This window comes from Eucyclogobius newberryi, unplaced genomic scaffold (assembly GCF_026437365.1).
Source record: "Eucyclogobius newberryi isolate DKJ021-1_F unplaced genomic scaffold, fEucNew1.0.hap1 SCAF_22, whole genome shotgun sequence".
Taxonomy (NCBI): domain Eukaryota; kingdom Metazoa; phylum Chordata; class Actinopteri; order Gobiiformes; family Gobiidae; genus Eucyclogobius; species Eucyclogobius newberryi.
Genome location: NW_027315857.1, coordinates 8777977 through 8922155, shown reverse-complemented (window position 1 = coordinate 8922155; position 144179 = coordinate 8777977). Strand labels below are relative to the sequence as shown.

General features: G+C 41.8%; 1 protein-coding gene across 10 annotated transcripts; it reads left to right on the top strand.

Moving 5' to 3' along the window:
* The first annotated feature begins 50230 nt into the window (after window positions 1–50230).
* Window positions 50231–97773, top strand: ppargc1a (peroxisome proliferator-activated receptor gamma, coactivator 1 alpha). Of its 10 annotated transcripts, none has more exons than XM_072459258.1 (13): window positions 50231–50458; window positions 52274–52453; window positions 72770–72964; window positions 74365–74490; window positions 75512–76739; window positions 77607–77652; window positions 77852–77925; window positions 82233–83349; window positions 85447–85533; window positions 87504–87624; window positions 89600–89721; window positions 91563–91714; window positions 94960–97773. In XM_072459258.1, exons 1-13 carry the CDS (start codon window positions 50411–50413, stop codon window positions 95061–95063), a joined length of 3600 nt encoding a protein of 1199 aa, XP_072315359.1. In that variant the 5' UTR covers window positions 50231–50410; the 3' UTR covers window positions 95064–97773. The 10 variants fall into 10 exon arrangements, with proteins under 10 accessions (XP_072315359.1, XP_072315361.1, XP_072315360.1 ...); XM_072459260.1 differs by having other exon boundaries at window positions 50232–50458; window positions 72773–72964; window positions 75515–76739; XM_072459259.1 differs by having other exon boundaries at window positions 50232–50458; window positions 75515–76739.
* Window positions 97774–144179: the final 46406 nt, after the last annotated feature.

The following is a 144179-nucleotide window of genomic DNA, read 5'->3' as shown; positions in this document are numbered from 1 at the left end:
TTTCCTATAAAGACAAAGAGAAAAGTTAAACAATTAAAGAATCAGTCAATAAAAGACAAGCAGCCTGACCAATACTCGCTGTAAATAAATGGAACCGTCCAAGGCCTTTCTTTGTAGGGCAGCAACTAATGATCGTTTTGCTAGTCGATTAGTCTGGAGATTATACTTTAGATTAATCGATCAGTCGGTTAGTACGCAAAAGTCTCACAATGAAAAGATTTTTAATACCAGACCAGATGCAGTTGAATTGACGCTGTTTGAGGATCGTGGTGGAGCACATTTATGGACAAAAGTGTGTTTGAATTAAATACACTGAATTTACACATTTTCCACATCATTTTTTATAGAATAACAGCTCAATTCAACAACGTATTTTCTCAGTTTCACAGAGACATGTTTTAACTAAATTAATTGACAATCGATTCGTTGCGATGAATTAGTTGCAGCTCTACAACACATAACAATTTACCGTATGTCAGGGTCCCACATTAAGACATATTTAATACTGGAAATAACTGCACCACCAAGAATTTTGGAGTTAATCGTCACAAAAGCAAAATGTATACTAACTTGAAAAAAAATATGTCAGATTATACATTGTCAGTGTGACTCAATCTATTGTAAATGATAAATAGCCTATAGCTAATTCCCTCACTCACTGGCCTTCACTGGCTTATTGACTCAACCACTCTCAGTCGGCTGGCTCTTAGAGGGACCGTCCCACCCTGATTCTAGCCACCCCCACATACACACACACACACACACTGCGCAGTAATGAGTAACCTCCAGGGGTCACGGGGTCAAGAGCCGTGTGTGTGCTGGATAAACTAAACAGGAAGGTTAATGACTGTGAGGGGAAGCAACACAAGGCCAGAACGTGCAGGCAACCGGCCGGACTGGACTGCTAACCTGTATTTACACGTCTGTTATGGTGGTGTGGGTTAAGATGAATTAAAAGGGGTCTGATTTCCAGTTAGCACAGCAAGTGGAAGATATATTCAGACTAGGAGGAAAATAAGAGAGGAAATAAGTCAAATTGCCGCAACATTTCCAAAAATCAGTGCAATAAAAGAGTTGTATACAGTATAGCATTACAGGAAAGGAAAGTAGAAGCAGGAGAAGCATTTGAGAGTCAATTCTGCATTTAATAGTTAATATATTGTGTCAAATTAATCGTTAAAAGTGTTCTGTTTCAGCTTCACTTGCTGTTGTTCTTCTAAAGTGAAGTGAAAAACCCTCTAATTCATCATGATCTGGGCAGATTCCTGGAAGCTAATTGGCGGCGTGTAAAGAAGTTGTTTTAATTATGGCAGAAGTGCTACATGACATGTTTATTTTGGCCTCGACCCCGGCATTTGCTCAGGAGCCGGTGGAGACGGAGGGCCAGGTGACTCCAAGCATTAAAGCAGAGCCCCAAAATAAGTCTGTGACCACCTGCCCTCACGCTCAAGGCTACGGAGGAGCTAACATTAGGAGGAACTGCTCAGAACACACGTTTGTGTTAAGACTCAAGCTATTGTGTGGGTTTATCAGTGAACTCCAGATCATTTGAAGACGATTAAGTAGGCCACATGCTAAGGATACTAAATCAAGCTAGTATAGGTCAGTGTAGACTAAGTAAATGTTCTATGTAGCGGACAATGAAAAATACCATTCCAGAACAAACCTCAATAGTTAATCGTCCAAATGTTTAACTTGGGCTGTGCATTTAGTCACATTTTAATTGATTCTGTATTTTCTGTAATTGCCAATGACATGCGTCGTCTATCAGTAAAAGCATGTGCATCGAACAAGAAATGTGATTATTTTTTGCTGTAAGTAGCACTGATTAATAAGTCTGTATTGTTGATTTTCAGGAAATGAATACTGAAAGCCATTTTTATTTGACAGAATAAAACCAAAATGAAAGTAGAGATTGTTCAATATGAGGAAAAGACTAAAAACGTTAGACATTGTATAAATAATGATACGTTGTGTTTATTATCAGCCTACTACTGACACTCTTCTTTGTAAAATAAGAATCTATATGTTTCAACATCGTTTTCTACTAAACCTTTTGCACTTCACCCCACACACTCTTTATGTGATCTTTCTCCTTACCCAAGCAGTAGTGCGTGCCATACTGTCCCTTTAATACTTCAAATACCACAGTTCTTTGGTACTACAAAGAGAACAATTCTGTGGCTGGCATTTCTAATAATAGCTCCATTTACATATCCTACAGGGCCCAATCTACGGGGAGATGAACACTTGCATGAACTGAGGACTCGGGACAGGAAATCTAGAGTATATCTTGAGGAAAGGTGTTTCAGAAGAGGCGTTTGAAATTTTGTGATGATCGTTTATTTGCAGGGATAAGGCAAAAAATGAAAAATTTGAAAAAGCAAAAGAAATGGAAAGAGTAGTCTACCAGTATGTTTCTGTATTAGCCCTGCAAATATCTGGTGACAGTCCAGGGTGTATAAAATGTTTCCATCCACAGGAGAACAAACATAAGCTGAAAGGTGATGAGTATTAACCAAATGTTCTGTACAATCAACGCAAGTAATACCAAATATGTCCTGCACTTTAAATGAATCGCTAACTTACCACGACAATAGCTGTTTGCCAAATGCCACCCACGCTGAAGTAGCTTTTAAACCCTTTGAAGCGACGCCATGTTAGGTCACCAACTATGCAGCGAGGGCCAAAGGGAGTGCCACTGTTTGCAAGTGTTGTCAAGTCCCAATTTGATGAGTTTGTCTTTGTTTTGCCCACTTAGAGCAAACCACGCAGCGTTTATCGGATCAAATGGTCTCAGCCCGGCCTTATCTGCTTGGCCGCCGCGCAGCTTTGTCACATTTCAAGATGCTCCGTCCTGATGGAGTATTTTTCTCACCGGTCTCTGCCATTTTTTTTCACTTGTTCTTCAAACAAATCAATACCCCCATAGTTTAGCCTTTCATAGGAAAGATTACAGAGGAATGGCTATTAAGGGCTTAGCCTCTATCACTTCTCCCATCTCAAAGCCACTTAAAGACTCTGCCAGTGTTGGCTCAGGACACAGGACCTGGTGCCCCGTCAGACTGCAGGGGGAGTGAGAAAGCCCGGCGACCGCATGGACTTCGGCGACGCACACTCTGCCCAACCTCGCCTCCGGGAGAGAACCGAGACATATGGGATAGGCGACAACAAGGACAAGGGCGGACGGGGGAAGGAATATCACAGAAATTGGCTTTTTACTGTTATTGAACTTTTTCACTGAGTCACCAGACACTTTTATTCATCCGAAGGCACAGACCACTCCTTTTAAAATGCCCCCCCGAGTGTGTGACTGGAATGAGCAGCAGGACGTCTGGACTTTGGGCGGCTGCAGAATGAGAATGGCCACGATCACAGCCAATACAGGAGCGTTTAAGGGGCCATTATCGCAGCTACAAAGCACAATTACTTAAAGACCACAAGGGATGGAAATGGTGTGAATCAGGGATGCTAACAGCCTTTTCCCACACCCAAAACGCCTCTATTGCACTACAGTATAGAGGAATTCACTGCTTTTATAATCACAAATCTGTCTAGAGAGAGGTTTAAATGCACCTCCCCACACAAACATGTATGGACTGCTGACAAGCTTTCTTTACACTGAAGAAGGTTAAACTTGTAGAATTAACTCCCAAAAAGTCTTTAAAATGTTGCTGCACTTTTATCACCGTACTATTGAACGTCTTCTTGTTGGCTGTATTACTCTGTGTTTCGGTAACATTACAGCCATAAAAAGAAAAGCTTTAAATAATGTGCTCTGCTCTGCCAAAACAAACTGTGAACTGTGACTTTCCCGTCCCCAGGGTTATTTATGAATGTAGACTTTTAAACCGAGTCCTTCAAATCATTCACGACCGCTCGGGCCGCCCTCAGGACGAAGGTATTGTCCCGTTAAATGTGACATATCAGCAGCATTCGAAAGGCTTCTTCCCACAAGCCAAAGTGCATAGTCCAAGCTTGAACCATGCACTTAGAACTTGGATTTTTGAAGGTTTTAGCCTTTTTTTAAGCTTATTTGCTTATGTCAAAATGTCTCTTGACAGTGTTTTGTAAATCATAGTCATTGTTTGTTTATGTGCTTGTTTTTAATGTTTTACTGAAAATTTACAATTTATAGTCCGGAAAATACGGTAGTTAGTTAGTGGCTTTAACATAAGTGATTACTATTTCTTGCATAACATTATTTATAGCTTTTACTGAATGTTTGCTAAGTACTTCAAACATGCAATCGTTTGTTAGCTAGACCCTAACATCAGGCGCACGTACTCACTCTACTTCCGTGTTGAAAAATGTTAATTTCTGGTCACATCTGCTGTTACTTGACAGTTGCCACAACCGGTTTTGATTTGCTATTATTCCCAAAACACTGCTGGCCTGTTAAGTCCTTAAGCTCAGTTTAATTTCATTCTCTCACCGCACCGCGATGGCCTCAGAGAGCTGCTCGTGCCCATGCAGCACACCATGTCGCTCGCACAATTATCCCGCGTCCACAAAACGGCTACATCAGCTCTGGTTTCCCCTGCAAAGTGATGAGCGCGAGCATGAATAGCATATAATTAGGCGTGTTGGCATTGCTTCCTTGTCTTCTAACCAGTGTTTGTTCTATAGTCTTTTCGCTTTCTACCAGGCTGAATGCCCCAACGCTCATTTCAACAAAAAGAACACGATTCGCGTTGTTTTGGAATAAATTGCTGTGGCTTATTTGCTCGGTATTTCTGGCACTTTTGAATGGGGTGCTATTGTACTCTCTCTCTCTCGCGCGCACACACACAGTCTCTCTCGTTCTCGCTCGCTCTCAGTTGCTAACTCACTTAATCCTCCTGATTTAAAGTGAAGCAAATAAGGTTTTCGCCATCCTCTGCCTCATCTTCTGCCATATAAAAAGTGTTGTCAGAAATGAAGCAGAAGCGATCACCAGTGGAAGGCAGCAAGGGGTAAAATGAAGCCACTGAGGCAGACTCATGGGCGGGATTAGCATACCGTCAATCACGCGCTGATATAGTCCAATGAGCAGTCTCCAATCAATAAGTTGGCCTCTCGTCAGGTGAGGAGTTCTAGGGCTACCTTCAGTGACCCGCCGCGCCGCCATTTCAATTACCAGCGCTCTCTGAAGCTCGCAGGTGAAATGTTTGATCATTTATGCTCAAAAGGCTGCCACTTGACCCAGTCTTAGAACATTTAATTTGAAGTGCAAACTCTTAAGCTTAAGTGATTTCTAAGAGTATGTGGACAGTTATTGAACCAAATTACAGCGAGAAGGTTTGCTGAGGTCGGAGGCAAATTGAAAACAAGGGCATAATATTGCAATTGTCGTTCTGGAGATGTGCAGAACTTATAAGAATATCAAGTACGTCGTCTATAGCGGTGGTTCTCAAGCGGTGGTGCGCGGGCTACTTCAGGCGGTGCACTGAGTCCCGTGCGGTTCAATTATTTGCTGAAGATTGAAGAATTGTCCTGTTTTAGACACGGTTTGGATCTGGTGGTACTTGGAAGGCTAAGTATTTTCTTGGTGGTACTACTGGTCTATTACAGTATATAACACTATTGATTTACAAAATTACCTCAAAAAAGAGTAGTAATGTTAATGTAATCTTCCAAACAACTGATATGTCTGCTCTTCTGTCGTTAATGTTATGATCCATTCATGTTTTGTGCAATATTTGAAGACATTTACAGGCACATTTTTGCACATTCCTCAATTTTGTTATCAAGCTAATGCACAAATATATATTGATGTATTCTATAATATAGAATACATCAATATATAGTGCGCTATATTATAGCCCACTATTCCTCATAATGTTGTTAATTTAGGAGTACAATACACCTTTTATATACTACTGATACATAACTTCTGGCCGTTGGATCTGGAGCTTGGACTAAAGCTATGAATCTGACGTAGTGGATAATATAAGCTTCCAACTACACTACACTTTACCATTATACCTTATACCTCTATTATTCACACACACAAACCATCTGCTCTCATCTGAGGCTCTTGGATTCACCCTAACGTCCTGGAAACTGGTTAGATGAATAAAATGGTTCCCTTTACTGTTGCAGCCATCGTTCAACAATGAGAGCACGCATTATCGGACTGGCAATGCAGATTAAAACATGATTTCGCCCAGTTGAATTGTTATAAACCGTTGAATTCATTAACATTTTCTTTTTTGTGATGGCAAAAAAAAAATCTAAAATAAAGATTCGAATTCAAATTAAATATCTTAACGCAGCTTTTTTATCTCACCTTAAGCGACACTTCAGCTAACTGACCTTTCTCTGTAATTGCACGCTTTTCGACTCATTCTCTTTCCCTTCTTGTCACTGGCCTTTCGAAACAATACACTCCCCGCAAGACGTAATACTACTACTACACCAGGTGAATACAACGGACTAGTCGTGCATCGATAATATTCTGACGTCGTGGGTAAAATGTGAGGCCGTTTTCGATCTCGACTCCCTTTCGATAGCAGAATAGAGCGGGTCTGTGGAAAAGTGTGCCCTGCAGCGGTACAGCACAATGGCAGTGTTTTGGCCTGAGCCAATCGAGGTGAGAGAGAGAAGGGGAATGGTTGCACAAGCAGTTTGGCACAGAACGTGAAAAAATGTCCTACTTAAGGCAGCTTTGGAAAGACAATATGTCAGAGAATGTTTGCTGAAGAGATTTTTTTTTTCAGATTTTCCTTGAGAGGTTAGGCCGCAGTTATTGTATTACTTTGTTTACGGATTTTTAAATTAAATATATTGAACGGGCGGGCGAAATATAAATATAATTTCAATTTCAAACGATTTTTTCTTCCTTGTTTACCCAAAACGCACCACGGGAGGAGAGGGGGGGAGACGCAACACGCAGGAGTGTGTAAGAGTAGATTTAGCGTGTTTTTCATCAGTAGAACAGACGCTTCTAAGTGTGCACCCTTAGTCACGTCAAAACGCGCTGGAGAAAATGTGGTAAACGGGTTTAAAATGTGTATTTGCGATATAAATTAGTTAGCGCTGCGCCTAGCAGACAAGGAAACGGGCACGTGCGTCTTCTCATGCTGTCCCGGGGCCGCGCGCAGGGACAGACCCGCTTTGCTCCAGACTCACGCAGGATTTTGACGAGAAATTGCTTCACGCACTCTTATCTTTTGACATAATACCGCTTTTTATATTTCATTTAACGCTATTTTGCATTGACGGCGGTACTTTATAAAAAAAAAAATGATAATAACTTATTTTATTTATATTGCAAAAATCAATAATCTGGTGCGGCGGATCCGTAAACCAAGTAATAAAATAACTAAGGCCTTAGGTAAGAATAATATCTGTTAACAACACGTGCTCTTTATTAAATTTACACTATATTTAAGCAGCTTTTAGGCAGTCCAGGTACACAGTAGTCTGTTTTTCAATGAGCAGTTACATTTAGGCTTTAAATGATGGAATTGGCTGGAATAGGCTGCTGCACTGAATGTCTCTCACCACTCTTTTACCCGATGTTACAGTCATAACTAGATATCGACCGATGCTGATGATAATGTTGTAGAACACAAGCTGCTGATTGGTGATGAACTCTTCCGATATGTTTTAGCCGATATGTGAAGCAGATTTGCATAATTTCCCCCAAAACATATGATTTAAAATGACTACAGTGGCAGTTGAAAACAGGGTGCGCATTGCTCTACATAATAAAAGTTTAATAAGAGAAAATGATATGAATAGAAAATGTTTTTAGATCTCTGCAACCATGTTTTATTACTAACCATAAGGAAGCAGTGTAATCACATTTTCTGCAGTGCCCTCCTACATTAAAGTGTTAAAATAAAGCCCGATATCAGTTATATCTGCCTAAAAGTGTAAATATTGACCTGATATGTCCATAGATGTTTAGTCCAATAAAGCCTACGGGCAGAAAACACCTAAATCAAAAGGAAATTATGCTAATTGTGTTTTTTTGGCGTGGGCGCTAACCACCGTACACATCTTAACGCTTCATACATAATCATTGTCAGCTTTATGTAAATCCTTCTGTACCTTCCAAACTGCAATGATATAAAACTAGATGAACAGAGATGATTGTTTCCACTTTGATAGCGTTTTATAAAATGTAATTCCTTTCGGTTGTTGATTTTCCTCATCCCTCTCTCCCTTCCCCTCCCTCTCCGACTCTCCCTGGCTGCCTGTGGCTCTTTCTGGCCGGGGGTAGCCAGGAACACGGGTGCTATAATATGGACAGCTGGTCGCTCCATCTCCCAGGGCCCCAGAAGGTGTGAAATCTGGGATACCTTTCATAGCACATTACCCTCATTTTGGCAAAAAAGGGCCCAGACAGCACGAAGCCAGGAGAGCAAAACAGAAGGGAGCAAGTTATTTATACCAGCATCAGATCTTTTAGTTCTTTTCAAGGATCATAAAGTAACTCATCAATACTTCCTTCACTTGGCCAATTAGTCACTCGAATTGATTAAGCTAACGGTGAGCTAATATTTGTCACTTTGACACAGCCATTACAGATGCGTCGTCTTGTCCAACGAAGCTTTGGAGAGCTGTCGATAGATGAAAATGAATAGGCGGAAGATGACACGTGTCTCAGGAAGCTAGGTTAATGGTTTAGGATGAACTCTAGCCACTCTATTGTGTCTACTTTTGTTCAATCATGGATTCAACAGAGCAATGCTACTTTTGGTAAAATTATGAATGGATTTTTAAATATCTGGTGGGTTTATTTCATTAATGCATAAAAATAGTTGTTGCCATATTCATAATTCAGTTTCTTTGTTCAAAATCAACAGAAAGTTCAAAAATCGTTCAAAAATCTGTCAAAAATCTGTCATCAACCTACTTTGAGGACAAGGATTACATTTTTCTATTGTATTTTTCTGTGGTAAGGCGTTATTATAGTATTCTAGTATAGGTATTATTATTTATTTTAGCAGTAAGTGTATTTTGTTGGGCGTCCTGATCTCTGTACTTGTCAACAAACATTGAAAAGTTGCAAGAGTTCAGTGTCTTGTAAAAAGATTATTCCATATGCTACAACTGTTACTTCCATTCCTGTTCCATTCCCTAAAACCTACAAATCCAGTTAGAAATCTGGTGGTACTTGAGCTTCAACCACCGCGTCTAATAAATAACATCAGCAGCTTTTTACCATCTAAAAAACATGGTAAAAATCAAAAGTATAGTCTCTAAACCAGACTCTACTCTAGCATTGTTCAAATCTATGCTAAATACTGTTTTGTTTAGCTGTGCATATTTACACTCTTCTTTTTTATGTCTTAAACTATTTTTTGTCTTTGGAATTTTAATGCAATTTTTCCCTGTTGTTTGAAGCATTTTGAATTGCCTTGTGTACGAATTGCCTTGCCTGTTGTATATATGAATTTCTGGTCTTCATTTTTGGCCCAGCTCGCACTTGAAGCCCAAAATAATTGCGTCTGAAGATGGAGTCATTCCAAAGGTGAAGGTATTTATTTACTAGAGGACCTGAAGGTTGGATATTTGAGGAATCCATTCCAACAAGTAGCAGGTCAAACACATAAGTCTAACGAGTTCATCCGCTGCTGTGGTCGTCACAAATGTGTAATCTGGTGTCGTGTTTTTTTGGACCGTGACCAATGACTGTTTCTTTGTTTGGAAAGCCCTGCGAGGCAACTGCTGTGGGGGCTTTGGGCTTTACAAATATAAAGTCAACTGAATTAAAAATTGATTTGAATCCTGCCAGTCTGAACGAGGCGAGATGAAAACTGTGGAGACTCCCTAAATGTTCAGTGTTTTAATGAGGGGCCGAACAAGCACTCCATGTTCAAAAGCCCTAATTTGAATCAAATCAGCCTGTTTTGTTGTTGTTGATTTTTGTCCAAATGCTTTATTAGACAAGAACGAACAGTGTGGAATGGGGATGAGAGAGAAGCGAGAACATGCAGTACATCGTCGAAGTCGGGATTCGAACTCACGACACTGGCCTGGCATACGTGTGCTATGCCATAACCAATCAACCACTGGGCAGCACCAAATCAGCTGTTTCTAACCCTAAATCCTTCCTCTAACCCAAACCAAATTGTGGAATAATCTATGTATTGTCAAAAATAAACATTTGCGTCAAGCTCTGCCCCTGGAATGAAACGCTTGCCTGACCCGCCAGCCCCGCCCACATTCTGTTCGAACGCGTAAGGGTCTGGAATCGGAGTCAGAGCCAAAGAAATCGTCGGTAATCCATTTACCGATCCAATCCCAGTCGGAGGTTTTAACGCGTCACACTGAGATACGGAAGTAGCGCTTTCCACCCCGTTCCAAAACATTCAAGATGGCGGACCCGGCTCGTGACCCGGCCCGTGACCCGGCTCGTGACCGAGTGTTTACTTCTGCTCTCGCTTCAGTTTGAAGGATCAGGAAAGTCCGCTCTACTCGCCGTGATGAACGTGCGTTAGATGCGGTTATACAAAGGGCGTCATCGCGATTCAGGAGACATTTTCTGCGTTCTGGGACATATAACGCGGAACACGCCTTGTTTACATGGGCTACTTAATATCCGGTTAAGCGTGTCGCGTTTTTTTGCGTCACTTCTTGGTTTATGTGATTGGTTCTGTCTCTGCTCTAAACTCCGCCCTAGAAATTGAAACGCAGCGGTCGAGCCCCAGACCCACACACAGTTTTGACACAAGTAGTTTGCCAAAACGTGTTGGGAATGGCTGGTCAGGCAAGGAAAACGCTGAGCTTTTAGGGAGTCCTGAAAATGGTGACCAGGCTGATATCAATCTATACAAAAAATACAGAGAGAAATCACCTTCTTTGTACTCGCTCTAACTTTCCAGGCAAGAAGTAAGTGAGCAATATGTGTAGGGTTTATTGCCACTGGGTTGGTTTTGTATCTTAACACATTGTCACATACTAAATTAGGCTGTTCTTGACTAAAAATAGGCGGCGGTCCAATTATCATCTTCATTCTATCAATTTATCTACCTGTATCATTCCTAAAAGCCAGTTCAAACCCTTGTTTCAACATTGACACTCCCCATCATTCATGCTGGGAAGAAAAGTATATGGTTTGCCAGCGGAACGGGAAACGCGTTCCCATTGTGAGCAAATAGACGAAGATGACTGAGCCATCCAAACAGATATCGGGGGCGACGTCGGGGGCAGAGCAGAGGGGAGAAAAAAGGACCAAAGTTTCCTGATGTGTGAACGCAGATAAAGTTGTGGACTCGCGTTGCAACTTTCCCTTATCTGATGCGGGGCCGTTCTAAATCTATTGGAGCTTCCTTCAGCCCGGCAGCGGCCGCCCAGCTCGAAGGAGGAACGGCGAAAGATTCTCGCCGTCGATATGGTCATTCCTCATTCGATTAGCCCACCCCGCGGACCCCTGCTGTATTCGGATTAGAGTGGACGCTCCTCTTGTCCGCGTCCCATCCAAGGCTTGTCAGTATGCGCGGGACAACGTGGATCAGTGTTTATTGAATCATTTTGCAAATAGGGGAAACGATAATTACAAGAAGTGGCGGCTCGGCACATTATGCAAGTGCTGTGCCATGACTTTGGAGCCAAACGGGCCGACTTATTAAAAGGCGCCCGGGCCAGAGGAGCTCCTAATCTATTTCTGGATTTCCGAAGCTTCAGCAATCCAGGGATTAGACGTTTTCTCACAGATTTAGACCCCACCACCTTCTCCTCCCGTCTCCGCTCCGGGCCCCTCGCTCGTGCAGGTCTCCCGCTCGCTCTTGTAGAGTTGGCGTCTGCATTTTGTCAACTCCATGCCTTTCTATTCTCAGAGGCGCACACATTCACACTATTGTGTGTGTGTGTGTGTGTGTGTGTGTGTGTATATGTATATGTATATGTAAATGTATGTGTGTGTGTGTGTGTGAACATATTTGGTGATAGTTGTATCTACAGACATCGATGCAGGCATATTTCTCTCAGGTTCTATCCCACCAAAACAAAGTACACAGGGGCGTTTGTAGCGAGTGAAAACCGGATGTCACTCCAGAAAGAGCGGAGTAAAAGAGTATATGTCCCTCCAGAAAGTCTTGTTTCTGTCCAAATTTACTTTACTTCTGCACCAATTTGTAACCAAACAGGAAATAGGCATAACTACTTAAAAGTATTATTATTCAACGTTTAAAAAAAACAAACTATTCACAATATAAATAAATAAATACATATTATGTGTTACATTGTCATGATAGTAAAGCACAAAGTCTGGACACGCCCCTGTATTTACAGGCAACATTACTCTTTGTTACCGTCCCAAACAGGGAAGGAAAAGGTTTCAGCTTGGATGACTGAACTTTCTGCCTTCAGTCTGTATCTCTCTGCACATGAAGGCATTATTTAGTCTGGCATTGTGCGTGGATATTCTTACATATGGGTCCAACATGTATTTCAGCACTATACCATGTTCCTAACGTTTCCTTCAAAATAACCTATACAGATTTGTCGCCGCGTATTATTTATGAGGAGGACAGCTGTATTCTGAGCAGAGACGGTCAGAATATGTGGGACAGGGACAGCAGACCTTTAGGGCAGGAGCAGGGTCGGACTCTGGGCTCGGGGCTGTAACCGTGCCCCGGCAGCAGTTATAAATACAAAGAAAGACATATAGCTAACATGTGAACTTTAGACGCACAGGCATGTACAGGCCTGTTCACATGGATGAGACCTATAGGGTTTACACGCTGCATGTTTAGAGGCGCTGGAATACATTTACGTGCTGATGTACACACAGCTCATTTACATTTTCTGCTTTTTTTTTTTTTACCATACACTGCTTGATCATGCTGTCCAAACTGGTCAGCGTCTCACATCAGACCACAGCGCTTGAGAGGGACTATTTCTACCACATCGAGCTAAATTATCATGGAAAAAGTGTGGATAAAATCGATGAATGACACTCATTTTAATCATTTCAAATAATATAATCCACCAATGCTTTGTTGTGCGCATGTGCCTGTCCCAAGCCTGGATAAATGTAAGTACTGGTATTTAACTAAATTGAAAATAACTGCTGCGTTGTATTAATAGATGCAGTATTTGTATAAGTGGAGTACCATTTGACAATCGCTTTATACATTTCCCATCTACTACATCTGCTCTCTCACCATATTGGCCATTATTTCTGCCAAACCTAAAGTGAATTTGATGATCTTCTGTCCTGGGGGGTCTGTTGACTCACCACTGTCAGCAGGATCAGGGCGTTCTGCGATGCTCTCATGCCTCACCAGTTCGGCAATGTGGCGTAAATGGGATGGACATTTCCAACCGCCTCCTGCTCTCCGAGCTAATTGTGGAACAGTTAATCAGCTAACGCATGCTGCTACCCTTTTCTCTTAGCATCACAAACGCTGTCAATGCGTTGGAGGGCACCCAAAATACTCCTCTGCTTATGGTTAAATTTGAGCCTGGTTCAGAAAAGTTGGGAGTAGAACTGTGCGATAGCGACAAAAATGTATCTCGATATATTTTGGGTGAATCTTGATGACAATAGTCCTACGATATGTATGTAAATCCAACAGAAATGTGTTAAAACATGTCTCTAAATCAAGAGTCACCATCCTCGTGCCCGTGAGAACCCTTTGGGCTTCTCAGTCGCGCTCGTGGACTGTTCTAAATATAGAACATGTCATCCAAAGTTCAGTGTTTCACCAAAAACTCCACTGGTTCGATTTATTTGAGAGTTGGGCATGGAGATGATGCAACAGATGAGATAACCAGCTCCATGTCACTTGTTATTTTGTCCAAATACACCCGGTAATCATGTAGAATCACTTTAAGTAAAGCGCACAGGCTGCTCTGGTTCTTGTGGGACAAACTGCGGCAAAGGGTGCTGTGTTTGGACTATGACAGCAATGTTTTAATTTGAAGCCGAGCAAAAAGGAGACAGATAATACTCTATACCTTTGTGAATGTCAGGAGTTGGCTGTTACAGAGAGCAGAGGAGGAGCTGTCAGCACAGGGTAGACACAGAACCATTATCAGACCAGGACTAACCCAGAAATAAACCAGGTCTAACTCAAGCAGGACTTTACACGTTTTAAATCAGGACTCGCACATAACTGAAATAAATGGTGAAACACAGAGCCACAGGAGGTTAAATCCTCAAATTTCACATAACAGCTTCTGATTTTCTGATATTTTTGCTGTTTTGTTCTTAAAAGTTACTGGTTCTAAATGTACAATAAATACAAATTCCCCATACATGCACATTTATCAAATAACATAAATAATTTGGTTAGGATTAATGTAAGAGGCCCATTTAGGTCAATTGAACTGGTCCTCAACCAGTTCTGTGCTCTTGAAGTAGCTCTCTCAGCCCTAAACTCATTATTTGACTTTCCTTTATCAGAACATTGTGAAAAGGCTGTAAAATGAATTCTAAAAATGCAGAAATTTAACCTCATACCCTTATTTGAAAGTAAGTAACTTCGCAATATGATCTAAATTTCGAAAAACGTCGCACTTCCAATTTACATGGTCCAATTCTTTTGTCACGCTTTCAACAGAACCGGTCAGACCACTCTTGCTATTCTCCAAGTGCAGGTCAAAGTACCGAAAAGTATTCAGGGGCGTATAGTAATTTCAAACTTAAACGTTGTTTGCTCTCCGCAGCGCAAATAAACACATCCAAGCTCTCTGTTTTCACTCTCTGTTTAACGTTTCGGACCAAAACATTAAAACAACTCGCACTAGTCGGCGGTGGACGGATTCTAGTCTGTCATGATCCAAACACATGACCAATAATATGTTCCTGGCTGTACATTCGAATGTCTTTATCGGACTGCGCCGCCACATGCTGCACAGACTCGAGTACACACCGGGTTTTTCTACAGATGTGTTGATGGAATCTGGGAGAATCCAATCAAGACGCCTCAATCATGCATTTTGAAAGTCCTGTTTGGATTGGAGAAGGCGTGTCATCAGTATTTCCTGCCGTGCATGTAAACGTACTGTGTAAAATGATGACTGCGAATAACTGCATTTCATTTATTCACAGTTACTTTTCAAACCAAGTCATACGTTATATATATATATATTATTTCATGTGATATACAACTGCCATATGTGAACGCTGAATTTAATTAGTGTATTCATTTTTTTTTTAATAGAAGAAATGCAGTCAAAACATTATTAAATGAAGATGCAAAAAAATAAAAAAGGAGAAAAATACAGGAAATTGAGCTGCGCCTGTTCGGCTTTGGGCGTGATAAGCTTATCTCAGTCCGTTTTAATTCAAAAGCCCGACCAAAACAAAAGGCAGATTTGATAAAACAGTAAAGTCGAGTTGGCCACTTAAATAAAAAGCGCCGTGGCACAGTCGGACCAAATGTGAGCAGCTCCTCCAGGGACGCAGACTGAACGTGAGCAGATAAGACAGTTGTACGCAGACGTCCAGAGTCCTCCCCTTCTCTCTCCCCACGTCCCTCCCCGCTGCATGGTGCTCAGGTGGGACGTGGAAGAGGACGGGACATGTCAAGACTCACCTGATGAGACGCACGGGAGCGGAATAACCTGCTCCGACAGCCCCTCCCCCCACAGCGCTCCGTGCCAGTTTGCCAGTTCTACCAACGCTAGTATGGGAAACAGAAATAAGACTGGATCACAAGAGGGCTTTTTATGGATGGGAGTAAATGTAAATGTAAAATTGTATGCAAATGAGTGCCTTTCCCAAATCTAAAACAACTGTATATTCAAATGTTGTGAATAATTTTGAATAGGTTAAAACATGTGTGGGAAATATATGTCCAATAAAACAATTCTGCTTCTTTAAAACTAGGGCAGGGTTTGATCACATTTGAATCGACATTTTTAATCTGCTGCCATTTCTCTGTAAGTAAAAGCATGTTATTTGGAGCAACATTTACACTTTTGTGAAGTATTGTTTTGTATTTTTGTGTGTGTTGAATGAAATGTCTTATTTATGGTCAGGAAATCATTTTAAAGCCATTTTAATTTGCAAAAAAAAAACATTAAAACTATTGAACTGATAACCATTATTATTAGTATTATCTTGTCTTACGCTAGCTGTTTTTTATTTTATTTTATTTTTATCTTTATTTATTTTCCCCCTCCATTCCTTATTAGGAAATGAGAGGTTTTGTCAATAGGAGTTTTTGTTTATAAGAGTTCTTCTATTAAAGGTGCCATAACATGCTTTTTTCACGTTTCGTAGTCTATCCTAAGTGTATAATTGATAATAATAAGGGTTGTGCAACACCCTTAACATAATAGTTAAGAAATATCACCCAGACCTTGGACCCCCTCACCAACCCGGAAATGCAAACGGCTTGGTTTGATATTCGCCCCCACCCTTGCGAAGAGCGATCTGGCTCCCCCGCCCAACCCGTGACGTAGTCTCAGAGCGCGTGTGTGCCCCGCCCACCCGTAACGTAGCCCCACAGCTGTCTGCTCCGCGCTGCGCCGCTCCTGCCGCGCGAGTGAGTGAGAAACGATAGAACTTCAGATGATGACGCGTGCCTGTGGGTATGACGCGGTCTTGTGTCTACCCCCCGTCAGTTTGGAGATTGGAGGAAAGGAGATAGTCTGTAATATAGCTAAACACTGCGGGAATCAATCAAAAAAACACTCTGGGTACATATATGAAGCACAAATAGCAATGTAAGAAGGTTAAAAGCTCTGAAAAGTCGATTTTGCATGTTATGGGACCTTTGACAGTGTTTTTTAAACTTCCTATATGTTATCTGTCCTTTTTCTCTGTATCTACCTGCGTTGCAACAATGAAATTTCCCCATGTGTGGACAATAAAGGATTATCTTATCTTATCTTAAAAAGAACAATGAAATACAACTATGCAACTGTCACCGTTGTTGTTATTTCCTCTTAACAAATATTGAACGTCATATTAGCAGCTGTCTCCTCCTCCACTGCAGTATAAGTACGTGTAAGCATACCCAAGTATAAATGTTTGGTTGACCAAGTTAGCAACATCGTCTGGGAAGGGGTTGAAATTTGGGATTAGACCTTGATCCCTTCGGCTTTCGGCTGGAGGAACGTCTCGGGGAGGAAGAGAAAAAAAGAGACATTCTATCAGAGAATTAAACTAAGATTCAGCCGGGGCTTATGTGATTAAAAGGGGAAGAGGACAGCATCAATTAACAAAGTCCCTCCCCAACATTTTCGCCAATATTTATTTGAGGACGTGCTGTCTGCCCATGTAAGCCTTCGCTGATGCCGAGCACAAATATTTGGAGTTGCTTTCACTGGCCGGGACATCCATAGAGAATGAGGCTTTTAATGAGCAAGGGAATTTGAAAGAATATATTACTTAAACATGGGAACACTGTGATGTTTACTCCTTAAGATTTAACAAGCAAGAAACTGATCAAACAACGTGGAAAACGACACACTGACATTCTGTTTGTTATCAGACTTGCTGTGACTGTTTTTGGAGACCGCAAATGCAACAATGCTGAATGCTACATGCTACAAGGCAGGCAAAGTTGTTCCTTTTACTGCGCTCTTGGAGGATGAGTTTCTACCACCTGTTCGCCCGCTTAACTGCTCCGATTGTGGGCAAAAATGTGAAACATCGTCGCAATTTCCTTTGGTGCAGATTGTGTTCTCGCCACACCACACTTTTAATCAAATCAATACCGCATTCTATTACACAACAAAACTAAATCTTCAGTAATTCACAACTGCACTATGACTTTAAGGTATTGTGTAGAAGAAAACAGTCTCTAAATAATAATAAGCGGGAGTAATTTGTACTCTACGAATGCCTCTACCACAATTTGAGAGTTTAAAAAGAAAAAAAAAGCATCCACTACAAAACACTTTGTTAAAAACACATTAAATCCATATTTAGAAATGAACAACTCTCCTCTTTGTTTTAAAACTTCCTCTTCCTCCTCCCAGCACCTTCCTTTGTGTTTCATGTGCGTCACCTCAACCTGACCCTGCCAAGATGTCGAGGCCGCGAGCGCCGAAGCCTTTTACAACACCTCTGCGTACAGTGTGTCACTATCTCATTAGCCCTACAATATGGTGATCTGACGTCCCCCCGGACCGCTTCTACCCAGACGTTTGTTTATAATCTCCGCTGACACCGCGCTCGCCGGCTCATTGTCCCCGCGCCGCCATTGTTCCCCCCGCGCCGCATCACCGCCAGATAAACCGCGGACATGTCAGCTACAATTGGCTCGCCGCTGATTAGCCGAACATGAAGCGTTAATAAAAGCAAATGTCACGTGCGTTTACAAGTGGCTGTTACCAGTGCGTCGTTAAAAAGTTGCCAGACTATTAGGGCTAATTAATGAGGTTGGGGTGGAGGAGGCGATAACCACTAAATAGTGATAATCAGCCGGCGTGACGTGCACTCTGTAAAGCGAGGAGGAACATGCGAAAAGCCTCGGCCGCATTCAACAGAGTGAAAGCGGAACAGACTTGGGAGGAAGAGGGAAGAAAGGCAATAAAGGAAGGAGTTAAAATGACAGAGTGATTGAGACAGCCAGTTGTTAAAACAGCAGTGCTTGGAGGGATGCCAGCAGATGGAGGAGGGGAAAGAGAAAAGGGTTCTTTATCCACGGCCCCTAGAGAATGGGCCAGAGTGTCAGCGGCCAGATCACAGGGCTGTGTGCTGGCAACTGGGGTTCACACTAGAGGGATGGCACACATAGAAGTTCCCTTTGCAGACAAATGGGAAATTAGGCCCGCAATAGAGGCTTGGAGCGGTAAAAAAGAAAAGGAAAAACGTTGCCCACCCAAGTAGCAGAAGTGGAGCGGGTTGTGACTGGGAGGGAGTCGGGCGTTATGATAATTGAGTGACAAAATCGTCAAAAGAAAAGAGACTTGGAACATTTTGACCTGCCCGATGAAAGAAAAAGGCAAAAAAAAAGTCTGGAATTTGTCCGTTTTCAAATTCACGTCAAAATGTATAAATTTTGACGTGAATTTGATTTGATGTCCAACGTTTTTTCAGTTCTTGACTCTGGCTCTGTCCCTGTTATCTCCGTTTTATTGTTATTTTGTTGCAGCCAAAAGCACATTCCCCAGGTATCCATCTATTGTTTCCATGACTGATGAGCCACTTGACAATTACAGTTTTTTCCAGTGCTTCCCATTGACCAACGTGACACTTATAAAATACCATGATGCATTTCTTCCAGCAGAACTCTTTCCAAACATGACATTTTGTGCTTTTCCATTGGGATGTGCTTTGTTCCCATTCTTCATCCGTTCCAACACAATTTCCTTCTTTTTCACATGTATTGTTGCTGCATCTAGTAGAATTGTTGTACATGAAAACAGATTTTTTTTTATTCTATTTCTAGTGCCACAGCGTAAACGATTCCTCGATCAGAGAAAGAATGACATGAATCTCATTACTCACAGTGGCTTGGGTGAAACGATACAACACATTTTGACTCAATACAACTCATGCTGACTTTTCTTTACATAAATCCTTTAGTCTTTCACTCGTCTATACATTTTTCTTGATTTTTCAAAGTCTCCAATTCACAAAATATGCGTCGCTTTAGTGTTTATGTAGAAGAATGTGTCGCTGGAACCCTAGAGGTACACACTTGGAGATTGAGCTAATGTTAACTCTTATCAGATAACACAGCAGGTCTTATTCAGGCCATTTGCATATAGACAAAGCTCTGACGCATTCAGCACTGTGCATTGTGAAAACCCCTTTCACTAAATCATTATTTCAGTCTTATACTGATACAGCCGTTATGTTTTTCCTTTCAGTCAAATAAAACTTGTAAAAAAACAGGGAATTACTGCCATTTTGGATACATTTCAGTCATCGGGAAACGGAAAGGTCTTGTGATCGCAAAAGCACTGGCTCATTTTTAGTAGATGTTTTGCTTTTGGCCATTTTAGTTCAGTGCAGCAGACCTCACATGAATCCCGCTTTATTTGGAGCTGACATTTACGGGGCTAATGTGTGAAAGCAGTGAGCAGGGGGCGACACGGCCCGGGCCAGGAGGTGACTCTGCAAATGAGCGTGATGCTTGTGACTTCTTTGCATTCGAGAGGGTCATTAGGAATAAAGAGATTGTATTTTTTATTTTTTTTTACCCCCCACGCAGGATGTCACACTCAAAACCAAGGTCAGGCTATTCCCCCTTCACAACACCTCCCCTTTAAGCACACCTCCCTTTAACCAGGGCTGTGGGCAGAGGTGTTTTTCAGCAGGACATATGGAGCTTTCATCACCCTATTCCCTCACTGTAAAAGCTTCTCCCAGCTCAGTGTGAGACCACCTTGATTCAGTTTGAGGGAAGAGGATGCTGCTCCTTCAAGCGCCTGTGAAAACCTGTGATAAACACAGTTAATGATGCTCCGCAGCCAAACACAGGACGGCATCTTGAGACTTGGCATGAGGCAAAACAAAATGTGAGGGTTATAATTATTGTGAGAAGTGAAGTGTTGTGAGAATGTGAAATCTATCATTCATTTTCATTCATTAATATAAGAAGTGACTATCTTTTATTGAATCAATACGGCATTTTCCTGCATTTTCACTGGTTTTAAAGATAAAGTCCAATCTCAACTGAAAATCTCAACTGAACCTTGCCTTAACCTGCAGATAGAGGACACATGCATGTTTTCTAAGTTTATGCCTCGTGTTCAGCTCAAAACCTCCAGAATGCCTTGCTCACTGAGCTGCAGAGGCTGCACTAGCACTGGTGCTGGACTTCAGGTAGTGACTATTCAGGTCTGCGTGAGGACGCACAGACATTAGAACTGACAACAACAGTGAGAGACTCATTCTGAACATTTGTATTTAAGAATAAATCAGCATCACAGTTTTTATCAGTGAAAGCGACATTTGATTAGAAAATGTTACCTTGTATCTGGGGAACAGATGGTCATAGTCATGAAATTTGAAATCAAAATGCTACATACCGTACCTTTTTAATATGACATAAAAGGCTTAATTCTTAAATGATTAACTAACAGATTAATCTTGGCATCTGTTAGTTTTGTTTGGGTTTATTCAAAGATGAAAATATATATATATATATATATATATATATATATATATATATATATATATATATTTATTAGTATATGCAGTATATAGGTATTTTGACAATTGATATTATATTTTGACCATGGCAAAACAAAGTGGGTCTGTTCATTGTGTTCTGTTCAAGGTCCAAGCCTAGATTTTGCACACAATGAAGCAGATTATAATTTGTATAACTGCCTGTTTGTCAAAGGGAAAAATGAATCCCGACTCTGTGTTTGGAGCTTGCAGCTTTGAAGCCGAGTGTATCCTGTTACAATCTCCTGATGACTGGCATGGTTGCGTGGTTTGACTCTGGTTGCCAGTTGAGCCGTTACCTCGAGCCATGATCTGCCAGGCAAAGCCAGTTTCCTCCAGCTTCATATTTATTAGCCTTGATGTGTGTGAGCTGGCATGCAGCACGAGCAGCCGAGCGAAAGTGCACAGGATGCAAACCATGCTTGACGTGGCCGTCTCATGTGGAAGGCGAGAGTAAATAAGATTCCAACAGGGAGGAAAATGCACAATCATTGCCTGGGAACTGAGGCCTCCCATCACGAGGGTCATGCAAACCTAAGCAGTCTTGCTTCAGTCTGCAGATACAGTCTTTGCCCTGTTAACCATTCTACTGTGGTTAAGAATTGACTTTCTTAACCAGTGTGCTAGCTCTCGGTCCTTTTTGGACGTATTCGCTAAGACCACTGAAGGTTGAGAAATCCTCCATAGCCCTCCCCCTCTTTTCTAAATGTCAATCTCCACAATATCTTCCCTATACGGAAATTCTGCCTTTCAGCATGACTGAATTCTCTCAGGGAGATTTGAAAAGACACTGCTATCAATAGAAATGTTATTACAACACTGTGTGCACTGAAGAACAGGCTATAACTTAATCTTCATGAGGAAATGGTGTTTAGGCTCTGGGAACGAAGCTGCGTCTGATTTGCAAGTCAGAGCAGTTACAGTGGACTTGAAACAGCGTTACTTGATATGGAACACGTCTGGAAATCTGGTTTCTCAGCTATCTCATACGAGGAGCGCAAACGACTTAAAATAGCCAGCGGAGGAGCCAATCATAATACTTTATTTTGAGAATGTAATTTTCTCATGCCATGCCAGTAATTAACCTCCACACAATAAGCCATTGGAAGCGGCACAGACACAATCCCAGCCCCACAGTTTGTTTAACAGAACGGGCATATGATCGGCTGTGTGTGACAGGGGAACGGGGACGGCAGGAAAAAAGGAGCCTAGATTTGACTTTATCTCGGGCACTGAGCCTTTTCTTCTGCATTCTCTGGCCACTCTTATTCAAAACTGCTGTTTCTTCACTTCTGCTGAATTGGGTTTTGTTCCTGGCTAATTCCAGCAGGTCTCAGCCCAGGGCTCGTGGGAACCGCAGCGATCGCTTACAATCACTTCAGTCAAACACCTGGGAGATAATTGACTGGGCTTCGGTCAAACTTGTTTTTTCCCTCAGTCCTCACAATGGAGACAAAGAGTATAGGCACAAAAAAAAGATCAGAATCACTAAATCCATTCCCAGAGCAGGCACTGTAGACTCGCACAGAAGCCAAATTGCCTTGCCCTGCAGTGGGCCAAGTGAAGATTCAGGAGGAACAGCTCACAGTCGGTGTCGGAGTCTCTGGGAGAAGGAAAATACTTTATTTTATATACGGATGCTCCACTACAGGGATGTCGAGAGTATTTGGGTAATCTTGAATATTCTGGTCACAATTTAATAGCGAGAACTAAAGAAAAAAATAGAGTGTCAGCTGTTTATACCACGTTAACTTTACTTTATCATTGGTCAAGTTGGTCACATATATAAAGAATGTGAATTAAAAGGATTTCTGGGTGTGGCTACATGTAGCTCATCTAATTTATTATGCTAATATTTAATTGTGATGGTACAATACATCCATCCATTTTCTACCGCTTGTTCCCTTTCGGGGTCGCGGGTGACTGGACCTATGCCAGTGACTTTGGGCCTTCGGCGGGTTACACCCTGGACAGTGGCCAACTTGTCGCAGGGTCAACACGGAGACATAGACATTACAGACAGCCATTCACAGCCAATTTAGAGAGAACCCACGGTAACACGGGGAGGACATGCAGACTCCATCCAGAGAGCTAAATTATTATTACTTTTGTGTGTTGAATTGTACATTTTATCACGGAGCACTTGAATTAGGGCGCACGTCCATGAAAGGGGCTGTACCTGGACGGTGGGTGGAGTTAAAAGGAGGTCAGCCACGCCTTCATTGTGTTGTGGCCCAGGTGTGTTCTGGGTGTTGTACCTCAAATGTGTGTATTCTGAACCGTGGACTTATTAAAAGTCGCAAAACGGAATGTATCATGGTATCATCCAAGGGCGCAACACACACACAACCGCTGTTGTTTCGATTGACATGCGATATTTCTACTAAAATGTGATATCATGACATTCCTCCACATTGATTACTGTAGCATGGAAATAAAAAAACGTCCTCACTGTGACTTTTACCACCTAAACTGATTTGATGCTACATATCCGTTTCACATTCTGCCCGAGACCATTAAAAACCATCATTACTAATTACACAGTACTTAACAGTTTCCCCGTTTAGCCGCATCACATCCCAGTCTCATTATCTAACGCTTGCATTTTAGTACAAAACATTTCCGCGGCATGTTCTTATCGCGACGTCCATGTTATTGACTCGCTAATCTCATTCAAGGTCACGATTCACTATAAATAAAAAGCCGTAAAAGGGGGAACCTCGCAAACAACATAAAGTCGACTTTTTATCTTCAAGAGTGTAGTTTCCATACATATAGAAAATTATTTATCTTCTACAGCACGTGGAGCAAATTCCTATTGTAAAACGCTAACGTGAGGAGGCTTCGGTCGGTGGCGAGCTAAGGGTAATTATTATTAGGGTATGGAAATGCTGACAGCTTTACATAGCCTTGCTCAGAGGATGACACCCAGAGCACAAATGCACCTGTTTAAAGGAGAGTCCAGCAGATGACCGGGAGCAGATAGTCCCTTCACATTGTTTAAGGGGGGGGGCTGTTCTCTTGCATCTGCTCTTTAAGGGCTCAGTGGTGATCACACTTGCACAACTTAACATTTTGTATTCCCAAGAGCAAAGGATGAATGTTGTTTTTTCCATTTTAAACGCATAAAACACAGTCTATAAAACACAACACATGTGTAAAGTAGGTCCAGTCCTTGATGTTTGGTTCAGTTTGTGTGATCGATTTCTTTGTTTGGTTCAGTTTGTGTGATCGATTTCTTTCTCGTGGTCTTCTTCACTGCTGCCAGAGGTTACGCTCCAAAAGTATCCATTCATTGTGACCCTGGCAGGAGTTTTGAGGCCCAGATAAATGGTTCTGAAGTCAAGTGGTGCGATGCCAATGCCAAAGACAATCTGCGGTGCTCCAAAAAATGTATTGCCATATCATTTATTTAGATTAAAATTTTCGCACACCATTTTACTTACCGAAAAAGTACCTAAAAAGGGGCGGGGGAAAAACCTCTCCTAACTCGGGAAGGTCCAACCACAGTCACATGTCTCTTGAAGGCAGAAAACATCTCCTCTGAATATTCTCATAACATTCAGATAATATATAACTTCATATTTCACATATACATAGTCATAACTTACTCTGGCCACGAACTGACCATGTGTTTCTCTGACCGGTCAATCCGCCTGTCCAGCACGCTCATTTGAAATGGCATCTGAAACGTCTTTATAAAAGTTTGACCAAGTGTGTGATTTTGTTGTTTAGAGACTTTTGCACTCTTACCACATGTTTGACAGTTTGATACCCGCGACTGGCATTGTGTTTCATATCGTAATTGAACATTAAACGTTTGCATTCAATGGGTTGAGTTCAAATCGAGGTAGAAAAAGGTCAAAAGGTCAAAAATCAATGAGGAAATGTGCTGTTTAATAATCAAAACGCAACTGTCTTGTCAAGTTTCTTTCGTATTTACTTTGCCACATGAAACAACACCAGGCACACAGCTTCAGGTCTTCTGTGGTGTGATTTAAAAAAAAATAAAAAAAAATAAATGTTGAAAAGCAGTGCAGTTTCCTCCTTTCCACCACAAAAGGGCAGACATTGTTGCTGTGGGCCGGAGCGTTAAGAGCTGCTCTGTCCAATTTGAGATGGCCATCAAAGCCCGGCAGCACATGTGATCTTCCTACAATGTAACCTACTCGGGTTGCAGTTGAAAGCATGCTTCCACAGCTCACATCTTAGCACTTCTTCTTGAACCTCACCCCCCCCTCCTTCACCGGACCCCGCTTCTGCTATAAAGAGCCTCGCACATGCAACACACATAATGATGTCATGACAGACGTGGTTATCAAATGTCAACTCGGCTGCTTGTTTGACAAATATTACAAACTACAACACGAATAATCAAGCGGGCTTTAATAGATTAGGTCACTGGGATTGGTGCCGCTTGCATGTTTACATTCTTGCATTGGCCGTCCCGCCGTCGTATAAGGTGCAGATATGCGGCTCCCGTGATATCCGTGTTTTCGAGTCTATTAAAAGCCGGCCGGTGTCTTGAAATAGGAACAGATACATCAGATCATTATCAGGCGGCTGTATATAGAGCATTAAAAGATTTTCTTTCCGATATCGGGTAGTAGATGATGTCGTAGCACGTTACATATCTCTATATCACCAGAGCTGTACAGATGGATTCTGGGATACAAAGTGTTTATTTGGTATTTATTGATATTGCATTGAAAACGAGCACATTATAGTTATTTAAGTTCTATAAGTATGAGCAGCAAAAGTAAATTACTGTATGTTAAAGGGGACATATTCAAATGCAGATATTTTTTAAGCTTAATAGTGTTCCCTCATCATCGTTCTAAAAGTTCTATTTAGATTCATGAATACATGTTTCAGTAATCCTGCACTGTCCCGGAACTGAGGCTTGAGTGCTCAGAAAAATGTCTGTTTTCACCCACCCCCTATCCCCGCCCTCTCCCCTATACTAACCTGCGTTCATTACAAAAATGTTCAGAGTCAACGTCACATACATAAGGTTCATGAATGTTGCATTGACCTTTTTCAACAATAAAACCAACGAAAATCCACTGCTTGTTACGGTGAAATGCAACTGGGCGGAGCTTATCAAAGTAGTTTCATTAGAATAATAAGCCATTTTAGAACAATTTGATGGAATTTTACAATGAACAATATGTAAAATGATGAGCTACAATGTAATAGTTTATAATTGAGAATTAGGGAAACATAACCTGGACTTAATCTGGACTAAACAAGGACAAAAGCAAGACTAATGGGCTCAAATTAGGACCACCACAATTATGAATGCATCCATAGATACATTAAAAAAATGCACCTTATTCACTAGGGAGTAAATTATTGCAGATTTACTTGCAGTAACACAAACACGACATGCAGAACCCATTCAAACCAAGGGCTCACCACTCTGCCACCATTGCCCGTTTACTCGTGGAGGAATATTTCACATTTCTGGGCCATTGCGCTCGACTGGGCCTTGATGGAGCCAGAAAGTAGAGAGTTTAATTGTCGTGTTTTATAGACTCCACACAAGGCTATCCGTGCTAAATACACCGCGCTTAGATTAATGGCCGTGTTCAGCGTTAGTGCATTTTTAATGAGGACTCCGGGTTGCCAGACTTACTGTTTCTATAGGCAGACTTTTCTCCTTTTATTTGTGACACTAGCATGGTACGTTGTGGCGCGCCCGGTGCCTGCAGCTGCTGTGCGGGGAGGATGCCGCGCGGGAAGACACACTTTTACTATTTTTGTTATTGCAAGAGGATAACATATGGTACAATTAACATGAAAGACGTATTTGAAAAGCTAAAAGGCCTAATATGTCCCTGTAACTGTACTCGAGTAAGAAGTTACTTCAAAACTATCTAAAGTAAAGTAATGAGTGTATGTTATGGTTTCTCCGATAACACTGAACAGTCCAAGAAAAAAAAAATATATATATACTGTATTTTGTAACTAATGTCCATGCGTACAACATATTCAAAACCTTGAATTTGGGAGAATGTTTTGTACCTTTTTGGTTGACAAACTTTCAGAAATATAATGTCAACTAATTTAACTACTACTATTACTACTACTGATACTGCTATGACTAACTAGGCAAGGCAAGTTTATTTGTAGAGCACATTTCATACACAAGGCAATTCAAAGTGATTCACACAGCAGGACAAAAATGCATTCAAATCACAACGAAATTACAGAAACAGAAATACAATAAAATTAACTGAATTAAAAATTATCAATCCAACTGATTGTCTAAACTAATAAAATCACAAACAAAAGAGAAGAGTGCAAAGAAAAAATCCTTTCAGTCATATGCGCAGCTAAACAAAACTGTTTTTAGCTTAGATTTGAACATTGTCAGAGTAGAAGCCTGTCTCACATCTTCAGGAAGACTGTTCCAGATTTTAGCTGCATAAAACTGAAACGCAGATTCCCCATGTTTAGTCCTGACTCTGGGCACCCGCAGGAGGCCGGTCCCTGAGGTCCTCAGAGTCCGAGATGGTTCATATGGCACTAACATGTCCAAGATGTACTTTGGTGCTAGGCCATGGAGAGACTTGTTCACAAGCAGAGCTGCTTTAAAGTCTCTTCTCTGAGCCACAGGGGCCAGTGCAGAGACCTGAGAACAGGACTAATGTGATGGTACTTCCTGGTTCTAGTCAGGACCCGAGCAGCAGCGTTCTGGATGTACTGCAGCTGTTTTTCAGCTCGTTTGGAGAGGCCAGTGAGCAGGCCGTTACAGTAGTCTAATCTACTGGAGACAAACGCATGGATAAGTCTCTCTAAATATGGTTTTGACACTATATTTTTGATTTTGGCAATGTTTTTTAGATGGTAAAAAGCTGCTGATGTTATTGATTTGACGTGGCTATTAAAGTTCAAGTCTGAGTCCATTATTACCCCCAGATTTCTAACTTGGTTTGTAGGTTTTAGAGCGAGACTCTGGAGGTGACCGCTAACACTTTCTCTTTGTTTCTGTGGGCCAAAAACGATTATTTCAGTCTTGTCTGAGTTCAGCTGGAGAAAGTTGTTTTGCATCCACAAACTGATCTGTTGGATGCAGTGACAGAGTGAATCTACTGGTCCATAGTCAACTCCCGATAGTGAAACATAGATCTGACTCGTCTGCATAATTGTGATAGGACACATTTTCACTGCGTATCAACTGACCTAACGGCAGCATGTAGAGGTTGAACAGAAGGGGACCCAGGACTGACCCTTGGGGCACTCCACAGGTCAGGGTCATGTGGTCTGAGACACAGCTACCAATTTCAACAAAGTACTTCCTGTCTTCCAGATAAGACCTTAACCAGTTTAGGGCAGTGTCAGTGATGCCCACCCAGTCCTCTAGTCTCTGTAAGAGGATCCCATGATCGACAGTGTCAAAAGCAGCACTCAGATCTAACAGAATTAAGACTGAGGCTTTTCAGTGTTCAGGCGGATGTCATTTGTCACCTTGACAAGAGCAGTCTCAGTGCTGTGATGAGGTCTAAAACCTGAATGAAAAACATCAAATGAGTTTTTTATTAAGAGGAAATCTGTGAGCTGTTGGTAAACAACCTTTTCAAGGACTTTGCCCCAAAATGGCAGATTAGAGATGGGCCGGTAATGACTCAGTACTGCGGCATCAAGACTGCTCTTCTTTAGGAGAGGCTTTATGACCGCAGTTTTCAAAGACATTGGGAATGTTCCAGATTGAAGCGACATGTTAACTATGTGAGTGAATGGTGCTAACAAACTGTTCAGCACAGACTTTAGAAATCTGGTGGGTAACACATCAAGGCAGCATGTAGATGAACTCAGACTGGTGATCTCATGGACAGTTTTGTCAGTTACAGGTGCAAAGTGAGTTAGCTCTAAGTGTCTTGGTGGTTTTAGGGTAATTTTTTGCATTGTGGGATTTATAGCATTTGTAATGCCCTGAACTTTGTCATTAAAGAATAATGCAAACTCATTACACTTGGATGTGGAAATGAGTTCTAACGGCAGCTGAGCTGGAGGGTTTGTTCATCTGTTACTGTGGCAAAAACAGGACATGTGAGTTGTTACTGCAGCTTCCAATAATTTCAGAGAAATATCTTTCCCTAGTTCTACATAAGATTAGGTTGTACATGTTCAGCTTCTCTTTGTAAATATCTTTTTGAACCTGGAGCTTTGACTTGCGCCATTTCCGTTCAGCCCTGCGGCACTCCCTTTTCTGTGCCCTGACCGAATCATCATTTCTCCACGGCGCCTTCTGCTTATTTTTAACCATTTTAGCCTTTACAGGGGCGATGGTGTCCAGAACATTCAAAACACTAGATGTAACAGAGTTCAACAAAACATTTACATTAGAACATGAGACATTTTCAAAGTTTATCATTTCCATAAACAGTGCACCTGTGCCATCACTTATGTGTCTCCTCTGAACAACTGCAGGACCAACCGGAGGTTTGGGAGAAACAGACAGGTCAAAGAAGACACAGAAATGATCAGACAGAGCAACATCGATCACATTAACATTTGAAATATTTACCCCCTTTGTAATTATGAGATCTAGAGTGTGTCCTTTGCTGTGGGTGGGGCCTCTCACATGCTGAGTAAGACTGAAGGTTTCAAGGACAGCATCAAGCTCTTTAGCGTTTCTGTCACAAACATTATCAACATGCACATTGAAATCACCTGTAATGACCAAACCATCAAAGTCTGTGCATACGACTGAAAGCATCTCAGTAAAATCATCAATAAAACTTTGGCTGTGCTGGGGAGGCTTGTATAAAACAATGAAGAGAATAGATGGAGACTGTTTTAGCTCCATTTTAAAGGATACATGCTCAAATGATGAAAACACCCCAAAAGACAACCTGCGGGTAATTATTTCATCTCTAAAGACAGCACAGACTCCACCCCCTTTTTGTTTTCTTGTGTTTCAGATTCAAACTTAAAGTTGGGTGGAGCAGATTCTATCAGAACTACGTTTCCTGTGTTTTTGTCAACCCATGTTTCAGTTAATAACATAAAATCAAGATTATAAGAAGAAATAAAATTATTAATTAAGAGAGATTTGTTACATAAGGATCTGACATTTAGCACAGCAAGTTTCAGACTAGTTTCAGTGGGACTGGGCTTTATCTTTTCACAGGGAATATGAATCACATTTCTCAGATTGGGCCTGACTCGCATTTTGTTTTTCCATCTGTGTGATGATGTGACTACAGAAATAGCACTAGGGGGGGCTCTTTTTACATAGGGCCCCGGGTTGGTTTGATTTTTAATGCGACAATAAGTCCCGGCAACGGTGAGACCCAGTGCATCCTAGCTATGGGAGATACCAGGTGAAAGGCGAGGTTGGATGGGTGGTGAGGCTTTTGTAGCCAAGGAGAGTTTGGGACCAGGTGAGAGGCGAGGGGGGATGGGTGGTGGGGCTTTTGTTGGTGTAGTCGGCTTGTGCAGGGAAGAGTTGATAAGTATTGACATAGCCCTTGCTATATTGGGCGTGAGTGGAGCCATCTTAATGCCTGATTTGATCAGACTTTCAAAATGGCTGGAAAGGCCCATGGGTGAGAGTGGAGATGAGAAGGAGAATGATGAATCTTTAGTGGGAGTAGATGTTGCAGGGGGAACCCAGGGCTGGTGTGAAGGCAGGGGCGATGACAGGGATGTTGTTGGGCTTGTCACAGATCGGTCCAAGGCCTTTGAAGATTGTTCGTTTGCTGGAGGCGGTGGAGGTGAATGTGGAGCAGCTGGAGCTGAATCCTTTGCTGGTGGTGGTAGAGCAGCTGCTGATGAATCCTTTGGTGGAGGCTGAAGTTGTGGTGCTTTTGATGTTGAAACATTGGCTCGGTCTCTGGCTGATGGAGCAGGAATTCTTCTCTCATTCCTCTCTTCTCTAACTATCTGCTCAGGACCCTGTCCAGGCCCAGTCCAATGCCTCAGAGCGTGGAGCAGGTTCTCTGTCAGCACCCTCACTCCACCTCTGCATAGGTGGGGGCCATTTCTCTTAAACAGGTCCTCGTTTCCAGAATAGATAGAAGTTCTCAATGTAGTGTAGTCCTCTCGGGGAACACTCTTTGGACAGCCATGTGTTCAGCCGAAGAAGCCGGCTAAACTTGTTTATCCTCCTGTCGATGTTTGGAAGAGGTCCACTTATGAATGTTTTGATTTCCATTTTATCAAGCACGTCGAATAACTTCAAGAAGTCTTTTTTCAAAACTTCAGTCTGTTCCCGCCGCATGTCCACTGCACCCACGTGCACAATCAGCTGTTTAGCTCCTCCATGCTTAGCCATAATATTTGGAAGGAGTGACGTTATCTCAGAAACAGTGGCGCTTGGAAAAGAATGTGTGTTTATCTTTTCATGCGTCACGTGACTTATCGCGCCGTCCCCAACCAAAACAATCTGCGTGACCTTGGCTCCTGGCACAGATCCTCCTTGCTGTATTTTGGCCACGTCATCTTTCCTTTTTTCATTTAATTCCATATCTGAAAGTGGTAAAATCTGTTTGTGAGCTGTATTTTAGGTGACTTCACGTTATCTTTGTATCGTTTAGGCTTTGCTCCAAGTTTGTTCCAAGAAACAGCCTGGTCTTTCTGGTTTTTAGACACTTAGTGACACTAAGTCACTGCGGTTTAGGTTGAAAGTAGCAGTTTTTCTTGTAAAAAGTGTGCTCTTCTTACCATCGGTTGACACAGGAATGGTATCGTGAAGAACTTTTTTAGATTCCAAAACAAATATCCGTGTTTTCAGCTCATTAATTTCTTGTTGATATTTCCGACAGCGTTCACAGTCTTTCTCCCTTCTTCTCCCGGACATGTCGCTGGCGTCAGATATGTCGTTAAAACTGGAAAAATGTTCTTAAAATCCTTGGTTTACTTGAAAAAGTCTAAAGCAAAAATGTTTGGAAGACAAAAACTGATTAAAAAGCAAAATAAATAAGGAAAGCAGGGATAGCAAGCGGAGCGAGCAAAAAAGCGTGTGCACTCTTCGGAAGCAGGACTAACTACAACTACTACAACTAGTATTATTACTATTACAGGATCTATACAGCGCGTTTCCACCTTCATGGCATTCAAAGAGCTTTAATAGGCAACTACTACTATTGACACTACCTACTACCATATTATAACTACTACTACTGATACTACTAGACCTGCTGCTGCTGCTACAGATACAACCACTACTATACAACTGCTGCTACTGATACTACTACGGTTCAAAGGCCTTCCTGAGGAGGAGTGAGTCTGCACCCTGTTTGACCACTTTATTTTCATTTAACAGATATCTTATGTAGTTGTGTACAGTTTTATAACCCTGATGTGTGTAGGTTGTCTGATTCTAAAATGATGAGTTGTCTTTAATTATGTGTTTGCTTTAGTCTGTTTCATTGCTAAAGCCTGGGGGAGGAGACAACAAGTGTTATATCCTGTATCATTTGTATTTGTTAAGTAAAAGTGGTTTGTCAGCAGCCATCTGTGTGATTGTTACCAGGGTCTTGTAAACCTGTGCAGGCTGGACACTTAAGAAAAATCAAATCAATCAACAACAACGGTGACAGTTGCATAGTTGTATTTCATTGTTCTTTTTAAGATAAGATAAGATAAGATAATCCTTTATTGTCCACACATGGGGAAATTTCATTGTTGCAACGCAGGTAGATACAGAGGAAAAGGAAAGATAACTTATAGGAAGTTTAAAAAACACTCTCAATAGAAGAACTCTTATAAACAAAAACTCCTATAGACAAAACCTCCCATTTCCCAACAAGGGATGGAGGGGAAAAATAAATAAAAATAAAAATACTAAAAGTATACTTTATGCTCCGTAAACCTGCCTTGCCTTGTCTTTATACTTCTACTGGTGGTGAATCTTACATTACACTGGAGTAGAAGTACAGCCAAGCTTAGCCACTTCTTCCACCACATTACTACTACTACATCACTACTATTCAAAATACAACCATATTGAGACACATCCTGTTTGTTGATGATATTTTCCACGTCTGCACACACTGCTGCACCTGTTGTTGCCCAGATGGCAGAGCGCGAACGCTTATCAAAGGAAAACAAGAGTTTACCGCCTGATACGTTATTGGATAGGGGGTGCGACCCTCATTTGAATTTGCATGCAGAGGGCAACCGAGTACACAGTCGAAACGCAGTCGGCACAAGCAGATAACCCCAAAACGCCTCCCTCTAAATTCATGCCAGTATCCCATTCTCTCGCACTGATTTAATGCTTTAATCGCTCTCCTCTTTGTTGCAGTGTGTTGCGTGTTTTCAGATTTGTGTGTACATGTGCATTATGTTTCTCAGCAGCCACTGTAGTTAGTCGTTCTTTCGTAGTCTGAAAGGAATTTACCGCAGAGGGAAGTCCGTCCTGCCAGCGATCCAGAAATGGCACTTTTTTTTTTTTTTTTTTTCTGCACTTACCAGTCGTTTTCCTCTATTCAAAGTCACAGCAATGGGCGCCATCGCTTCTGCTGTCTGTGCATTTTGCTGCCCACAAAGAAATAGCAGGTATTAATAGAAGATTGCGTTCAAAAGTGAGCTTAAAAGATTATAGGCTTTTATATTTTTGTCTTTTAAGTCCACTATTTGCAACGATTTGGAACATCCAATGCTGTTCATTCACGGTGTTTCATTCCATATATTTGATCAATTTGAACTTTTCACTGCCGTTTCTAATTCAATTCAATATTTTGCATACAACACTAGCTTTTTGACACTGACATTCTTTTTTTGGGGGGGGAAATTGTCCTTAAAATTAGGGGCATCGAAACTCATAAGAGGCGTTTTTCTGCCTTATTTTTGTCGTGGGGCTGTTATTTGGCTCATATTAACTTTATACGGCAAAATTCTAACTGAAAGTAGTTTCTTTGTTTGTTTTTTTGTTGCTCTGACTGCGCAGAGCTTAGTTAGTTTGTTAACGCAAAAAACAATTATTTTCCTCAACAGACTCAGAAGCATCTTACTTAAGCAGGCAGAACTAAACAGTTTGTGATCCCGAAGCCTGTATCAGGATAAAGTGAGTGTAGCTGCAGTGTTCCCTCTGTTTCTCTGGCTTTCTACAACCGTTTACTTGATCTTCTTCTTTTACAGAATTACCGTATTTTCCGCACTTTAAGGGGCACTCAAAAGCCTTTAATTTTCTCAATAAACAACTGTGTGCCTTATAATCCAGTGCACTTTATATATGGATTAGTTCTGGTTGTGCTTACTGACCTCGAAGCGATTTTGTGTGGTACGCGTTTTGTTTCGCTTAATGCGCCTTATAGTGCGGAAAATACGGTACTCACCATTGACTCGTTCACTGCTAAAAATGAGAATGCTGTGATGTTGTCGGCCTAATCTACATTATCAGATCATATTGAAGACACATTAAAGAATCATCTCCTTGTTTACTATCAGTTTATCTCTCTTGCATTCAGTTGTTGCATGCCAGTTGTTGTTAGCATTCATAAGCCAGTTGATGCTAACAACAACTGGCATACTAACAGTGCACTTCCTGGTTTGCAGATGATAAAAAATACTTTATAATTAGATAAAGACAGCTCACCGCAGCCTCATTTTGCAGCCTCAGTTTATCTCTCTTGCATTCATTCAATTACGTACTGGCGTTTTTCTTACTAAACTAGTAATATGAATTCTTACTGTGAGTGGGGTTGCCGCTCCCCAGATCTGACATGTAACTTGCCACGAAGCGTTATATAATGCACCTTTTAAACACATGAATTAGTAGTCTTTTAATTGAACGGATTAACACCTGATTAAAGTTAAAGTCACGTTAAAGGAAATGCTTCAGTGACCTCCAGCCACGTCTGGAATCATTTTAAGTTTGGTAATTTTTATTATTATTTTCAAGCACTATCCATTACTCAACAACGTTACTCACTGCTTTGCTTACGCTCTTGTGACAAACAGTGTTCATAATTTATTCCATCTTAAAATGAGAAATCAAACAGAAGCGGTAATCCTCATTTTTCCTGCTGTCTGATGTATAGCTTTATGAATTATTCTGACTATTGGTTTTGATGTCCTGTGTTGGAAGGCCATTACAGGCGCGGGGCTTAATTCACCCGTTGTTAATTAATCGCTTCATTCTTAGTGGGAGTAATAAAAATGCTATTAGGTAAAATAACTCTATCATTAAGCTAACTTTGTTAATATGGGTATCAGTGGGCTCGATAAACAATGCTGCTGCACCTACCACTGCACATGGGTAATTAAAAATGCACGGCCATTAATTATATTGTCCAAGGAGGAGGAGTCTCCCACAGAACGGAGAGATATAGGAGGAGCTGCACAGTGAAGATCGTACAGGTCATATCCATCATATTGTGTATTACCAATTTCATTCAAGTTGACACGCTACTCAAAAGTATACACAAATAATCATGTTTTTTTTTTCTTATTTTTTCCATGTAAACGTTGAGTACTATAGTTGTATTGTGGTGAATTCATGTTGCAGTAATTCTGTGTTTTGTCTTTTCTACCCAGTCTCCGCCCTCAGCTCTATAGTTCTTTGAATAGAGAACTGTAGTGTTTCAAATAAAAACACGAGAAAAATCAACTTGTTACGGAGAAATTCCACTCTGAAGGGGCGGGGCCATCAATGCTGCAGCTTTGAACAGGAAGTCTGTTTTTTTTTTTTTTTAGATCTATTCTGATTCTTATAATGAACAAAATGTAAAATCAGGATCTACTAAAAGTGCATTAGTTAAGATAAAAAAGCTTAAATGTCCTCTATATATTTATATTTATACATACATATTTATTTTACAGGCGCTGGACCTGACCAGTCTTAAAAATGTGAAAAACAAAACGATTTAATTTAAATATATTTGCAGCGGTCTAAAGCACTGTAATTATTATTTATTAACACTTTTCATAACTTCAGAGGCTTTCACTGTAATGCTAACAACCACTGGCATGCTAACAGTGCACTTCCTGGTTTGCAGATGATAAAAAAAAATACTTTATAATTTGATAATGACAGCTCACAGCAGCCTCATTCTGAGCCTAAGAGCTGCTTTTGCAAATAGCTGTACTGGGTCAAACTAAAGTATACTTTATTGAAAATGAAAAAAATAAAAAATGTCCATTACTGTTCACTCAAGTTACCTGTTTTATCGAGTCCTCCTCATAAATAAAGCAACACCTGTACAACTCTCGATTGTTGTGAGGCTTTCATATCAGAACATACTCTACTGTTGAGTCATAAAGCTAAAAAAAAACAGACAATAAATAGATGAAAGGAGGAGAATTACGCAAACCGCAATAAAATGTGTTGAGTCAAGACGCCGTAAAGCAATTGTTGGGTTAAATATCCGCTATCTGAGCTTGTTCATACAGACACCTTAGATAAAGGCAGGTCGGAACTGCAGCACATGTGGAAATTGAGAGGATTTTTTCTGAAATTTTCCATGAAGTAACAAAACGGCTCAAAGAATGTGAAACTAGGGAGATATTAGTCATTGATTTAAAGTTTCAAATGGTTTTGGTGGAAAATTACAGCTCACAATTGACTAAGAATGGACAAAGCAGTGCTCAACAATGCTGCTTCTCTGTTAAATGCCTCGTCATGTGGTTTAACTTTTCCCATTTTGATTGTTTTTTACCCGAAAAAAAACGTGTAACATTGATACATAATATTACTTGTGAAAGAGGAATATTTTGCCTTCTTTTAAACTGTGTAAATGCCTTTAACTTGCCAAGGAAAATAAACTCAGCGTAACTTTACCCATTTTCCACCAACTCCTCAAACTCGACTGTATCCTTTTTTGGGTCCGTCATCTCTGTTTGAAGAAAAACTGACGCAATGAAACTGAAGTAGCGCCTCTCAAAAGACCAGTCTGCTCTTCGCTGTTATGGTCATGCGGCCGCCTTCCCTCGGCGTGCCTCTAGGCTTTCTCTTCTGCGATCGGGGCCGTACTGCAAATTAGCCAGCAGCTATCTGAGGTTACCAGTCAAAATGCAAGGCCTTGAACCCGGTCCAACTTCAACGCGCTCAGAAAAAACATTTTCAGCGCGATTCGTCACGTGCAACAACAACAAAAACTTGCGTGAGAGAGAAAAGCAAATAGTCATTGCCTTGAAAAATGGTCCCGCGCTGCATTTAAGTATCTTTGAAACAATAACAAATAGGTTTATGTCTCGAGAGCTCAGATACAATATCGCCTAAATGCCCGGCGCCGGCGTTTCTTTTGCATTTTCCTGGCGTTTAGAAATATGAGGTGCAAGGGCGAAAAAAAAGGGAAAGCGGCCGAGCATCCCGCGTGAGCCGTGGAATCTGGTCTTCACGTTTACAAGGAGAGATAAGGCCCGTTCTAACCTATTGTTGCAACCAGAGTGACCCAAAACATGAAAGGGCATCTCGGCCATCTTCCATTGTATTCATGACTCTCCTATGCCGTATATTGAGCTCCCATAAACCTGCTCTTTGTGTGAAGGAAGCGGTGAAAAGAGGTGCTTAATTAAACAGTAACTTTCCCCATGCATAAATGGATACTATGTCACCTCGGATGCGGATGAACGAGTAAGTCGCAGAATGCTAGCAGCGCTAAGTGGGTTAGCATGTAAATAAATGAATAAGCTTGCAAATTAATGTTCAAGTGTGTTAGCGGGTAAATAAATGGATAAAAGAGCGAATTACGGCTGTGTGGAGTTGGGATAGAAAAGAGCATCGGCGCATTGCATCTGGAGCTGAACCATTTTGGAAAAAAGTATAAATATTAGCTTTTTTTTTTCTTGTGGTGTTTGCCATTATTCGTAGCGTTTCTAGTTTAGTACTTTTAATAATTTGAATTAATTATACACCTACTTGTTATTATCAGTACAATCCTTCATTTTCTTTCATTTGCTGTTTTTCATTAAAAATTTTGGCTTATTGCATTGAAATGACTCCATTTTTTATTTCTAAAATGGTCACAATTATACATATTATATTAAAATCCATCCTGATTATCAATAAAGCGATTGATCTTGGCTTAGAACGATACAACGCTGCATAAAAATACATTTAAATGACTTGAGAATCATCTGGATTTGCTCTAGATATCACTTTTTGCAGCGTAGCCAATGTATTTTCTTTCCACCTGGTAAAATAAAATCTAAACTACTATATATTTGTATATGAACTTGCTCCTTTATTTACCTCTGTTTCTGCTAACCCCAGCCTGCGATAAAGAGAGAGTTGTGTCATGTCAACCAGTGTAAAAACCAATCCCACGCTTACAATACAAATCACTGCACGAGGAAGATTATGTGCTGTGCCTTTACAAAGAGAATAATGTCGCCTGTCGTACAAAAGAAGAAAATTCAGACTTGAAAACCCCAAATTAACGTTTGTTTTTCCACACAACAGAACCACCAGGGTCGGTGAAAAGAAGACATCAGCGAGCCGCAGAGGACGCCGTTGTTCTTGTCTCGTACATCTGGCTCGCACGTGTCATATTTTTTCATGTACAGATGACATGCCAATTACTCCTTAATTACGCGCGTCATCTGGACTAAAGTGCCCAACGCCAGCACTGATTAATCCTGTTTATTGTGGCCGCCATGACAGTCCCCCGGCGGACGGCGGTGAAGCGCGCGCAGCAAGGCATTGTGGGGGACAGGAAGGAGACGGCGAGGGCAGAGGTGAAGGCAGATTGAAGAGTGGATGGACGGCTCATCTTCTCTGATTTCTGGCAATTATAGAATGATGATGAAATGATGAGAGGAAAGAACATTTGTGTTTTATAGACAATGAAGTATAGAGGGAAAAAGAGACCTGACAACACTACTACTACTACTACTACTTCTACTATGGTGACTACTACGGTGACTACTACGGTGACGACTACTACTACTACTACGTGTTGAACGGAACACGACCAGAAAATGAAGGCACATAATTGTCGGATAGCACTATTTGGTCCAGAGTCAATTTGGTACATTTTCAAATTTAGTCAGAATGCTCCAAAGGTATCCATTTATTGTGTCCATTACAGGAGTTTCAATATCCAAATACAGAGTTTAACATGTACTTCTTTAAGTCAGATGCCTTACATTTACTTGATTGAATTATATTTTACAGTAACAGTACTCTTACTTGAGTATGAGTTTCAGTAATATTGTATTTCAGACTCTCTTCTAGAGTAAAGTTTTTGGCCACTGTACTTATATCTAAGTATTAATACTGCGGATGCTACTTGACTTTGGTGATGATTTTTCTGTCAACTGCTGAAACAGATAATAACGTTTTATTGTTTTGTTTCTACCACTACTATTGTTACTACCAACATTACATCCACTGCAGCTTTTATTCATACCGGGATTCATGCTGTTATTACATCTTGTAGGGCAAGTTCTACTCTCATGTATCTATTTTTGCCTTTTCAATTGACAAAATGCAAATTAAATGTCATACTATTGTCGGGTTGAAGTCATATCTGACACTCCAACAAAAAAAAACTAGTCAAACCTTTAGTGACAACATTTCTTCTCACACCTAAATAGTCAATCAGCATTTTCCTCGCTTACACACAAGCTGCCATGTCCTCAAATGTCTCCTTTCTAAAGCCATCTGACGTCACCTCTTACTCTGAATAACCAGCTTCTTTTTTCGCACAAACACCCTTCCAAACCAGCGGGGTCGCCCAGATCACGGTGGCAGCCTGTATGAAAACGTAGCTCTTCCTGTAAACTAATCCACGTGAGCCAGATATACATCGTAAGCAGTGAGATGTCAGAGCGTGACCGGAATGACTCGATGTGGCAGCGACAGGTGGGTGCAAACCGCTGTGAAGCTCGATGGACGCGAAGATTGCGGGCTCGGCCTCAACGGAGCCAAAGGTGACAGTTACACGGCGAAGGTTGGGCCACTGATAACGTATCGAACCGCTTTGGCGAAAAGACCCTACTTCCTGTCCCTCAAACGGCGCCATTTTTCTTCCCGTTTTTTTTTTCTTCTTCTTCTTCGCTCATTGCATTTCCGTCTGACTTCCCCCTCCGCTCCGTATCTCGCTCTAATTCATGCCCTCGTGTCTTTGTCCAAGTCTATCAGCTCACTCCTTCTCACTCCCTCTTTGCCTTTTGTTACTGACTGTCACCCGCGCCTTTTCAGCATTAGCGTCATCTCCATCCATCTGCTGCCTTTGTCTCGTTTTTCGCGAAGATGCCTTGGCAAAAAAAAAAAAAAAAAACGAGGAGAGAAACGTATTGACTGTGCTTTCTCCATCCCCTTATCCCTGCTTCCCTTTTTCTCCATCATTGTACACTCCAGCGGAACATGTTAGTCTTTTAGGTGGCAATGGAGTGAAGTAGTTGTAGAAACGCACTCTGTAAGGGGAAAAAAGGTGATGATACAATCAGTTTTATTGTGCCGTAAGGATTTTTTTTCAGGCTTGTGGAATACACCCCGTATGCTGGCTGCATGAAAGAATTGCAACTCGCATGCATTTTCCCTTTGCATCGTTTTCAAAATAATTAGGCTGCAGTTTGGACTCAAGGGTGTAATGTCTCTGCTTTCTATGACACAAGGGGGGGGGAGTGTATCGCTGTTCTAGAAATTTCTACCTGTGTGCCACCGCCTCCCTCGATGCCGTTTTACCGTGGAGTTCCACAAGGCGCGGCGCACTTGATCTGACCCAATTCTTTCCCTGGCGCTCTTCCAGTGCTAAGAGTACATAAGGACTGCACCGTCAAGGTATTCAACCCCCTTTGTGCTGTTATTTTTAAAAAAAATCAAGCAACATCTGTTCTGCTTTGGGCCTCGTGGTGACCCACTGGAGTCTTAAGAGGTTTGCAGAGAGCGATGTTCCCAGAGTGGCTCATTGCGGCAGTGCCATTCGCTAATACAGCCACATTTAGCAAATATAACCCGAAAGACTATTCAGTTTGACCAATTTTATCATTTTGATCTTCTAAGTGACAAAGATTTCATTCAAATTTGCTCAAAGAAAGTTGATATCTTTCAATACAACTTCTATTTCAAGAACAACAATGTCGAAGTAGAATTTCATTTCCACCATCAGTAATAATTGGAAAGTGTATACCGTATTTTCCAGACTATAAGTTGCACCTTTTTTCATAGTTTTGGCCAGGGTGCGACTTATACTTATATTTATACATACTATTGCTTATATTTATACTCTGGAGCAACTTATATGTGATATTATTTGTTATTTTCACACTTGCAACCGCAACTGTGACTTATATATGTTTTTTTCTTGGTGCGACTTATACTCCAGTGCGACTTATACTCCAGAAAATAAGGTATGCATTTTTAAAATCAGTTCAATCTGCCATGCCCATCTATGTTATCACAATGACCTGTCAAAAGTCTGGTTTGAGACTTGAGAACTGCCCACAAACCGGACGGTTGTCGGTTCGAACTGCTCCCAAGCGCGTCAAGTCGTTGTCCCCGGGCAAGACGCTTCATCCAGCTCGAGTATTGGAATATGTTTGTGTGATCTCGGCGATAAAAGATATTTATTAGTCAACTATTCCGATCCTTTTGTTCTATGACTTTAAAATCCAGCAACATCTGTTTTGCTCTGAGCGTCTCTGTGACTCACTGGAGCTCTGTGAAATCTGCAGATAAGACGCTCCCAGAATGGCCCTCAGCTATAGCAATGAGACTTACAGTATTTTCCATTTTCGCTATTGCGTCAGATTTTGGGTTCGTTTTAGCTGAATATATTTGCATGTGAGCACTATTTGATGTCAGAAAAGTGGTAATTCCTCTAATTACTGACATCACTCCACTTTTACAGTCCAACGCTTTAGACTGAGTAAGTGAAACTCCATAAAAAAAAAAGTGCGTTTTGAGGGTTTTCATCACGGCAACACGCTGTATTTTCAAGTAGAGGCAAAGACTTAATGGCGTCTCCTTTCATCGCATCACCTCCAGTTACTTCAGCGGGTTCGGAGCATCTGTTGGAATCTAACTGCAATTTCAAACTTTGTGTTTTCAAGCATTTTAAGCACGGGAGTCTTGTTTATGCACGTGTGTGTCTATGTGTTTGCTCCCCTCACGGCCCATAAATTTTAATATTCCTTGAGAGTGCTATACCCCAGCAAAACAGAAAGTGCCTCCTCACACAAGTCCCAGCCCGAGAGCGCGCGTTTAGTGCCGTTCTCTCCAAAGAAGCATTTCGCAGACGCACGTTCACGCTTCGACCTCTCCGTGCCACCACTTTTCGCATGCATCTTGTATGACCCGCTGTCAATTTTAAACAGACTTGCCCATGTGACCGTGATATTATTCGGGGGGTAAGGCTGCCGTTTGTTCATTGTGTTCTTTTTTTCAAACGGAGCAAAAAGCGTAAATACGGCTTAGAAATAAGAATTGTATGTGTTGGGAGTGGAGCGGCGCGCAAGGGAGCAGCGTGCCCTGCAGGGTTGCCAGGTGTGAGTTGACTGTATCACACGTTTACTATGATATCTGGGCATTTTGGAGTGTCCTCAGCGAACGTCTAGAGCTGAAAACACGCTAACATGTTATTTATCTATATTGTTTAGGAATTGAAACTGAACAAACACAGAAATATAGAAACACAGACGCCGAAACCCCATCGTGCTCCCCGCACTTTTGTTTTCTGTTTACCAACCGCCGCGTGAGGCCGGAGCTATTTTCAATTCGCAGCTCGACTGGGGCTAACTGGACCTAGCCCCTTTGCGCCATTTGCCTTAATAATGTGGGGCCAGGTTCTCCGCAGGGTAAGCAGCCTCCATCCTGCGAGTGGCTAAATGACACAGTGGAGTTCATTGATGGAAAAGGATTACACGCCGGCACGTCGGCCAGCCAAGGCGTCGCCGGCGTCTCTGAAGGGCAACGCACAACGAGCTGAGCGGCACTGGCTTACTGTACGTCAAGGGCTGAGCGCCGCCATAATTTGTGGTGTCATGCTGTTTATCTCGCCGCTTGTGATGCACAACTTGCACAGCAGTCCGTGGCAGGCTTGAGATATATGGAGCCAAGAATGCTGCTTTATTATCTCACATGCTTTATCCAATTTATATGAAGTGGTCCTCCGCCATCATTTGACACCGCATCAGAATCTCGTATTTGCCCCATGTATCGTCTTTCGCTTCCTGTCACCAGCTTTTGTATGGCATTACATCCTGTATAAAGAATGGGGATTGGTGAAATATGACCACTTCCTCCGCAGTGGTGTAATAAAGAACAAACATTATGGCCGTATCGGAATCTCCTCATGAGCCCTTAATCCTTCAGTCACCACATGGAGCCGGGCGAAACAATGGAAAAGTGGACAGCACAGAGGACGGGAACGGATTCAAACAGGCTTAGTTTGGTTTTATTTTACGGAGCGTCCACCTCCGAGAAGCCCAAAGTGTCGGGCTGCAACTAATGATCATTTTGCCAATCGATTAAGTCTACTGATTATTCTTTTGATTAATTGATTGGTTGCTTAGAATGCGAAAGTCGCTTGATGAAAAGCTTTTTACAAAATGTGACACAGATAAAGCGGCTGAGGATCCTGCTGGAGCACGTTTATGGACTAAAGTGTTTCATCAAATGCACAAATTAAATTTTCATGCAATTGCGGCTCCATAAAAGTGTTTTCATCTCAGCTCATGGCATGTTTTGTAACTTATGTATAGAGCATTTAACGATTATTCCATTAATAATTTGAATATTCTGCTACATACACTTAAAACATTGCAGAATCGAAAACATTGTACAATGCTTTGTCCTTAAATAAAAAATAAACTAAACTAAATGAGTTGTGATTGATTGACAGCAAACAAAAAAATACATAAATGTTCCTGTGTCTATAACTTGTGAAAAGAGAGCTTTATAGGGCTGCTTTTAGTACGTTATCCTCTGTAATTAAAGGAAACAATATTAGATTTAATATGAGCAAATTGTATATTGTGAATGTATGTATGTGAATGTCTAGTACGTCGTTGTCTCGTTCGTACATGGGATTTTATTGTTGTTTGTCTTGTTTATTTGGTACATTTTTATCTGCTGTTATCATTTTATAATGTTATTTTATAATCTGTATTTTAAGTGAGGCAACTGGGGATCCATTTAAAGTAATAAACCCGCTTGTCTCCATGGAGATGTTATTGCTTTGCCTTGTGGTCCACAGCATGACATTAAAAGCATAACTTCCATTTTATTCAATTACAAAAATACCTTGAAAAACGTACATTCTTGATGTGAGTGGGCTCCTTTCTCCACAGATCCTACCTGTAACTTGGCCTTGTGGTGCCACCTGGTTTTATCAATGGAAATAATGTTTAATGCCTTTTGTTTTTGTGTCTTCATGTTGCATCAAATGGTCATTGTCATAAACTCTTCAACACCATCTCTTTTCACCTAATATTATTAACAATTATGGGAAAATTTGAATCAATACTTTGCATTCAAACACCTCTATAAAATAAGAAAGAGAGATAAAAGATCAATATTACAGATACTGGGCAAAATTGTCAGATGGTATTGAAAAAAAATCCCTGTATGAAATATATATAAAAATTAAACTTTGATAAACGATAAACCATTAACCGTCCCCTCTCTGCATTACCTCTGCCCCCAATTAATTCCGCGCGTTCGTCCATCTTGTATTAAAATGGCCAGATGCTAGGATGGATTCTGTTGGGAGCAATGGCATGCGACAAAGTGATATGAATCTTCCCCCCACGCTCTTTACAGCAGCCCACTCTCGGAGGGATAGTCACACAATTTATGGAAAAGAAAACACCCGTTGGATGTAGACGGACGGCCCAGACTCCCACTGCCAGACCGAGCACACGCCACAATTAAACATGTGATATTATATTCCGTGGGACCGTTTAAACCAGACGATTCTACTACATTTTGTATCATTCTCAATCCAGGGCCAGAAATGCAAATATCAGACTTTCGTAGCACGAGTAAGGTTGAATATTCAAACAAAGATAATTATCTGTGGATTAGCCCCGTTTTGGCTTTGGAGGGCTCCACTTGTCGGATGACTCCAGGGAGAAAATGCTTTAATCATTAAGACCCTTTGCTTTCTGAGAAGTGCCAGAAGCATTGTACAAAAAGTTGGATTACATTTAGTGTGAGAGAGAGCGCGGCTGTGTTGGATCAGCGCGTATCTTGTACCAAATGTATTATGATATTTAGTTAAAAGAACAAAACAAACTCAAAAGCAAATGCATATTATGTTAGGTTTACTGTACAGCTAATCCGCAAACAGGATGTCACAATGTTTTTACTCGGATCATGTTTGATATGCGATGCCATGACAGCAAAATACCGTATTTTCCGGAGTATAAGTTGCACCAGCCAAAAAAATGCATAATAGAGAAGAAAAAAACATATATAAGTCGCACCAGCCAAAAAATGCATAATAGAGAAGAAAAAAACATATATATAAGTCGCACTGGAGTATAAGTCGCACCAGCCAAAAAATGCACAATAGAGAAGAAAAAAACATATATAAGTCGCACTGGAGTATGAAATGCGGTTGCAAGAGTGAAAATAACAAATAATATCACATAAGTTGCTACGGAGTATAAGTGTATAAGTATAAATATAAGTATAAGTCGCACCCCGGCCAAAACTATGAAAAAAGGTGCAACTTATAGTCCAGAAAATACGGTAAGTCAAATTTGTATTACGAATTTTACTTTCAATTGGAAGTTTGTCGTAGTCATGTTTTGATCATTGTTATTTGTGCAAGATAACAAAAATGAATTAAAAACGTCCGACTTTCATGGATAATACGCTTTTTTAGTAAATATCCTCTAACTAGAAGCCTTCAGTCACTATATTTCAGCGTTTTACTAGTTGAAAATGTATTTAAAAGTCACAATGTACAGTAGAAACAATAGTCGACTACTAAAATGATATATTTTTTAAGATTTTGTGGCCTGTGGGCTTTATTGACAGGAAAATATAGAGTGAAATGGGGAATGAGAGAGAAGGGAAGACATGGAGTAAATGTAAGAGTCGGGAATCAAACTCACAATACTACTGACCTAATAAATTTGTGGATGCAAAACAACTTTCTCCAGCTGAATTCAGACAAGACTGAAATAATCGTTTTTGGCCCACAGAAACAAAGAGAAAGTGTTAGCGGTCACCTCCAGAGTCTCGCTCTAAAACCTACAAACCAAATTAGAAATCTGGGGGTAATAATGGACTCAGACTTGAACTTTAACAGCCACGTCAAATTAATAACATCAGCAGCTTTTTACCATCTAAAAAACATTGCCAAAATCAAAAATATACTGTCAAAACCAGATTTAGAGAGACTTATCCATGCGTTTGTCTCCAGTAGATTAGACTACTGTAACGGCCTGCTCACTGGCCTCTCCAAACGAGCTGAAAAACAGCTGCAGTACATCCAGAACGCTGCTGCTCGGGTCCTGACTAGAACCAGGAAGTACCATCACATTAGTCCTGTTCTCAGGTCTCTACACTGCCCCCTGTGGCTCAGAGAATAGACTTTAAAGCAGCTCTGCTTGTGAACAAGTCTCTCCAGGGCCTAGCACCAAAGTACATCTTGGATATGTTAGTGCCATATGAACCATCTCGGACTCTGAGGACCTCAGGGACCGGCCTCCTGCTGGTACCAGAGTCAGGACTAAACATGGACCGGCCTCCTGCTGGTGCCAGAGTCAGGACTAAACATGGACCGGCCTCCTGCTGGTACCAGAGTCAAGACTAAACATGGACCGGCCTCCTGCTGGTGCCAGAGTCAGGACTAAACATGGACCGGCCTCCTGCTGGTGCCAGAGTCAAGACTAAACATGGACCGGCCTCCTGCTGGTACCAGAGTCAGGACTAAACATGGACCGGCCTCCTGCTGGTGCCAGAGTCAGGACTAAACATGGACCGGCCTCCTGCTGGTACCAGAGTCAGGACTAAACATGGACCGGCCTCCTGCTGGTGCCAGAGTCAAGACTAAACATGGACCGGCCTCCTGCTGGTGCCAGAGTCAAGACTAAACATGGACCGGCCTCCTGCTGGTGCCAGAGTCAGGACTAAACATGGACCGGCCTCCTGCTGGTACCAGAGTCAAGACTAAACATGGACCAGCCTCCTGCTGGTGCCAGAGTCGGGACTAAACATGGACCGGCCTCCTGCTGGTGCCAGAGTCAGGACTAAACATGGGGAATCTGCGTTTCAGTTTTATGCAGCTAAAATCTGGAACAGTCTTCCTGAAGATGTGAGACAGGCTTCTACTCTGACAATGTTCAAATCTAAGCTAAAAACAGTTTTGTTTAGCTGTGCTTGTGACTGAAACAATTTTTTTCTTTGCACTCTTCTCTTTTGTTTGTGATTTTATTAGTTTAGAAAATCAGTTGGATTGATAATTTTTTATTTAGTTAATTTTATTGTATTTCTGTTTATGTAATTTCTTTGTGATTTGAATGCATTTTGCGGCTTTCATAATCTTGTGCCTTTCCTCAAACTCCAAGTGGCTCTCACATGTCAACATGCGAGCCATCAAAAACGTGTGAGCAACTTTTCACACCCCACCCTATAGATCAACCCCCCCCCCCGAGATGTGACATACAATATATATAAGGACGGTTAAAGCAAGGGCAGTGTGAAGACAGGACCCGGGGCTATCTCATGAAGCAGAATGAAGCGATCTGCCGCCGCCGTCGCTTCTCCCCCCTTTACGTTATACCTGTTTTTATCCTGCCCCTGCGCAGTATGTCACAATCTCTTCACACTCAGCCATTCATTATCAGCTTTCTGCAAGTGAAACAAAAAGCTTTGGCATTTCAAAGATTACCTGCGCCTCCGCCGACTCCCCGCTTTTTCTTTTTTCCCCTTTCCCTTTTCTAAATAATGCCTGTATCTACAAATCTCCAGCAGCGCATACATAAATATCCAGCCTCTAGCTAGTGTTGCAGAAAAAGGGAATCAAAGGCCATTGAGCAAAGGGAATCATAACATTATATCTATATTTAGCTAGCGCCGTCTTAATTGGCGCGAACGGTACAATCTGATAAGGCGTTTTGACTGTGACTCGCACACTTTCGTAAGAGAATGTGCCAGAAATATATTTACCGTGTTTTCCGGGCTATAAGTCGCACCGGAGTATAAGTCGCACCAGCCCAAAAAGTGCAAAATAGAGAAGAAAAAAAAAACATATATAAGTCGCACTGGAGTATAAGTCGCACCAGCCAAAAAATGCATTATAGAGAAAAAAAAAAAAACATATATAAGTCGCACTGGAGTGTGAAATGCAGTTGCAAGTGTAAAAATAACAAATAATATCACATATAAGTCGCTCTGGAGTATAAGTATATAAGTATAAATATAAGTATATGTCGCACCCCGGCCAAAACTATGAAAAAAGGTGCGACTTATAGTACGGAAAATACGGTAAATTTAAGATACCGGTGAAAGTGTTGGGATAATGTAAGAAAGCATTATATTATTGACAGTCCACCATCAATACAATCCAACAAATGTAAAGTACAAGCCACTCCATACCTAGAGAACGTTTTATAAATACTCATCCCTCAACAATATTCTTTTGTTGTATTTGTACGTAGTGCCCTGGTTTTTTGTCATGACTTTCGTACACTCTCTTGACCCATTTTTGACATATGCATCTTTACTACATACTCTATTTATATGTGTCGCAGTCGTAGCCAGGTACCGTTGAGCTCCATGTCACTCCCCTGTCGCCCCCGCACTCCAGCATGTGCGCACTGGTCCATCTGGGCTGTGTGAGGTCACTGAACACACCACCTGCTCCGTTTGAGTTGCCCGCGTGGAAACATGACTGATGTATAGATTTTAGGAGAACAAATGCCCGGAGATACCTATAAGCATGGCTACTTTCCCATATCCATAATGCCTTATTACCACAAAGGGCATAGACTGGCATGGAGGGATGCAATTTGGGATTTAGACCGGTGTTTGTGGAAGCGTTTTTGCAGGTTTTGTGCGGACAACTGCTCCTCGCATGCCTAGGTGGCTTTTATTGGCTTACAAGAGTGAATCTGTAACGTTGGCAAAGAGTAAGTGGGTTTATTACGGGAATAAAATGTAGGTATTTGTCTTTTTATTCCAGACAAATGTAATAGGTCGATATTTGAATATGCGATGAAGACTTAGCCGTAAGTGTTGTGTGTAAAGATTTTAATTACTAGAGAAAAGAATGAGAAAATGTTATTTATTCAGGAATTTTAGTTGTTTAGGACAGGATTTCAAGATTGTGCTTTGGCAGAGGTCTGTGTATATGCTGTTTAAGCTAATCATAGCTTTTCTTTTCAAAAATGTAGTGTAATTGTCAAACAACAGCCCATCCCATTGCCAGCTAAGGCTTTATTTATCATGTCCACAAACCGTGTGTTTTTACTTTAGTGGGTTAATGTTGCCTATACACGTCTTGTTGACACTACATACACCAGTGATACAGCCACCTGCCCCTTTTTATTACCACTGAATGAACAAAGAAATAACTTTGCAAAGACCAAATGTTTCCTCTTTGATATTCAATACGGATTTTTGAGTTAGTTCAAAGTGAAAAGGTTCTATGAACATGAGTATTTGAAGTAATCCACACAAAACAGACTGGCAGTGGCGCATTTTACATGTGTATACGTTTACTAAACCCTTTTCAACTGCCTGATTTTTGGACATTTTGCCCTCACTGTAAATATTTTTGCACTGTTTTCACTATTTTTGGCACCATAAATCCACCTGAGCACTTGAAATCCGACTTCGCCATGTTTTTTTGGACGAGAGCCCGCTACATCATCAGATTTGTTTGTTTTTTAATCATTTTATTTGAGTCTAAAACAAACTTCGAGTGGCATTAAAAAAAAAAAAAAAAAGCGCAGATTGTGGAACCAACGCGTTCAAAGTTGACCATCAGATGCGTCATTTGGCAAATTGCGCTGATCCCGTTTAGCCTATAATAAAATAATATCTGCATTATTGCGCATAGTCTGCTCAGTCCCGCGCGTTTTTTGGGCACGTTGTAGCGCTCTCCAAACGCAGTATTCTTTCAGCACAGTGAGTACAAGCCGCCTGCAGTGGTTCTCCTTTCAGTCGGCTTCATTTGCCTCCACGCGCCGTTATCAAAGGCAAAACGCTGTCCGCTTTAAACCGCTCCGCTGGCTCTCCTCGGCCGGCGCGCGCTCTTTACTATGCGCGCAGCGGCCAAGGCCCCGCCCCCCGGTCCGCGCGTCACCGGAGAGTAGTGCGCGCACAAGTCACTCCCCTGCCTACTTTTAATAGCTTTGTCATGTGATGGAAAGCAGTTGTAAGACAGGTGCCCTCGGTTCATTCTCGGCGAGGGGCAGCAGTCGCCTGTGCGCGAGCGAGCGGGAAGCGTGTGTGGATTTCTTTTTTACTTTTCTTTCTTTTTTCTTCTTTTTTAACCCCTTTTGCAAGGACCGTCATTCAGTGTCTGGATGGCGTGGGACAGGTGTAACCAGGACTCGGTGTGGAGAGAATTAGAGGTGAGAGCATCTTTGTAAGCAAAAAACAAAAAAGCAAAAAAAAAGCGACTTCTTCTCTGTATCTGTGTGGACCGTTATTTCGTATTGGATCCTTGGACTGCGCTGACTCTCCCTCCACAGCTTTATTCTGCTGTTCTGCTGTTCTGCTGCTGCTGCTGCCTCTTGCTGCTGCTGCTTAGTGCGCGTCTGGATCTGAGGAGTTGAGGATGCGGGGGATATACACACGCAACACGGGAATATGACAAGCGGAGGGGACGTCTTTTCATCGCAGTTACAGATGTAGTTATGAGATCTCGTGCACGGGCCGGGACCATCTCTTCCCCCCCTTGCAGGATCTCTCTGTGTGCTTTTTGTGAGCGGATTTCTGAGGCTTTTTCCACGCGCGCCGGTGCCCAAAAAATGACCGAAATGTCTCAAAGTCAGGTATTTGGCTCCTCACGACGCACGCACGACGGTGACAATCCCTTTGATGTGCAGCACGGAGCACGGAGCGTCGCGCTAGACGGTCCAACATCCCCCGGGCACGAGGCTGAGCGTAACACCGGCTCCATCCCACCGCCTAGTCCCGCTGTATCCTGCGCGTAACGGCGTCTCCCCCCCCTCCACCCACCACCACCCACCACCCACCACGGCGCACATCAAAAGGATACTTGCCCGTCTCCACACTTTGCTTTAGCCGCAATCTGCACATTTGCCTGCGTGATTTGTATAATTAAAAGTGAAGGCGCGCGTGAGGGTTGAAGGGGAAAAAGGGGGTTTGGGGGGGAAGCTGTGCAGACTTTGCAAAATCTTGAGTGTAAAAGTGCAGTGGTTGATCGGTGTTTCTCTCAAAAAGCAAGTGCGTGCGTGTCTGTATGTGCCAGGCGCGCGTAAATCACCGCGATGCGCTCTCGGTGCCGCCGCCGCCGCTGCTGCCGCGCGCCCCGCTTCTCTGTCTGGCGGCGCTGTTTCAGTAGTTCAAGCAGTTCTGGGGGCCCTTGAATGCCGTCATGTCGATCCGGTGCTGCTTTGGCATACATTTTGTGGACTGGACGCACGGACCCGCCGCCGCCGCCTCCTCCTCTCGCAGCCTCGCGTGCTTGTGCCATTCCACGGACAGATGAAGTGTGACACCGGTGTCTGAGCGGTTTTGCCTACTTGGCACGGCCACTCTCTCATCCCCCAGCACGAGCCATGAGCCAAATACCTCTGCCAGGGGAGATCAGTCGTCTATCTGTCTTACAGCTTGTACTTGAACTCATAAAAAAAAAAAAAAAAAAAACGTGTGTTGCTAATGCATTCTCTCATCTCCTGTTTTTGACCTGCGTGTGTTCGTGAAAACCAACACTCTGGTGTGATTTTTTTTCTTGATATTGGGCGGTTGTTGCCAAAGTGCAGCGTAAACTGTCATATTTGTCCAATCGAAACGCCTGATTGAGACCCCCAAACCTCTCCCAGGGCGCCCGTGTCACCAAAAACAGCGTCTATTATTATCACCTGAAGCTGTCTGCACTTGTTGCCACCTCCCACGTTATTCTGTTTTACCTCTGCCTCCGGGACTCTTCATTTTCAGCCCGAGCGGAGCCCATGATTTGCGTACAGGGGAGGGAACGGTAGCAGCTGCTTCATACGAGGCACACATCATACATCGGCTGGGAAACCATAAAAGTAGCAGGCGATTGCATTCCTCGTGACGCCGAGCTGGGGTGATGTTGTTGTGGGCGGACGGGGCGGTCTCTCGGTTTGGCTACGAACTTGAAAAAACGTGTCCGATGCTTTGTACTTTGAATGGATGACATGTTCTCAAAAGCGTGTATGTTTTGTCTGCGTCCTCAGTGCGCTGCCTTGGTTGGCGAAGACCAGCCCCTCTGCCCCGACCTACCTGAACTTGACCTGTCCGAGCTGGATGTCAGTGACTTGGACGCGGACAGTTTCTTGGGCGGCCTCAAATGGTACAGTGACCAATCGGAGATCATTTCCGCGCAGTATGGCAACGAGGCGTCCAATCTATTCGAGGTAAGATTGCGAGAACATTTCACTCGGTTTGAGCTGTTTTATCGATTGATTTATGACACGCTTGACTCACTGCCTGTTTACAAACAAGTATTCCTCTATTTTTTTAGTTTTTTTTATTGCCCCAAAGTACAAAAGGGGAGATAACGGTTGAAGTGATAAGCGCCTGAAGACCTTTGCCCCTTGTTTGGATCCTCGCCGGCTTATCGAAACATTTATTTCAGCTCAGGTTCATGCAACGCGGCACACATCAGACAGAATAGTAAACTCTGTACCGTGTTGCAAAACGCCTCTCAAAGGTTGCAGAGTAAAACTTTAATCTTTGCATCCCCCCTTTCTCTCTCTCTGTCTGTCTCTCTCTCTCTCTCTCTTTCTCCCTCCCTACCTTCCTATCTGCTTCCGTTCCATCTAACCGTGGCGTTTCTTTTCTCGCCGAAAGTCCACAGAGGGCGATGATCCGACCAGGGCCATAAAGCCATCAGTCTTGGGACTCTGTGGCGGTCCCCAGTTCATTATAGGCCTTTATCAGTGGCAGAGATAGACAAGAAAGACGCGAGATTGGATGCTTTAGCCATGCCTCGGGAGGGAGGGAAAACCTTGTGAGAGAAGTGTTTGTGCCACCGGTCTTGTCATGTTTTTTTGGCTCCGCTGTCCTGCTCTTGCTTGTGACTCTGAGGCTGATAAGGGAGTAAATTCTTTCCACTTTTGGCCTCCACAACGTCAGCCAGCACCTATCCCAGCTCCCCTTTTATGCTTTAGCACAGACGTACACAAAACAAGGATCGGCCTAAGTACTTGTGGTGTGACTGCTCGGCTGTCGTCTTAGAGTGATATGGCTCACAGCCCGGCGAGTAACTCAGGGGATGGATATAAATACCAATAAGAGTGTGTGCATGTGAGTGAGGAGGAGAGCTAGGGGCTAATTTGGGAGCACAATGGATGGTGCAAGGCTAAATTGTATTGAGTGCATGCAGTGTACTGGCAAAAAGGACTCAGAATGTCTGGTGTCTTGTGTTAATTATTTATCTTGTGACTAAGATTCAGGTCAAATTCTTCAATCTAAGTTAGCTATCTAGTCCAGTCTGTGGTGAATTGAAGATAGAATTCATTATGGAAATCATTGTTTTGCTGGAAGCAGATGATTTGCAGCGAAGATCGTTTTCAAACTAGTTTTGCAGTTCTGAAGTGCATTCTTAAAGCACCAAAACGTACCTTTTTCCCCCTATTTTCCGTGAGCACCTTTATCCACGTAATCTGATAATATTGTGCTGTATGACGTCAATATTGCTGAGGTCAAAGGTCACGCTAAATATAGTTTATTTTTCTGTTATTGCAAAAAGTGTAGTGTATTGGGAGAAACGGTTGGGGCCAGCGTGCGTTTGTCACTAAGCCAAATGACGTGTTGGCATATTTACTAAGAAGTCGTATTATACCGAGGACGTGGCGGAGCTTCTAATCAAGAGTTTCAAAGTCTGTAAATGCATTTGCCTGACCACGGGGTTATTTTCTTTTCTCTTTCCCCCCCCCCCTCCCTCCTCCATCTTTGGAAAGTTTCAAGTCACCACATATGAGGCGTTCAGTTCATCATACAGCAGGACCGAGCTAATCCCACTTAATCTGACAGGGGGAAAGTTTGCAGCTCGGCGAGGATCAGAGGGCTGAGGCTGCAGCTCTGACTTCCTGCGCCCTTTGATTGGCCCCTGCTCGCACTAAGGGGATGCGGCCAATCACAGGGCCAGGATTAGAAACTGTTCCAACAATTTTATTAAAGCGCACTGTGCATTTGAGTGCTTCACTTCTGAGGTGGCGGTGGAAAACGATCCGCCACCTGTACTTTTTAAAGATCGTGTTTTTGAGGTAACATTATATATATATATTTTTATTCAGATTCGGGATTGGCTCTGAAAGTAGTTAGCAGTGTATTAGATGTAAAAAGCCTGACAAAACTCATGATTCACTCCCAAATCTTCAGTTAACTCACTCCTTTTTGCTGTTGTCCCATGCTAATTTTATGTCTCATACAATTTTGTGTCGATCATCCGATTAATTGACATAAAAAAATATAAGAATATGAACAATTTGATTTGACGATCCACTGTTATTGTCAAGTAAGTTGTAGCTGAACATCAATTGTCACACAATGGCTGCTGATGGCCTTTTATTTTGAATATTCCAAGTCATAAGTGACATTGTGGAGCATGTTCGCAAGTTGGTAACGCTTCCCAGAGCAACAGCTGGGTGCAGCTGTCAGGACAGGGCCCCACTTTTAAATGTCCCAGTTGAAAACACGGAGCCCGGAGATGTTTTTGGTTTGAGGTCAGCCGTGGAAGTGATTTGCATCTCATAGAAAACAAATTATGTCTTTGGATATGATTTCAACTGAGTTCGCCATGTGACTCGAAAAAGTATCTTCTGATGTGGCTATAGGGATTTGAAATTAGGGGTGGGAGATACTGACAAAAGCGTACATCTTGAGTGACAATATAAAGACGATATTATGTCAATCCAGCAGAAACGTCTGTTTAAATGTTTATGTTAAGCTTTATGCATCAAACAAATGTGCAATGTCTGTAAAACACATTGTAAAAAGTGGCAGAAATATCATCTTTGAAAGTTTACAACATCATTTTTCACATTTTTAAATTCAATCATCTCTCTTTATAGCCTTTTGTACCTTAAACAATACACATATCTTCAAAACAACATGCACAATGTTATTTGAATATTGGATATATCGCCCCCTCTATGTGAAATGGACACTCTTTTACCGTCCCAGACCTTCTTCAATCCAGATTTAGGACTACAGTTAAAATTAGACAAACTTTGCGTGACTGTTTTAGCTCACGATGTACAGTACGGCCTGTGTATGTTTTGTTCTCAAACTGTAGACACTCAGAGGAGCCTCTCGGATGCACGACGCCTCCCCTGGATGGCCTTTCTTTTCATCTCTTGCCACTGTCCCGACTGTTCCCGACACCAAATGCGAAAAACGAGACCTTTGCCCCTTGTAAATCACGCACCTTCCCCCCAAAAATACACCCAAACAGCAGGTCCTGGCCCCGGTGTGCGCCTGCCTGACACCTCTTCAAAAACGGGCCGACCATGAAAGTCCGCCAGGCTATTTTGAGCTGCAGTTGTTAAGGGGCGGCTAACTCCCAATAAGTTTCCAGTGTACAGCCAAAGATAACGGCGCAGAAGCGTGACCGAATGTCTTTTTAAGCCGCTGGACCGGTGCTCAAATGTCACGTGGGGAGAGATGTGCGGCCGCTGAGGTTTTTGTTTTGCGGGGTCAGCGAGGGATGCTAGGTGACGCCGCCGCACACGTACACTCGCTGAAAAGTATTTGGCTGTGTGGGAGGGAGTATCGATCGTGCCGCATGAATGGATCTGGGCTACTCTCGTTATGATGACGGACAGAGGGAGACAAACGCAGGGTTCCTCTGTGTCAGGGATCACGCTCGCTGCAGGTCGCGGGTGTCACACTGTTTGTTATTAGTTTGTTGTCATTAGAGTAAATATTCTACTGGATCTTACAACAGAACTAGCAATAATACAGTAAAAAAGCTTTCGTATTAGCCAGTGGTTGGTTTATTATGATCAATAAGTAACTATTATTGCTGTAATGATATCTGATCTTCTTGTGCAATAATTATAGATGCCAAGATTATTAGGTTGTTTTATTATAACCTAATAATAATTCATATTTTTTATTATAGGTTATAAGTGGCACAGTAAGGACTAAAAATAATAGTCGAAACGGGTTTAGATGGAATATTAAGTGTTTTTAATTCAATCTATAGTAAAAAACAAAGTACTTTCTGATCTTATCTGCCGTATTTTTGTCACATTTGCTTTATTTTATCAGTCGGAAAGTTTTATTTCAGGAAGCCGGTCACAAACTTGAAGAAAAGAAATGAAAAGTGTTACTGCTGTTGAACACGGGCTCAAATAGTGTCAAAGAGTGATGCTTTTTCTCCAAACAGTTGTACTAAAACGGTACATTGTGACATCCCGGGCAATGATAATAATTTCCTCTTGATAGATGTGTTCTACTCCTTCCACCTTTTTCTATTTTTAGTCCAGACAATATTCCACGGAAAGAAGGCGTAACCCTGTCAAATAAAATTGAGCGTTGCATCTCCATAGACGACAGATGCATGCTAAAAAGTCGGAAACGTCTGGACCGGTGCCAGGATGCGTGAAAGCCTGGGGATTTGAAGTAAAAGGTTATGGGCTTTGCAGGTAGTAAAATCAAAATACCAGGGCTTAAAGCATTAGCGGATGATGTACAATGACATGTGAGGAGCATATGTGGTCGGCCATGTTGAGGAAAGGCGCCGCTCCAGCAGGACGTGACGACGGGCCTCTCCAAAGTATTATGGTCTTTGTTTTCCTCCTTTCGGGGCAGATGCTCGGTAAGCAAAACAGATTGTTGATTAGACCATCTTTAGAAAGCTTAAGGGGGACACGTATGCAAAATGGACTTTAAAGAGCTTTCGGGCGTGTTATAGATGTTGTCCCGTCTTAATAACCCACTTCAAGTTATGTTTGGAGTGAAATCAAGACGGCGTTGCTCTGGAAATGTCATGTTTTCCTCACACGCGCTGCACTTACGCTTCATTTACGCTCCAAACGGGGCGTGTTCAGCGTGTGTTTTGACTGCCCGTTACACCGACTACAGTATTTGACCAACGCAGCGCTGTTTCATAAGGGCTCACGTGATAACACAGAGAATTACTCGTCTAATGACCTGAAAACCGCGACAGAGCGCTTTAGCGTCCAAAAAAAACCAGAACCCTGGAGGATTCTTTCTGCAGAGCGACTCCCCCGGACCTGCTCTGAGGACAGTCTAGCATGCATTGATTGGTCCAGCAGGGCAGCGCTCTGTTGTTATGACGTTTACATAGATGCACTATAAAGACTGGTGAAAATCGAAAGTCGTTTCAGATATTTTACGATTTAAAATGTCCAAAATATCAAATAATGATGTACGGATGCAAACAAAAACGCAGTATGTCTTTCATATCTATAGCTCAAGAATCAGACATTTGTTGGTGTTTCATGGATGCCTGAGCGACATAAAGTACAGAAAAGAGCGCAAAACACTTTGATTGATCTGATTTGATAGATTCTTCACACACTTTTTGTTCCAGTCGCCGTCAACAATAGAATATATGATAAGAAGACGTCGCTAGTAATCAAATGATCTTGGCCTTATGTTTTGTTCTCTGGACGTAAAGAAAGCATTTGTTGATACTGTGACCAAAGAGCACCGACACAGCCCCGCCCACTGTCTCCCAACACATACATATATACAAAAGCCACCCTCATTGTCACTGTCGCTACTCCCTCTCCACTGTTTATTTTGCAAACGTATTCTGACATTTCCACGCCCGCACCCGTTCACCAGCTCGGGCTGCGACATGTGTGCGCGCATTACCATACCTCACTGTATAAAATAATATTCTTCAAGCGACTCCTTATTAGAATACCCCGCACTTTTCCCCCCCCGCCCGTCTCCGTCAGTGTTTTCTCAACCCCCCTTCTCTAGCGGACTGGCGGCGCTTTCTGCACAAATGAGACGCGAGTCGTGTCGTCTCGCAGCGTCTGTCAAATCTACTTCACAACAAGATCCGCGGTGCTCTGTGGGGGCTTCCCTTCCTCGCGCTCCCGAAGGCGAAAGGCATTTGTTTCTGGCTTGACTCGAGGATTCAGTGGCTAAACAAATATATTTTGGACAATGGTGGCTGGAAGGAGAAGCTAGAGGAGGATGGATGAGAGGGATGAGGACGTGGTCAAAATGCGAGCCGGCGGTGGAGGAGGGTGGGTGGGGGGTGTCTTTTGGTTTGTTCGGCGGCGGAATGACCCCGTCTCGCACTTCCGTAGCTCTCGGTGGGCCGCGCTGCAGACGGAGACCGGGGTTACGGCTCTGAACCCGGCTGAACCCCTGTCGCCTCTCGTCACCGTGCGCTCGCGGTGTGGGACTAACAGGATGCGTACGTGACACCGCGGTACATATATGCAGTAGCGGAAGATATACTTTAGTGTAGGGTTATGCGGATTTAATATCGTGGTAAATAAACGTATCGCAACTATATCCACCAAGTAGTAGTTTCTGTAGGTGTTGCAGTAGTTGTAGTTCTAGTTGTAGCGATTGTAGTAGCAGAAAAGCAGGTTTAATTCTTGTTTTGATAGATAGTAGTAGTGGTTGTTGTAGTTCTCGTTGTAGTGACTGTAGTTTGCAGAAAAGTAGGTTTAATTCTTGTTTTAATAGATAGTAGTAGTAGTCGTAGCGTCCAGTCGAATTGAGAAGGCCAGAACTGATGGTTAAATGTCTTTTAATGGTTCCTTTTCTTTTTCATTCAACCAACGTAAGAGCTAGACAGAACAAAATAAAAACAATTACATTTTGGCCGTAAATCACCGTATTTCTAGCTCATTACATTAGTACAATATTTCCCAACATATTCGTCAATTAACCATTTCAAATCTTTTCGTCGTTTTAACTACAGACCTTGTTCCCCTGTCGACTGTAGCTAGATCCTTGAGATTGTCCCTGTTTTGTCCGTTTATCGTTGTTCAATTTACTTTGCATCTTTTTCTTAGTGTCAAGTACACTTCCGTTTCATGACCACCACTTCCGGTTACACAGGAAGTTACCAAAATAAAAGCAAAACCTTACCATACAACATAAATGTATCAAATTGACCTTTACAGTAGTTGTTGCTGCTGTTGAAGTAGTTTCTGTAGTAGTAGTAATAGCAGCATTCATTGCAGTAGAAGAATAGTTGTTTTAGTTGTAGTATTGGTTTTAATAGTTGTAGTCATTCATAGTACTAGTAGTTGTTGGTTGTTGAAGTAGTTGTGCTAATTGTAGAAGTCGATCAAGACGAACGCTTATATGCGATTGATTTACGTACGGATTCCGCAGCCGGTAGTATACTTTTTTTGAACAGTTGGTGGCGCTCTCTTTGAATAAATACACTGTAAATATAACACTTGTTGAATCAGCGCGCTGTTGTGTCTGTCAGAACGCACGTTTGAATCCATTGGAAATTGTCGATTGCCCCGTATTTCCAGACAGCAAACTTCTCCAACCAGGTTTTGATTTACTGGTGTGTAAACAGTGCCAGAGACAGAGTCAACATTGATCAGATCTTAATCAAAGTGTTGTGTTATTGTTGTGTCTGCGTGAGTGTGTGTGTGTGTGTGTCTGCGCGTGTGTGTGTGTGTGTGTGCGAATTTGGTGAGTGTCTATTTTTAGCAGCAGGGTAATCTCCGCTAAGAGCCTTTCAGGGCCGTTTCACTTGAACCCAGCCAAAATACTAAGCCAATAATCCACCCCACAAACTGTAACACATAGCAACGATGCCGCGCGATAAGCCCCGCCTCCCCCTGTATTATTTAATAGCGTGCTCTTTGAGGCGCAAGGAATGCCGGTGGGTTGCGACATCACAACATGTTAGTCTGTTTAAAGTTGAGCTGGATCACAGGACAGATTTTTTTTTTTTTTATACTTTACCTGGTTTACCATGGTTAATATTTCTGTCATAAGTGGGCTTAACCTTTTTTGCTATTTTATTATTCATTAGAACATAGAACAACAAAACGGCAACAACAGAAATAAAGAAAAACACACAAAAACACACAAAAACACACACAAAGAATGAGATGGACCAGGTAGAATATGAGGCAAGTAAGGAGTAAAAGTAGAAATAAAGGAAGTGGCATCATAAAATAATAAATAAAGATGAATTAGAGCATATTAAATAATATTACTGGGCTTATTCACATGAAACAAAAACTGGCACAAAGTTAGATGTCAACTCGGCCAATATAAACAAACAAAAGTGATATATTTTTGATAGATTATGAATAGATACATAATTCAGAGGCAATTGGACTTTGAACAGTAAGATTCATTTATATTACAGTAAATTTGTGGAGCCAGTCCCAAACAAATACAGATACGGTCCAGCATTTGTGGCTTTACAGTTCAGATATTTCTTTATTTTTAAAAACGTGAATCTCCTGCTGAAGTACACATATTAAACGCCATGTCATCGGTATGAAATTACGCTTTAATCAACTTTAAGAACACGGACACAACGGCTGCTTTATCTTTGAAAATAAGTCACGTTTGCATCGAGATAAAAAGGCCCGATCAACGTTGGGAATAAATGCGTGGAGGAGATAGAGATATTATCGGGATGCTACGGTGAGCGGGAGGAGGGAAGCCCAGACAGACGGGGGAGAGAGATGGAGGAGAAAAAGCCTTCAATCAGAGCCAGATATGACTGATAGTGAAGCGCGATTAGTGCTAGGCCACAGGCAACTTCCTCCATCCAGGAAACAGCCATCGATCCTGGGAGAGTGTAGGTGTGCGGAGTGCCTGATGAGCCGGCCGGAGCTGAAGTCCAGGGCTCCGGAATTTATTGCTAGACATTTTGTGATCATAATCCATTTAGTTCTTCGATTCTGGTGTTTTGGAAATTGCCGTTTTAGTGATTTTTATGTACTATGGTAAATACGAAGACATTTTTTTATTTGTGCGTTTTTAGTTTTGGCTCGATGATGTGATTCTTATTTAGTTTCTGAAAATTGACATGACAAATTTCAATCTTCTTGTAGTTTAAAATCTTTAAGCAGAAAGAAACGCATGCTGTTTTAGTAGTTGATTGTTTTTTAATCAGTCAAATTATTATTTCTATTGTAAATTGAGACTATTTAAAGCAATGTTTAACCAAATAATGCTGACTGAAGGCTTCTATATGGAGAATATTTATGAATAAACTTCATTATTGATGAAAACTGGAAACAGTTTCTTCTTTTTTGACATTTTGATTTAATAATCCAGCTGTTTTTGTTCTAAAATGTCCAGATAAAAATAACAATGATCAAAATCTGATTACAATAAGTCGATGCTCTTTGCAGTTCTATGTGTATCTTAACACATCAGTCGAGGGTTCAAGAAACTTTAACATTCCTTGCATTTAATTTAACTGTTTTTGCCTATTTATTAGTGTAGATTTATCCATAAAACCGATAATGAGAAGCACTGAAGAAATCTTGAAAAGTCCTACATTTGAGCTCGAAATCACTGCAGGATGAGGCATTTATTTACGCCCCCGTATGCATCTTGTACGGTACATGTGAAGCACTACTCCAGAGTGTAATTTGAAGAGCTTTGTCATCCAAGCAGAAAAGAGCTACCCTCCCCATTTGGAGTAGGCTTTATGATGTGCACTGCATGTTTATAGCTGCAGCTTACTTCCCCCCTGAAGCATTTAAGTCTTCACAGGCCTCAAATAGTTCAAGAGGCTGTCGGAGGCTGATGCGCGAGTGAGTCATCCGGCCGGCCAATCAGAGCTGAAGAAACTCTTGCAGGCTTTTGCTCATCGCCATCTGAAAACCGCTACTTCCCTTTAGATGTGCCGGGACAAGTGAGTAGACGTGCAAAATGGGTGCAAAACAACGAAAAGGGGAACTTTGCGAAATGAGAAAACGGTGGTGGGACAAAAGTAAATGCTCTTAGTGCAGCTTTAAGCCGATCTATGTCATGTTTCAGTCCATTAAACATATCTATCTCCATGGAGACAAGAAGGTAGTGCCACCAGGCCAAGTTACAGGTCAGATCTGTAGAGAGGCAAGCCCGCTACTGTAATCATTTAGCAAAAAAAAATCAACTGTTATTGAATATGTTAAATGTCTCTTTTTTGCATTGGGCATTTGTGGCCCCAGGGACAAGATGTGGCCCTTGGCATGTTTTAATCCGGCCCCCAGAAAGATTTTAGTTTCTATTTTTTAACTGTAACGTCTGTCTGCAGTTGTATCCTTAATAGATGAAATTAATTAAATAATAGAGTCAATAGCCTATATTTGACAGGAAAGTGATATTTTATTTGATATTTCATTTTTTAAAATACATTTTTTTTTCACACCAATGATCGCGGGCCGGCCCTCCGCTACTTGCCTGGATTCGAATATGGCCCTTGGAGGAAAATAATTGCCCACCCCTGTTTTAATAATACATTTATGGATGGCTGTATTTTTTTCTTGCATTATCAGTGAATTTGTGGACTCATCTTGCTTAATAAAGAAATCCCTTATGATTTCTATCAGAGGGAACCTACATTTTGTATTTCTGTCCGGCAATTATTTGTGCAACGGTTTGTGAAACTGCTCAAATGAATTTCCCCAGCCGTGATAGCATTTTTGACCCCTGCAAGCCTCAAAACCGCCCGCTTCTTCAGACTTCTTCTCTCGAAATGTTTGGGTGGTCGTGCATGCCAACACTCACTTCTTTATGGTTGATTTGCCTCCGCGCACCAGCCAAGCCAGCACAGATTGTCAAGTGTCAGGGCTTGTCCTGCAGTCAATGATCATTGATCTTTTCACATTTGGCACGCGCTGCACAGTCTTCGAGCCGGTGTGGTCAGCTATATGTAAAGTGTAAAAAATCTAACTTAAAGCTACATGAGAAGAATCCTCCAGGGAGTAGATTTGATATTGATGTTACAGAGAAAAACCCTAGCTTTCATTTTTCCATTATCCCGGCGAGATAGAGAGCCGCTTTGATGTTTCCAGGTGCATCCATGTAACGTTAGATTCCACACCACACGCGGATGAAAGGTGTGTGAAGGCCTAAGCTCTCGGCCCACGTGCTAGCCATACGCATTAGCAGAGACAAAACAAAAAAATCTTTGATAACGTCCCGGCAAAGTCACGGCGCGGTTAAGTGGCGGGCGTTTTGCAGCGGCGGCAGGCCTCTTACCTGGGCCGATGCATCGCGTACGGAAAAGTCAAGGTAAAAGATAATGCGTTTATTTAGTAATCAGCAAATGGCTTTTGTACGGCAGGTGAGCGGTGTGAGGCCAGCGAGGGCTTGATAAGATCGTTTGCTTTCAGTTGTTTCCCTGTCGCTGCAGAGTGCACGTTGACGAGGTGACCTTTTTATGCCGGCGTAGCAAAATGGAGTTCGTTTTTAGCCCCGCGAGTTCCATTACATACAGTACAATGACTTAACAACGTGGAGCAAGTTAACCAAGGGAATCTGAAGAAGAAAGAATTTGCATAAATGGCAAACGGATGTCGGATGCAGATAATCCTGGGATGAGATTGTTACTCTTGTTACTTGATTTTTACCATCTTTAAACATGTAAAAAACCGAACCAGGTCATTTTAAACTCTTTGCAGTGGGCCACATGTTTCGTTTACTTACCTAATGCCTTCTGAATATGCAAAATATTCACCATGATGAGTCTATGAGCGCTTTTCACAGTTCTCTGAGTGATTTTTACTGAGAATAAAGTGCACAACGGACTCATTTTCACCCAAATAGATGATTTTACAGACTTTATTACATGAAAGAAACACGGGTACAGCCCCTTTAACTCTTTAATAGACAGTTGATGTTGTTATTGAAGAGATGATATCAAGAATATTATCATTAGTATTAGTATTTGTTAGTGTATTAAATTTGTCTAATAACACACTATCTATTTGCTGTGTAACTCCTCAACAAATACACATCAGTATGAAGTGATAATTCTGTACTTTTGAGTTTTTACAGTCAACCAAGACATTCACAGCACATTTGAGCACATTTCTAGTGTCTTGAACAGTCCTTTAAACTCATCACATGGCATAGCCTCTATCTCGTATGCGCACAATGCATTATTATGAGACCCCGGCTTTGTCTGAGCCTTGAATCTCGTCCACCTCCGTCCTGGCTCTCCAAGTGTTGGCCGATTTCCGAGGAAGACATTACAGAGACAAATAAAACGGCCCGGGGCACGGATGGGCTTGGCAGGGCCCGGAAAGGTCATTGGCTTCTGCTGCTGCTTTCACTCGTGTCCAGGAGTCTGTGTCTGAGAGAGCGAGATCGGGATCAACAGAGGGATTGTAAACACACGATACCGATCACCGCTTTCTTTGCAAATATATGCAAATGTCACATGCACTTGTATTACTCAAAGCTAGAGCGTTATGAGCCAAGTTAAAAGTAATTATGTTATGTTGAGTAGGAGCAATAGATTATTAGCAGTGCAGCGTTTCATTACATAATAGAAGTTTTAGCAGCGAGATGTTGCAATATATAATTTTAGTGTTGCATTATGATTGAACTGTTATTCACAATTAGTGACCCCATGACTAAACAACAGCACCTTTCTTCACATTCAAATTACTTTATAGGTGACTATTCATTTCTAGTCTATGACCAGCTTTAATGATAAATCAAAGTGAATACAACATAAAATGCCACATATAAATGCATTTTACATCGATTGAATTAAAACGACTGAACTTTGCTTGTAAAACGGTAACGATTATACATCTCTAATTACATTGCGGCCTGAATAATCACGATTATCGATAAACCGAATCATCTCGACGACCGTGCCGGCCAGAGAAGCACAGTCGGTCGTGTAATACGCATCACCAATCACACGCAATTGTCCCCAAAAACTGAGAGATAAGCAGTACTTTTCTTTCGTGCTGGAGTTTGAACGTGCTCCGTGGCTGATTTGAGCCCGGTGTTTGTGGCTGTGTCCGTTTAACCGCATGTGAAGTCAAAACAGTCGATTCCCCCACTCGCCTCCCTCTGTTCCTCCAGCACATTATCAACAGTGTAACAGTGTGTTCAAAGGCCCCTTGCTTAGTGGTGCACATTCAGAGCTGCCGACTTAAGCAAACAGCTATTTGCATTCCATTAGGCAGGGGGGGAAAAAGGCAGAGGGAAGCACCATTCCTCATCCCATCTCGCTGAATATTCTGAACATGAGGTTTTCCAATCCTTAGTCTTTTTTTCCTTTTTTTCTTCTTTTCTTTTTTCTTCGCCTCCCGCTGGGGTCGCCACAGTGAGTCCGAGCGAGAGCAAGTGCGGCAATCAGTGCTTTGCCGTGCCAAGTCGATAGGAGAAAAATCCAGGCGACCAAAAGAGAAGTGTGTGTGTGGCCAATCATTGTAGTGGTGTTAGTGAAAACATACTTAACATATTTGGTGAACTGGTGCAAGGAAACAGCGGGAGTTAATGGCCGGGCGGCAGACGAGGGGGCGACGTGTGGCACTGAGTCCTTTGGTTAGAGGTTTGAGTGTCCGGAAAAGGGCTGGATATTATTTTTTTGGAAAAACATTGCTGTTAGATTTGTCATTTGTGTTTTACTTTTGTATTATGTTCAAAGTTTACATTTCAGACATGACAAGGAGCATTAACATTCAAGAAACGGTTGAAATAGGAACATCTAACCCTTACTTATGGATTGGATTTGCTAATTGTAGCTTTAATTTGATTGTGTCTCACGGCCGTAACGTACATTCAAACTTTATTTGGGATGATTGAAGATGGTTGTCAGCCCCAGTGTTTTACCTACGAAGTGTGGATTAAGCTAGAATCGTATCAATCTGTGTTTGTCGCTCGTAGTTTACCGTTTATCGTGGTTTTTCTGCATTATTTTCTATACAATGTTGTCATGACAGCGTTTCGCAAGCTCCACTTCCCTTATTCATTCATTCATTTTCTACCGCTTGTTCCCTTTTGGGGTCGCGGGTGACTGGAGCCTATCCCAGTGACTTTGGGCCTTAGGCGGGGTACACCCTGGACAGTGGCCAACTCGTCGCAGGGCTTTCCTTATATATTTGTTTATTCCATGATGTGATATGGCTTATAATGATGATAATCCGACCAAGCAGCTATACCGCAGTTCTATTCCAATGTAAACGGAGGTGCAACTTATAAACCAACAATTTTCGTAGACTCAAATGTTCCTGCGAATTTTTTTTGGACAGAGAGAAGCAAAAAAAACGTGCGAGTGAGTGATTTTAGACTCACAGCTGCACCGGGAAAGAGCCATGTGTGTGAAACCATGTGACAGGAACGAGCAGGAGGTTTTTTTGAAACCAGCTACAGCAGAGTTACCAGACAGTGAACACCAACTTTCGCATCCCCCGAGTCGCCGTCTTGGATCGACCGACCTACGTCACCATTTCTCTTTCCCCTTTCCTTCTCTCTCTCCGCCGCTTGTACGATCGCGCTCTGTCCGTCTCAAATGGCTCTTCAAAGATGCGGCGTCCCGGGCCGTACTGCAGGGACGTGCGGGGGTCCTCGCAGATATGAAGTAGAATGCTAAACAGTAACAGACGCGGCCTTCGTTTTCAGTCAAAGCGCTGTGCCATTTGTATTTAAAGGAGGTGGTGTCGAGAGGAATGACAAAACAATCCTGTGGAAGGTTGTTTTTTAAGTTGGATAAGCAATGTAGATGCTGCTGCAGATAAAAGTACGCACACTATGGATGTTTTGATGAAATAATGGCGTGTAAAGTTGTGCTAGTTCTTCTTAACTTCCTCTTTATGGATCATTTTATGGATTATCTTTATTATACATTATGGTTCATGTGTATGGCTAAAAAAAATAGAAAAACATGCATTGTTACTGTGAGAGTGGTCGTCTTTCCACAGATCTGCCCTGGAACTTGGCCTTATGGCGACACCGGCTTGTTTCCATGGTGATATACAAGTTCAATGCCATACTAAGGAACATTCAAGGCAAAGCAAATCTGAATAGAATAGAGTGTTTTTAGACAGGCAATGTTTAGGACTAGAGTTGGGCATTGTATTTAATTTTAGATCATATCGTGAAAGCAACATTTGAATATTAAGTATATCGTTTATAGGAAAAATGCTACAAAAAGAGCTGATTAAAAGTAAAAATGAGAATAAATATATGTTGTAAACTATCAAATGAGGGTATACTGTGATATTTCTGCACTTGCATGGACATTTCTGATGCTTCAACCTCAACTGATCCATTTAAATACACATTTTAACACAATACACTTAGTATCATCGCAATATTGTTACCGGGAAACTCCAAGAAAGTCGATTTCCTACGTCCCAAATACAGGTTTATGTCCCATGTGGTTTTTCAATAGTTTCTGAATAACAAGCCGCACTATTAGCCCCGTAGTTAATCAGAGCAGCACTTAAGCCGCGTGTTAGCGATCCGATCTCAACCGCGAGCGCGACGTCGTCCTCGCATTTAACTTTACGATTCGGAACCCCTTCGGAGAGCGCCGCGCACGGGGGGACGACGACTCCGCGGCGGCGTTATGTTCGGCGGCCGCGCTCCGTTCAACCCATAATCAAACTCTCCCCATCTCACCGAGCTCGTACTAAATGACCAGACGCCGTGATTTGTCTCCCCCCCTTTCATCCTCCTCCTCCCTCGCCACTTCACCGTCGCCATATGTCGCCGCGCTACGACCGGGCGACGCGTCAGCCTCAACTAACGCCTTAACCGCCAGATTTCTGACGTTGATTTATTTGCTACGGAATCCGGGGGGCGACGCGAGTAATAACCGCATTACATTATTTGTTTATCGAATCCGCCGCCCTCGCCTCTTTCCTTCGCCCGGCGTCACGGAAAAACGCCTTTTGAATTTTGATCGTGCCGCGATTAAGAGGTCAGCGCAGTCACTTAACCTCGGGCGTGTGAATTCTAAGAGCAAAGAGAGACGAGAGAAAACAAATTTGGGTGAAGCAATTAACGTGTCGAAGATGTTTTTTTTGTCTTTTTTTTTGCCTTTGTCATTCCTTCCGAGTCAGCTCTATTGAGGATGTTTTGTGTCACAAGCAGCTGGTTACTATTTGTGGGCGATGAGGAAGAGTGGGGTGTGAATAAAATGTACTTTAAATACCAGATGCCCCATTAAATGCCTGATATTATATCTGTGAGTGGCTGTCACATGTTCTGCCTCTTGTTGAGATTAGCACGGTGCAGGCCGCCGAATGCTTGCTGTATCTTTTTGGCTTGTTCTCAACACTGTGAAACGTGAATAATGCAATGCCTCTTATCGTGACTGTGAAGCCGAATTATGGTCATTAATCTGGAATATGTTTTTGCTCTTCCTGAGACGACGTTCGCTCGGTCTTGGGATTGGGCTGTAAAGGCTTCGGGCGTTAGCTGATTAACTGGTCGATGTCGTCTTCGACCGACATTTTTCTTGGTCGACTAATTATTTTAATGGAAATTTAAAGGATTTATATGATGTAGAGCAGAAAGGGAAAAGGCATGGAGCGAGTTAGCCGGAATTATGGGAAGGAATTGTGAATTTATTCTGCCCTTTTTATACAAATATGCTATTTACTTCAACTTTTCTGGTCTTGTCAGTGCACTTTGGGTTAAATATACGGTTGGAGAATAGAGAAAGTGTTGAGAGCTTCTTTTTAGTTGACTAATCGATGCTCAAGCAAGACTTTATTCAACCACGACCTTCCTCAGTTGACTGCAGCTCTAGTCTTTGGACATATTCTGCCTCTTTACAATGCTCTCTATAAAATATCCTCCTCGCAACTCCTTTTAATAAGTAAACATTGCTAAGCTTCTAAAACCACTTGTTAAAATGTGATCCCTGACAAACATATTGCTAGCTTGGAATCCTCTTGAAGTAATTAGCAGATTTAATTTGGCTATTTGCCCCGCATGCTCGGCCGCGTGTTTGTTCAAACCCTCACCGCCTCTTATCAGCTCCGTGAATAGTATCTCAGGGTACACAATGCAGCAGTGGAACTCAATAAAAGAGTTAAAGGCAAGGACAATCTCAAAGACAAGGCTGTCTGATAACAAAAGGGCCTCACCTAATAATCAACTACTGAACTTGGCTGTTGTTTTTTTCACCAAATGCATCGGCTCGGCTGAAGAAGCGAGGCAGAAAGACCGTGCCGGCACTTGCCAGCGTGTTTTATGGCTAATTGAAGCATTTGGAATAAAACAGCCTCAAAATGGCACCCTTTAGAATTGCAGCAGGGTTAATATATTGTGATCCCACAATTAGCCCAGGATTGTTAAGATCTCTTTAATTCGGTGAGGTCCATTAAGCGGGATGGGCGAGAAAGTGTTCCCTCTGAGACAATTTTTCTCTCCCCTCTTTGTTCTCGCTGCCCCCTTTTCCTCGCAGCAGCTGCTCTTGTAATCAATATAAATGGACGGAGTTGGCAGCACGTCGCCAGGTTATTTTGGCATCCACCTTTTTTAGGCGCCGTTCCCACAATGCTAACATTTTGTTTTAAGAAGTTTGTAAAAGCTAAATTATCTGCTGATAGCTTGAGGCTACTTTCATCTCTTTTATTCTATATGTAGGTCAGTGTTTCCCAAACAGAGGTACTGGGACCCATGGAAGTGCGCAAGCAGCTACCATGTTTTAAAATGAGGTGAAATTGAATATTTGATTGAATAAAGAAAATTATCTTTGTAGAAAGGTTTACAATTTTAATAACGTTTTGGAGGATTATGGACATCGATATCCATTCATTGACAATGTACTATTAGAGATGTATTTTCCTAAAGTCGCCAAGGCGCGTGAGACAGTTTGTTAGGAGGCACTTGAGACAAAAGGGTTGGAATTACAGTTAGCTTTTCTGTGATTGACAATATAAATCAGTCTTGGAGCATGTAGCGATATATAACTTGACAGCGATCGAACAGAACTAGTCTTGCATTTGGCAGAGTTGATTGCCTCAACTTCAGTGAGCTCTTGCGTAGCGCCCCCTATTGGACGCTAGCCTTTGATCCATGCTCTTCCTCTGTGTAAAAGATCAGAGCGGTTTGCTCTGAAGCCCAGTTCTAAATCCCCACTTGGCCCGACAGTGATTCCTTCCTCAGACCCACCACAACAGCAGCAGCAGCAGCAGCAGCAGCAGCAGCAGCAGCAGGAGGAAGAGAGTGGTCATGACTTAGACTTTTACAAGTGTCTCTTTGAGAAAATGAGAGTCCCTTCAGGGTTATCCTCCGTCACACGCTGCACCGATGGGAACTCCACGGTTTGAGCTGTTCAGATGGTATTGAAACTATTACTTTGGAGACTCCCACGCTTTATTCTCTATCCTGGAAACCGACTCTGATAACTATTTTACATTTGATAAATTAGCACACGAATAAAAGTAGAATAGTATGACTTTGAAATAGAAATGTACATATTTTAGTATTCCCTAAGTAGTAGGAGTAGTGAGTAGTAGTAGTGAGTAGTGAGTAGTAGTAGTGAGTAGTAGTAGTAGTGAGTAGTAGTGAGTAGTAGTGAGTAGTAGTAGTAGTAGATAATATAATACAATATGCAAACCTTTACACATTTCAAGAACAGCAGAAAAATAATCAGAAAAATATGTATTCATAATTATTTGTAGAGCACAATGTGTACAAAATTAAAAGATAAAACATAATTCATCTTCTCAAATTTGACTTTAAAAGAGAAAAGGTGCAGATAGTAGTTGTAGTTGTTATGATAGTCGTAGTAATCATATTTAAGATTTGACTTATGTACTTTTTCAATGCATTTTCCCCATCCCTTCCAACCATGTGCTTTTGGAAATACATAAAGGTTACACAGAAGTCTTGCATATTACTCACTTATTGGTCATAGTCTAAAACGATCCTGCTCCTTGCTTCTTATCCAGCGCTGAATATAGAGGCTAAGAAAAGCACTACCAACAGCTAATACTCCTGCCGCTTAATGCCCAGGTAATAACTCGCGGTGCTGGGAAAGGCAACACCGGCTTCTGGCACTGTAGATTTGGCAAGTAATTAAACAGCATGCCACATTACCGGGCAATTTCCTGCGAGGCTTCCCCACAGCACCCGCCCCAGTCTACGCAGGCTTATCTTGAAATATGTCCCCTTCATCATTTTTAATAACGTTGTTGTGGATATCTACGAAGTGAACATGTTATTTGCCTGTTAGCGTGCCAAGATATTATCTGGAAATGGCAAAATGAATGAAATGGGTGCAAATTCTTTACGTTAAATGTGTGAGAGTGGAAGAACAATAGCGCCGCTAGAGGTTGGAATGTCCTTTAGAATAATGGTGGCTAATGCTAATCCACTCGAGTGCATGGAAGGATTTGTTCTTGTTGGGATAGCCACGTAATGTCCCATGGCGATGACGCTGTTGATCTTTCCGCTGGCTCCAAGTCCCCTGGGTTGTTACTGGGACTTGCATATTTAAAAGCGGTGCAAAATACAGTCTTGTACTACACATTTTAGCCTTTTTAGCCTAGGTTTTCTGTTCTGGGTTTGCAAATCAGCTTGTTTTTGAAGATTTCCTAAAGACTGTACAAACATCAAACATTTATTCCAATATTAAATTCACTCTTTATAAAACACGGTGATTGTAACTTGTGTTTTGCAAGTTGGGGTGTCTATTCCAGGCCCTGGTTGTGTTATCCGCTCCTCTGTGCCTGTTTTCCTCACATTTGGTGCATCATCTCGGCCATTAAGCGGCCAGCTGCAGCAACTGTTCTGGCACATCAAAGTGGAGCTGAGCGGCACGAACAAGCTGTCTCGCTCACACCCTCCAAAAGAAATAAAGAAATAAATGGAAAATACTGGACAACTTCCGATTCGTGAGCGCTAATCATCATTAGGGACGGACAATATTGACCAAAAAAATGATGTTTCGGTTTTGTATTTTATTCTGACTTTAAGAATCAGATGATAGATTTGAAAATGTCTGGATTGAGGTGTGATTGGACTGCAAAAGTAACTACTTAGGTGAAGAAATATATATTTATATCCATGTATGTAAGTTTAAACTTCTTTTTGTGCGCAGATTGTATTTATAATTACTGAGCAAATTGATTGAATGCCAAATAGATAAGATTCAAAGAGAAACCAATCATCTCTCCACCCAAAAAGTTTCAGAGTGCACCTTTAAACAGATTTTAAATATCTTGTTTTGGTTATGTACAAGTGAAAAAGGTGCACTAGACTCAATGTTTGTTTGTGGACCGCAGCCCACCCAAGCCTATTCCTCTCTTCCCCAGATACTTGCTACTTGTCAGCCTCCGTAATGGGTTTTTTGGGGCTAGATATTATTTTGGTCCAGTAAGCTGCGTGCTTAAAATATGACTGACAGGCTCGACTCACTTTTGCACGAAGCAGAATTCAGTTTTTAAAGAAAGCTGCCAGGAAAAATACAACCATCTCTGCTCCAGCTACAATATTGAATAGAAATACACATCGTCTGACTTTATTGAAGGGACTACATTTTGATCTCGGTTTTTGCATGAATTCATAGTTTTCTCTTATTTTGGTCCGCTTGAACAGTACATACACGATCTACTCTACCAAACATTGCCCCGCATTACTCTCACAAACAAAAGGGCGTGCTTTTAAAGAAGATCAAATGATAGTAGAAAGTTCAGTAACAGATTGCAAGCATTAAAGTCTACAGCACATCCAAAACAAAAACTTCCCTTGACTAAAACGTCCCTTGTATTCTTTCTCTCCATTTGTCTGTGCGCGTCTCCCTCTTATTCCCGCTTCCTAAGAAGATAGATGAAGAAAATGAGGCCAACTTGCTGGCAGTGCTTACAGAGACCCTGGACAGCATCCCGGTGGATGAGGACGGATTGCCTTCGTTTGAGGCCTTGGCAGACGGGGACGTGACCAATGCCAGTGACCAGAGCTGTCCCTCCTCCCCCAGCGGCTCCCCCCACACCCCCGAGCCAGAGGAGCCTTCCCTGGTAAGACAAAACCCTCCCTCTCCTCCCTCTTTGCCATCATTATATCCCCCCCACCCGTCCAAGAGCGTGATGTTTTGGAGACTTGCAGTCCTGGATACATGCTGCCAGTCTGTGTTGAACAACAGATAAGGCACTTTGACAACCCCTTGGCAGCGGGAGGCCCTATTCTTCCCACTGATGTGTGGTCATAACCGACTCGGACACATTTTCGACATTGCGCGCCGAGGCAAATACACGGCGCGGAGGAATAAATGCATTGGATGTGGTGCTAATTACATAACAGGGTGAATATGGCAGCGGCTCAGCGTTGTAACAAGTGTGCTCGGGCCAACGGCGGATGTAACTGTCATGGGTTCTGGAATCAAACCGGGACATAATTAAAGTATTTGATAAAAGAGAATTGAAATCACTCCGGTTTGGCAAAATATGTGTGTTCTGTTGTGGAAAGTAAAACAAAAACGAGTAATTGGGTTTTTACTGAAGTTGTAAGTGCAGTGTTTGTGGTTCTATGTAAACGTACAACTTGGTTAGCAGTACTGGGGGTAAATACAGTGTTAGTATTTCTTCCACAAAGTTAGAACATACAAAAACTAACTTCATAGCTTCTACTTGATTTGCATTTGGGGTTTTTTGGTTTAATTAAGTTAAAATATGTCTAGCCTATGCCTTTGCACTGCACTGGCTTTTTTAACAGGCTTTCCCTTAATTTGCATCTTTGTTTTTGCTTCATTTTAGGACCTTGATTCAAAATCTCTGGAGTCAGTCGCTAGAATCTATAATTAATAACAAACGAGAAATAAAAACAGCTAACTTTCTTCCACTGAAAGTAGGCTGAGGACGTCTGGAGTGAGACGGGCTGGAGTTGTAAATGGTTCAAGAGTTCAAGAGTCTTGTGACTGTTACAAAATGCCATTACCTTTTGGTTCCATGCTGGTTGTTTCTGTACGACCTTTAGACGCACCAGCACCACTATTTACTCCAACACATTAGAGAAGCTTTGTGCTGTGTACACATGAAACACTGGAAAATGTGACTTGCGCTATCACAGTCTATTAATACTATGATATGTACATATAAGAAGCATGACATGAAAATATTAAAACTGGTTAAGCAAGTTTAGTGTGAAATGAAGTGTTGTAGAATATAATATCAACAGCAAAAACACAAAACAATTAAGTATATTGTCTTTTTAACTTGACTGTGGTATTGTGCACATGTTCACACTAGTAAACGATCCTACTAAATGCACTTGGGTCTTCAGTGAAATTATCCAATTACTTTTCTCTTATAATTTTCTCTTCCGCTCCACCCCAGAACCATTTGAATTACAAGCCTAATTGAAACATCTGAATAACCTCACTTCCCCTCTCTTCCTCCGCTTGTTCCTTGTCTGCTCGCAGCTGAAGAAGCTCCTCCTGGCGCCGGCAAACTCCCAGCTCAGCTATAATCAATACACAGGTGGCAAGGCACAGAACCATGCAGCCAACAGCAACCACCGGATCCGACCACCACCTGCCGTCGTCAAGGTAGGGACAAAGCGTGACAAATGTAGCCATGGAAGGTTTACACGCTCTGCCCCGCTGCTGACTTCACTCCCGTCCTCATGTTTTCTACTAGTATTTATTTATGCTTTTTGGTGGCCGCTTTTAAAAGAGCGTTGGTTTGTTGTCCCAGGAGTGCAGCTCGTAATAAAAACAGACTGATTGCTGTTGGGCTTTTCCAGGCGCTGCATAGACACTGTAGTCTCATTAGTGCTTCCACTTATCGTCCATAGTGTGGAGTCTGTTGGAAAAAAAGAAAAAAAAACGTGCCTGGCAGTTGTGTGGTGAGAGTGATGCTTTGAGATGATCAAAAATCAGACTCGAAATTCTCATTAGATGGATCTCCAAAGGGTTGTGTCTTCTGTAAGGCTAGAGCTGATTAAGATTAATGCTCGTCAGTTTAAGTATTGTATGGTTGGGAATGTGAATAAATGGGGTGTGTGATTTCGGTAATGTCTTTGCGTTTGGCATCGGGACATGACGCGCTCCATGTTTGATGTCATATTTAGCTTCCAGCGTGTCATCATTTGCACTTGTTTAAGAAAAAATGTCTGAAATCTCTATTTCTTCTGCTTTCCCCGGTGCCTGAAATCCTGTGGATATGGAGACGCATGTGGATGTGGTGATATTGTGTGGCGGTATATAGCGTGTTTGCACATTGCAGCACGACAACCTTCCACACATGGTCTATTTTCATACTGTGCCTTTGAGTCATCTGTTTCTGGAGCACAGCGAATGTGGATTCCCGGAGGACATGGTGTGCGTACAGAGCCGTGTGGTGGTGCTCCAAGGGCCACGCAATTAAGATGATGGGCGGACTGCACTCCCACCATTGCCTCCCAGACAGTTGGGCAACCACTGTGCTCAGGCTGTCTGAATCACTTTTAGCCTCTCCCCAGTCCCATCCCTTTCTTCTTTTATGTCTGTGTGCACTTAAAACTCAAATATTCCTATTACTGCCAGCTGCACTTAAAATGAAATTATTTTCTGTCTCCCTCCTGTTGAGCAGACGGAGAATCCTTGGAACGGCAAAGCACGCGGGAGTTCGACCCAACAGAACCGGCCAGTGAGGCGGCCCTGCACAGAGCTGCTCAAATACCTGACAGCCACAGATGACATCCTGCTCCACACCAAAGCCAGTGAAATCAGAGGCCCCTGGGTGCCCGGCAATAGCAGAGACAAAAGCATCCTGGGTCTAGGTGCCTCATCGTCGTCCTCCTCGCCTTCTTCATCGTCCACCTCCTCGTTCTCCTCCCTTTCCTCCAGCTCCTCCACCTGTTCAGCCTCCAAGAAGAAGTCGGTGTCTTCTCAGCAGCAGCAGCAGCAGCAGCGAGGTGAGCGCCGGGCTGCTGGCGAGTGTAGTGTGCCTGGTGTTGGGGCTGGGAAGTGGCAGCGGTGCCATACTCACCATGATGAGAAGTCCCAGGCCTGCGGCCATGCCTGCCCCAAACTGGAGCACAGAGCACCCAGTGAAGAAGGAAGGCCGCCAGGCGACGCGGGCCGCCTGGCCGCCGCTAGCTTTATTAGGTATATGCATTCTTATTCCCTCCCTCCCAGAGAGGCGAGTCACAGTTGTGGGCATTGCCGAGAGGCTGCAGGTGCTCAGTCTAGAAGGGGCTCTGGCAGGCAAGGCCATAGGCACACGAGTGGTGCCCAACACGCACCACGCAGACACATCACATTGACCATAAAGAAAACAGAGGAGAAGCCAGGCCACCCCTTACTCAGCCAGCTGCTCACCTCCAAACACAAGCCTGCCCAGTACCAGGTCCAACTACGCACAGGCAGCCCCCGTCCCATACCCCCCGCCCCCAAAAAACAATCTCCTCCCAGGTCTAAGAGCCCCTTCCGGAGTAATCCACTCATGGACAAGGAAGAGCTGAACGATATAAAGTCTATTAGAGAACATGAGCCGGAGCAACTTGACTCTGGGCCCCTGCTCTCCCCTCTGACCTTTGACTTAGAGACAGACTCAGGCCTGAACATGGGCTTTGGACTGGAGCTGGGGTGGCCCAGCAGGGGGCGCTGTGGGGAGGACCAGGATGAAGCTGATAATGATGATGACGGTGTCGTTGATTATGATGATGTCATGGGCAGTAGCACGGCTGCAGTGCTCTTTCAGGGGCCGCCCAGCCCACTGTTCCCTGTCCTTCCCTGCTTCATACCAGGGCAAAGGCATCCACACAGGCAGGCACTCAGCGAGCACCCCGACGACCCTGGCCACCCTTTGTTAGGTAATCATGACTGCATCCCCCCACTGGCCTTATTTATGCTCTCTCTTTTCCCTCTCCTGCTCTAACCACTTCCCAGTTTGACTTCACAACTAACACGTATTCTAATTTGAATCTAACAGTCATTCGGAGGGCATCCACAACAAACAGCCTGCTAGCCAATGTTTTTTCTGGTCCCAGAGGCAGTCCTTTAAATTAAAATTAAATTAAAAACAAAAAAAGGAAGGGGTGGGGGAATGGGGGCGCCTTGTTTTGCTACTGTATGTCTTGTATTCATAAAGTTGACCCTTCAACCCTGTTTGGCTGATTGAGCAGAGTGTGCTGAATACGTATGGACTTTAGTCTGGGAGCCCGGGCTGCACTTTAGAGCCATGTCCCTTTTGCTGGAGCACAAGGCGGCCAGAGCCTCGGGCAACTGCACAAGCTTCTCTGACTCTCCTTTCTTCCTGTTTCCCCCTCCTCTGCGTTTGGTGCATGCGGTTATGACTTTACTGTCCAGAGAGGGGCTCACCCACTGTCATTGTCTTGTCTGTGGCATTGCCGCTGTCTGTCCTTAACTCCATTTTGGGTCTTGCTTGTCGTTGTTTCATTGGAGCTGGGTGTGTGTTAGGCCCCGTGATACATGTCCCATCACTTCATCTTGCCTCACAGAATGGACAGTCTAAAAACATACTGTTTTTAAGAATGGGGTCAATCTCACTCCAAAGTTTTGCAGTAAATAGTGTTCGTAGACTTTTCTCTAACATGGTTTGGGTGTTTTTGTAGTGATAATTGCTTTATTAATGAGCCAATCTGAAATAAATTGTTGCAGAATGTTGCAGAGTGTTATGACTAGATCAATAATTACCAATGCTCCTTTGTGTTCTGCAGCCAAACCAACCACCTTGCCACTTCCTTTGACCCCAGAGTCTCCAAAGTAAGTGCGAGAAGTTTTTCCACATTATTTTAGGGGAAAAGTAAACGAGAAAACAAAAAAGAAAAAACAAGGAAATAATCCAATCCGAGACTAGAATCCAAGTTGAGGCATTTTTGTGACTCTCATTTCCATTACTTACCACAAAAGCAGAACATTTACCCTCATGGTTGGTAAATATTACGCCTTTTTTGTCTTGCAGTGACCACAAGGGATCACCGTTTGAGAACAAAGCCATTGAACGCACATTAAGCGTGGAGATCGCTGGAACTCCAGGTGAGCACCCGCACATACGACCGGAACACGCGATTAATGGAGCGTATATTCAAATTTCTCACGCGCCATTGAGTTTTGCGGCCGCCGGATTTTAATGAGTTAATCCCGCTTTCATCCGAGTTCAAAGTTCAAGGTGAAGGAACGCCGGAGACTTTTTATGTGCCACAGTATTGATTAGAGCATCCAATCTCCATGCGGGTTTATTAGCGGAGCCCCTCCCACCCCCCCACCTCGGCCCCCTTTGAGTTAATATGCCGCTCCTGCTCCCGTATCAGATCTAATGCTCTCTGACTGTCGGCTTACTTAGTCCGTGCATCAGTAGAAATTGAATTGGCAGTGTTATTGTTTTAATTGGTTTTACTACATGATTCAGTTTTCCCCGATCCCCAGACGAACACGCAATTTGATCAACTGACATGGGGCTTCGGTGTTAGGACAGTGTACGCATGCTGCTCTGTCAATATACTATGGATTTAATTAAAATTATGATAAAAGAAATACTTCTAATTTCAAGCTTTTTAGTGTTCATTGGCTTTATAGCTTATTAATCAACAAAGATAATGTTTTAGTTGCAGGACGATAGGGCATCTGCAACACACCTAATGCTACTATTCACCTTAAGATATACTTTCCACTACTACTACTTCTTCTTAAAGGGGGGGGTCCAACTTCATTCTTGTAAATAAGCACACACACACACACACACACACACATATATATATATACACATATATACACACATACACACATATACATACACATATACATACACATATACACACACACATACACACATACACAACCCCAGAGAAGACAAGAAAACAAAAAGGCAACAAAATGAAGCACATCATTTCAAATTTGTATATTATAATTGAAATTTCACTATTAGGAATATAATCTAATAGTGAAATATCAATTATAATGTCGGTCCAGGTGTTGAAGGTAAAGGTATCCATTCATTGTGTCCATGGCAGGAGTTTTGAGGCACATACTGTATATGTATTTTGATAGTACACTGTAAAAGCAGCACTTTGTGAAGACCAAAAGCATTGATCTGATTGACTGAGCTTTGGCTTTGGCTCCAGGTTCACTTCACCGTCAAGAAGAAGCTGTTCTAAAGCACGTGCAAAGGTCAATGTTAATGTGAATATTAAAGATGTGGCATTTCCAACTTGTTAGATTCAACTCCATACACCGTGATCCTTTACCTTCTCTGATCTGTAACTGTTTAGTAGTTGTAGTGTTTCACTGGTTCTCAGGAATGTGTTTACTACAAGCAAATCGTTCAGGGCAACAGTCTACCCCCAATCCCATTTGTTTTGCACCAAACCCCCAGAGCAGTCTTAAATGAAACCTATGACCTTGGTCAAAGTGTCGTTTAACCATTTTGTGTAGATAAGCTTCCAAAGGCAAAGGTCACGATTGTCGAAACCTAAAGGAAGTCTGAAAATCTCTGGGGCAGCCATGCAGTTAATATTTGTTCCCATTCATTGTGCATGGTTGATTTTAACTAACCTGGGGCCACGTCTCAGAAACGGCCAGACATTGTGCAGAAAGTTTGGATTGAATATTAAGCGTTTTAGTGAGGATAAATCCCAGTAAGTGAAGGTGAAAGATCGTGAGTTAGAGGTCCTCTGTGGATTAAAAGTAACATTTTACGACAACGGTGATTATTGTGCAGTGACTTATAACCAGATGGAGGTTAGGCCGGCGCGCTGTTCCACAATTCACCTTCAGACTACTTGAAACTTTCCATGGAGCGCTGCCAATACACTATTACTTTATACCTTTATGAGGTGGTGGTGTAGTAATAGTGGCCTCATTGAAAGATAACATCTGGAGAAAAGGGCCTGTCTTGTTGCCAGGCATATTAAAGGAACATTTTTGCTGTCAAAACCTTGCTGTATCCTTTGCTTGCATTTTCTTACATACTGACACATTTACACACCTTTTAAGTTAGTCCTATTATTCCCTTTCCAGTGGCTTTATAATGAATGCATAAATAGCTACATGTATTTTCGACATTTCGCCATAAATATAAAGTGTATTTGTAATTTGGGGCTATCTAGCTAATAGTCAATGAACTCTTAATGTGTTTTCCCAACATTTTCATAGTCCACAGGCTGCTGCTTTTAACAAACGATACCTGTTTTTTGGTCGGATGTGCATTTCTTTGACCAAAAGAACAAAAACGCATCAACAGGCAGTGAAACCCTCTGGGACTTCAGTGTTCAGGCCTAATCTCTGCCTCACTAATAGATTTGCCCCACTCGGCTGTGTTGTCTTTAATTACTGTATCTCATGACACTGGGGTGGGTCCGTGTGTGTTGCTATTTGCATGGCTTACCGCCGGATCAACTCTTTAAGCCCGGAGTTGTTATTCGCTCCGAGGTCTACACTCAATTTCCAGCTGGACGGGGGAAAATGATTTGGATACACTTGCTTCCTCCTTTCTCTCCTCTCCTCCATATTTGGCGTTTACTCGCTGACAGCTCCATGATTGGTGTCTGCATCTGCGGGCCATCCATCACGAGCGAGTTTGACAGAGAGGCACATATTTATCTAATTCTGATTTATTTCACCCCCGTCACTAATGGCTGCTAGTTTATGACCCCACGCGTGCATTGTTTTGGACAGATGGTGCTTCACTTTGCGGCAGACCCCTCCCTCTCCGTTGCGTTGGAATCGTGCAGATCTATACCTGTATGTCGGCCAGCGTTAGCCATTATTTACAAAGACTACGGTGGCCCAAAAGGGTTTGTTTTATTGCACCAAATTCTATATTGAAATTCGGAAACGGCCTTTTATATAGTTTTTGCTTGTAAGTCGAACCAACTTCTGTAATCATCGTTATAGTACAATCTGGAGGCACAATGCAGCAAAAAGTGAACTGATTTAACGAAAAAAAGGAGAATATGTCTACATTTTAAGGCGTTTTTGGCCTGAAAGCTTTATAAAGACATGGAGATGAGGGAAGGGAGGGCATGCAGCAAATTGTTGAAGCTAGTATTCAAACTCGCAACGCACATGGAACCATAATACGGTAAAAAAACAAAATATAATGAGCATACTTACAGATCAGTGCTCCTATAGTCAACACAATCAACATGCAAAGGAAAATATGCTTGAAGTTGGCCATTGATACACCAAAATACATAATAATAAGCTATGGGATAGTATTGCTTGCTATTTACTGATTACTGATTACCCAGTAATAACGATAGGACTATGATAAGCCCCTGGATATGCCATTCCAAACACTAGCAAGTCAGAATATCTACATATCCTGCTCACTCACTCACTCTTTTTGCCAAGCTGTCTTCCCGGCGCACGCTTTCACACTGGATTTAATACTAATAGCTGTCATTTGGTGCAATTCGCCTGCAAAGGAGGGAAGAGCGGTGCATTATAAGGAGGAACAGAGGAGAGCGTAGGTGTTTCAAAGTGGCTGACTGGAGACTGTGAGTGCACTGGTACGGTTGTGTGGGCATGTTTGTTAGACAGAGGAGAGACAAAACGCCAAAGATGGCAGACAGGTAGAGAGACGAGAGGAGCAATGTACAAGACCAGGGAGTGAATGAGAGCAGCGGTGACGGTCCGTTTGTGTGAGTGCGTTCACTATAAAGTAGGCTCATCTCTAGATTCCTCATATAAATGCCATCTGTCTGGTTATAAATCTGGAGGTGGGGGTAGAAAGGGGAGCAGGGGATTGGGAGGGACATCTCAGAAGAATGACTGGTGTTCGCCAAACTTGCACAAATTTTGGTTTGTTCCCTTTAAACTCATTTTATGTTTTACTATAGTTACTCAAGCAAACACAGATAAGATGTTTCATTTGAACCTTGATATAAAATTGCTCCTCACCTCTTTGAATGATAAAAGCTCGAGTGTTTTATTCTGATGACTTGGCAGGTGTCCAGTGCGGGGCGGATACTGTATCACACATGCCCGTGCATTAGGTTTGTCCTTTGCACGGTTTTATGTTGTGTTTTTTTTTTTTTTTTTAAGGGGATCTTTTCAAGGTCAGAAAGGAACCGGATGGCAAGTCACCCGTATAACAACATCACCATATTAAGTTACACCAAGCATTACATTAATCTGTCAAGATTGCAATAAAATTGAGCTCAGTATAAGGCTAAAAGTGAATGTTTTAATCAGACCTGTGGTATCTGTGGCCACTGGCCATAAAGCATGCTGAGTTTATAGACAAGAGGAGGAGTTTAGGGCTATTTTGGTTGGTTTGGATTATGACTCCATTTAAATTTATGGTCCTCAACAAACCTTTGTGTCTTTCTCTTTCTCCGCAGGTCTGACACCACCTACTACGCCCCCACACAAAGTCAGTCAAGAGAATCCTTTCAAAGCATCTCTCAAAACCAAGTTGTCTTCATGTTCCTCCTCAGCCTTGACATGCAAAAGAGCCAAGCAGAGCGAGGCAGGCCCCGGCGCTCTGGCCCTGGCCCCAGGTGCCTCAGGCGGGGGCCCAATTAGGAAGGGTCCCGAACAGACTGAGCTGTACGCCCAGCTGAGCAAAGCGTCCAGCGCTCTCCCTTTTTCTCTGCACTTAGCAGGAGTCGCTGACGAGGACCAACGTAGCACTAGCAACAAGCGGTCTCGTGGACACAGTGACCACGACTACTGCCAGGCAACAGCAAATGCCAAGAAGGACGGCAGCACGGCCACCGCTACCAGCACTACAGCAGCGGTCACTACAGCAGCGGTCACTCCTCCGGACGACAGGCACATGGAATGTAAGGACTTAACAATGCCCCCATCTTCATCTCCATTCTCATCTTCCCAAACGTCTGCTTCATCCATGTCTTTGGCTGAGCAGCACAATCCAGCTATGCTGGAGAAGCAGGCAGCCCAAATTAAGGAGACACAAAACCCCTCACAAGAGGTCCCAAGTGACCAATCCTCTGCCAACAACCGGAAACCCATGCGCGACCAGGAAATCCGAGCAGAGCTCAACAAGCACTTTGGAATCCCCAAACAAGCGCTTTACAGCCCGGGGAGAGAAATGAAGCCTGCAGCTCCTCCACCTGCAGAGAAGGAGGCTTCTGATGGCTCATCCCAGCGGCTGCCTGGGTCCAGCCACCTGCACCAAGGCTTCCTGCCTTTCCACGAGGACCTGTACGTGGGCCGAGAGAACCGCTTCCTGTACCCCTGGGAGGGCACTCCTCTGGACCTCCTGTTCGACTGCTCCCCCTGCTCTCCCTCCTCGTCCCCTCCATCAAGCTGCTCCCCATCACGAGGCTCCGTGTCCTCGCCCTCCTCCCTGCTCCTGTCTCCCAGCAGGCCTTTCTGCTGGACCAGCGGAGGGTCACGCTCCAGGTCTCGATCCCACTCTGGCTCCCGCAGCTCCTCCTCACACCACCGGAGGCGCTCACTCTCCAGCTCGCCCGACAGACGCCCGTCCACCTGGTAGGTCTCATACACACACCGCTCATCCTTTAACCCTCACAGCAGGTGTTCTGGGAGGAAACAGCAGTATCAGAGCTGCCGGGATAGAAGAGCCTGAAGACTCATGGCATGGTGCTTGACCTTCTGCCCGTCTACAAGCACATACCTGATAAATGTACAAAACTGCAATTGTCCTGTTACTACTCCTTTAGCCTGTGACATAATTATGTTTAGGCTAACCCATGCCCAGCCTGTTTTTGTCACATTTCCATCAAATAAAAATGGACTCTGAATAAACAGAACTTGAAAGATGCCATGGGGCTGTACTTCACACGAGCTCCATTTCCCGTGGAGGATTTGAATTTGAGTGTGTCCCTAACATCCACTTTTTGTTTAAATCTGTCTTCCTCACTTGCTGCCTTTCCGTTTGAAGCCGGGGCTATTGTTTTAAGCGGCAGCTGTTGTTTTTACTGAGTGGCGAACCCTCCGCTTTTACATCCCCCAAGATGAAAGAGCGATCCAGGCTGTGGGAATGTAGTCTGAAACACCCCACTCAAAAGAGACTGCTATCATCAGAGTGCTGTGTGAGAAAAACTACATTTCCCATGGTTCCCTTTGATCAGAGCTGTGGGGTTTTGTTGTTTTAGTGGATGAAGTGGAGAAATAGGTAATATGAGTTTGCCAGTTGGCGGTGCGGTGAGTCTGTTACGCTCACAGAATTTCTTTATCTGATTACGTAAAGGTCAGTGTACTCCACACAACCAGTTTGTTTCGGCTCTTTTTCCTGCTAATGGTGACGGACGTTTGAGAATCCACTGATTACTATTGTTTAAGTCAATCATGTAATTAGATGTCTGTGGCTTGGGAGTTAATACTTCTATAGGAATCTGAGAAACCCGCCTTCCACGCTAAGAAAGCTCCGAATGCTCCGAATCGTACTGGTTGCGAATAGAATGAGATCTTGTGTAAAGGAAGAAATGTTCAGTTTGTTTATAAGGTCAGCCTGCTTCACACTGCCAAGAGAAATGCTTTTTAGACGCACTCTTGTTCTACACATCTTGCTCACAAATTATACAGCTACATTCAAGTCTAACACTAACACACCTTGAGATTTAGGGAACGGCAATATACAAACGAGAGAAAAGGTTGTTATATTCATTCTCTGCTATAGATAAATAGATTTTTAGCCGAAGTGATTCTCAAAATCCCAGTTCTGTGATGAATGTTTTACAGTATAAGATCCTCAATCTATCCAAACTGCCATCCCCGTGCTTCAGAGCGCTCACACAAACTTCTCTCCCTCCATTATTCAAGGCTTCCTTCTTCAGCACTTCAATTATTGAGCGTAGGAAGTGTAAGGAGTACAGGGTTAGCCACGCCAGTCGGGCCGCTAACGTCCACAGTATTGACCAGGTCTCATGTAACTTACATGGCGGCGGTACAGAGGCGCACATGGCTCAGGCGTCTGGAAAGTTCCCTTTGAAATCAAGGCTACTTTCTCTATAACTAGACGTAAAAGTAACTGCACTTTTCCATCACCTGCTGCTTGTCTCTACGCACAGTAAATGTCATTGCTTTTCCGTAAATGTTCCACTGACATTAAATTTATCTATATATTCGTGGAGACAAGCAAGCGGCGCCACTAGCCCAAGTTATAGGCAGATCTGTGGAAAGATGACGTAAGAATGTGTTTTTAAGGTATTTTTGAGCTGGAAAGACACATACTTTTTGAATAAATGCAAGGGGAATGTGTTTAATGCCATACTGTGAAATATTCCTGACAAAACAGGTGATGGACTCGCCACCAGAAAATATTTACAGCTTTTTTGTTTGTGGAAATATAACTTGTCAGTGGTGGAATGTAGTGAAGAACAAAAGTAAAAGGAAAGTAACTGTGGATACTTTTACTGTCCTTTCTTCTCCAAAGTGAAAAATACTTCCTGTATGACGTTTGAGGTCACGTCCGGGCTTTGAGCGTACAAAAAAAAGCAACGAAAAAGAAACATTGAGAAATTTATTTACATTTCACTCTTTAAAACTCTTTCAAAACTTTTATTCAAGTAGATTTTAATGTGGGATTTTGATGTAAGTAAAACATTTCTTTGTTGTCTTCTTCAGGGCTCGTCAGAACACAGAATCCAGCACTTTCCGTTCCCGGACTCACAAAAGCCCTCGGCCCCGCTCTCCTCTCAGCCGCAGACAAAGGTGAGCCTTTTCGTGAGACATTTTAGTTTTCTCTTATTTGCCTTTGCTGAGGTGGGCTTTATTTTACAGATATCGAACAATAACTCTCTGTTTAAATGACCCGGTTGTACCAGGAACACGTGGCCAATATAACAAGACTAATTCAATACAAAACAAGCTCTTTTTAATGAGTAAACAAATACCAAGTGTCCCTTTATCAGTTACTGTATGTTAGATGTGCGAGAAGCATGGAGCAATACCTCAAAAACAGCTCTTTCTATAGCAATGTTTTTGCATTGTTTATTTGTAGAGCACATTAAAATCACAGAAACAGAAATACAATAAAATTAACTGAATAAAAAATAAAAATGAATCCAAATTTATCAGACCACATTGGCAGGTATTCCAGACACTCCTTAAAGGTGTAGGGTTCTACCTCAAAATAGTCCCAGATAAATCTTTCAGTATTTAAAATGTCAAAAAAAAAAAAAAAAAAAAATGAATTGAAAAAAAATAAGAAAAAAAATAATAAGAAAAAAATAAATAAGAATAAAAATGTTTAAAAAAACTAAAAAAATAAAATAAAAAAATAAAAAAGCGTAACGTGTAAATAATTTAAGACATAAAAGAGAAGAGAGCAAAGCAAAATCCTTTCAGTCATGCGCAGCTAAACAAAACAGTTTTTATTATTGTACAAAATATTGATCCACAAATTCAAGTTCAATTCGACAACCTAACTTCTTTTCCAACAATGGTAAAAGTTGTGTGTAGTAGGATACGTATTGCCACGTCCTGCCAAGTGTTCCGCATTGTCACTTATTTGACCGTGACACATTTGATTTGGCGAATCGCTAAACACACATTTTAAATTTGTTCTCTTCCTCTCAGCTTGTCTCGCTCTCAGCCTCTCTCTCAAGGCTCCGGTGATTGCTTATGCATGGGGCCCGGGCGGTGGGGGGGGGACACGGTGACATTCGGAGCTCTGAGCTGATTTGGCATCCACGTGCCTAATGACACCCGACAAGTCAGAGAGACGCTCATCAGTCCAAACTTAACGGACAAGTCTAGTGCCAGTCCGGGGGGTTGGGGAGGAGGGGGAGGGGAGCGAAGGAGGCGGTAGTGAAGTCGTACTTTTTCCTCGTCTTGATGAAGCCCTTAACTAAGCAGAAAGTAATGACATGTGAAGTTGTGCTGACGGCTGCAGCCTGGCTCCCGGCCGCGCTGCTCGCCGCCTCTCCCCGGAGCCCCTCCTGTGGGCGTCGCAATCACCGCCACAGCCAATATTGTGCACTTCTTATTATTATGGAAACACATACTCTTCACATGTGTCCGGTTTTCAAGTCCAGCAAGTCTTTGTAAAAATGTACTATTTCCTCTAAACAAAGGTGAAAAAACAACAACAATCAACAAAGTACCTTATCTTATTACTGCCACTACTACCAGTACTATAACTATACATGCGCTCGCACATCCAGGAACTTGTGCAGTGGCAACCGAGTCCGCCATTTTGAAAGGGGCACAACAGCACGTCTACTTCATACGAAATCCAGGAAATATGAGGCCAAAATGTCAAAAACCTGCTTAATCTGTAAGGACATTGCTCTGTTGACTGACCAATAAATGAGAGCTTTGTTGTGTACTTAGTTTACCGTTATTGTCTAAAGAATTAAAGTATTCGTAGCTCATTGTGCAGTAGAAAAGGATGCAGTCGTGTTGGTTTTTATATATCGCGTGTGCCCCTTTTAAAATGGCCGCTATGGGGAAGTCCCGGCTGTATGACGTCACCGCGAACGCATGTATTGTTACAAAAGTTCAAAATTAACATCTCAATCCCCTTCTATTTTTCTGGCACTTCCCACATCCTTATTTGGTTTACTCTATTCAGCTCTATTCACCTCAATGAGAACTGTCCGATCAGTATTTAATCATGTCTTTATTGTTTGGTTGTGGTCCGAAAGTATGACGTTTAACATGTGACTGTTGTTGTGCAGGTATGACAGCTACGAGGAGTACCAGCTCGAGCGATTGATGAGGGAAGAACATCTGCAGGACTATGAGAAACGGGAGTTTGAGCGAGCTGAGCAGAAAGACCGGCAGAAGCAAAAAGCAATCGTAAGTCTAAAAGCAAAAAAAAACATACACTTTGTTATTTTAAACATGGGGCTTGCACTGTTCTTATTGGTCACTGCTCTGTCCACTGCTTGTGTCCTTAACTGTAGTCATACAAACAGTGACAGATCCTGCCTCTGTTGGTTAAGTTTTTGGTATTTTAAAAAAAAAGAATGACCAGAACACAACCAGAGAACAAATAGCAAAATAAAAACGGTAGACGTCAAATAAACATCAATAGGAACAAAATCACGGCACATTTCAAATTAAAATGAAAGTTCCGCTTAGTCCAAAGTCTGTCAAATTTTAATTTACCCAAAAAAATGTCAGAATGTCAGTTTTTCCATTATTTTTTAATTTTATTTTTTACTTTATTTCCAAATGTTCTAGGACTACTTTCTGTCTCAGAACCACATAATGGATAATACATCAGCGTTAAATATAGCCACAGGAAGAGCATCTGGTGTCAAACTGTCTAATTAAACCAACATTATGGTAGTAGAGCTTTTGAATTTGGTATTTCAAGATTATTTATTTTCATTGTTGACAGATTTGTACAACTACAGTATTAAGAAGTCTTCAAATATGTACTGCTACTTTTACTGCTACTGCTACTGCTACTGCTGCTGCTACTGCTACTTCTACTGCTACTGCTACTTCTACTTCTACTTCTACTTCTACTTCTACTGCTACTGCATGCTATGGGGATTTGCTGTGACAACCCTACGATGGAAAAGTCTAAAATGTCACAAACAAAAACAACACATTTTAACGTGTGATATTTCCCGTATGCCGCCTGCTAAATTGGCATTCCCTCTATACCTCCCCTCTCTTTGTCTCAGTATGACATTAGTCAGGTCTCCAGCGGCGACCACCCGTTGATAAAGCGCACAGTAAATGACGCAGTAATGCAAACGCAGCTTGGCAGCCGTACACTTTTCGACACAGAGACTCAAACAATTACAAGTCGTGTAGCGCCGGAGCTGTCAGAGCGGGTTTGAAAGTCCGGGCGCGTGAAAGATGCTTGTTCCAACTGTCGGTTTGCATATCTCTGTGTGTTTTTGGCCCATTCTCTCGCTCACCCACACATACGCAAGTGGGCCTCAGGGTGCCGTCAAGATAGGGCCGCCGATTTATCAGCTGTCAGCAAGTAAACCACTAATTCAGCACGCATTTTTTTTGTAAGTGAATGTACTGTATAAGCATTAAAGGCAGTGGAAAAACACCAAGAACTGAGGTGAAAGTACAAATATGCAACAAAATAAATGCATTACCGTGCATCAAAATGTTACTACGTAGTGGTAAAAGTACTCTAATGTTTGCGTTCGATCGATTATAATAATACAGTTTGGTCAATTAAGCATCAAATCCGCTGCCAAGATGCGATTAGTTGAAAGAAAGCATTACTTAAGTATTTAATTGTCTAAAAGGCTTTATTTACGCAAATGGGTTTGGGGAGCTCAGCGTGATAAACTTTAGCATTTATTAAACGAGACTCTTCTTCAGTATTGCAATGTATTTTTAGCCGGCGTACGGATTTTTAATTACCTCAAGTTTTCCCCAGCTCTTCCAATCAAACGCGCCGCTTAACTTTCTGCTCGGCGGCTGAGTCACTCCTCTGTTTTATTTTTAGCCTCCATGAAAAACTGTTTTAAACTCGACACGGCATCATTTGATAAAAATCGCAGCGTGCCGCCACCAGTTGAGGAATTGTAGCGTCAAGAGAGATTGAAGGCACCTCCAAACTGCATCGCTATCAGATCAAAAAGAAAAGGGGGGGAGAGTAAGAAAACAAGTGGAAGCAATCAGAGAGGAACAAAACAAAGAGGAAGGGGCGAGGCGGCGGCGGCGGCGGTCTCGGGAGTCAAGTCTTTTTGGGGGTTATCGCGACCCATTCATTAGCGGCATGTAAAAAACGACAGGTGAACTCGGGCCCCGGCCTCTAATCCTTGACGTTTCTCCCCTTGTTAACGAACAGGAGGAGAGACGGGCGGTGTACGTGGGTCGGCTGAGGTCCGACTGCACCAGGACGGAGCTGAAACGGCGCTTTGAAGTCTTCGGTGAAATTGAGGAATGCGCAGTGAACCTGAGGGACGATGGGTAAGGCCGCGGGACCAGTGATGTGTGTGTGTGTGTGTGAGGAAAGAGAGAGGAGAGCGGGAGCGGTTGAAGGTAAATGGACAGGAAATATTTAGTAGAACATTCCTGCCCTCTGGATAGGCCAAAGTCTGGAGCTCAAATATGTTATTGCTCTTGAACATACCGCAAAAGTTTGGGGGTTGTTGAAAAGTGTAATAAAAAAAAGCTGTGACGGTGCTTTGAGGTTTGAGACCGTGTTTGTCTTTCTCCAAGGCCAGAACAATGAAGATGGTGCCCACTTATTGCCCACGATTTCTGATTACATCGCTGTAAAAGTTACACCAGATTCAAGCGCTACGGTAAAGGACGCGTTTTCTGATGGCGTGAGATTGACAGGCGGATCGCTCTGTTGTGGTCAAAATGGAGCCGAGTCGAAAGGCAAAGCTCTCGATTTACCGGTCGATCTGCGTCCCTACTCTTACTCTTACTCTTACTACTTCATAACACGGACGCACTGTACAGGAAGAGCCAGAGTCGGCGCTACCTCCTGAGGAGACTCAGGTCTTTTGGAGTGACAGGGCCACTCCTGAAGACCTTCTATGACTCTGTGGTGGCATCAGCCCTCCTGTACGGTGTGGCCTGCTGGAGCAGCAGCATCACAGAGAGGGAGAGGAAGAGGCTGGACAGAGTCATCAAGAAGTCCAGCTCCGTCCTGGGCTGTGCTCTGGACTCGGTGCAGGAGGTGGGGGACAGGAGGGTCCTGGCTAGATTCACATCTATGCTGGACCATGAGTGTCACCCCCTGCAGGACACTCTCTCCGCTCTGGAGAGCAGCTTCAGTGAGAGACTGATCCACCCTCGATGTGCGAAGGAAAGGTTCCGTAGGTCTTTCCTTCCTGCTGCTGTCAGACTCTATAACAAAAACTGTTAGTACTGAACACTCGCAATACTGACCTAACCATGTGCAATTCTGTCATATGTGCAATTGCTGTTGGAATTCATGTGCAATTCATGTGCAATTACTGTGAAATTCATGTGCAATCTATGTGCTGTCGTGACACATATTCATGTGCAATTACTGTCGTGATCACATGCAATGGTATTTATGTATTTATTTATTTATTTGTCTATGGGAGTTTTTATTTATTTATAGGAGATCTTCTACTGAAAGTGTTTTTCAGACTTCCTATAAGTGATCTGTTCTTCTGTATCTACCTCTGTATCTACCTGCGTTGCACCAATGAAATTTCCCCATGTGGGACAATAAAGGAATATCTTATCTTATCTTATCTTATCTTACTTATGGTCACGATCTTTGGGTAATGACGGAAAGGGCAAGATTGGCTATACGTATGTGTCGCTTTGTGGCATCTTGGCATCCTCCCAAAGGAGCTGGAAGTGTGCGTGGAGAGGGCGTGTCCCTGCTTGGATGGACGGCAAAAATGATCCGATAATCCGCTATTATAAGTTTGTTGATTTACTATATTTGCTTCATGTTTAATGTGGTTAAATTGGCTTTTATTTGCCAGTGTCTTAAATTTGGGGCCAAAAGACTGTTTGCTTCTGGCACATTCCTCTGCACTGCTTCTATTGTTTACTTTAAAAGGTATATAGAGATTCTTGTTTGGCTTTTTGGCAGCAATTTGATGCAATTTGCACATCAAAACTACAGCACTAAAAGCTCCTTTTAATGTTGACAAAAACTGCCTTGGCAACCTTCTCCTCTCAACACCCCAAATATACACTTTTATCGATTCTTCTTTGCATATAAATAGCCAAAGTCAACACCTCCCTCCTGGCTATTGTTGCCCCGCAAGCAGCAGCGGCCACTCTGACGTACAGTTTTGTCTATTTCCGACCAGGGACACGTTTGGCTTCATCACGTACCGCTACACTTGTGATGCCTTCGCCGCCCTGGAGAAGGGACACACCTTACGCGGGTCACACGAGCCCCAGTTCGAGCTGTGCTTTGGCGGACAGAAGCAGTTCGGCAAATCGCATTACACCGACTTGGGTAAGTGCTGCTCTGCTGTTGTGTGGTTCTCCTCCCGTCGGCCCCCCTGCAGCTGCGGGTTATATTTGTGTGGCTTCAGGGAGTCAGCAGAATCACGTAGAAGCGAAAGGTTGCAAAATTTCGAGAGTAAAAGGGGAAGACAAAACGTTAATCATGGTCAAAGTGAGACGATGTGCGATTGTGTCGTGGTGTTCCAACTCTATCATCTTAAAGTTCAGAAAGTTTAGTTGATTATGTAAAAATGCCAAGTTTGAAAAGTGCATCAACTTTCCACTGATGACTTTCATTTGGTTTTCCACATTAAATACCGTATTTTCTGGACTATAAGTCGCACTGGAGTATAAGTCGCACCAGCCAAAAAATGCATAATAGAGAAGAAAAAAACATATATAAGTCACACTGGAGTATTAAATGTGGTTGCAAGTGTGAAAATAACAAATAATATCACATATAAGTCGCTCCGGAGTATAAGTATATAAGTATAAATATAAGTATAAGTCGCACCCCGGCCAAGATCTAAAATACACTTTACAAATCCCTTGTGAGGGACAGCGCAGTTTAGCTTGGACTAGTTTGCAGCTGGATATTTGTTTTTCTTATGTTAAACTATAATTGCTTAAGTGCGAGGGTAAGTCCACTAAGCAAAGTATGCAAGTATGAATTGCCTCTCCAGGAAAAACATACCCAAGATGCTACTTTTGTTGTTCTGAAAAGCTATCATGGAGCTAGATCCTTAAAAGCATGTTTGCAGCTTTTCTACCCCTTTTCCTTTGAATCTGGGATGCGTTTTCATGTTGGCTGTATATATATATCCCGGGCGCGTGGGTGTCGGGAGATCACAAGCGCATTAAGAACTGAGGAGGGGTTGAGGAGGTGATTTTTTTTTTTTTTTTTACAAGGACAAAGGGATGAAGCTAAAGAGGAGACGACGGGAGGAAGAGGAAGGTGGGAACAAGGTTAGGTCCCGGTAAAAGAAAAACAACATTACTCCCCCCCCCACCCCCGTTCGCCCCGTCCCGAGCGAGGATCCATCTGGTGCCAGCTGTTGTGGGGTTTGAACAAGGTGGAGTCTGACTGCGAAAAGACCAGTCGAGGTGTAATGAAGAAGTTAATTAGTTAACGAAGCGATATAGGCAGAAGTAAACGCACTAAAGATGCTCTGATTTGTTGCGTTATTTGTCCTTTATCAATCCGGCGCGGCTATATTTTCAACATGTAATCGTTTCTGTATTAATTCAACACCCAAAATATCTATAGATTTCATGTACGCAGACTTTTCATCCCCTTAGAATTATGAGGTTCTATAGTCAAAATGTAGTCACTTCTGTACTGTATATCCACATTTTACAGTGTAGTGTGAGGATTTTATGAGCAAAATCGATTTAAATTTGATTAAAATAAGTTGACAGCCACAATATAAGTTCTTGTTTTGGGCCTGTTTTATATAGAACCTTAACTTTCCAAATGAATATTGCATTTTCAACAATAAACAATAAAAAAAACACTTAAGATAATACGCCCGTGACTGCTTTATGTAGAAAAGACGGCCAGAAATCCCACAAGCTATCAAGGTTTCCATATCGTCCACGAACAGAAATACGCGTTCAAATGGACACGGCCGAAAGTTGCTTTTTTATAAATAATGCACGCTATCAATGAAATCAAGGCTTCTTCCTTTTTTCCTGGCCCCAAGCCAAGTTCCAACAGAAATAGGCTGTTCTTTTCTCAGAAGGGAGACTGGGGAAAAGGCTAGAGCCATTTTAAAACGATAATTACATCCCTCTATAGGTGACACGGCAGGCGGGTTATTGACATCTTCTGGTTTGACATGTATTTCCTGTTAATGCGTGAGGTCAGAGCTGTATAATGCGGGGTCACGGGAAGGGAACAAAGGACATTATCTTTCATAAGGGAAGCTGTTACCTTTTCAAATGTCCGAGCCAGTTCTCTAACCAGGTCTAGATGAAGCCTTCGCCTGGACTAAAGATCAGGACCAATCTGGTGGAAAGCAGGTGTCAAAACAGCATAGGATGGATAGAAAAGGTGGGTCTAAAGGTTATCTTATCTCAAACCAGGGAAGCCAGGTCCAAACCAGAAATAGATCAAGACGGGAATAAACCGGGACACAAACTGCTCAATCGACCAAACAAAACCAGTGCTCGGGAACCACTTTCCTAAGCCAGCAGCCAATTTAAATACTGAAAAATTGAAGCACAAAGAAACAGTTCCTAATTTACCGCCTTGAGGACAGACATTAAACCCAAATGGACTAATCAGTCTAGTTGAATCGGGCTATTTTGGTCCTCCGTTCTCTGATAGAAAGTGAATTTAACAGCGCAGACTCCTTCCTCACCCACTCGTCTCCATCTTTTCCCCTTCTTTTTTTGTTTTCGAAGACACTGTCCATTAGTTTTAAGTGAAGCACCGAGGTATTCTTCATCCCTCAAGGTGTCTGACACAGTTGAGCCGGCGGACATTGCATTAGATCTTTTAGCTGCCGCGGACATCCCAATTCCTCAAAGCTGAGGGGGTTGGGGAGCTGCAGGGATCTTCGGGGGTCCCATTTGTGAAGCTGTCTGTAGGCGGAGATAAGACAGGCGCCGTGTATTATCAGGTTCATCAAGAAGAATAGGCAGCATGAGAGATGGAGAGACAACGTTTTAGCTACAGTAATGAGCAAAAGCTTTCAAGAATGGCAGGAGACAAGAAAGGTGGTGCTACTGTGTGTCAGAAATGCAGAAATGAATCGAAGGAATGCAAAAAACGACGTGTTATTGTCGCTCAAAACTCAATAGATTCCTAGAAGATGATAGAACAATCCTTGAACTGTATTTATTTTTTACATTTCTGCTAAAACATCCTTTCTAGGGTTGGTACAATATGGATTTTGCCAGCCGATACCCACATTCAATCCGATAAATGATATTTGCTGACGCTAATGTCAAGGTTTTCGAATGTACTATCAATATGCAAGGCCTGCTGTTGTTGTAAAGTTCAGAAATTAACTTTTCACCGAGAGAAATAGTTATAAAATGTATGTATCTACACACAAAAGCCATATTTTTTGCACTACTTTTTCCATTTAAACTCACTTTGAATGGAGAAAAACATTGGTACTCGCACAAATGTTCAATATTGGACCACTTCCTGCCGCTAAGAAACATTCGACACTGATTATAGCACAAATCTACAATGCTTTTTTAAACGTCTTGACACCACTGACCTGTTTGTTTTGTCCTTCGCAGACTCTCATTCAGACGACTTTGATCCAGCCTCCACCAAAAGCAAGTACGACTCCCTGGACTTCGACAGCTTGCTCCGAGAGGCCCAGCGCAGCCTGAGAAGGTAACCAACCGGTCGGTCGTCAAGGGCAACCGCCGTCCGCCGTCACGTGGCTCGAGAGTGATTTCCGATACCTCACTGTTTCTCAAGACTATGAGAAGATTTACACTCTATTTCACAGAGTTTATATGAAGAAAAAAAATATAGACGTATATCGTGAAAAATGAATATATCAAATGAAGTTTACATGAACAAAGCTGCTGATGAAGAAGGAGAAGCAATGCATTGTGGGAAAGCCAGTGAACCCTCAGAATCTGTTCAAAGCAGGTTCAATGCACTCAACTGCTGTTGTGAAGGAAGAAAAGGAAAAGAAACTTGTCTTTTTTTCTCTAAGCACTACAATACCCACAATCCTTTGGGGGTAGCAGCTTGTTCAACCAGATTCGCTTTCTTTTGTCATTTATTTTTATTTTTGAAAATCTGCTGTGTGGATCTGGTGTTACATTGCAAAACAAGTGGGAATTGTTTGGAAAATTCTCAAGGGTGTCTACATTTTGAAAGATTGAAATGTAGCTGTGTATTTAATATTATAAAAAGGAATATTTTTGTTTTATGTAAATATCAGATAAGAAAATTCTTTATTTGTTACAGCTATGCACTGTAAAACGCAGCCTTTTTTAAATGAAAGAGAAAAATTTCTTAATTCAGAATGTTTGATCTGTAGTGATTACACCACATTGTACACCTACATGATGTTTTGTCATGACATGATTGTAAAAAAAAAAAGAACAAAAAATTGATCTCGACCGCTCAGTTTGAGAGAGTACGTGAACAATGTCCTTTTTTTAAGTTATTTTGTTGGGGAAGGGGTTAAAAAGTCAACCATGTATAGTTTTATCCGTCTATAACGTTCTCAATCAGTGTTTTTGCCAGTGTAAAATTTTTTTTTTTTTTTTATGATTTAAAAAAAGAAAAATGGACCCCATTTTTTTATTATTTGAAAGAGCAATAAGTATAGACAGTTTGATTCTTTGGAAGGTTTTTGATCAACCAAATAATTTTAATTCAATATATTTATGTATTTATTTTTTAATCAAAACTGTTTGAGCTCCATGATGTGGCGTACCTCATAAAATGTATTTATTTTGTCTTTTTCTCTGTTATTTAACTCACAATCACTAGACAGGGTGTACAATAATATCTTTTGGTGGGGATTTTGTGACCTTCTATGCCTTTCCGAAACAATTGCAACATTTCAGTCAATCACTCCTCATGCATCAGTCTATAAGTCCACATAGAAGCAATAACAATAATTTTGCAAGATTTTTATTAAGTTGTCCCACTGGAAACACTGACATGGCTACACTCACGCTTTGATTATGTGAATGCCAAACAAGAAGTTTACAATTCATTTCCTGACTTTTTTAATGATCTTGTATTTGATGTACAAATAATATCATATAGTAATAATATTCACAATAATTGCAAGATGATTAATAATAATATAAATGGAAGGAAAAAATCTATAAAAAGCAATAAATTATTTTTCAGAGTTGTATTTTAGCTCTTATCGTTGTGATTTTTTGGGGGGGGATTTTGGACCCATTACCCAGTCGCTGGTAGCTAAGATACTCCATTCCAATAAGTCTTGGCCTCCCTCTGCTTTTCCCTTTAAAGATGTCCGTGATTGTATTGCACGCATTACAATGTGATACTTCGTGTGCAAACTGTCCATCTGTGCGTGTGCGTGTGCGTGTGTGTGCGTGTGTGTGTAGGAAAAATGTTTGATGTGTACTGCATGGCTTGTCCAGAAACACTTTGGATGTCTGATTTTCTCAATGGCGTATTTCAAACTATTTTATACACGCAATCAGCCATACATTAGGACCACTGTATTCCTGTTTTAGAAGCAAAAAAACAACAAAAAACGGTTCGACAACTGGGTTAGAGAACAAGAATTCACAATCACATGCAAAACCAGATATTTTTAAAATTTAAACATTTTCAATTTTTAGCGTAAACATTGCGCTGGTGGTCGTAATGTTATGGTTCATTGACGTATAAGCCTAAAGGAGAAAACCTTACACAACTACGGCATGCCGCACCACTTCTTCCCCCTCTCTCCCCACTCACAGTCCAGATATGACATAAAAGGTAACCTTGCGGTTTCTAGTTCAATTAATATCCTGTTCCAAGTAATGAGAGAACCAGGTCTCGTCACAAGAAGGGAAAAAAAAACTTGTATAATGAAAGCTATGCTGATCACAGACTTCCTTTTATGGGATTTGACTATTGGAGACGGTTTTCAAATGAGGACGTGAAAAAATACCTGTGTTTTATGGCATTGTTTTTCCCTTTCCGTTGTCTGTATAGCATTTGGGTAATGGTGTCGTGTCCCATTGATTGATGTGGCTTTAAACATTGTAATAAAAATGCTTTGTAAATTGCCTAGAGTAGCAATATATTACACCTTATGGTTTCAACTGTGGCGGACTTTTTAATGTCACCTATTGAGGACACTGTCTTGCTTTGTTTTTTTTTTCTTTTGGAAGGACATTACGTGTACAAGTGTGTGTGAGATTTGAAGGGAAGTGTGTATGTGTGTGTGTTTTTTTTGGATGTTCTATGTGTCCTATCCACGTTGCCTTTTTCTGCCAAGTCCTTACCAATGCCTTTGTGGTTCTACCTATTGTACGACTTTCTTGTGAATTTTAATTTTTTTATGTGCAATTCTCATCAGCCTCACCATGCCAATAAAGGGAAATGTGTTTGAAAAAGTCTGGCTTCTTTGTCCCGTCATCTTGCACTTTCAGGCGTTGTGATGTACAGCTTTGAATAATTAGCATCAAGGAGAGATCCTTGAAGTTTTGAAATGGAACGTTGAAAACTTGGAAGAAAATGCAGTCTAAAGAGCTTAAAAGTCGTTTTGACTATAAATCTATCATATCATCACTTGACAAAAAGTAAACCATGCACTGCATCTGCTCTTACCAGCCATACTCTAAAGATATAATATAATAACTGTTGTAAATACTTTTAGTTTGGGGAAAGTGAGAATATCAGAAATAGAATGGACAGGACCTAACTTAAGGACCACTTAAGTGCTTAAATTAACAATAATACCAGTATGTACCGTACTACAAGTAGTAATACTTTGAATACTACAACATTTACCTCAAATACTACCAACCCTAAAGTAAACCTTGACTAGACCAGGATTAGAAGAAGTCTAAACCAAGCCAAATTTACATCTGGACTAAAAATCTCAAACACAGTTTTGTAAATGCTTCCTGCTTCCGAAGAGTGCACACGCTTTTTTGCTCGCTCCGCTTGCTATCGCTGCTTTCCTTATTTATTTTTCTTTTTAATCAGTTTTTGTCTTCCAAACATTTTTGCTTTAGACTTTTTCAAGTAAACCAAGGATTTTAAGAACATTTTTCCAGTTTTAACGACATATCTGACGCCAGCGACATGTCCGGGAGAAGAAGTGAGAAAGACTGTGAACGCTGTCGGAAATATCAACAAGAAATTAATGAGCTGAAAACACGGATATTTGTTTTGGAATCTGAAAAAGTTCTTCACGATACCATTCCTGTGTCAACCGACGGTAAGAAGAGCACACTTTTTACAAGAAAAACTGCTACTTTCAACCTAAACCGCAGTGACTCTGTGTCGTTTCCAAAACTGTCTAAAAACCAGAAAGACCAGGCTGTTTCTTGGAACAAACTTGGAGCAAAGCCTAAACGATACAAAGATAACGTGAAGTCACCTAAAATACAGCTCACCAACAGATTTTTACCACTTTCAGAGATGGAATTAAATGAAAAAAGGAAAGATGACGTGGCCAAAATACAGCGAGGAGGATCTGCCAAGGTCACGCAGATTGTTTTAGTTGGGGACGGCGCGATAAGTCACATGACGCATGAAAAGATAAACACACATTCTTTTCCAAGCGCCACTGTTTCTGAGATAACGTCACTCCTTCCAAATATTATGGCTAAGCATGGAGGAGCTAAACAGCTGATTGTGCACGTGGGTGCAGTGGACATGCGGCGGGAACAGACTGAAGTTTTGAAAAAAGACTTCTTGAAGTTATTCGACGTGCTTGATAAAATGGAAATCAAAACTTTCATAAGTGGACCTCTTCCAAACATCGACAGGAGGATAAACAAGTTTAGCCGGCTTCTTCAGCTGAACACATGGCTGTCCAAAGAGTGCTCCCCGAGAGGACTACACTACATTGAGAACTTCTATCTATTCTGGAAACGAGAGGACCTGTTTAAGAGAAATGGCCCCCACCTATGCAGAGGTGGAGTGAGGGTGCTGACAGAGAACCTGCTCCACGCTCTGAGGCATTGGACTGGGCCTGGACAGGGTCCTGAGCAGATAGTTAGAGAAGAGAGGAATGAGAGAAGAATTCCTGCTCCCTCAGCCAGAGACCGAGCCAATGTTTCAACATCAAAAGCACCACAACCTCAGCCTCCACCAAAGGATTCATCAGCAGCTGCTCCACCACCACCAGCAAAGGATTCAGCTCCAGCTGCTCCACATTCACCTCCACCGCCTCCAGCAAAGGAACAATCTTCAAAGGCCTTGGACCCATCTGTGACAAGCCCAACAACATCCCTGTCATCGCCCCTGCCTTCACACCAGCCCTGGGTTCCCCCTGCAACATCTACTCCCACTAAAGATTCATCATTCTCCTTCTCATCTCCACTCTCACCCATGGGCCTTCCCAGCCATTTTGAAAGTCTGATCAAATCAGGCATTAAGATGGCTCCACTCACGCCCAATATAGCAAGGGCTATACCGACTACACCAACAAAAGCCCCACCACCCATCCCCCCTCGCCTCTCACCTGGTCCCAAACTCTCCTTGGCTACAAAAGCCCCACCACCCATCCAACCTCGCCTTTTACCTGGTATCTCCCATAGCTAGGATGCACTGGGTCTCAGCGTTGCCGGGACTTATTGTCACATTAAAAATCAAACCAACCCGGGGCCCTATGTAAAAAGAGCCCCCCCTAGTGCTATTTCTGTAGTCACATCATCACACAGATGGAAAAACAAAATGCGAGTCAGGCCCAATCTGAGAAATGTGATTCATATTCCCTGTGAAAAGATAAAGCCCAGTCCCACTGAAACTAGTCTGAAACTTGCTGTGCTAAATGTCAGATCCTTATGTAACAAATCTCTCTTAATTAATAATTTTATTTCTTCTTATAATCTTGATTTTATGTTTTTAACTGAAACATGGCTTGACAAAAACACAGGAAATGTAGTTCTGATAGAATCTGCTCCACCCAACTTTAAGTTTGAATCTGAAACACGAGAAAACAAAAAAGGGGGTGGAGTCTGTGCTGTCTTTAGAGATGAAATAATTACCCGCAGGTTGTCTTTTGGGGTGTTTTCATCATTTGAGTATGTATCCTTTAAAATGGAGCTAAAACGGTCTCCATCCATTCTCTTCATTGTTTTATACAAGCCTCCCCAGCACTGCCAAAGTTTTATTGATGATTTTACTGAGATGCTTTCAGTCATATGCACAGACTTTGATGGTTTGGTCATTACAGGTGATTTCAACGTGCATGTTGATAATGTTTGTGACAGAAACGCTAAAGAGCTTGATGCTGTCCTTGAAACCTTCAGTCTTACTCAGCATGTGAGAGGCCCCACCCACAGCAAAGGACACACTCTAGATCTCATAATTACAAAGGGGGTAAATATTTCAAATGTTAATGTGATCGATGTTGCTCTGTCTGATCATTTCTGTGTCTTCTTTGACCTGTCTGTTTCTCCCCAACCTCCGGTTGGTCCTGCAGTTGTTCAGAGGAGACACATAAGTGATGGCACAGGTGCACTGTTTATGGAAATGATAAACTTTGAAAATGTCTCATGTTCTAATGTAAATGATTTGTTGAACTCTGTTACATCTAGTGTTTTGAATGTTCTGGACACCATCGCCCCTATAAAGGCTAAAATGGTTAAAAATAAGCAGAAGGCGCCGTGGAGAAATGATGATTCGGTCAGGGCACAGAAAAGGGAGTGCCGCAGGGCCGAACGGAAATGGCGCAAGTCAAAGCTCCAGGTTCAAAAAGAGATTTACAAAGAAAAGCTGAACATGTACAACCTAATCTTATGTAGAACTAGGGAAAGATATTTTTCTGAAATAATTGGAAGCTGCAGTAACAACTCGCGTGTCCTGTTTGCCACAGTAAACAGATTAACAAACCCTCCAGCTCAGCTGCCGTTAGAACTCATTTCCACATCCAAGTGTAATGAGTTTGCATTATTCTTTAATGACAAAGTTCAGGGCATTAAAAATGCTATAAATCCCACAATGCAAAAAATTACCCTAAAACCACCAAGACACTTAGAGCTAACTCACTTTGCACCAGTAACTGACAAAACTGTCCATGAGATCATCACCAGTCTGAGTTCATCTACATGCTGCCTTGATGTGTTACCCACCAAATTTCTAAAGTCTGTGCTGAACAGTTTGTTAGCACCATTCACTCACATAGTTAACATGTCGCTTCAATCTGGAACATTCCCAATGTCTTTGAAAACTGCGGTCATAAAGCCTCTCCTAAAGAAGAGCAGTCTTGATGCCGCAGTACTGAGTCATTACCGGCCCATCTCTAATCTGCCATTTTTGGGCAAAGTCCTTGAAAAGGTTGTTTACCAACAGCTCACAGATTTCCTCTTAATAAACAACTCATTTGATGTTTTTCAGTCAGGTTTTAGACCTCATCACAGCACTGAGACTGCTCTTGTCAAGGTGACAAATGACATCCGCCTGAACACTGACACGGGCAAAGCCTCAGTCTTAATTCTGTTAGATCTGAGTGCTGCTTTTGACACTGTCGATCATGGGATCCTCTTACAGAGACTAGAGGACTGGGTGGGCATCACTGGCACTGCCCTAAACTGGTTAAGGTCCTATCTGGAAGACAGGAAGTACTTTGTTGAAATTGGTAGCTGTGTCTCAGACCACATGACCCTGACCTGTGGAGTGCCCCAAGGGTCAGTCCTGGGTCCCCTTCTGTTCAACCTCTACATGCTGCCGTTAGGTCAGTTGATACGCAGTGAAAATGTGTCCTATCACAATTATGCAGACGACACTCAGATCTATGTTACACTATCGGCAGGTGACTATGGACCAGTAGATTCACTCTGTCACTGCATCCAACAGATCAGTTTGTGGATGCAAAACAACTTTCTCCAGCTGAACTCAGACAAGACTGAAATAATCGTTTTTGGCCCACAGAAACAAAGAGAAAGTGTTAGCGGTCACCTCCAGAGTCTCGCTCTAAAACCTACAAACCAAATTAGAAATCTGGGGGTAATAATGGACTCAGACTTGAACTTTAATAGCCACGTCAAATCAATAACATCAGCAGCTTTTTACCATCTAAAAAACATTGCCAAAATCAAAAATATAGTGTCAAAACCAGATTTAGAGAGACTTATCCATGCGTTTGTCTCCAGTAGATTAGACTACTGTAACGGCCTGCTCACTGGTCTCTCCAAACGAGTTGTAAAACAGCTGCAGTACATCCAGAACGCTGCTGCTCGGGTCCTGACTAGAACCAGGAAGTATGATCACATTAGTCCTGTTCTCAGGTCTCTGCACTGGCTCCCTGTGGCTCAGAGAATAGACTTTAAAGCAGCTCTGCTTGTGTACAAGTCTCTCCATGGCCTAGCACCAAAGTACATCTTGGATATGTTAGTGCCATATGAACCATCTCGGACTCTGAGGACCTCAGGGACCGGCCTCCTGCTGGTGCCCAGAGTCAGGACAAAACATGGGGAATCTGCATTTCAGTTTTATGCAGCTAAAATCTGGAACAGTCTTCCTGAAGATGTGAGACAGGCTTCTACTCTGACAATGTTCAAATCTAAGCTAAAAACAGTTTTGTTTAGCTGCGCATATGACTGAAAGGATTTTTTCTTTGCACTCTTCTCTTTTGTTTGTGATTTTATTAGTTTAGAAAATCAGTTGGATTGATAATTTTTAATTTAGTTAATTTTATTGTATTTCTGTTTCTGTAATTTCGTTGTGATTTGAATGCATTTTTCCTGCTGTGTGAAGCACTTTGAATTGCCTTGTGTATGAAATGTGCTCTACAAATAAACTTGCCTTGCCTTGCCTTGCCTTGCCTATTTGTAATATTTCAACCAAAACAGAAGTTACCAACCACTATTTTAATGTTTCTTTATATCTTAAATGGCAACGTGAGAGGTAAAGTAATACACTTACACTAAATGCATATTCTTCAAACAGTACCCTTGCTATCCAGTTTTTGTCATCTTCCTTTTGTATGTGAAACTCAGAACCATAATGACACTGGCCCGCCCTATTCACATCTGTCTCGCTCTGAAGTTTCGCTCCTGATAAAGAATCCCTGCCTTATTCTGAATAACTTTGCCTGTTTGAAATTCATATCACCTGGGAAAGGAACACATTGTCGTCTTTGTGTCCACAACTTGACTCCCCACCACAAGCTGGCGAGTTAATTAAAAAGTTGGGGGGGAACAATTTCATTAGCACTATGGATATTCAGTTGATGGCATGCTTTATATTAAACAGAGCTTAATAACCATCTTTTCTCTCTCTCTTCTAGTCTTTATATTCATCTAAGAATTTTATGGAGTAAGTGGAAGTTGTATATTACTCAAGTCAAGTCAATTTTATTTATAAAGCTATTTTAAAACAACTGCAATGGTCCAAAGTGCCGTACGAAGGCAATAGAAAATGACATAAAAACGTACACAAAGCATGCAAAAACGGGCTAAAATAATGCTCAGCTTGTATTAACAAAGATTTAAACATTTTCATTTTCCTCTTGGGCTCTTCTAATGCCCAGTAGAAGACTATTCCAGACTCTGGGACCTGCTGCTGCAAAAGCCCGGTCGCCTCTGGACATCTAAAATCATCACTTTTGCTGATTTAAATGCTCTACTGGGAACATGGACAGACCAAAGCTCTGAGAAATAGGGAGGAGCTCATTCATACATTTGAAAGCCATCAACAATAGCTTAAAATCAACCCTGAAGATGACAGCGCAGAGAGGCCAGCACAGGAGAAACGTGATCTTCTGTTCTGGTGCCTATGAGCAAACGAGCAGCCGCATTCTGGACTAACATGAGACAGTGGATGGAGGCCTGGTCCAACCCGGAATACAGGGAGGTGTAGTAGTCGTGAAGGCATGAATGACACGGTGGAGATGATGTTTCACCTCACGGAGCACGCGCAGTTTATAAAAAAGCAGATCTAACAACTTGGCTCATTTGCACACTTAAAAGAGCCATCACAAACGACACCCAGATTTCTGGCAGACGGATGAAAGAAGGAACTCGACAGCCCCAGAAAAGTTTTAGCAGTTAATAAATCACCAAATAGCACAATTTCTGTCTCTGAATTGTTTAATATCAAAAAGTTGAGAGCCATCCAGTCACTTAATAGGGTTTCGGCTGTATCTGTGGTTGGTTTTAAGGGCAGGTTAACAAGCGTAACATCAGCAAAACAATGACAATACATGTTGTGTCTTTTAAAAATTGACCACAGGGGCAGCATGTACAAAGAAAAAAATAATAAACAGCCTAAAATTTAACCCTGTGGAGCTCCACGACTGCCGGTAAGTAGAGCCATCGCTGGACTATGAGGACCTAATAGAACAGAGAATGACCGATCCTCCAGATATGACACACACAGTAAGGCAAGGCCTTTGTGATATTTTAAGGCCTGCCTCACAATGGTGAAATTAATACTTGATCAAATTTTTCCTAGGTTGATAAAGGTATATTCAAATGTGTCTCTGTGTTTGATCCATCTGTACGTGTTGCAGGAGCTGCTCGGGACTACCTTTTTTCCTATTGTGCATGTTTTTTCCTACACTCTCACACTTAGTTCTATTTATTCTGCTCTATCTATCAAATAAAACAAGGATCATATGCCAAATGTCTTATATCTGAGTAGTAGACGAAGCTTTCTAATCTGGAATCTCGTATCAGGGGGTCTTCCATCTCTCCCCAAAGAGAAATATGTGGAGAATGTGCATTAAACTTTAAGGTTGGGGGTCTGATTGTGGTTTTTATTAAGTCTGCTGTTTAGCCCCGGAGAAGAGAGCAGCAGCCTTTCATTTTCTGCACTACACCAGGAGGTCCCCGCCGCTGCCCTTTCCACTGAATGAAACTGTCCCAAGAACCGTCCCCCTTCCCTCTCCCTCTCTCTGTGCTTCTCTCTCTCTGTTCTCCCCCACCACTGCTCTTCTCTTTCCATCATGATAGGAAGATGTTTTTTATCTGTTATGTGTCTTTTTTTTATTAGTATGTGCCTTTTTTTTTTTAATTAACCAGGAGATAAGCAGCCATCTCGACTCCCGTTGAAAGTAAGTAGAAGCCTTGGAAGATAATGGAATGTGATGCCACTGCTGCTGTTGTGTAAAGCCCTATATTATTGAGGGTCTGGCTGGGGTCTCGGAACGCTGCCAAATCCCACAAAATGGCCTTATAGCTGCCGGTTTGTGCGTTTGCATCTATGTGGAAATAAAACTGTTCTTTGACTTGAAATGACACTAATACAAGAATATTTATTTGTATACTTGCTGTCAATGTTTCCATGTATAAGTATGATATGATATAGCTGGAAAAGCTTGTTTTATGATGCTTTTTGTATGAATGATGAACAATATCTGGATCATTTTACATTCATACTTGATTTAAGGCTGGGCAAAATAATATGTCTCTTTGCCGTGACCCGACCGACCCGGTATGAAACTAGCCGACTGAAAAAAATATCAGCATTTTGTTGAAAAAACATCAAAATCTTTTATTTTTCAATTATTTCGCCGACTCACCGATCGGTCTTTTGTAAATCACAGTGTTGATTTTTTTTATTACGCTGGTAGATCTATACTACATCCCAAAAGGGCTGATAACGCATTGCGCAGCGCATTTATGTTTTCATTTTTGATCATCCACATGCTTCTGTAACAAAACGGAACTCGCAAAACGGATAATATAGTGTCTTTTAAAAAGGTGGTTTGCTTCTGTCGGCGCCACTCAAGTGTCCATAGTACATGTCACTCTCTAGCACGGTGTGACCTGATTTAAATTTGACTTACGCAATGCATTCTGGGATTGAAACACGCCCAGCAGCGTCATCACAACGAACATGGCGGCACCCGTGTCCCCCGCATGTTCCCCCCGCTCGCCTTCGCTACCAAAATAAAGGATAGCGGCGTACAAAAGGTCGATTGAAATGTCTTACAATCGTGAGATTTAGTCTCCCGACCGGGTTGATCGAGACGTTGACGCCTGACCCCTGGACTGTTGTAGCCTTTTTGCCTTCAAAGTAAAAAAAATAAGAATTTAATTACCGTCCGACCCACTTGAAAAATGTTGGGTCGGGTTACAGCAAACAGACAATTTATTTGGGGCAGCCTAATCAGCATTCAAACGTAAATGATGAGGTGTGTAGTACATGTAGTGTCATTATAGTACTGTGTTAAATTTTTTGCTCCTTTTTATCCTTCTGTCCACACTCCCTCCCAGTAGGTGGTGGTAATGGCATCTATTTAGTTGGTTGCTGACTGCCATGCACTTTTATTTAACTGGGAATAAAGGGATTTTGGGGGCATTTAAATACTGTCACTGTAACAAGACTTAATCACAACAGATGGTGGTGGTAATACACACTTTACGATTTCCAACATACAACCCAAACAGAAGAAGAGGAGAATCATTTGAGCAGGAAGTGAAGCTCTGCATGTTTACAGCGACCTGAACCAGCCGGGCTGTGGCATGATGTCCACCAAATGGCTTTCATCAGACTGATGTGCTGCACTACACAGCAGGAAATCTTAGCTCCTATCTACAACTTGGAGATTACTTCTTGAATATGCGGTGTAAATTCAATTCAATATATTTGTGAAAGCTTAAAGAGCTTCACAGAATTGTTGCATGAACTAACAGAAGGTTCCAAACACAAGCAGTGAGCCAATAGAAACCAGTGTTCTAAGGAAAACGAAAGGAAAAGTAAACTGTCCTTAAACCCTTCTACTTGGCAATGTTTGTGCAAATGACGTTTACATAAAGTATGAAGCCTAGATGATGTGTAAGCTGCATACTGCCAACAGCCAATCACTTTTCTGATTGTCATCCTTAGCTTAGTTTGACATCCTCTTCCAGCACTTTCTTTTTCAAGCTTTCAAGCCAGCAAGGCATGTACAGGAACCTCCGGCACCACATTATTCTCAGTATTTATTTATTTTTAATATTTATTGTATTATAACAGGCAAATTTAGGGTGTCCAAAAAACATTATTAATTTCATCTTCTTTAACTCCTGAGATTTTAGAAAACTTTTATCGGGGGATTCAAATCATGATTTAATTTGGCCCTGTTTGGTTATGCATTACTCTAATATTTTAAAAATGGTTATTTTTGCTTGTTGTTTTTTAAGTTTCCAGGCTAAGAAAAGTTTGATCCACTTTCGTAACACCTTTGTTTGGGAAAGAGCATTTTCATCTCATGTCTCATGTCATTCATTTATCCTTATTAATCTTTTAATTTCCTGTAGCATTTGAGGATTTCCCTTCTTGGCATGACTCCTCCCCAACATGTGTAGGTGTTCTTGCAGATCATTTCAGTTTTTTTCTCTTTTCTTTTTGCTCAGGCAATGGCTATAATTTTCCTCCTCAAAACTGCTTTTGCAGCTCAGAGGATGAACAGGGAAGTTTCACCGTTGTCATTCTCCACCAGATAAATCTTAATGGTGTTTGATGTTTTTTCCTTAAAGAAAGGGCCATTAAGCAGGCTGGCATTGAACCTCCAAAGTTTGATTTTTAGTCTACAGTCATGTAAATAGGAGTTTCCAGCTATTTCAAAAGAGTGCAACAACAATATCAATCTGTGGATTTGTGAAAATGTAAACATTTCACTCACATTCACTTCTCACAATAACTTAAAAAGGTTGAATGGAAGATTTTTTTGGCCCAAATCTGAGTCTCATTTCCTCGTGGCGTGGACGGCCGATTAGTCCTGCCACGTATCAATCATAAAACGCACCTATCGCTCACCTGCAGCCGCTTGTCTAAGCGCATGGATCTATCATAATATAGTTCCCTCAGTGTACGGGGCAAAATGAAGACGGAGAAAGACTGTTCGAGCTGACTCAGAAGAAGACGAAAATCTACGGGAGACGAGAGATGTGATGCGATCTGTCGCGCTAATAAATGTTGGATCAGTCCGCACAGGGGAGTGGCATGCGCACCCACCGAAAAATCGTCCATTACGCCTTTAACACGCTTGGACTCTCTACTGACCCTTTGTGGCTGGAGGTTGCACCTTTGTCCACAACCACACACTTTACCCGAGGTGTAATTTGAAATTTGTGACATTATAATATTCGGAGTCGTCCTGGCTGCTAGTCAAATTCACCGAATGGCCTTTGTTGCCGGCACCACTGACATGAATTTGTAAATGGTGCATGTTCTGAAAATAGAGAGTGCTGGATGCGATGATGACAGCTCGTTTGGGAGCATCTCACCGCCCCGCTGCAGTTCGGTGTCATGTAAGCAGGTTAGAGTGTGGAACAAGCAAGTCTCCGATAATAAGATTAGACTACCTGAGACTGCTTAATTAAAGCCCGTGGGGTGGAACATGAGCAATCCAACTCCCAATTTACGACCGAGGAGGATTTTTTACTCGGTCGTGCACCGGATTTATAAAATATTTCAGTGTCATGTCAACATCTCTGCACATGACAGTGGTGAATGTGATACTGTTATATTTAAATCTCACTAGTGCTAACGTCTGTGTGTCGCTGCATTTAACATACCACTTGAAATTCACTTGAGAGTTCACAAAACACATTGAGAGAAAAGGGCTTCCCTGGATGTGACAGCTGGATTGGGCAAGTGCTTTCCAACAATCCAAACGATTTCACTGCTATTTAAACATGTATATTATTCTTTCTTACTTTTTCTTCTTTATTTTAAAGATTTTTGTTGCCAGTTGACTTTATTAGACCGGAGAGGAGAGTGTGGATTGGGGGATGAGAGAGAAGCGAGAAAGTGCAGTAAATTATCGGGGTCGGGATTCAAACCCACAACACTGTGGCCACATGGTAAATAATGTAAGCTTCAAATATAAATTAGACTTGCCCAACAATGGTCTGTTCCTCCCCTAAAATTAACTCTTTCAAATACATTTTAATATAAAAGGAAATGTCAGGAGTCACAAAATGGCAGGCAAGAACCCAAATGCACGACACAGGAAACAGATCAAGTTTAGGGTATTTATTACCAACAGAGATGAAAACAAGGTTGTAACACGTGGCAGACAAATCCAGAATGTGGCAAAAGAGATGGTCCAAAGTTCAAAAAGGCAGGTCAAAACAGGACCAGGCAGGATAAGAATCAGGATAAGCATCAGGATAACTGGTGCTGGACGCTACGGTAACACACAAGACAATGTGGCCGGGAACAGAGGGAAATGGACCTGTCCATATACTGAGGCGGGGCAGGCCAGGTGAATGTGATGAGTAATAAGTAGAGAGCAGGAGAGGGTGGAGTCTGCTCTCTGATTGGTTGGAGTGGCACTGAAGGGGATTGACCAATGGAGAAACAACTAAAGCCTGGCTGAAGTAACGACAGGAAGTGTCTTAAAACAATGTATACATGCGTTTGCGGTGACGTCATACAGCCGGGACTTCCCAATAGCGGCCATTTTAAAAGGGGCACGCGATATATAAAAACCAACACGACTGCATCCTTTTCTACGGCATAATGAGCTACGAATACTTTCATTCTTTAGACGATAACGGCAAACTAAGGCACACGACAAAACCATCATTTCTTGGTCAGTCAACAGAGCAATGCCCCAACAGATTAAGCAGGTTTTTGGCATTTTGGCCTCATATTTCCTGGATTTCGTATGTAGTAGACGTGCTGTTGTGCCCCTTTCAAAATGGCGGACTCGGTTGCCACTGCACAAGTTCCCGGATGTGCGAACGCATGTATTATCTCACTAGATCAAAGATGCTATCATTATAATTTAAATTGGGGGATTATTAATTACTTCACTAAAATATCACAGAAGTACTAAATGAAGAGGATTATTGCAGAACAGAAAAAAAGGATCTGTTAGTGATCGATTCATATCAATGCGTGGGTTTCCTTTACTTGGGCAGCCATGTCTTTTTGCTCATGAAATAGTTTAACGCAAGAAAAGTCACATGGCTAACATTTAAAATTGTCTCCCTTGATGCCATTTTAGCGTTTGAAATTACATAAACGATATCCAAGCGTGGGGTGCACGGTGGCAGAGGCCAGACCAACATCACATGATCTCTCTGGGTGGAGTCTGCACGTTCTCCCCATGTTACCGTGGGTTCTCTCCGGGTTCTCCGGCTTCCTCCCACCGTCCAAAGACATGCATGTGTTGGGTAAAATTGGTCATTCTAAATTGGCCGTAGTGAATGTGAGAGTGAACTGTCTGTTATGTCTCTGTCTCTGTGTTGGCCCTGCGACAAGTTGTCCAGGGTGTACCCCGCCTAAGGCCCGAAGTCACTAGGCTCCAGTCACCCGCGACCCCGAACAAGCGGTAGAAAATGGATGGATGGATATCCAAGCGTTTTCCTTTGCTGTCCAATGAAAGCAGAGTGTGACATTTGCTGGCTTCAGGGAGCCTGCGTTAGCCCCATCAAAGTACATGAAAAAATGGAAATGATTGGTCACAAAGGGCTGACGTACTGTTGTAGTCATATATCACTGATTCATATGAAAAAGCAAACATCTCCCCAAGCGCCCTGTGTTCCCATCAATTCAAATCAGACATCTCTTAAAAACATGGTCTTTGTGCTTTTCAAAAAAACATGCTTCCTTACCAGATCGTGAAATGTTTGGCTTCCGACTTTAAGAGCGATAAAGCAGGACTTAACCGCGTCCAAACCAGTTTTATCCATAACTTAAAGGTGGTATGGACGATTTTTTTCAGCAATTTTTTTGTCATATTTCCTCGTGGCGTGTATAAATCATTTGTCCTGTCACGTATCAATCATAAAACGCACCTACCGCTCACCTGCAGCCGCGTGCGGTTCGTTCCCACGTTTCCGCTTGCCTAAGCGCATGGATCTATCATAATATAGTTCCCTCAGTGTACGGGGCAAAATGAAGACGGAGAAAGACAGTTCGAGCTGACTCAGAAGTGGACAGAAATCTACGGGAGACGAGAGATGCGATGCGCTCCGTTGCACTAATAAACAAACACACGTGTGTGTTGTATCAGTCCACACGGGGGAGTGCGCATGCGCACTTCCGCCTGCGTTCTCAAATCGCCAAAAAATCGTCCATACCGCCTTTAAGATAGGCCTTAACGAGGACTAATTGGATGGAGAAAACTACATCTGTCACAAACATACACATAAAACAAGAGTAAAATAAAACAACGATGAAGTTTCAGAACCACACTTTCCTTGGCGCGATCACTTTTCCCCGACAAGGCGTCCATCATTTACCACCTCATGGGCAACGATAATGACGCCGCTAATAAAACGCCCTTCTCCTCCCTATCCGCCATTTTAGCTTTAGCACGTTTCACCATTTAAACATAATGAGCGACAGAAGGCAAAAATCTTTCTTTCCTCTCAAACTATCAACTTTGGGGACTGGTTCGTATTCTTTTCGCCGAATAATTAATAGCTATAGACAAATGGCGGGTGATTGAGCGACTCATCCCACTATTCTCAATCACCATCTGCTGCGTGTTGCCTGGCAAAAAAACAACGGTAATTACCTTGAGTGTGCCCGAGACGTGGCGTATTAATTAGAACAACACAAAATGGAAACCTAAAGGAATCCCAGAGTTAAGTGTCAGTGATGATGTGTGAGCCGCGTTGGTTTGGATTTGGTTGATGGATTAGTCGAGGGGGGCGACGCCAAAAGGCAAGCGTTTGGTTATTTACAGGTCGGCGGTGAGGTGCATTGTGGGTCTTTTTTTTTCTGGTGCCTGTTGGTTGTCTTTCTGAACGAGAGTGCTGCTAGCGGAGCATGTGTAGAAGAATGTTTGGGAAGCCCGGATCAAGTGTGGGTCAGTTTGCTGGCGTCCTCATTATTCCAGCTTTGACCACGGACAATGGCTGAAGGTAACAAGAGGATGGAGGATGGTCCTTGAGGTGCTAAGAAGAGGCAAAGGGCTTCAGAGGAGGGAAACAAAAATCCTCAAATATAGCTTTAAGACTGTGTTTACACCCTTGATCTTTTCTTTCAACTAACCCAAATGTGGTTTTGTCAGTCAGGCTTTTGTATTGTGAATGTTAGTTGTTTGAGTTGTTTTAATATTGGAATTTGTGATGTTTCATTTAATTAATTGATTTTATTTAAACTTCATCTGTTCATTTTGGTCTGAGGACCTCAGGGGCCGGCCTCCTGCTGGTGCCAGTGTCAGGACTAAACATGGGGAATCTGCATTTCTTCTTCTTTGGCGTTTTATGGCGTTTGATATGCATAATATTACATTACTGCCAGACATTCTTTATTCTTTAGACTTTATTCTTTAGACTTCTTCTTCTTCTTCGTTGGTGTTTCATGGCGGTTGGTATCTAAGTGTTACGTTACCACCACCCTCCATAGTTCTACGTTTTGGACTTCAGACTTTATTCTTCATCTGTAGTTGTTGTTGTTGTTGTTGTTTTCCTTCTTCTTTGGTGTTCCACGCGGCAGCATCCACAGTGCCACACCACCGCCACCCACAGCTGCGCCTCCCGGAGTCCCGCCCTCCATGTCAGTGTAACACTACAACGACTCTATAACCTTCCACTTAACCCAGTTTTCATGAGATGTGAGACAGGCTTCTGCTCAGACAATGTTCAAATCTGAGCTAAAAACTGTTTTCTTTAGCTGTGTATATGACTGAAAGGATTTTAATTGCACTCTTCTCTCATGTCTTTGTGATTTCAATGCATTTTTTTCTGTTGTGTGAAGCACTTTGAATTGCCTTAAGTACGAATTGTGCTCAACAAATAAACTTGCCTTGCCTTAATGTATGTATTTACACTCTCTTTTCTTTATTTTTTTCCTTCCTTCTTCAAAGACTAAACCATGACAAAAAATATCCTATTATGCATCCTTCATAAAAGCAGAAATGTTATTCATTTTAAATTTCAATTTAGGTTTTTAATTTAATGTGCTCCAGAAGGCAACTATCATCCCAACAAAGTCAATTTAATACTCCTATATTCTACTACTATAATACTAGCTACTAATCCACTAGATTTCACTCCATTTGGAGCTTTAGCTAACTGCTTCTATTTGCAGGTGCCACGAGTGAACTTCGATCACTAATGACGCCATGTGGTCAGGAAATGTGGCGCATAATGCCTAATTATTTAGCAATCATCGAGAGGCATCTATAACAATTAGCATAATTTTTATGACTTCTATGTTTACTGGCTCCATTGAAATTGTCTCTGTGCTTATTTACTTAATATAAATAGGTAGTTTACTGTCTGTAATGGCTGGAAATAGATGGGCATGGGTTACAAATAATAACACCACGACACCTGAATGGCGAATGACTCATAAGTAGTGGAGAGGATATTTTCTGATACATTAGCTTTAGCGTCGCTTTGCTATTGCTTCAGTAGACACTAGTTGGAAGGGAAAATGAATAAAAGAATGAATGCATTTTATACTTCCACCTGAACATTAAACATAAAAAGCATGGCTCCGAGCACATTCTATACTCTGCCTCCTCCAACATTAAACCTCCTGCAGCTCTGTTTGTCTCCACGGCCTTATGCTGTGGGATTAAATACATCTTCTTCGTTGTACTTCAAATCCATTACTCTGCTCGGATCTGGACTTCATGGGTCCATCCAAGCAGTGTGGAACTGTGTGTAGACAAACACGACAGTCTTCTTTATACTATCTGTATTCCACTACTGTATTTTCTCGGACTATAAGTCGGTTTTTTCATAGTTTTGGCAATTTTTTCATAATTTTTACTTCTATACTTATACTTCGGAGCGACTTATGTGATATTATTTGCTATTTTCACACCGCATTTCATATTCCAGTGTAACTTATGTTTTTTCTTCTCTGTTATGCATTTTTTGGCTGATGCGACTTATACTCCAGTGCGACTTATAGTCCAGAAAATACGGTATTTAGAATCAGAATCCGAAAAGGTCATTGTCATTGTTTCTGCGTTAATGTCCAACATAAAACAATGAATAAAAAATCAAATGAGGCATGCATAAATTAAGAAAGCACTAATAAAATAGAAATAAACTTGGTCACTATTTACTTTTTGTATGACGTATTTTTAGTGATCATTGAAAAGCGATATCAAAATCCTGAGTAAGGTTAAGGTACATTTGTTGTTGTTTTATTTGTGCTTTCCGCTGCATTTAACTCGGGCTGTCAGCCTTTAGTCAAACAGTTTGGTCAGCAGAAAGTACAAGGCATGGAGTGAGCTGAATATTTGCCATTGAGATTATCCAACCTTTTTATATAAGTACATTGTTTCTTTGCACCTTTCTGTACAAATAGTTGTTTTTACATGAACTCCTTGTGGTTTTCTGAATGCAGTTTGGGTACAGATACTTGGTCGGATCATGCATTTGACCCACATTTAACATCTAGCTCGAGCTCTATCTCCAGATCTTGAGTTTGGAGGAGATTGGCTTGAACCACCAGCCTCTGAGTCTGTGGGTGGATACTCCAACTGCCCCTCTCGCTCTCTGCTTTGAACTCTTCTACCAAACACCTCCCGGGATGGTACAGACAGTTATTTTTTCCCGTGGATCCTTTGTTGTTTTGCAGTCCAGAGCAAATGGCACCCTAATGCAATCACTCATTCTTGCCGTGGTGTGCTCCTGTCCATTAGGCTAACGACGTTGCGCTGGCATCCCGGCTTCCCCTGGACAGTCAGAGCGAAAGAGGGACAGAGGTATGAAACTCCAATATACAAATAGAACAAGCCAAGGGATTGTGAAAAATTATCACAATATTGAATGGATGAAGGAAAGTTCCAAGGCCAGTGCCCTTCCTCGTCTTTTTTTTAATCATAAATGTTTTCATCTTAATCCCATAAGACAAATTCTGCCCAGGGATCCCGCAGTTCTGGAGACAATTGCTTTTTTTATTTAAAGGAATTATGTGCACAATTGGTTGAAAAGAATGAACTCAAAATGCACAACTCTTTTGCAAGAAGCGTTAAAAAAATATTTGACGACAACAGTGTCCAAAACGGCGTTGGCAGAAAGGCAGAATCCTTTTAGTCGGCTGATTGAGAAATGGCATCTCCTTCTGTCCGTTCCATGTCAAATTAATTACTCGTTATCACCATATATCCTTTAATCCACATATTATGGCTGAAAATGCCATCTCTATCCCGCAGCTTTATAAAGTAGACACATTTTGAAATGGAACTTCTCTCTCCGCGTTTTTGGATCGTCACAAATTTTCTGCCTAAATCACCATGACTTAAATATGCCTATAATTACTGGACAAAAATACCCGGAGCCTTAATCCACATGGTAATAACGCAATTAAAGTGGTGTTTCTCCAACTTGGTAATCTTCTGTGATAAGGCTTACAATTCAATTAACCCTGTTTTAACACTTTGTTTCAACTTCCTGCAAGGCTAATTTGCTTTAAACAGAATTTCACTTGTGGTAATTACGCCTTAGGAAAATGTCCAATTCCATAATTATCTATTGTTTATGTTGGGCGGATTTTGGCGCCAGTGGGAGACGGATCCACAAGGACGACGGGCTGAGTTTGGTGTTACACTTGTTCCTTGGGCTGTGAAATGCTGACCAACCCTTAATCTTAATTATTGTTCCGCCATCAAGGTTTTCTTTGGGTTTGTTGTGAGATCATTCGCTGTGGTCAACGGCAAAACTCTACGCTTTGGTAAAACAAAAGGAAGATAGTGATTGAGAGAAAAGGATTTTGATTCTTGATTGATCTTTACCCCAGAACTGCAAACAGGGCAAGTCATTTTGGACTTTGTAGGTATAAATTCACGTGAAAAATCTGAAATTTCAAATGATTTCCGAGCAATAAAAACACTTTAATGCCAAAGTGTGGAACATTTCAGGAAAGGCCATGGCATCTTCACGGAGACAAGCACCTTTAACATTGGAGTTTAAGAGGTTTTTTATAAGAGTTTTATAAGAGCTTTTCTATAAGTGTTTTTTATAAGTTTTTTTTTTTTTTTAATTATTATTATTTTATTATAATTTCCCCATTGTGGGACAAATAAAAGCTTATCTTATCTTAAGTATTTAAAATGTATACAAAATAGCCATCCAACTTGACAATGCTCGTTCTCATCTGATCCAAGTTATCCGGGGTTGGGCTTGGTTAGTGTCGAATGGGAGAACGTGTTGTTGTGTCCTTGGGCAAGGCACTTCATCCATGTACACTGGTGAATGAGAGCGAGAGCCAATGTTGGTTGGACAACGGTTGAAACCTGACTACAAATAATAGCCATGGATCAACCTCCGGGACACAATGTACAGTAAGATAGCACATGAGTCAACGCTAACTTTAAACTTTAGATCTTAATTATTATTTTATTGTATTATAAATCATACAACCGTCTAGAATTTAAGCTCTAGGTTCAGTGTTAGGGTTAGAATGCCATTGAGGCGTGACATATCTTCATTATTATTAGTCTATAGCTCTGTCTTTTGATTGATGGGGGTTGAATTAGTTGCTGTGTCTCAAATCTCAAAACTTATTCAACTTTTAGCAATGAACAATATTCTTTTTTTTTACATTTTGGGATGGAATAGCTCTGTACAGGTTTGACCAAGGTCCAAAACGACATTAAATGCACTCATTGCACCCACTGATCCACGTGCCTCCCTCAGTCTCGTCCTCTCTCTCTCTGGCTAAGCCCACGCCGCCGCCGCCGCCACTTTGTACTTTGTAACTTTTCCTTGTTCTTTCAGGGAAGGTCACGGGGCCAGGCCTGACCCAGCCTCTGTAAGTGAGCCAAGAACATCCAGCCCCGTCATTCAGATTAGTATTAGACGCCAACGCCCGTCCTAAGCAAATCAGACAGTGTGAAGGACAAACACTTCTCCCATTCAGAACAAGAGGAAGATGGCGGCTGAGTTTTTGGACAAAGGGAAGTTCGAGGGAAGTGTTCCAGTTTCGTCAATGCTTAATTTAGAATGTGACAAGTTTGTCTTGATGAGGCAATTCTTGAGCTGTCGGGACATTTTGTATAAAGGATTGGCATGTGGATATTAGAGAAAGTAGACAGTGTTACATTTGGTTTGCTGTTTAAGATTAGTGCTGATAATATAATGCTGTAATAATATAACTATCTGCAAAAGTTGGCAAAAAAATGAAAATAAAAGCAGTAATTTTACTTTATTATTTTCTATATGAGCAGAGTGTATTTAATTTTTTTTTTCTTTTATTCTTTACGTCATATTTTCAAGCTTTTTAGCACAACCTAAAACTGAAAGTCCGTATGGGTTAAGTTTATTTGCATTTTAAACCCACTTCAAAATATTTTTTCATTAAATTTGGATTTCCATAGTCAACTTAAACGTGTCTTCCCACTTGACAAAACGTATTGACAAAACGTATTGACTTATTCTGCTTCCCGCATGCAAACGCCAGGAACACATCGAGGACAACAGGATGAATGGCCGGGCGGAAGGACACATTTAAAATAGAAATGCCAGCGTTGCTTTGTACGTCCGACTCCATTCGGGGATAAAACCTGACGTCCTGTAATTTAAGAGTTTGTCGTGAATACATTTTGGAGTTGGATTGGTATTGATTCAACATGGCGGCTCTTGGAAGGACACACTTGCACCTGGACTCCATCAGCAGTGATTGAGGCGTGGCTCCGTGCCCAGTCCCAAACGCAATTCAGAGGACGCGGAGGGAACCGGATCTTTTACACTCTAAATACTACACCGGAATACTTATATCGTGTCCAACATATTCAGTGCCGTTTGAGTCTCGTGGTAAAGGTTAAGTGGAGTTGGAGATGGAGTCGCCAGCTGGGGTTCAGGAGCGGGACCACGCCTCAACCTCTACTCCACTAGTAAACACGCCCCACTCTCTAACCACACCTCTAATTACCCAGAAGTCCTATTTATAAGGCCTATTCACAGCATTATCTTGTCGTCTCTGCTCTCTCGACCCCGCCCTCCCACCCCATGTCTCCATCATCTTCACCTTAACACATCACATCTATGGAGGGGGGGGTTCTGAATGTGCTGGGCTGATTACCCGAGACAGAGCCCCCATCCTGAGTCTCTACCCAGCCAACTCTCGTTGCTCGATCGTCGATCCATCATCAAGATCCATCGTCGTTATTATCAATATTCTTTCATACTCCATTGTTGTGGCGTGTTCCCTGCTAGTGAAAGTACAAGTTATGGTCCCGGCGGTAAAGGGAAATGTGTCCTCTACATTCGACCCAAGGAGAAGCCTGGGGAGTTGAACTTTGAACCTTCTGGTGTGAGTCGAGAGCGACTCTACCAACGCCAAGTGGTGAGAAGATTGTGTAAGGCTAATGCTCAACATCCTTATAACAGTTTATTTCCTGGAAATAGTGTAAAGGAAAGTAAATGTCTTATTTATCATTGGCTTATATTAATATCAGCCAATGAGCAATAAGAAATTAATGAAGTTAAATGTTTAATTTGATGCTTTAATGTATTTCATTGTTATTTATGATTCCATCTAGTTTATTGTTACTTGTGGAATTGTTTTAGCACCTGGATTGTTTTGAAAATTTTGAATAATAATGGTCTTGTATTACATTTTTACCTTATGTGCAGCACTTTCGGAAATATTCTTGTTTATAAAATTTGGTTGGTAAATCTAGTGGACGGATGGATTTTTTGTTGCCAACTAGTTAACTATATTTTGATTGTGCCTTGAAGAGCCTTTAATATAAAATGTAACCAGTGAGAGCACCGAGAAGTGAGTTTTGAATTTAAAACAAATCACAAAATGGATTATTTTTGCCTGAATGAATGGTGTTTTCCTGTGGGTTTTTTGTACTTTTTTACACAAATGCTGTGTTTTGTCTATTCATTATCTGCTTATTGTCATGTGTTTACGGTCCAGATAACAATTCCATGATCATTAAAACAAATCTTAGCATCCCTATTCAAAATGTCTTAAACTTGGACTGTATTGTGGTGATTCAGAATCCAGGAGTGAGTCATACAAGCAGAGATATAAGGTTAAATGAGACATAAAAATATATTTCTTGGTGACACCATCTAAAGTAAGTTTAGCCAACCTTTCCCCAAAAATATTGAGTTTTTTGATACTCGCTCCAGGTAAAAAAAAAAAAAAAAAAAACGTTGAAAGTTGATTTTTGAAATAAAAACTCTGGACGAATGGCACCTCTTTACGCTCATCGCCCAAAGACATTGGCTTCCTGGTTAACTTCTTTCACAAGTAACCAACTCCTTGACACCCTAATATTAAACCCTCACCGTCTTTCTGTTGTTGTTATTCTTTTGGATCTCTTGTCAGCCGGTTCGTTGGCATGCCGACCGGATGGCGCTCTCCTCGGATTATGTCAGCGCCTTGAGCAGATGCTATCGACGTCCATAAAGGGAGAGATGCTAGAGAGGCTCACTCGCTCCTAATGTGTGCGCTATGGCCATGGGCTACAACTTCCACATCAGGCCCATCACTCAAGCCGGCGCTGGAGCCCTCCCAAAGCTGCCGCGCCGCTCCTGTCAAAAGGTAAATCCTCCCTGAATGCCTCGGAAAGTTGTATTAAGCGACGTGTGACGACCAGAGGCGCAAACACGTGTAAACAAGAGAAGGAGTTTTAATATACATCACCTTCTCCAGCGCTCAGGGCCAGGCTGTTAACAAGCAGATGTCTGAGTGATGCTGGCTTTTTCATTCTTCATTCTGTTGTGAAGTTTTAAGTGCAAACTGCCAGCCCACATGTTTGGAGTGCGCTTAGACATATTGTGTTGCAAGTTTATCGAACTGATTTGTCCCCCGGTGACACCATTCTGCGTGGAAAAGTTGTCGGGAGTTGAATGGTTTTAAGTTAGTTCAGCAACAAATGACACCAGAGGAACTGTCGAGTTTCACTTGTAACTTCCAAGCCTCATTGACATTTTTGTAATTTGACATTTTGTACGAATAATCCATGATTTCTGAAATTCTTCCTTAAATTTAACATCCAGACACATTAACAAAGTAACAGACCGAAACACATTGCTAATATGGAAGTCAAAGATAAGACATAACTTCAACATTACAATTTCCATTTCTACTTTTTTAAACTTTTGACTTAGATGGATTGAATAGGACAGTGGTTCTCACAATCTTTCAGGGCAGGAGGACCTCAAACATCACCATGTCACTGACCCAGGACCCCCACAGCCAAAGGAATGGACGTCTGTAAAAAGTTAATGGTGTAATAAGAACAATTTTTAGAAAGTACAGTACATAATACAGGTTTTTTAATGTATATCTCCGTATTCTCTCAGTACCTGCCGGATGTCCCGACCCGCTCTGGAACCACTGGAACAGGACTATTTTTACAGGAAGCTCAGGACTTTGCGGAACATGTAAGGTGAATCATCCTGTGGAGTCGAGGAGGGGTCAGACCTTTTTTTACAAATGGGGATCGGGCTGACGTTAATCATGCCGACAGCGGAAACATTAGTGAGCCGCAAACGCCTCAGAAAGGATGGAAACCCAACATTGCGGGAGAGTGTATGTGTGAGGAGAGGGAGGGGAAGGTAGGAGGGCAGTGACACTGGGAGGACACGTGTGTTTTCTCTGTTTGGTGGGAAAAAACAGCTCTATGACTTAAATAAATTAGTTAGAATTCCCACAAAAGCTCGTCATTCTGAAATAAGCACAATTACTCACTGTGTTTCAGTTGCATTGGTGAATTGATTGGTTGAGAGACAAAGGTAACAAGCTGTGATTGTCTGTACTGAGAAGAGAGGACCACCTTTATGAAAAGAAAGAGGACACGGCCACAGTTAAATCATTACATTTAACTTCAGCTTATCGTTGTCGTTAGCCCAGTGCATTATCCACGATTTTCCATATTTTCTGTTTGAATAAAGAATACAACAATCAGCCATTAAATGTTTGTTGAAAAATGGAAAAAAGATAGAGACGAGTGGGATGATGCAGGAAATACTGTCTGTGAGCTTATAAATAATCTTAAAGCCAGATTATCATTCTTCTTTAGCTATAAAACATGTTAATTGTAGTTGATCCAGGCTTCATTTCTCTCAGTTCTGGATTATAGTGATATTATATATATGTATTCTACAGCAACAGTGTTAAAACTCTGAACTGGGTTTATCTTTCAGCTCTCAAGTTCATAAGAGGAGAAGGACACAGAACTCACCACTGTGTTTTATGTACTAAAGTAGAATGGCAATCACTGGATGCAAGACGAGAACAACCTTTAGTTTATTTACAAAGCTCCTGTTTGGTATTTTGCCTGAGTATCTAGTTTGTTGCACCTCAGGTCAAGTTGTCACCGTTTGAAGTCTCAGGACATTTTTTACTCACATCATGTCATCACAGGGACAAGAAAAAAGCCTTTCAGCAACGTTGCTCCCTCCATGTGGAACAAAACAGAGTAATTTTAAATTAAATCATTTTATGAACCTTTTAATGATTTTAAAGCACTGGTCAAGGACTACTACTACAGAGTTCTTGCTTGTTTCATATAGTTTTATATCATTTTATGTGGTAATTTTTTTTATGTATTGGTTAATTTTTATTTCTAATTTTAGTATCCTGTGTTTTTTCTTCATTTTGTGTTGTGTTTTAACAGTGTACCCATAAAAAACAGAACGTTTCTCATTGGGTTTTCCCCGTATAAATAAATAAATACATTTAGTTTTCATTCAGCTAACTTCATCTAACTTCCTGTATTATCCCATTGCTTATAATCATGGTTAGAAGAATACAACTTTGTTTGCTTTGTTTTCTGTTCTGCAGCCCTAGGGAAGTATAAGAGTCGTCCCAGCGGGTGGACTACACACTGCACATCAAACTGACATAATACCGGGGTAAACTGTATACTCGCCTTGTGCTGTAGCGCGCCGTGGAACCTGAGCCTGGAAAACAGTGGCTTGATGGCAGCGGCTGGGTGACAGAGTGACAGGTCGTTTTGACATCTCGCAGTCAACACAGGTGGAGTGTTGTGGTGGAAGCGCCGCGTGATCCCTGCTATTTGCAATGCGGAGCGGGATTAGCGGCGGTTCTGCATGTAAACCAGACGTGCAAGTGTCAAGATTGCGCGAGTGGGGCCTGTCACGGCGACACATTTTGAGGAGCCATACAGTGTGCTACAGAAAATATTACAATAAACAATTATCTCGAAGACTACTGACACTGTTTAAGCATAAAAACTATAATGTGAATAAAACATGAGCAGCATGAAGTGGCTGTGAGTTAATATTTACAACTGGGGTTCAGCTTCTTGTTTTATGCAACATTTTGAGGACTTTTTCCCATTCAAAAGAAATGTATTTAAAGATTGTTCACCACTGACTGAGGTTCAGGGGGTGGACCACGCCTCAACCTCTTACCCCTCCTCCCACAACCACGCCTCCACTCTTTAACCACGCCTCTAATCACCCAGAAGCCCTATTTATACAGGCCAGTCCCAGCATCTCTTGCTAGCGTCTCTGCTCTCTTGACCCCGCCCTCCCACCCCATGTCTCTATCATCTTCTCTCACACGTCACCATCTATGGAATCGCCCGAGACGGAGCCCCCCATCCAGAGTCTCTACCCATCCAACTATCATCGATCTAACATCAGCGTCATCAGTATTATTAATAAAAATGCTCTCATATTCCATGGTCGTGGTCCTTGCTAGTGAAAACATACATGATTAAATTGTTTTAAAGATGCACTATATCTTTTTATAGTATGTCTGTTTGCCTGATATGTTCCACAGCATGGCATGAAACCAGCCCATCTCCATGGAGACGAGCTGTTAATGTCACCAGGCCAGGTTAACCCCTCACTGTGGAGAGAATGCGATGAACAATAAAATCATTGAATAAATGCACGCAAGGAGTCTTTCTCCGCTCTTACTGGCTCTAAATGGTTTACAGTTTTGGATCTTAAATCTGGATATTATCAAATACAAATGGATGAAGCTGACAAGTTTAAAACTGCCTTTGTTACGCCACTAGGATTCTGGGAATGGAATAGAATGCCGCAGGGGGTAACAAATGCTCCCAGTACCTTCCAGAGACTCATGGAGAAATGTATGGGGGATTTAAACCTCAAGGAAGTTCTTGTGTTCCTCGACGATATTATAATCTTTTCCGACACTTTAGAGGAACATGAGAAGCGACTATTGAGAGTTCAACCGTCTCAAGGAGTTTGGTTTAAAGTTGTCCCCTGATAAATGTCTAAGGTGCGTTACCTCGGACATGTGGTGTCTGAGAGGGGTGTTGAAACGGACTCCGAGAAGATATCCTCAAGTTTAATGCCTCAGAAAAGTTACATGGTGCTTGGTACACAAAAAGAAAACTAAAACAAGTTTGTTCATCTGTAATTTATTAAACAATGCGTTATTATGACAGACCCATCGTAACAGCTGCAGTGGCGTTTGCTCGGTGATCGCATGCGCACAAAACGATGCAGAAATGGTTGAATAATGTTTAGGGCCTTTGTGGAAGCGCGCTCAAAAACATGACATCCTGTTTCTTTTTTACAATTGCATCATGCGCCTTGGAAAATCCAACAGGCGGGAAGCAACAGATAGCATTTGCATTGGTTCCCTGCTCCTCGACTGTCTCCCGAAGTAGGTCAGCGCGAATCACTGCCTCCCAAAATAATAACAAAAGGTGAAGCCCCCTCGCCCAGCGCTCTCAGGGGTGAACGCACAGCTGTTTTTTCCCTTTTCTGTTGTTGTCAGATGCTTTGGAATGTGCCACATCAGCACTCCACCGAATCCAGGAGCATTATACAGCGCCATATTAAGGCACATTGTTGCATTCAGCAGTCTTAGGCGCTCGGCAGTCATTGTAAAAGTTTAACAAGACAATGGTGAATACACAAATGCGTTGTAAATATGCAGGGTTTTGTTAGAAGGCGCTGGAGCTGAAATTGTAATGATGTCGAGCCATGAAGACCCCGCTGGGCTGGAGGCTTAGGGTTTTTATTAGAATGGTAGAAAATGCAGTCTGTTCTATTAGTTGTGTTTTCAGCATCGCTGTACAGTTAGTTTTATTGTAGATGTAATCAAAAGTCACCTAATGCAAGCTCGTCTTAGTTAATGCAGAGTGAACTTCCATTTGTGACAGTTTTAGAACGATCTAAAAATGCCCTGTCAAGGAAGTTCCGGAATTGACGCAAAATGAACTGATGAATAAAACACTTTGAATTACTGACTGACATCAGATTTAAATGCTAATGATTTTAAGTCTTTTATAATGGAAAATAAGTAACAATTCCAATTTCACAGGGTTGGAATGTCAGTTCAAAATAGAAAACATGACATTTTCTGGCCTCAAAATGGCATGAGCTTCAAACAGTATAATGTGTGTAAATGTATAATCAATGGATCAAACAAAACTGATGGAGGGTTTTTGTCTAGAAAAAGAAACTATAAACTAATTTTGCCACCATCAAAAATGTTAAGTCTTTCATGATTTCTTATTACATAAATAAATAACTAAATACACAGCTGTCTTTGAACCAGGAGATGCTTTAACTCGCATGTATCCGAGCGCGTTTTATTTGACAAAACCACCATGATATTTTCATATTTTGCAATATTCTGTTTTTCCATTGGAATTCCATTATATTCCACTTCACTTTTGCCTCCATTACTAATTTATATTACATTAAAGTGTCTATTATCTGACAAATAAGCGTCATAGGAGTCATTCTCAAGCACTATTTTTACATTATGACTAAAAGTATCAAGTGGTACTTTTCTGTCCCAATCTGCATTCAATGTTCCACAGTGTTGCATTATTCTCATCCATCTTGCATTTTTCAATCACAGCTGCTTTTTCCGCCCTCAAATCTCTTGAAAAACCTATGCTTTTTTACTATAAGCGAGCTGAGGTGGCCACACATCTTAGACATCTTATTTACTTGGTCACGTCACCATGGAGACCAGAAAAGGTACACAGTGTAACTTTAAATCTATAACCTCCTATTTTGTTCAATGGCAAAAGTTAAAGGAATCGTATTTCCTTGAAGACTGAGGTTGCTCCCACCATCTATTGTATTTATTATATTTAATTCATTATATTTTAAATCCTATTATACACAATACTTGGACAGATGCAGACACTTGCTGATAGTAGTTTCCCGTTTGCATACATTACTGCATATTACAGCCATGATCGCTTATTCCAGACTTTACATTGAGTTGCAGGTGGAAAATGTTCCGTGATAATTGCAGTTGCATGAATATTTGTCGATTTACTCGAGCGTCAGCTGGGCTCTAAATCAGGGGCCAGTGTTTCAAACTTCTGAATCAATAGAAAAGTTGCGGTGTGTTGAGAACAATGGTGTTTTTGGCTGACCCTCACAGCTTCTTCAGGTCATTACAAATGGCTGAAGTAATCCTGAGACACAGCTTGATGTTTTTCAATTTTCCTCCATGTTTTAAGCATTAGGAGGATACAGACGAGCAGCGTTTCACAATTGCCTTTGTTCACCGTCCACATAATGCTCCATGAGAAGAAATAAGGCTTGTTACACCTTCTAATGTAATGCTTTTTAATTGGCCATTAGATGATTACAGTTGTGAGCGATGGTATAACCCCGTGTACCACATTACACAAGGTGCAGGAAAAAACAGCCCCGCTCTCGGAAATCAATAGAGTTCATTGGTCACAGCAATTATCAAATTCATCAATGATTTGGTGATGGTCTTCCACGTACAGTGTGGAGTCGTCTCTGGGGAGGAATGTGAATCTGCTGAAACTGGTGAGAAGCATCGCAGTATTTGAGATCATAAAGAGCTTCGAGTATGTTATATATTTTATGTTTTTTTTATGATTTGGTGTTTGAATCTAATACAACTGTTGCTTGATAATTCAAGATTTAAAGAATGATAGAAAGAATGAATTGGTTTAACTTCTAATTGAAATACGAGAATATGTATTTGTAAAACAAGGACCAGGAGGACCATGAGCACCAAGAGGACCGAGAGGACCGAGAGGACCAAGAGGACCAGGAGGACCAGGAGGACCGAGAGGACCGAGAGGACCGAGAGGACCAAGAGGACCAAGAGGACCAGGAGGACCAGGAGGACCGAGAGGACCGAGAGGACCGAGAGGACCAAGAGGACCAGGAGGACCAGGAGGACCGAGAGGACCGAGAGGACCGAGAGGACCAAGAGGACCAAGAGGACCAGGAGGACCAGGAGGACCGAGAGGACCGAGAGGACCGAGAGGACCGAGAGGACCAAGAGGACCAGGAGGACCAGGAGGACCGAGAGGACCGAGAGGACCGAGAGGACCAAGAGGACCAGGAGGACCAGGAGGACCGAGAGGACCGAGAGGACCGAGAGGACCAAGAGGACCAGGAGGACCGAGAGGACCGAGAGGACCGAGAGGACCAAGAGGACCAGGAGGACCAGGAGGACCAGGAGAGCCACGGAAAAGCTAAAAGCAGTTTAATGGCAGAAGGAAGTATAATTTGAAAAATGTTTTCCTAAAAGTATTTGTAAATGAAAAAAGTTCTTACAAATCCATTTAATAAATTATCTTTATAAAAGTTTTGGTTAATTCATTACAGTCTTAAAAAGTTCTGTTAATTTGTTAATCAAATCAAATCTTAAAAATGTGTTTCATTAAAGCTTTGCAAATGTTTTGAATTGTCTTTAATACATTGTCGTAAAAAGCTCAAAGCATTTGTGAATTTATGTATTTAGTATTCTGTTAAAACTCTTAAAAGATTAATCCCATTTCTCTGGCTCTCAGGGTTCTTCATAATTGACATGAACGTGCTAAAAACCACCCCCTAAAACCAAACCATACAGGAAGTACTTTTACTTTTCAGTCCAGTTCAAAAATGTACAAAAAGCATGCACTGTAAATGTACTTAGGTAATGTACAGTCACCTAGAAAATGTGCTTTTAGTTGCTTTCCACCACTGAATTTAAAAAGCATTTCCTAAATAAAGACTAGGAATGTCACACATTTTAGTGTTAACGATTATTAGGAGACACGAAAAGTGAAATCCTTAATTTCCTTTCATTCTAAAACCTTTCTAATAGTGTGTAACCAGCTTTCTGATCCCAAACTTTATAAATACAAATATATATATAAACGTTTTTTGTGATATAAACAGCCCTTTTTGGACTAGAGATTGAATTGAAAAGCCTTATTTTAGCTTCTAAAATGTCACATTATTTAAACTTTGACCTGAAAAATCCCGATTATCAATGAACCGAACAATCTTGACATGCTTAAAGACGGAAATACAACATACTCTGTCTCAACTCTATCCAAATCATCCATTTTCAGGTTGAACTGTTAACGTCATAAGCAGAAAACCCACATCCGTCTTCAGCACATTTTCAATATAGCGTGATACCAATTATAACCTGGCATAAGCACCTCTCCTTCAACACACTTTCTGCTCGGATACAGATTCCAGCACGTCTTTCGTTCCAATTACAAATCCGTTCTCATGTCTTCTTTTTATTGCGTACTATAAAGATGGCCGACATTTCAAAAACGGGAATGAAGATCCGGGATTTCCATCGCCGTCTCTGCAGGGGCCGACTCGGGGTCTAAATGCGGCGAGGGCTTTTGTCGGCTCGTGCGAGAGACAATTTGGTGAAGGATGTCATTTGAAGGAGCCCAGTTTTCTGCAGTTATGACAGGCCTGGAGCACTCGCCGCTCCCCCCCCCTGTACACTATGGCTGCTGCGGTCGCTCCTTTCCATTTCCCCTTTACACGTTCACTCGTACCTTTCCTCCCTCGGCTCCTTTATTGGCTCGCGTTAAAGCCAGATGTTCGGCGAAAAGGGAGGCGCTGATGGTAAATAATGCCATCGGTGCGTTGGAGGTTTTGTTTGAACGTAAAGCGGAAACGGAAAGGTTCTAATGTTATTCTTAGTCAGTTTGAACTTGTGGTAAGGATTTAAGTCGTTTTTTTACGTCAGTCAAGTGAATTAGAAATATACAGAAAGTAGAGCTGAGTTTTAAACCAGGATCCTTCCGTCTATGGCAGGGGTGTCCCAACCTTTTTCACCAAGGGCCGCATTTTGACACTTAAAAACGGGGCAGAGGGCCACAAACAACTTGACAATGTCGAATTTGTTGAATGACAAAGTGAATCGTTAGACATTTTGCATTTGACGTAATTGCGATGAGCCCCCACACTTTTAATTAGCCCTAGAATATTAATATTAGGTTTGTATAACATCAATATGCCTGAATTTTCCCAATTTCACAGTAAAAAGTACTACTTTTTGTTGTTTGGGCCGACATAGCAGGAAGCTGGAGGGCCAACAAAAATTGGTCTGAGGGCCACATTTGGCCCCCGGGCCCTAGTTTGGACATGCCTGGTCTATGGCATCAACAAGCAACATTTGATCAAATGCGGTGACAATTTAAATGCAACTGACACTTTGTTTTTCTAAGCGTTTGAACAATCATTGAAGTAAATGTGTATCAGGTATTATAACTAACAATTGTGGAAGCTCCTATTCTACTGTCACTGATTATCAATGTCTTTTTAGGCTACTTCATCCACACAAATTATCTTCATTGAATTAGAAGATTAAAATAAAAAAGTGAGAACATTTGCAATGTAATCCATTTATTCAGCTCGACCATTTTTTGTTGGCTCTTATGGCTTCTTGCATAATTGGCCCAAATATACAAAAGTAGTACTTTTTACTGTAAAATTGGAATACTTCTGGTGTCATGACCTATTTACTAAACATGTTCTTGTGATACAGACTCGACATTAGGTAAGGCAAGTTTATTTGTACAGCACAATTCAAGTTTCAAGCCTTATTAAAAGGTGTGTTGGCTCATCAAATCTACATCTAATGCACGATTTTAAATGATCCACTTCATTCTCATGTAGTCTGTGGCCCTCTGCTCTGTGTTTGTTTCAAAATGTGGCCCGTGATGAAAAAACCTTTGGACACTCTTGTTCACCTTTGTTCATCTAAATAAACTTGAATCGGTTTCAGAAAATCTATGAAAAATTGAATCACAAAACTGGAGCATGTCCAACACACAATCAATAATTTAGAAACATAAAGCATTAAATATGTTGCGAAAATCTGTAGAAAAATTGGGAATTCAAAAGACAAAACGTTTTTTAGTCATTTATTTTGGGCTGATATGGATCAAAACAGTTTTAGGTCACATCCTCGTGTCACTTTAGAAGTTAATAGAAGTTTCAGTCCTTGGTGGGATTTGGGCTTTGTGTTGGGGACACATTACTTCCAATCTGTTTGAAGACTAGAATTATTCATGGCGTGGCGTTCTAAAGTTCAGTCCACCGCGGCTGCAGTGCAGACAATTACAGAGGACAGTGTGCGCTGGTGGGAGTCTGATTTTACAAAGGCATTATGCTGGTTTGAAAACAGGGACAAGTCACGGGAACGGCACCTCGTGTTGAATTTTTGCGACGTTCCAAATCAAACTGTTGGTTTTAAAAGTAGGTCGCCGTGTTATGTGACAGCTCGAGTGACGCTGGGGGAGGGGCACGTTCACGACAGTCATTCCATTTTCCCGTTTCTCGCTCAAAACAAAAAGGAGTGAATGTGTCGTAACGAGGGATGGGCGATTACACGATAACGGCCGTCACATGATATTATGTCAATCCAAAATGAAATGTGTTAAAGTGTTTTTAAACGTATGAGTTGATGTTTAATTATGATGTGAAATGTTAAAGTCTATCACAATAGTGCAGATATCACATTATTTGAAAGTTTAATTGTTATTTTTAATCAGTTTTGCTGCATTTTTTACTATAAACTATATATACACACACACACACACACACACACACACACGTACCGTATATGTGATGCTGATATCTAGTATTTGTATTCCAGTTAGGGTTGAATAATATGGCACAAAAAATATCTATATTCTATCCCATATTGTTTAACACAATATCCAAATCGCCTTGTTTTAATTTTTCATCAAGTCTTTATTTAATTTGTGAAAAGTAATTGGTATTTTTAACATTTTATTATTTTTGTGACTAAAAATACCTCTATTTTTGTATCACAATATTAAACCCATTTATTGAATGTTTTTCTTTTCCAATACTGTGCAGAGTAATTGCATTCCGACAAATCGATAGCGGTTTGATTCATCATCGAAACTAGTTTGGCGAAGTGTCTTGCCCAAGGACACAATGGCAGCATCAACTGAAGTGTAAGGGCTGACGGACTAGAGCATCTTTTTAACCTCAATCTTGAAAATTCTGGGGTAAATGCTCTATTTATTAACAGCAATCTCCTTTATATACAGTACAAATGGAAACGTTTGGGGCTTTTCTTTTCTTTTCTTTTATTCAAATCCACAAAGTTCAAAACGTCAACTCACCTGCGTCTCCTCGCCTCCTATTCTTGCCTATATAATCAACGCCGGCTCCTATGTTTGCAGATTATACAGACATGGGTGTAAAAGAGAGGAATAAAAATTGCCGCCACGCCGAGTTTACGCCTGACAAACAACATCCACGCGGAGATCTGACACTGCAATTTGCACTTACACAGAGGCAAATCCTCGCCCTATTCCGATACATTTCCACTACAGGCCTATTTTGCAAATCAATCATGCGGCACAAAATAGTGGCGTCGAGGCTTATATTTTTCCAACTGCCCAAAGTCAGAGGGGGGGAGGGGGGGGGGGGGAATAAGCTTGAGATGTGACTGGTGTTTATGGAGAATATGAATGAAAGTAGCATGCAGCTTTTATGTTTTCTAATAAGCCCCTAAGGCTAGGAGAACATTACCACGCTACAGTTTTACAACCAATGCTCAGAGATGTACATTTTGTCTCTCCTGGGCGTGTAGGGGCGTTAATATGGTTAATATGGAGTCATGAATCAGGCCACCAGACTTCCCCTTCACATGTGAAGAAGAAAGAGGCTCTGTGTTTCGTGCTGCTCTTGATAAAACTCCAGATTTGGATTCAAATTGTTTTTAAAAAAAAAAACTTATTTTAGACTTTGTGTGCCATCATTTTCTTTTCTTTGGATGCCCTCTCTCCTTTTATTTTATATTTTTCATTATTTTGTTCTGTTTTTTTTTTTTGCAAGAAAAAATATTATTAAAAAAAATGTATGGAAATAAAGTAGAATATTTTTGTTTTTACTGTAACGCTATCTGATTTTTAAAAATTGAAAAACAAAAGTATCTCCTTTTTTAGATGGTTTGTTGCTGTAGTAATCTGTACTTAAGTCAATCAGTTTGAATATCGGATTGGAAATGTCTTGAATGGCACCAGCGTGATGACCAGGCAAGAACCCAAATGCACGACACAGGAAACAGATCAAGTTTAGGGTATTTATTACCAACAGATGAAAACAAGGTTTCAACACGTGGCAGACAAATCCAGAATGGGGCAAAAGAGATGGTCCAAAGTTCAAAAAGGCAGGTCAAAACAGGACCAGGCAGGATAAGAATCAGGATAAGACTCAGGATAACTGGTGCTGGACGCTACGGTAACACACAAGACAATGAGGCCGGGAACAGAGGGAAATGGACCGGTCCATATACTGAGGCGGGGCAGGCCAGGTGAATGTGATGAGTGATTAGTGGAGAGCAGGAGAGGGTGGAGTCTGCTCTCTGATTGGTTGGAGTGGCACTGAAGGGGATTGACCAATGAAAAAACAACTAAAGCCTGGCTGAAGTTGTGACAAGCTGCTTTTAAAATATACTTTTTTAATATGAAAATTGGGCCCTTAAAAGGACACATATTATGTAAAATTTATTTTTCTGAGCTTTTAACCATGTTCTAACATTATTCCCTTATCAAAAACTTACCTGGAGTTGCATTTAGCTTCATTCACGCTAGTTTGAGGAATCCTGGTTAGAAAGTCTGCTCCCCTCCGTGCGCCAAAAACACTCCTCGATAACTAACCTTTTCTCGATCTGTGACGTGGCACTGAATCTTCTCTGCTGTTTTAAGTCCATAAATCATCGCCAGACTTGTTGTGAATTCCTCCCGTCTTATCATGATCAATACAACTGCGTGCCGAGACCTGGAAGTGAGAGACCAGCTTCAAACTTGACATTTTAATCTTAAACTGTGTAATTTCCCAAACTCGCTGGGGGAGTCCCGCGGGAAACAGCAGAGATCCAAAAGTAATTTTGTTTACTTTTTATTGATTTAGTTTATTCTAAAACATGAGATGCCAAACTACAGGAATATCTTATCTTACAGGTACTCAAGAGCATGTTTAAAGGCTAACAACAATGCAAATAATGCACAATTATTTGCTCTTTAAAAGATAATTGACACTGTTTATACACAAAGTAATTCAAAGTGCTTTACATAACAAGATAAGATGTATTAAAATGAAAATACAAACAGACAAATTTGTAATCGTTATAAAATTAGCATTTAAAAGTGAAGAGTGCAGATAACATTGTTTCCTTTCAATCATCTAAACCAGGCATGTCCAAACTATGGCTCGGGGGCCAAATGCGGCCCTCAGACCTCAGCTAGCTTGCTCCAAACAACAAAAAGTAGTACTTTTTACTTTAATATTAGGTTGGTATAACATACAAATGCTTGAATTTTTCCAATTTTAGTGTTCCAAGTCTTATTAAAGGTGTAGAGGCGCATCAAAACTACGTCAAATGCAAAATTTCTAATGATTCACTTTGGCATTCGACAAATTTGACATTGTCGGGTTGTCTGTGGCCCTCTGCTCCGTATAAGTGTCAAAATGCGGCCCTGGGTGAAAAAAAGTTTGGACACCCCTGATCTAAACAGAAGTGAACAATCACAAGTGAACCTGGGCTGCCATTGGCTCTTATATCCTTGTTTTTGGCTGGAGCATGTGAAAACCCTGATAAATCATGTAAACTGTTCATTTTAATGCGGGTTAATGCTTGAGTCAGTGGCACTTAAAAACATGTCCTTTTGCTGTGACTCTAGACGTCCTCCTCTTTCCACGAGGAGGAAAGTTGTCTCAGAAATGTGGGCGGTACAGCAGAAGTGGCCTGGATATAGTCGACCTGATGCAACCGTTGCACTTGTTTGGTTTGTGAGGTTAAGCACAAGCTCTAATCGTGTCGCGTCCTTGTCAAGTTTGTTGTGGGCGCGTCGTTGTCATGGTCCGCGCGTGACTGGCGTGGCGAGGGTCACCAGTCAGCAGAACCACCGAGGGGAACTGATGCAAGCGTGTAAAGGCGGTCAAGGGAGTTCTGTCGACCACGGAGAGAAAATGAGCCTCGCTGTCAAGCATCATCCTCTTTGAAAGCAGATATAGCTCATATAGTGTTTATTTATTTACTTGACATGATCGATGGTTCATTGCTATTCTGAGTGTGTGGAGTTTACAGCTGTGGAATGTCTTGATAGATTTTAATTGTATTTATATGAATTACGTTCTGTTATGTTACACTGTATGTCATTAAATGTATTTTGCATTTGTTTAATTAGATGCATGTTTGTTTTTGTTCTTTCTAAAGTACCTCTCGCCTCTCCACAGATCTGACTTGTACATGGCCTGTCAACCATTTGTCTTCATGAAGATAATTAAGATAAGTTAAATGCCGTATTGTGGAACATTCCGAGCAAAGCAAATGCATCGCTATGGTAACAAAGTCTCTATGGCCTTGTAAACGAACAATAATGCAGGGTGGAAACATAAAAATTGTTCCATACATAAGAAATATTTGAATGTTGGACAGCCGTTTTATTCATATTAATACGTGTTTTCCGCTGTTGGTGAACTTTTATTTGCACAGTTGGAGTTATGCTTCTACTGAGATGATTATGTCTCGTATCTTTACCTGAAACACCATGGTCTTCAAGTGCCCCCACAGATAGAAATCAAGAGGGGAGAGATCCTCTCTTGAGATCCTATGTATGGAAACTTATGGCCCACCCATCCTGTAGAAAAGTGCAAGTCTGGACCAATATAAATTGTCTGACATTTGCCAAATGAATATGCAAATTACAACTTGTATCAGTCGGTGTGGTGATAACCCCAAAAGTAACACATACTTGTTTATTGGCCTAAATCATCATTGTATCTATGCAGAAAAACCTTGCAAAAGGGTAAGAAATAGCAGTCCTGAATTAGAAAACTGTTGGACTTAAGGAAAAATCCTTATCTAACCCTGCCTGAGCCGGCCCACTTCAAAGATGCTGAATGCATTGGTTTTAGGGGGTGTTATTCAAATGTGTTGATCCCTTTTGGCCCTTCATAAGCATATTAATAGTATTTTTGTCACACAAATGGCTCGTGGTCATTGAGGCATAATCAAACAATGAGCCTTGCGTGTGCCACTATAAACGGTTTAAAGCCAGGACAGAAAACTGTAATATTTCTGTTTTAGAGCCATTGTTCTGGCCTCATTGTAACAAATGTCAATTTTTATTTTCTGCACTGGGTGCAAATGGCAAATTATTATTATGCCTGTATATCCAAGTACTAGGCTTTATGCTTTTCTTGATAGAATATTTTTTCTTGTAAAATATACTTATGTTTATGAATACTTGAGAATCTAACACAGCTATTAAAATAAACCTTTAGCTTTTATCATATGAGCTGAATTAATAAAGCTTTGCCAGAGGTGGATGAAATGGTAAGGGACAGTCAAAAAGTGAAGAAAATACCCCGACTACCAGCCTATTACATATATATTTATTGTCAGGGAAGTGCCAAACCTAAGAGCTCCTCTGTAATCAACAATCTGAAGACAACATCATTTTGTGTTTCAAGTCTTTCACATGCTTTTTTCTGGTATTTAGTATTAAACCTTAACATGCCTAGATCATCATTTTGCATTTTGTTCATTGTAAAGCGTAAAGCATTGAACCTTAGGGCTGGTGGAATATTTAGATTTACTGAATATGAGTATGAGACATGAGTATAATTCAAATTACATTTATTATAAGCGGAAAGGTTATGGTGGGGTCAACTGACTTGATGCAGTTTATAACGTCCTCGGTGTGTACCTGGCAGTCGCACTTCCAAAAAGGATGAAGTAAAATGCAAACAAAAGCAAAAAAGCCAGTTTGCGTAACTACTTATACAAAACACTTGAAAAATAATGTTTCATCGCTGCACGCCACTCAAACATACAGAGAATAACCCAGCGCCGAGCAACGGATGCTTAAAAACTCAACATTAGACGCACACCGGTTGTTCTTAAGCCAACACGAAAATTGCCCACTTACCCTCACGATGCCCGCACAGCTCTCCGTAACTACTGCACCTGACGCCTTGCAACACTCGAGGCCTCGGACCCTACAGCCATGACAGCGTGACTCCGCCCAGCTTGTGACGTCACAGTTCGAGAGGGAGGGACCACGACCACACGCGTAGCACACTTTTATAGGTGCAGCCGGTTTTGTAGTTTTTAAAAATTGCAACAAAGTAAAGCAAAGTGGGGCTCAAATGTAGCAATACTAAAAACACAATTATGAGAAAATATACATTTAACAATTTTGGTTAAAACCCTCATAAAAGTCAATTTTGCATAATAATGTCTGCTTTAAATTAAAAAATATGCGGAAAATTCACCCCCTTTAATATATTCTTCACAGCACACACATACCAGACCCACATGCCATTTACATTTGTGCAATTACAGCGTGCGCATTACCTCGTTGGGAAATTCTCCAACTGGATCCATTCTTTATGTGCTCTAACGTCGCTTAGTGCTCATTTGCAGGAGTTTCATTAAAAAGGCAACAATACATTAATGGCTCAGAAAGATCAATTTCTCCATGCATTTATTTACACTATTTACCCGTGTGATTGTGTCGACAGTGCGAGGCAGCCGCATCCACCTGCTGCTGCTGCGTGCACTGTTTGTTGGTGATGAGAAATATGGAGGCAATCAGTCAAAGCAATAATGGGCTCTTGTTCATAATATGACGGTTTGGTGAATTGGATGCAAGTTACATTAGCGGTATTTAGTGTTGGAAAATTGCGAATTCAGATCATTTGGAATTTCGAATGCCCTATTTATTACGAGGGAAAAGCTGTGCATGATATTGTACTATTTTCTGAACATTTCTCTGCCTCATATGAATGTGTCCAACAATTGCGACACTAAAGCCTGCATTAAATCCCAAATCCCAATGGAAAACGGTGTATGTTTATTGTCAAATAAATACAATTTAAAATTTTATGCATGCCCTGTTTGATATATTTTGCACTATTATTCTTGATTGTAGTATGTTGCACCTTAATGCCAAAGTAAGTTCCTGGTTTGTGAGTTCTTTTCACTGACTGGCAATAAACGCCTTTCTGATTCTGAAAATGGCGTCTTGAATCCTGGCTCCAACTCACTTCCTATTGAAACATTCGTGTCCATTTCTTCATAAGTGCTGCTGCTATGCTAATCATAGACTTCAAATGTTTGTCATGAATTGCTTTACATGACCCTGGTGTTTTTATTTTTGATATTGTCTTTATCTTCATCTATATTAAAAGACAGATCGGATGCCTTCTTTCGCAGAGGTATGCAACAGGTTTGATTGACAGCAGAACGGGCTCGAAGGGGCGTGTACTTTATACACTCTGTGGTTGCTGGGAAATGTGAACTTGGATTTCCAAATATGGTTTTCAGCCTCACATTAGCCGCTAAACCTGCTAGCTGCGATGTGCTTCAGTTGGCTCCTGCCGGACAGTTTGGCGTTCCTTCATCCACTTCTTATAGTCTATGGTCAGAAGTGGCCCTCCCCCTTACCTCAGACCAAACTCAGACGGAGCCGTGCAATTGATTTATTCCTGTGATATAACGTAACCAACAAGCTCATTGGTCAGCTGTAACTTAAAACAAAATCTGATTAATTTTCCTCATAAATGTTTTTAGTGCTTCTAGCCATTTTTACTTTAATCGTAAATAAGGACAAACCGAGCGTCACTCTGATTAATGGACTGTTTATGTGTCTTTGTATTGTTTAGAACAGGGGTGGGCAATTATTTTCCTCCGAGGGCCATATTCGAATCCAGGCAAGTAGCGGAGGGCCGGCCCGCGATCATTGATATGAAAAAAAATGTGTGTAAACAAAATATAAAATAAAATATCACTTTTCTGTCAAATATAGGCTATTGAATCCACAATTTAATTCATTTCACGTCATCTTTATTAAAGATACAAGTGCAGACAGATGGCTAAGGAAAAAAAAAAAAAAGTGTATTACTTGGCTTGTTTGGCGGGCCGGATTATAAAGACAAACGGGCCGTATGTGGTCCGCGGGCCGTAGTTTGCCCACCCCTGGTTTAGAAGGAGTAAGGGATCATCTCAAAATATTGAAGCTGAAAAGACGTAATATTTTTTGTCTCTCTCTGGACCCCCTCCCCCCCTCAAAAGACTAAAAAACTAAAATGTCTGGCATCGCATAACATTTTACGCATTGCTAAAACAATAGTAGCTTGATAGATCTTGCTCACCTCTAGTCACCGCACGCACCCGCCGCGCTCCCCGCACGCACCCGCCGTGCTCCCTGCACGCACCCGCCACGCTCCCCGCCCGCACCCACCGCGCTCCCTGCATCCGCCGCGCTCCCCGCACCCGCCGCCCAACAAGCAAAGTCATGAGTGTCTGATGTCATGGATGTCATCCCCCCACGAAAAATATTACGTCTTTTCAGCTTCAACCTATTTTGAAATGATCCCTAACTAGCTGGATCGCTACATCCTTATTGTGTATGTTTAAAATGATAGGACAAAACCAGTATGGAATTGAAAAAAAATCACCAAATCAGATCTAAAATGAAATTGTTGCCCAAGCGTTAACTCATTACACAAATAACTATTCCATTTGTACTTTGACAGGTGTAGGATTAAATTATTTACAGGAGTTCTTAATCCAGCCATGATTCTGAAATCCAACCTTTTCCTTCTGCCTCTTCCTGCTGTCACACACACACACACACACACACAAACATCCATGCATCTCTGGTATATTTTCTATAAACACTCCGGTCACATGGCGCTTCCCAGAACAATAATCAATTGCTTTCTAAAAATATTTGGACTGGCAGATCGATGAGAGAGATACTGTATGTATACACAAATAGAGCATTGACGGTATTGAGTGCCCTCAGGCTGAATGCTGTCGGAGTCCACCACTATATCGGTCTCCTGTTCCCCCGGCGCGCACTCTTTTACATCCCATAATGCACGTGTCGGCTCGTCTCGCACAATACAAACCTGGGCTGCTGAATAATAATCATGGTAAAAGACAATATGATGCTCAAACAAGGACCTTCTAGTTCAGGAGTGGATGTTTCATGTGTATTTATGTCATTCTATAATATAATATCACCAAAAAATCCAGAATGGCTGAACTTTGTCATTTTTTATTGGGGATTTAATCGCTAAATTTGCCAAATCAATCTTTTGACTTAAAGGTCTTTTGAACTAAAAAGTCGGATTTAATAATGCCACTTCTCTTAATTATTAAAGCTGAGGTGCCTGATATATACAACGCAAACCTTAAAGTTCAAGCTGTTCCAAGCTCTCACAAACCCTTTGGCATATTTTTAATATTCACATGCATTAATTTTGAGTGTGTGTGGCTTTAGAACACCTTTTTTCAGACAGTAAAATGAAACTGGGGTGGACCACCCAAGCGCAGCCAATCAGAGCGCTGCTTTCAGCTCCTACTTCCGGCTTGTACAAAATACTCTTTGAGGGAAAACACAAAATGTACTCAAGTTTTGTTGGGCTGGCTGCCGGTCTCCTACCGGATACAGTTTAAAATTCTTGTTTTAACTTTTAGAGCTTTAAATGGTCAGGTCCCATCGTACATTATCGATCTGATTAAACCGTACGCTCCCTCTCGCTCACTAAGGTCCTTGGACCAGAAACTGTTGTTGGTTCCTCGCACCCGTTTTCGGACCAGAGGAGACCGATCCTTCCAGGCTGTTGCCCCCAGACTCTGGAACGATCTTCTGTTCTCCCTACGGTCACTGGACTCAGTTACTGCTTTTAAGGGTCAGCTTAAAACCTTTTTATTTAGTCAAGCCTTTTAAATGCACTTGTTGTACGGACTGATTTTACTGTATATTGTTGTATATGTATTGTTCACTGTAAGTTTTTTGTGTTTTTATTGTTTTATTCTGTGTTTTGTGAAGCACTTTGTGACCTCTGTCTGTGAAAGGTGCTATATAAATAAAATTTACTTACTTACTTACTTACTAGATGTTTTTGGACAGGACAGTGCAGCATAAAATAGGAATGAGAGGGGGAAGGACATTCAGCAAATGCTTGTTGCCAGAATTGAACTGCACAGCTGCACATGGAGCCTGGCATAATGAGCTATCCACATGGGCATCGAGTGGCATGAGCGCACCAGCTTATATAAAGTGAAAGTTCAACGTAATTTCTGCCAGCTAAGCACAAATAAGCTAAGCACAAAAAAGCTAAGCACAAATAAGCTAAGCACAAATAATTCTTCCACAAAATTCTGACTTTCCATCCAATTAAATTTCATTGAACTATTTCAATTTAAACAAAATGTAACTAAGGTGCATCGTCTAAGCATTTATACAAACTTTGTACGTATAGAATTTTAATATAGAGTTTTAAATGTAAATCGTCTGTATTAAAAACATTTTTGGAGGAGTTTTGGATCTTGATGGTGTATCAAAAAATGCTATGTTTTTCAATGTTTTTTTGTTTTTTTTTAGAATAACACTATGTTTTCAAGTAAAGCAGAAACCGCTTCCTGCTCTGTGACTGAAACGTTTTGGAGAACCGTAACATTGGAACGGCATGACCTGATTTTCACTCGTGCATGTGATCTCTCTAATGCACTTAATAAGATAATGGGGAGCTTTATTACCTACCACCATTCTTTTTATAGGATGTCACACAAAATGCTGTCATTGGCCATTTTCTGCTCCGTGCTAATTGAGAGTGGAAATACCGGAGTATCTCACTACTACATATATGATGGCATAAATTTGTGGAGAAAGTCCTGATCCAGCAGTTTTGAGCAGACAACGGGCTTTTATGCAGAAGATTAAGCGTATGGTATGGTGTGCCATATGTGCCACAAAAGACCAAATATTCACATTTCACGCTATTCCATGATTGGGAAAGGTCCCGTTCACTTCCTGGTTCACTGTATTAAATTTAGTATTACTGTTTTTTTGTGTTGGCTAATTTTGACTCTATTTTGTGGAATAAAACCTGTTGTGAATGTGAATTTCAAGAGGCAGTTTGTGTGTGAAAGATTTTGATTGGCGCAAACACAAAATTCACTAGAATCAAAGTGCTACTGTTGACTAAAGATCAACACAATTCTTTATCAAAATCACTACAATTGACACTTTAACAGTTCACAAACCCAATGTAAAACACTTAAGTACATGTTTAAGCTGGTACATCAACACTTTTACTTTGAAGTAGTATTTTCTATGTGTACTTTAAGAGTCATTTCTAGCTGTACTTTAACTTAAATAACACAATTGAGTTCTTCTTCCATCACTGAAGAGACTATTTCCATGGTAAAGAAAAAGATTGGGGATTAAAGTTGAATGAGGCTTTTGGGAAGAAAGAGGCCACAGCGTTCAAACTGTACGTCCTCGATATTACTGAACGTATAAGCGACGCAGGGTCATGTTTAATTTAACCGTACGCACAACACACGGTACAACGGCGAGCGTCCCTGGCCGCTAAACCGCACTCGCCGTCGTCTCCTCCATCTTTCGCTCGCTAACCGGATTTGCCCGGCTCTCTGGGCTAATGCGCCCTTCATCAGCAGGTCGGAAACTTAAAGATCATGTGTACTGACGGGGAGGATGTACGGGGAGGATGTACGGGGAGGGTGTACGGGGAGGATGTACGGGGAGGGTGTACGGGGAGGGTGTACGGGGAGGGTGTACGGGGAGGATGTACGGGGAGGGTGTACGGGGAGGGTGTACGGGGAGGGTGTACAGGGAGTATGTACAGGGAGGATGTACGGAGAGGATGTAGGGGGAGGGTGTACGGGGAGGATGTGCGGAGAGGATGTAGGGGGAGGGTGTAGGGGGAGGATGTACGGGGAGGGTGTACGGGGAGGAAGTACGGGGAGGGTGTACGGGGAGGATGTACGGAGAGGATGTACCGGGAGGATGTACGGAGAGGATGTACAGGGAGGGTGTACGGGGAGGGTGTACGGGGAGGATGTACGGGGAGTGTGTACGGGGAGGATGTACGGGGAGGGTGTACGGGGAGGATGTACAGGGAGGGTGTACGGGGAGGAAGTACGGGGAGGGTGTACGGGGAGGATGTACGGAGAGGATGTACCGGGAGGGTGTACGGAGAGGATGTACAGGGAGGATGTACGGGGAGGATGTACGGGGAGGGTGTACGGGGAGGATGTACGGGGAGGGTGTACGGGGAGAATGTACGGGGAGGATGTACGGAGAGGATGTACGGGGAGGGTGTACGGGGAGGATGTATGGAGAGGATGTACCGGGAGGATGTACGGAGAGGATGTACAGGGAGGATGTACGGGGAGGATGTACGGGGAGGGTGTACGGGGAGGATGTATGGAGAGGATGTACAGGGAGGATGTACGGGGAGGATGTACGGGGAGGGTGTACGGGGAGGATGTACAGGGAGGATGTACGGGGAGGATGTATGGAGAGGATGTACCGGGAGGATGTACGGAGAGGATGTACAGGGAGGATGTACGGGGAGGATGTACGGGGAGGATGTACGGGGAGGATGTACGAGGGAGGATGTACGGGGAGGATGTACGGGGAGGATGTACGAGGGAGGATGTACGGGGAGGATGTACGAGGGAGCATTACAGGCGTGAATCCGGCAGTGGAAGTAGCCCCGGTCCACATAGCAGGTTTCCCAATGCCCAGCTGACCCCTGTAATGTGGTTACCAAGCAACAAGCGCAAGAGAGGCGGGGCCGGACTCATGTTACAATCTAAATAATTTCGCTGTGTGGTGCTGGACTTAACATTATGTGCGACGGTTGGCGAAAAAGTGATGTGTTTGTGAGAATGTAATTTTACTTTTAGTCGTAACAATTATTGGGCCGGACATTCTCCTTTGATGTCACCCACAGGTTTATGGGGAAAAAAAGTCAATCTTTTTATAATTCTGCTCAAAACCTGTTATTGCAGAAAAAGCGTGACATGAAAATGATGTTTTGGCATACCCCATTGCTCCATTTGCTCTCCTCCATTACATTCCCCCATATTCACTCATGTAGGACACCATTTCTAATTGCTGTATTTAACATGTTAATGATTTAATTATTCTTTTAATTAATTTGTTACGACTAAATGATTGGCTTAATATGAGGGCTCTTGGCTTGTCTTCGAGGAGGATGTGGTGTGAGCAGATGCGTCGCAAGATTTGATTTTCCTGGGGACAAAATTAAGCAGACTGGGGTTACGATTTGGATTTTAATTTTATGAAAGAAGAAAAGTCTGCTTTTCTTTTTTTCTTTTTTTTACTATTTATTGTTTTTGAAACACACAGCAACAAAAAATACATAACACAAAATGACCTATTTAAAGAAGGAAAAAAATAATATTCATACATACATCGATTTACACATTACCACAATACATTTTCTCATTACCATTATACATTTTCTCTTATGCTTATATTAGAATAATAAATAATATAAATAAATAAAACTAAATAATTAGAATAAGAAAAAAGGAACAAATTTGAGAAAAAAGAAGAAAAGAAAGAAAAATAAAAAAAAAATAAAAAGGGGAAAAAAAGAAGAAAAGAAAGAAAAATTAAAAAATTAAAAAAGGGGGAAAAAAGAAGAAAAAAAGAAAAGAAGAAAAAAGGGGGGTAGGGCTGAGTAGGACATAGCGAATTCAAAATATATAAAGGATAAGGGTTAGCAGATAGTGAACTAGCATCTAATGGAAAAAAGGGGTCAAAGCATCTTATGGCAAGAAGTATGAGTCCCATTTTGTCCATTGCTGAATGCTTTTCAAGACAAATGATCCGTTTTGTGTCAGGTGAAGAATGAACTCTTAAAGTCAACAGAGAAGCATATGGGAAATCTGAAAAACAGATTCCTTAACAAATTAGATTTCATAGGTTTTGGAAAGTGCGGATTGTTTTGTTATTTTGCTAATTGCGAAACGCTGTACGTGCGCTGAGGGTAATGCAAAAAGCACAGGTGATTAGTATGCAGAGGAAAGAGCTGCACACGACACATTTTTATCTCCTCCTTGTAAGTGCTTTACTTATATGTGCCACTTTATCAGCAAATGTAAAGGATTATTTGACTCACAATTACTTACTGCGGCATTTATCAAAGTGTAGAGTGCAGAACATTAACACGGTTCTGGACATGCTCGGTGTGAGGACGATCTGGTGACGTCTGTGGTGAGGCTGGACGTAGTGACCAAAGTTAACGGTTTAAATGCCACGTCCATGTGTTTTTGTGCAAACTGTTACTAAAAATGTGTGTATGAATGCATTTTGTCTCTAAGTTGCACTGGAGTATAAGTCGCACCAGCCAAAAAATGCATAATGGAGAAGAAAAAAACATATATAAGTCGCACTGGAGTATGAAATGCGGTTGCAAGTGTGAAAATAACAAATAATATCACATAGAAGTCGCTCCGAAGTATAAGTATATAAGTATAAATATAAGTATTAGTCGCACCCCGAACAAAACTATGAAAAAAGGTGCAATTTATAGTCCGGAAAATACGGTAATTGAACATGTCCTAGAGAAAATGCCACTTTGATCAGAAGTTCTAAGACAATACGGTGCGCGTAATGTAAATCATGATTTTTCCTTACACTATAATCGACTTGTTTGAAATATAAGTGTGAATTCCCTCTCTCCAGGATATGCCTCTCCAGGACGTGTCCAAAGTCAGTGTTCCAGATTTGCTGTCAGACATTTTACAGCAGTTTAATATGAGCTGGTATTACCCCTTGTGTGTCTTACAGTGATCCCCTGCACCCAGCTCTGACTGTCTGATGGAGCGGCCCAGGATGTAATCTGGGATTAATTACTGGAATTCTCTT

What these genes read in the sequence shown, in the direction of transcription:
- ppargc1a (XM_072459258.1), top strand. Translation starts at nt 50,411, where the DNA reads ATGGCGTGGGACAGGTGTAACCAGGACTCGGTGTGGAGAGAATTAGAG. An exon ending in AGGCGTCCAATCTATTCGAG is followed by an intron (nt 52,454 to 72,769) that starts GTAAGATTGCGA and finishes CCGCTTCCTAAG; the next exon opens with AAGATAGATGAAGAAAATGA. An exon ending in CCCTGGCCACCCTTTGTTAG is followed by an intron (nt 76,740 to 77,606) that starts GTAATCATGACT and finishes TGTGTTCTGCAG; the next exon opens with CCAAACCAACCACCTTGCCA.